At 45.9% G+C, this 141,212-nt stretch overlaps 7 protein-coding genes across 14 annotated transcripts; 3 read left to right on the forward strand and 4 right to left on the reverse strand.

Moving 5' to 3' along the window:
- Positions 1 to 9,900: 9,900 nt before the first annotated feature.
- Nlrc3 (NLR family CARD domain containing 3) lies at positions 9,901 to 30,982 on the forward strand. The gene is made up of 17 exons (XM_059270105.1): positions 9,901 to 10,136; positions 10,225 to 11,974; positions 13,067 to 13,153; positions 16,718 to 16,801; positions 17,329 to 17,412; positions 18,833 to 18,916; positions 19,853 to 19,936; positions 20,523 to 20,606; positions 21,154 to 21,237; positions 21,705 to 21,788; positions 22,303 to 22,386; positions 22,789 to 22,872; positions 26,426 to 26,509; positions 26,922 to 27,005; positions 27,584 to 27,667; positions 28,021 to 28,104; positions 28,388 to 30,982. The coding sequence occupies exons 1-17, from the start codon at positions 9,968 to 9,970 to the stop codon at positions 28,476 to 28,478; spliced, it is 3,189 nt and encodes a 1,062-aa protein (XP_059126088.1). The 5' UTR covers positions 9,901 to 9,967; the 3' UTR covers positions 28,479 to 30,982.
- A 5,293-nt stretch (positions 30,983 to 36,275) lies between these two features.
- Positions 36,276 to 67,695, reverse strand: Cluap1 (clusterin associated protein 1). 3 transcript variants are annotated; one of them, XM_059270112.1, is made up of 13 exons: positions 67,565 to 67,695; positions 63,987 to 64,098; positions 62,156 to 62,240; positions 60,938 to 61,117; positions 57,618 to 57,713; positions 55,742 to 55,825; positions 51,399 to 51,532; positions 49,939 to 50,080; positions 48,488 to 48,560; positions 45,525 to 45,632; positions 41,147 to 41,202; positions 40,876 to 40,932; positions 36,276 to 36,713 (listed from the first exon to the last, which is right to left on the reverse strand). In XM_059270112.1, the coding sequence occupies exons 1-13, from the start codon at positions 67,584 to 67,586 to the stop codon at positions 36,564 to 36,566; spliced, it is 1,299 nt and encodes a 432-aa protein (XP_059126095.1). In that variant the 5' UTR covers positions 67,587 to 67,695; the 3' UTR covers positions 36,276 to 36,563. The 3 variants fall into 3 exon arrangements, with proteins under 3 accessions (XP_059126095.1, XP_059126096.1, XP_059126097.1); XM_059270113.1 differs by lacking the exon at positions 40,876 to 40,932 and having other exon boundaries at positions 41,147 to 41,198; XM_059270114.1 differs by lacking the exon at positions 40,876 to 40,932.
- A 1-nt stretch (position 67,696) lies between these two features.
- Positions 67,697 to 70,859, forward strand: C8AH16orf90 (chromosome 8a C16orf90 homolog). 5 transcript variants are annotated; one of them, XM_059270109.1, is made up of 4 exons: positions 67,697 to 68,432; positions 68,545 to 68,680; positions 69,470 to 69,823; positions 70,367 to 70,859. In XM_059270109.1, exons 2-4 carry the CDS (start codon positions 68,662 to 68,664, stop codon positions 70,522 to 70,524), a joined length of 531 nt encoding a protein of 176 aa, XP_059126092.1. In that variant the 5' UTR covers positions 67,697 to 68,432; positions 68,545 to 68,661; the 3' UTR covers positions 70,525 to 70,859. The 5 variants fall into 5 exon arrangements, with proteins under 5 accessions (XP_059126092.1, XP_059126093.1, XP_059126094.1 ...); XM_059270110.1 differs by having other exon boundaries at positions 67,697 to 68,209; XM_059270111.1 differs by having other exon boundaries at positions 67,697 to 67,967.
- A 3,354-nt stretch (positions 70,860 to 74,213) lies between these two features.
- Naa60 (N-alpha-acetyltransferase 60, NatF catalytic subunit) lies at positions 74,214 to 103,703 on the reverse strand. Of its 2 annotated transcripts, none has more exons than XM_059270115.1 (6): positions 103,476 to 103,703; positions 82,326 to 82,441; positions 79,533 to 79,662; positions 76,692 to 76,788; positions 75,530 to 75,765; positions 74,214 to 74,568 (listed from the first exon to the last, which is right to left on the reverse strand). In XM_059270115.1, the coding sequence occupies exons 2-6, from the start codon at positions 82,433 to 82,435 to the stop codon at positions 74,413 to 74,415; spliced, it is 729 nt and encodes a 242-aa protein (XP_059126098.1). In that variant the 5' UTR covers positions 82,436 to 82,441; positions 103,476 to 103,703; the 3' UTR covers positions 74,214 to 74,412. The 2 variants fall into 2 exon arrangements, with proteins under 2 accessions (XP_059126098.1, XP_059126100.1); XM_059270117.1 differs by lacking the exon at positions 103,476 to 103,703 and adding an exon at positions 93,119 to 93,267.
- Positions 103,268 to 108,362, forward strand: Znf597 (zinc finger protein 597). The gene is made up of 3 exons (XM_059269630.1): positions 103,268 to 104,032; positions 105,002 to 105,128; positions 107,227 to 108,362. Exons 1-3 carry the CDS (start codon positions 103,268 to 103,270, stop codon positions 108,339 to 108,341), a joined length of 2,007 nt encoding a protein of 668 aa, XP_059125613.1. The 3' UTR covers positions 108,342 to 108,362.
- Positions 108,363 to 119,407: 11,045 nt separating this feature from the next.
- Znf174 (zinc finger protein 174) lies at positions 119,408 to 126,653 on the reverse strand. Its single transcript, XM_059269156.1, has 3 exons — positions 125,859 to 126,653; positions 124,647 to 124,869; positions 119,408 to 121,101 (listed from the first exon to the last, which is right to left on the reverse strand). The coding sequence occupies exons 1-3, from the start codon at positions 126,258 to 126,260 to the stop codon at positions 120,503 to 120,505; spliced, it is 1,224 nt and encodes a 407-aa protein (XP_059125139.1). The 5' UTR covers positions 126,261 to 126,653; the 3' UTR covers positions 119,408 to 120,502.
- A 6,413-nt stretch (positions 126,654 to 133,066) lies between these two features.
- Positions 133,067 to 134,516, reverse strand: LOC131915851 (olfactory receptor 2C1). Its single transcript, XM_059269157.1, has one exon. The coding sequence runs from the start codon at positions 134,248 to 134,250 to the stop codon at positions 133,312 to 133,314; it is 939 nt and encodes a 312-aa protein (XP_059125140.1). The 5' UTR covers positions 134,251 to 134,516; the 3' UTR covers positions 133,067 to 133,311.
- Between the last annotated feature and the right edge of the window lie 6,696 nt (positions 134,517 to 141,212).

A 141,212-nucleotide genomic window follows, 5' to 3' on the forward strand; every position in this document is an offset into this window, starting at 1 on the left:
CCAAGGTGCTGTGGCCAGAGATATGAGCATCTCAGGTGGCAGCCATCACAGTAAGCCCCACCCAGTTTCTAAGCCAAGGTAGGCAGAGCAAGGCAGCCTTCTGGAAGGGAATCATCAGGCCCGGACTAGGACTGCAGCCCTGGGAGAGAAGCATGAAACAGAATAGGCTCCAGCAGACATAATGTTCTGCCAGAGCCAGGAAGCGATAACCTAGGCCTTCCTGAAACATGGTCTCCTCATCCTGTTGGTCAATAGCAGCAGTAAGGTGTCTGTGGGCATCCGGGTACAGTAAGCAGTGTCTAGCCCTGGTCCATGCCCTGACAACACCCACCAGGAAGCACGACAGGGCCCCTGGTGTCCTGGCCTTTGATGTGGACATGTTCATATCACCACTTAGATCAATGGGTACTGTGTACATGTTCATATCACCACTCAGATCAATGGGTACTGTGTACATGTTCATATCACCACTCAGATCAATGGGTACTGTGTACATGTTCATATCACCACTCAGATCAATGGGTACTGTGTACATGTTCATATCACCACTCAGATCAATGGGTACTGTGTACATGTTCATATCACCACTCAGATCAATGCGCAGAAACTGGTTCCTGAGACGTCTCTCATGCCCCCTCTAAGGCAGAAGCAGTCACCCCAGAGCGATTATTTTAGCATCTGTCCTTTCAGATACTGGCTTGCCTGACTTAAAGCTCTCTAGAAATGGAATCCCAGAGCATGTGGTCTTGTGGCAAGCTGTGAGGCCCTGTGTGATAGATTGGATCGGCAGTTTGTGTCTTTTCATGGCCCCCAAACTTCCCAGGCTATTGTTGATCTTACTACTTTAGATAATTATGAATAAAACTGTCAAGAGCATTCTGGTACCTGTGCCTTGGTGGAAATAAATGCCTATGAGCCTCGATCTCTCTATCAAGTGTTTTCTCATCTCCTCCCCTGATGTTCCAGAGTGTCAGTGTAGAGGGTGCGGACTTCTCGCTAAGATCGTTCCCAGTGTTTGACTGTTATGGTATCTTAACATTTTGATTTTGACTTGATGGTTGGTAGTAAGTAGAAGTAGAATGAACTGTTTGTGAGCACTGCCCTGTGTCTGGCAGCTCAGAAGCATATGTCAGTTCTGAGTGTTTTGGATTTTCTGTGTACACAACCACAGCTGTGAATGGCGAGACTTACATTTTCATCATTGTGATACTTTCTTCTGTAGTGTACGTCCACTCTGTCATCTCACATTTTAATTTAATAATATGAATATCTTGTATAATATTATAATAATAAATAATATCATAATAGTTAATATTATATATTATCATGTGTATATGTGTGTGTGGTGTGTGTGTGTATGCACACACATATGTATATCATTGCATGCATGTGGAGATCAGAGAACAATTTTAGGGGTCACTTCTCTCCTTTGATCGTGGGTTAGAACTCTGGTTGTCATGTTTGTGCAGCAAGCACTTTTTAAACCTCTTAAGCCCCCTTGCCAGCCCCATCCTCATTTTTAAAAACACTAAACCATCAAACAAAACATGCTATGCTTGGTGAATAGAAGTAAGATCATACTCCATCTTTGTATTATTTAATATATTTTAATGAGTATGTATTACTTTCTGTAAGCAATCTACTGAGGCGCGAGGAAGAAGCAGTGTTTGTTATTGAACTTTGACTAATTGAAATTCATAAAATAAGAGGTAATTCCTTAGTTTTACTACCACATATTTCCAGCTTTTTCTATAGCTTTTTCCTATAATGAGACAAAATGGTATCCTGTTATAATTTTTAATTTTTTTTGTTTTTTGTTTTTGTTTTTTGAGAAGGGTTTCTCTGTGTAGTTTTGCACCTGGAACTCGCTTTGTAGCCCAGGCTGGCCTTGAACTCAGAGAGATCTGCCTGCTTCTACCTCCCAGTGCTGGGATTAAAGGCATGTGCCACCACCGCCCGGCTAATTTTTAATTCTTAATTTTTATACCTTAACTTTTAAATGTATGTGCCATATGTGTCTGTGTTTGTGTAAGCACGTGTACTTGCAGGTGCCCGCAGAGGCCCGAACAGGGGAAGGGATTCCTTGAAGCTGCAGTCACAGTGGCTGTGAGCCACTTGGCGTGGGTGCTGGGGACTGAACCTGGCCCCTCTGGAGGAGCAGCCAGCACTCTTAGCCGCTGAGCCACCTCTCCGGCCCTGTTTCCTGTACTTTAACTTTTCAATATAAAAATGTACCGTAGAGCCGGCGGCGGTGGCGCACGCCTTTAATCCCAGCACTCGGGAGGCAGAGGCAGGCGGATCTCTGTGAGTTCGAGGCCAGCCTGGGCTACAGAGCAAGATCCAGGACAGGCACCAAAACTACAGAGATACCTTGTCTCAAAAAAAAAATGTATTGTAGATCTGAAGCTATAGCTCATTGGTAGAACCCTGGCCTACCAGGATCAAGATTCTGTTAGCTCTCAGCACTGCACAAAAAGGATCCTCATTTAACTACACTCAAAACTATGCATTTTGTATAAATTATACATTAAAATAAGATGTTTTAAACTTTTATGACATTGAAAGATAAAAAGTATACTGTGAAGCCTGACAGGATGGCACACACCTTTAATCCCAGCACTTGGGAGGCAGAGGCAGGTGGATCTCTGAGTTGGAGGCCAGCCTGGTCTACAGAGCGAGTTCTAGGATATCCAGGATTATACAATGAGACCTTGCCTCAAAATAAAGAGTGCACTGTGTGCATTATCGTAGTTTGACACATTGTTGGCCTTTCTTTACTCTATGACCTTCTAGTATTTTGATGTAGAACCAAACCAAATTTATTTTTATCAATCTCTTGTTGGATAGAAATTTAGTGTTTTGCCCTTTCAACTTCTCCCTGTTGTGAATGTTTTATGGACATTCTTGTAGTTGCATCTTTGAATATCTGTATAATTATTTATTTAAGATAAATTCCCACAAGCAAGGGCTAGGGAAATGGCTCAGTGGGAGTAAGAGCACTTGATGAGAACGCAAGTTCAAATTCTCATCGCCCATGTGAAAAGCTGGTTCATCCATAACCCAGTGCTGTGGTGGGCAGAGAGAGGAGGATGTCTGGGGCTGGGATGTCTGGGGCTGGCTGGCCACCAGCCTGGTTCCAGATTCAGTGAGAAACCCTGTCTCAGAGGAGTAAGGTGGAGAGACACAGAGCAGGACGTCTGACATCCTCCTTTGGTCTCCGCACATGTACAGGCATTTGTACTCACACGTATTTGTGCATACACCACACACATATAACACACACACACACACACACTTGCATGCACATATACACAAAAAAATTAATTCCCATAAGTAGAATTTCTACTGGCAAATTAAAATCTATAATTTGGGCTGGGGATGTGGTCACTGTGGTAGAGCTTGCCTATCATGCACAATGGGACTCATCCCCGGCCTTACAAAAAATATCCCATCGTTTTTATACTAATTTGTATTTCCATCACCAATGTGTTAATATTTCTTGGGCTGGAGAGATGGCTCAGCAGTTAAGAGTACTTGCTGCTCACCTAAGTCAGAAGCTCATTCTTTAGTAAAAGGGGAACCTGTAGGGCCCTGGCCCCCGTTTTGGGTAACTGTTGCCTTGCTTGCTGATCTTGACCTTGATATCCTCCCTATGCTAATTCCCTCCCGGGTTCCACCCTCCTGAATGCTTAAGGGAAGTTCCTTGTCTGTGTATCCTGCATATTGGGCGTTAACAGTTTAGATGCAAGATTGTAAAACATCAGTAGCAAACTTCTGCCCTCCTGGGTTCTGCCATTGTGCTTTAAGCCTGTATTTAAGACCTCCTCCCTCCTTCAATAAATGGCATTCGGCATTAAAAAAATAATAATAAATAAAAATTTTAAAAAAAGAGTGCTTTCTGCTCTTGCTGAGGACTCAAGATTTGTTCCCAGCACCCACATAGGGATAGCTCACATCCATTTATAACTCCAGTTCCAGGGCACCTAACACCCTTTTCTGGCCTCTGCAGGTACTGCACACACATAGTGAACACACATTCATAAAAAATACTCATAACACATCAAATAAAAATAAATAAATCTTAAACAATACTCCTAATACTGCCACATTCTTGTCAGGGCCACGTTATGGCTTCATATTTGTCAATTAGATGAAACTAATAGCTCAGTGTTTTTCTTTCTTGATCCATAGACAGACTGTTTCTTTTCAACATCTTAGTCACATATTTCTATGAATTATATCCATCTTTTTTTCTACTTATTTTATATATTTATTTTATTTTATTTTATTTTATTTTGAGACAGGGTTTCTCTGTGTAGCTCTGGTTGTCCTGGAACTTGCTCTGTAGACCAGGCTGGCCTTGAACTCAGAGATCCACCTGCATCTGCCTCCTGAGCACTGGGATTAAAGGCATATGCACCACCACCCAGCTATTTATTTATTTTTTAAATATTTAATTGGGGGCTGGGACATGGCTCAGTGGTTAAGAGTACTGGCTGCTTTTCCAGAGAACCCTAGCATCCACACAGAAGCTCAAAGTCACCTGTAACTCTAGTTCCAGGGCATCTGAAGCCCCTCTTCTGGTCACCATGCACACCAGGCACACGTGATGCATAGACATGTATGTATGCAGGCAAAACATCCCTACACATAAAATCTAAAAATATTTATTTTATTTGTATTCATGTGCATATGTCTGTGTGAGTGTAGACCATTTGTGTGCAGAGTATGTGCAGGTGCCCTCAGGGGCCAGCTGGAGTTACAGACAGCTGTGTGCAGGTGCCCTCAGGGGCCAGCTGGAGTTACAGACAGCTGTGTGCAGGTGCCCTTGGGGGCCAGCTGGAGTTACAGGCAGCTGTGTGCAGGTGCCCTCAGGGGCCACCTGGAGTTACAGGCAGTTGTGAGCTGTCTGATGTGAATACTGAGAACTGAACATCTCTGGAAGAGCAGCAACCATTCTTAAGTACTGATCCAACCCTCCAGTCCCATTTTTCTTTTTCCTAATTATTTCCTCTGTCTATAATGCTCTTTTCATTGCCATCTAATCCTTCCAATTTGTGTCTCTGTGTGTATTTGTGTGTTTGTGTGATGTGTGTGCAGGTGCACATGCCTGTATATGTATTTTGGGGAACAGAAGTGGACATCATGTGTCCTCCCGATCGCTTTCCTTTTGAAACACTGAGCCTGTTGGGCTGCATTGGCTGGCCAGTGAGCTCGCGACCTGCTGTCTCTGCTCCAGCACTGGGCTTACAGGCACATATCACTATACCGGCTTTTACTCGGGGGCTGGGGATCCGAACTCAGGTCCTCATGCTTGGGCAGCAAGCCCTTTCCCCACTGAGCCACCTCCCCAGCCCATTCCCTTCCACCTTATGCAGCTGTCTCACCCCCCATCCCACCGCACAGACAGCTCTTGTCACCCCTGCTGCTGACTACATGCATGTCACCAGTCACCTTAGAATGCTTTCTTCTTCCTTCTCCTCCACTGTCATTGTCCCCCTGCCTCTCTACTCACAGGACAAGGACTTTCCCAATTTGCTCACTTTCCTATTCCCCATGTCTTCAACACACAAGACGCCCTCAATAAGCATTTCCTGCTCACACATGCCTGTAATTTCAGTACTTGAAAGGATGAGGCAGGAGGACTACATGAGTTCCAGGCCAGCCTGGGCTATAAAGCAAGCAGTAGGCCAGCCAGGGCCACACTCTGGACGTCTCATATGCAAACAAACATGCAAACAGATTTTCAGATTAGAGGCTGGGGGATGGCTCAGTGGGCAAGAACACTTGCTGACCAGGCACAAGGACCTGGGTTCAAATCCTTAGCACACATGGAACAGCTGGGCATGGCTGTGTGTGTCTATAATCCCAGCACTGGTGCGCAGAGACAGGAGGGTCTCTGGAGCTTTCTGTCTGCCAGCAGAGGTCCAGGCTGTGTCAATGGGGTAATGCGGAATGTACAGCAAGACAACTCACATCCTCAGTTGGCCTCTCCGTGTGCGTGTGTAATATCACACACTCCTGGGCGCATATACCACACGCATACACCATCACACACACTCACCTACAAACTTTAAAATTTTACTGGTTGAGTGAATGGATGAATTAAAAAATCCTTTCTAATTAACAGACATTCCTCTATTTTTTTTAAGGCAGGGTCTTGCTATGTAGCCCAGGCTCTCCTCAGATTTGTATCCTCCCTGCCCCTGCCTCCAAAGTGCCAGGATTAATGTCATTCACCACCACACCCAAGGACCAAGTGTTTGAACCGTGTGTATACCAGAGGTGGTAACACAACCCAGGTGCTGGGACCAGTGAGGCCTTGGTTTCCATCCTGGCTCAGCTTCCATGCTTCCCAGCCACGTGTCCTTAGGAAAGTCACTAACCTCAGTGTTCTGGTCTATGAAATAAAAGAGGCAAAGGTAGAGGGTCATCCTTATAAGAAAGTTAAATGATACAAATATAGAGCGTAACAGAGTGTGTGGGATGCAGCATGCCTTTGGGAAACATCACACAACATTAGCTGAATGGGATAGGAATGGGGAGGTGTCCCCAAGAGGAAAAGAATTAACTAGAAATCTGCCCAAATATTATATCCAATAGTTGCATACAAAACTACTCCTGGTGCACACACAGTACAAGTGCTAGCCAGCACTGCTCCAGGAAAAAGATGACTGGTTGCCAAATTGTTCAAAGTGAGTGACAATTCAGAAAGATGAAATTATGAGGCTGGAGAGACACTGGCTGCTCTTCCAGAGGTCTTGAGTTAATTCCCAGCACCCACACGGTGGCTCACAACTATCTGGGATCTGATGCCCTCTTCCAACATGCAGATACAGCACTCATATACATAAAATAAATAAATCTTAAAAAAAAAAAGTACGCCAGGTGGTGGTGGTGGTGGAGGCGCACGCCTTTAATCCCAGCACTCGGGAGGCAGAGCCAAGAGGATCTCTGTGAGTTCGAGGCCAGCCTGGTCTACAGAGCGAGATCCAGGACAGGCACCAAAACTACATAGAGAAACCCTGTCTCGAAAAACCAAAAAAAAAAAAAAAAAAAAAAAAAAAGGAGTAATACTATTCTTGCAGAGGACCAAAGTCTGGTCTCAAGCTCCCACCACAACCACCTATAATGACACCCTCTTCTGGCTTCTGTGGGCACACACATGCATGTGTACAAACCCACAGAGACATGAACATACGTACACACAAACACAATATAAATCTTATTTTAAAAGATGAAAATATTCCTACTGAAAATTTGTGGGGTTTTTATTTATTTTTTAATTCTTCTCTCATACATTACATCCCGTCTGCAGTTTTCCCTCTCCCCAGTTTCTCCCCACTTCCTCCCCTCTTCCCCAGATCCACCCCCCTCTTCCTCCCCTTAGAAAAGAGCAGGCCTCCCAGGGACATTCACCAGACACAGATATCAAGCTACAACAAGAGCAGGCACATAGCATCACATCAAGGCAGGGTGAGGCAACCCAGCAGGAGGAGAAGGGTCACACAGGCAGGCAGCAGAGTCAGACAGCGCCCGCTCCCACTGTTAGGAGTCTCACAGGAACACCAAGCTACTCAGCCATGACATGTATGAGAGGACCCTACTGAAAATTTGAAAGCTTGAAGAAAACTATCAGAAAAGTGATGAGTCAACAAAAATGCTTAATTCATTGAAATATGATGAGATACAAAAATTAATCATCTTTTATACCAACACTATTCAGAATGACAACAAAAACTATTTTATTATCGTTATTATTTTATTTTATGTTTGGGTGCTTCGTCTGAATGTGCATCTGTGTACCACTTTCATGCCTGATGTTTGCAGAGGTCAGAAGAGGTTGTTCCCCTTGGAACTGGGGTTACAGACAGCTGTGAGCCACCATGTGGGTGTCGTGTGGTCTTCCGGGTGTTGTGGTCTTCCGGAAGAGCAGCTAGTGCTCTTAACCACTGAGCCATCTCTCCAGGTCAACAAAAACTATTTTACAGTGCTTAGATTCAAGTAAAAAGCTGTTATTTTCTAAGCTGTAAATGAGAAATAAGGTTTACTAGATAATCTATAAACAGGTATCTAAATATGAGCACAAATCCAAGCATATCACAGCATCGATTGTTATCCCACTTGCTTTCCCCCTTGGTTTGAACACTTCGGGAACCAAAAGAGCAAAAGCCAGCAGGATTGTGCAGGACTGAAGAGAGAGTAGCCTCATCCTAGCTGGTCTCAGCATTCTCAGGTTAGTCCAGCTCATTCGACTTAACCTTAAATGAGTTACATTGATGGACTCTCCAACATGGTTATGATCAGAATGGTTGTTTTTCTTACTGCTAAACTTCAGCATTTTCTGTCTGAAAATGTTCATGCCAAGTTAAACTGACACCAATCCCCGGTACAATTTCAAAACCAGGAGTCCATTGACAGCAACCTCCTCTTCAGTTAACCAACCACCGAACCAGAGAACCAGGGCTGCCAAGCCCAGGGCAGCCAGGACTTGCCAGATTCTTAGCAGTGATGACTCCTGGACGATCTTAAACATTAAGGGCTGCTGCCAGCAGCAGTGGACCATGACCTCTGCTGACCCCTCCTCCATTGTTTTTTCTCTTCTAGAACTATCCACAATGGATGACTGGTCTCCACCTACAAATCCATAAGGGACTGCTGTGGCCCCTGTGCCTGTGAGGAGGACATACATGGACGGGCTGTAGGAGAGCTTCAGAGAAGCAGTGGCGTTGGCAAAAGGGTGTGAGCAGGTGGGATGTGGAGTGGCTTTACCTCTGGCCATCTCTGTACCTCTGTCCTCAGCAGCAGATGGTGCTTCCTACAGGCCCAGGGCCCCTGAGCTCCAGGAAGGCTGGGAAAGCTGAGGTCACTGTGTTATTGCTCCGGGAGTCGTGGGCCTTCCCGTCCCTCTCCTTCTTCCCTCCCCTCTCCTTTTTCCCTTTCCTTTTTTAAAAAGTAAAATCCTACTTTTAAGAGTAGTTTTGGGATTTGTCACTCGAATTGGTTTAATAAAACGCTGATTGGCCAGTAGCCAGTAGGAAGTGTAGGCATGGAGACCAAACTAAGCATGCTGGGAAGAGGAAGGGCAGAGTCAGGAGTCGCCAGCCAGATGCAGAGGAAGCAAGATGAGAATGCTGTACTGAGAAAAGCTACCAAGCCACGTGGCTGAACATAGACAAGAATTATGGGTTAATTTAAATGTAAGAGCTAGTTAGTAGTAAGACTGAACTACTGACTGAGCATTTATAATTAAAGAGAGAGAGAGAGAGAGAGAGAGAGAGAGAGAGAGAGAGAGAGAGAGAGAGAGAGAGAGAGAGAGCAGTTTCAGGCTTGTGGAAGAAGGATGATTCAGTATGGAGTTCACGCGTACTTCTGCCTGCCCTAACAGACTCCGCCATCCACATCCTCTAACAGTGTTTGTTAACAAATGGCTACATTTGTTACAGTGAGGAACCTCCGGTTCTTAACTGGCACATGATCACCAGAAGTACAGTTCACACAAGGTCCCCACTTGCACACACACACAGTCACACCCAGATGCCATTACAGTGTCACACGGAGCGGTGTCCCCGCCTCCGTGTCCTCAGCCCTGGCACCTGCCAACCTCACCACTGTCTTGCCATCTCCGTTCTTTCGTCTTTCCCAGGGTAACTAGATGGAATCCTGCACTGCTGCCCCCGCAGACTGGCTGCTTCCCGCCTCCCTCCTCTTGGTTTCCTTGCTTATAACAGCATCACCGTTGCCAGGGCACGAATGAGGAAACCACGGTGTAGAGAGATGGCACAGCCTGCCCGGTGTCACCCGGTTAGTAAGTGGCAGAGCCAGAGTCCAAGTCCAGACCTCCCAGTCTTGCTCCCTTGGCCCCTACATCTCTGTGATTAGTTTTACTGGCTAGGAAACAACAGGCGTCCACCAGGCAGCAGTCTGGGGTCAGTCTTCACAGCTCCTGGCTGCAGTCTCAGACTCCATGAGGAAGCGAGAGCTGAGGACTGACCGAGAGACATGCCTGGCCTACAGCACTGGCTCCCCAGCTGAGCAGGTGAAGGCCTTTGTGGATCTGCTGGCTGGGAAGGGCTGTTGGTTACTACAGGCCCCTAACAAAATGCCAGACTCGCCCCTGGGATCCCAAAGCAATGGTAAGTCTTCCATGGGGTGGGAGGAGGGGGTACCTGAACCCTCCCACCTTGCCCTGGGACCTTACCTGTTTTGTCCTGTGTCCTGCAGACTCAAGGATACAGAGGTACTGTGAGGCCCTGCTGAGCAGGGTGGGAAATGACCCAGAACTGGGCGGCCCCTCACACCGCCTGGCCAGCCTCCTGCTGGTAGAGGGCCTGACAGACCTGCAGCTCAGGGAGCACGACTTCACACAGGTGGAGGCCACACGGGGAGTCTGGCACTCTGCCAGGGCCATCACCCTGGATAGGCTCTTCCTGCCTCTGTCCCGGGTGTCCATCCCGCCTCGAGTCTCTGTCACCATTGGAGTGGCCGGCATCGGCAAGACTACTCTCGTGAGGCATTTCATTCGTCGCTGGGCCAGAGGACAAGTGGGCAAGAATTTCTCACTGGTTCTGCCCTTGACCTTTCGGGATCTTAATACCTATGAGAAGCTGTCTGCAGACAAACTCATCCACTCCATCTTCCCAAACATTGGAGACAGTAATCTGGTGGTAACAGCCCCAGACAGAGTCCTCCTGGTCCTGGATGGCTTGGATGAGTGTAAGACACCCCTGGAATTCAACAATACCGTGGCCTGCACAGACCCAAGGAAGGAGATCCAGGTAGACCACCTGATCACTAACATCATCCGAGGCAACCTCTTTCCAGAAATTTCTGTCTGGATCACCTCCCGTCCCAGTGCTGCTGGTCAGGTCCCTGGGGGCCTCGTGGACCGGATGACTGAGATTCGGGGCCTTACTGAGGAAGAGATCAAAGTGTGTCTGGAGCAGATATTTCCTGAGGACCAGACCCTCTTAGGCCAGGTGTTGAGTCAAGTGAAGGCCAACAGAGCTCTGTATCTGATGTGCACTGTGCCAGCTTTTTGTAGGCTCATGGGGCTGGCCCTGGGTCACTTGTACCACAGCAAGCTGGCTGTCCCGGACCCAGAGCTGCCGCTGCCTCAGACCCTGTGTGAGCTCTACTCTTGGTACTTTAGGATGGCCCTTGGTGGGGAGGGGCAGGACAAGGGAAAGGTATGTCCTAGGATTGAGCAGGTGGCCCAGGGAGCTCGCAAAATGGTGGGGACATTGGGCCGCCTGGCCTTCCATGGTCTGGTCAAGAAGAAATACGTGTTTTATGAGCAAGACATGAAGGCATTTGGTGTGGACCTCGCTTTGTTACAGAGCACGCTGTGCAGCTGTCTCCTGCAACGGGAAGAGACTCTGGCCTCCTCGGCAGCTTATTGCTTCACTCACCTGTCTCTGCAAGAGTTTGTGGCAGCCACATATTACTACAGTGCATCCAAGAGAGCCATCTTTGACCTCTTCACCGAGAGTGGCATGTCTTGGCCCAGGCTGGGTTTCCTCGCGCATTTCAGGTGTGCAGCCCAGCGGGCCACGCAAGCGAAGGATGGGAGGCTGGATGTGTTCCTGCGTTTCCTCTCTGGCCTCCTGTCTCCAAGGGTTAATACTCTGCTGGCTGGCTCCCTGCTGGCCCAAGGTGAGCACCAGAGCTACCGGGCCCAGGCGGCTGAGGTCCTGCAAGGCTTGCTGCATCCTGACACAGCAGTCTGTGCACGAGCCGTCAATGTCCTGTACTGCCTGCACGAGCTTCAGCACACGGAACTGGCCTGCAGTGTGGAGGAGGCCATGCAGAGTGGGACCTTGGCTGGGCTGAGCGGACCCTCACATCGCACTGCTCTGGCCTACCTCCTGCAACAGTCTGATATCTGCTCCCGGGAGGCCAACTTGTCCCTGTGTCTCAGCCAGAGTGTCCTCCAGAGCCTGCTGCCTCAGCTGCTCTACTGCCGGAGCCTCAGGTGAGGATGGGGTCCATGCAGGGAGGGAGGGCAAAGGAGGAAGACTCAAAATGGTTCCTTGTTTCATCATGCCCCTTCCCGGTAGTCGGCTGAGATTGCTCTAGCAAAGTGCCACAGCTGGGTGCAGAACCCTCACGGCAACGGATTTAGTTCCGGAGCCAGAGGTCTGAGGTCAAGGGCATGGGCAGTACTCCCCCTGAAACCTTGGCAGGAGGGCCCTTCCTGCCTCGGGAGCGCCCGAGGGCCAGCAATCTCTGATGTCCCGTTGTCTCCACTGTCATCTGACCACTGCTCCTGCGTCTCTGTGACAGACACTCACTTTCCCTATAAGCACATTATCATGTTGGAGCCTAGGCCCACCCTATGTCAGTGTGAGCCTCCTGGCTATTCCGTCTGCAATGAGCTCACATCCATATGAGGCTGCATTCTGGAGACAGCAAGGTTAGAATTTCAACATGGCTATACAAATCCAACTCATGAGACCCCCTGAGAACCAAGCAGTGTGACTCATCCCTGTAATCCCAGCAATAAGAGGCTAAGATAGGAAGATTGCTGAGTCCAGGACAACCTGGGCTACATAGCAAGATTATATATATATATATATATATATATATATATATATATATATATATATATATATATACACACACACACACATATATGTATACACACACACACACACACACACACACACACACACACACACACACACACCAGTCAGTGTTGACAGAAGCTACACCCTCAGCCATACTCTGAATTAGCAAGCAAAGAGGAAAAAATGTAGGACGTGGGCCAATCAGGACCCGAGAGTGGTTTTGGCCTCCTCAGAAGTAAAGCTAGCCAAAAGTGTTGCACACAGGCACATGGTGTCCGAACTGTTGTGACATCACTGTAAGATGCCACCTAGGAGGAAGAGCACAGCTCACAGGAACCACCTCAGTTACTCCCACAGGGAAGTCTGAGTGCTGTGAGTGCGCCGAGTCTGAAGTTTCGAGCTGAAACAGCGGATCACAGTGGGAATGAGAGGCGGTGGAGGCCTCACCCTGCTCATGGGCTGCAGGACTACTCATTGTCATGGCTTCCCCTGGCCAGGCTGGACAACAACCAGTTCCAGGACCCTGTGATGGAATTGCTGGGCAGTGTGCTGAGTGGGAAGGACTGTCGCATTCAGAACATCAGGTAACCCAGACCCCCGTGTATCACCTGCTGCATGGGCTAGGGGATCTCTTTCCTCTCTACTCAGCTAACCAGAGCACCCCAAGAACATGTATCTTTTCAGGGTGTGGCTCAGGATGCAGTCTGATCTTTTCTACTCCTTTCAGAAAGTGCCAAAGGCTCAGGCACCTGGTCTGTAGGCAAAGGGAAAGGACTGGATAAGGCTCAGACTGTCCTGGACTTGGGGACGGTGTGTCTCCAGGGCTCATGTGCTGCCCTGTTTCAGGCATTACCGTCTCGATGCTCTTCCCAATATCCACTCTAATAATATTCTGAGCACAGGATTACATCTCAATAAAAAATTGGAAAGTTTAATTTAAAATTTTAACTTTTAATTTAAATTAAAACTTAAGGTGAAATTTTAAAAATGTTTTTAGATTTATGTGTATGAATGTTTTGCCTGCATGTATATATGTGCCATGGCTTGCTTTTTGTGTCTACAGATGTCAGAAGACAGTGTCAGATCCCCTGAAATGGGAGTTATGGATGGTTGTGAGCTGCCATGTGGGTGCTGGGAATTGAACCCGGGTCCTCTGCAAGAACAAGTGCTCTTGACAGCTGAGCAAAATCTCCAGACTCATTTTGTTTCTTTTTTGGACACAGGGTCTTGTGTAGTCCAGATTTGCCCCAAACTCACTATATAGGTAAGGTGATCCTGAACTTTGATCCTCCTGAGGGCTGGGATAGAGCAGTGTGCCGTTATACCCAGTTTGTGCCGTGTTGGGGATGGAGTCCAGGGTGTCATGTATGCTAGGAAAGCTTTCTGCCTGCTGGAGCCACATCCTCAGTTCCATTCTCAAAGACTTAAGTTTAAAATTTGTCTTTATCTGGGTGTAATGTACATGCCTATAATCCCAGCACTCTAGAGGCTGAGACAGGAGGATTGCCTGGGCTACACATAGTGAGATCCTATCTCCAATAAACTCAAATCACATCGTTTATGTTATAATTAGAGAAAAGTCTGTATGCAGACTTCAGTGCTTACGAAAGTTCTATGCTTGATGTAGCAACCCTTGGGTTTGTAGTGTGGTGATGTCAGGAAGGAATTCCAGAGCTGTGGTGTCATTTTGGAGAAAAGGATTAGGAATGAGGTATAGGGATGGCTTTGCCTTGTTAGTGAAAGGGGTTTCCTTTGAGAGAAGAATTACCTTGCCAGCCCCTCATTGTCAGGATTCTCTCTTTCACAGGCAGCTCTAGTCTTTTTAGCATGTGACAAAATGATCAATTTAGTTTTGCTTAAAATGGGGCTCAAAAATGATTCTGAAGAAAGTCAAACATCCCTTTTATGGTCACAAGCGCTTCCTCTCTGGTCCTCGGTGACACTTGTTTGCAATGTCCAAGTCATTCTGACAAAAACCATGTAAGGCTGTTTGTAAGCTATTTATATGACCATATATATATATATATATATATATATATATATATATATATATATGACTGGCCTTGAACTCAAGATCCCCAATATTCCAAGTTCTATAGTTACAGGTGTGTACCACTACATCTGGCTACTATTCAAATTTATTTATTTGTGTATTTACTTACTTATTTATTTATTTATTTATTTATTTATTTATTTATTTATTTTTTGGTTTTTCGAGACAGGGTTTCTCTGTGTAGCTTTGCGCCTTTCCTGGAACTCACTTTATTTTTGAGGCAGGGTATCACTATGCAGTCCCAGCTGGCCTAGAACTAATGTGTAACACAAGCTGGCCTCTGACCCACAGAGATCTGCCTGCCCCTGTTTTCCAAGTGTTGGGATTAAAGGTGTGTACCACTACATCTGGCTCAAATTCATCCATTTATTTATTTATTTATTTATTTATTTATTTATTTATTTATGTTTTTCGAGACAGGGTTTCTCTGTGTAGCTTTGGAGCCTTTCCTGGAACTCACTTTGTAGCCCAGGCTGGCCTCAAACTCACAGAGATCCGCTTGGCTCTGCCTCCCGAGTGCTGGGATTAAAGGTGTGCATCACTACCACCTGGCTCAAATTTATTTGTAGGCAACAGAACTCATTTGAAAAGTGGTGTGTCGAGGTGGGCAGTGGTGGTGCACGTCTTTAATCCCAGTACTCTGGAGGCAGAGCCAGGTGGATCTCTGTGAGTTCGAGGCCAGCCTGGGCTACCTAGTGAGTTCCAGGAAAGGCTCCAAAGCTACACAGAGAAATTCTGTCTCAAAAAACCAAAAAAAAAAAAAAAAAAAAAAAAAAAAGAAAAGAAAAAGAAAGAAAGAAAGAAAAAAGAAAAAGCCAGCTCCATTTGGCTTCCTTCCTTCGTCTTCCTGTTGGCCCCTGGTACCAGGATCCCAAAGTACACTTGGAATGCATTTGATTCTAACATTGCAGGGATTCTAATGGACAACCTTATCCTGGGGATGCTGCTTACAAAACAAAAAATCTCAAGCACCCCACTTCTGACAGTGGACAGAGGAAGCAACTCTGACCCACCAGCATGCTGCAGGAACCACCTTCTCAGGCACATAAAGATGAAACGTTCTAAAACTTAGTTAATTTTGTGGTAATTCTACTATTTAATGTTTTGTACTAGAGAAAGGTTAGGATCAATGATCCGCTTAAACTAGTTTGCACTAGTTTATGAGCGCTGTGGGTCTTCAGGAATTTCACAAGCTGAGGGTACTTGAAATTAGCCATGGTGTGGGGCATTTGCACCCCAGAAAGCAGCACCAGTGTTGGTAGTTTGTGTCTTCTTGGAAGTCACATGGACATTATGCCACTAGATGGGTCTACGTGGAAGAATTTTTTTTTTAAAAAGATTTATTTATTTATTTATTATGTATACAGTGTTCTGTCTGCACGTATCCCTGCAGGCCAGAAGAGGGCACCAGATCTCATGATAGATGGTTGTGAGCCACCATGTGGTTGCTGGGAATTGAACTCAGGACCTTTGGAAGAGTAGCCAGTCCTCTTAACCTCTGAGCCATCTCTCCAGCCCTGGAAGAATTTTTTATTATCAGAAAATCCAATATAAAAATTTGCTGTATTTATTGTATTTGTGCTACTTTATGTATGTGTGCATGTGCATGTATGTACATGCACACACCGCAGCATGTACGTGGAGGTCAGAGGACAGTTTGTAAGAGTCAGTTCTCCCCTTCCATCACTTGGGTTGTGAGGCTTGGTGGCAAGCACCTTTACTCTCTGAGCCCACCTTGCTGGCCCATTTGAAAGACTTCTACCTCCAAACTCTTGGCTGCACATTGTAAAGTAGCCATTATGTGGCATGCTGGGCAAATTTCCTTGGGGCCCTTTGTCAGGGCGAAGGTCATCAGGCCCACTCTGACTTTACCTTCCCAGGCCCAGGGGTCTTCCCATTCCTGGCCTTCTGTCAGGGCGAAAGTCATCAGGCCTACTCTGACTCTACCTCCCCATTCCTGGCTTTCTGCTCCCTAGTCACTTGGTCCCCACTTACATCCTCATGGGTGATGCTGGGAAAACAGGACTAATCGTGAGTCTAATAGAGGTGATGAGAGGCACAGACTTGAAATAACCACTTTCCCTTTTCTTGGCAGCCTGACTGAGAACCAGATTGGTAACAAAGGAGCCAAAGCTCTGGCCAGATCCCTCCTGGTCAACAGAAGTCTCATCACACTAGAGTGAGTTGGATACCACAGGCCCCTGGAATGAAGAGAATTTTAAACCATCTCCCTGTCCATGAAATGTCTTGAGTTTTCTCTGTCCTCACAAACTCCCCAGAGTCAGTCCATCCAAGGCAGTGTGATGCTCGGAGCTCCTGCCAACCACAAGTCCTTCTGGCTGGCTGGAAGGACAGCTGAGCAAGCAAACTCGCTTTTGCCTCTTAAACTTTATTTCACAAAACACTTGATTTTTGACCCTGACCTAGAATCATTGTTGTCGTCTGCACACTTAGGCCACTAGACCAGCAAGCACATCCTGTTCCCTGCCCCTCATCATGTGGGGCTGCTTTGGGGAACTCATTTATTCACACACACACACACACACACACACACACACACACACACACACACGATCTCTGCCATGGTTCCATCAAACATGAAATCCTCAATCCCAGTTCATTCCCTTTAAGGACTGTAGACTCATGTCTGTGCCGGTTTTGATCCCTCTTCCCACCCCAGTCGTCTTTTTCCCTTGCTTCTACCAGCCTCCGGAGTAACTCCATTGGACCACAGGGGGCTAAGGCCCTGGCAGATGCTCTGAAGATAAACCGAACTCTAACCTCTCTAAGGTATGTGGCTTCACTCCTGGCCTCAGGCGAGGGCCCGGAAAACAAAGCCCTGGCTACAGGAGATACTGTGGAGGTTTTGGGGTGCCAGCAAGCTTCAGATTCCAGGTGGCCCCAACCCTGTGTGCCTCTGTAAGACCCCAGGGTTTCTGAGGACAATGGAAAGCCTGCCTGCCAGAAGATGACAGCGCTTGGGTATGGCTTGCTGTGTCTCTGAGGAGCCTGGGCTGTGTTCATCTAGTTGAGGGTGTACTACTGTTCTAGTCTGTTTTGATTTTCCACTTTTATTATTCAGAAGAAATTTTTGTTGTTACTGTTTTGTAGCCTTAGCTGGCCTGGAGCTCACTACGTAGGCCAGGCTGACCTTGAACTCACAGAGATCCACCTTCCTCTGCCTCCCAAGTGCTGGGATTAAAGGTGTGAGTTACCATAACCAGAACCAGGTGAAATTTAATAATATAAAATTTATCATTTTGAAGTATATAGTTCATTGGCATTTGTTTTATTTTTGTTTTTTTGAGAAACTCTTTCTCTGTGTATCCCTGTCTGTTCTGGAACTCGCTGTGTAGACCAGGCTGGCCTTGAACTCAGAGATCTGCCTGCCTCTGCCTCCCGAGTGCTGGAATTAAAGGCGTGCACCACCACATCCTGGCAGTCAATTGGCATTTTGTACATTTGAAATGTACAACCACCACCTCTGTCTAGTTTCAAAATATTTTTGACTGTTAGTATTTGCTTTTTCCTTTCTGGGTGACATTTTGTATAAATGGAATTATACAGTAAGAACTTTGTGTCTGTCTTCCTCAGCTAGCATGTTTTCAAGGTTCAGCCACAGTGTAGCTTACTGTTTTCTTGCATTGACTGGCTGAATAGTTTTCCTCTGGATGGGTGGAGTGCAGTCTGCTTATACGTTCATGCATTCAGAGGGCTTCTGTCTTTTAGCTATCATGAATAATGGAGCTAGCAATATCTGTGTAGAAGTATTCAAGTACCCATCTTTAATTCTTTGGGGAATATACCTAGAAATGGAATTGCTAGGTCCCATGCCACATCTAAGTTGAGAACTGCCAGAGTGTCTTCCACAGAGGCAGGGCCATTTACATTGCCATCAGTAGTGTAAGGCTTCCGGTTTCTCCACATCTCCACTTTTACTTGTACTGTGGCTCTTGATTGTGATGGGGACTAACGATGACCTCATTTTAATTGATGTAGATAGCATGGACACTTTGGTCCTAGTTGGCAGGCAGCTACTTAGAGACTCAATACAGGAGGGCTAACAGAGGAGGGCCATGAGGAGGGTGCATAATCATTGGTAAATCTTTCTCGGAAGTCAGTTGCTTCCTGTCTTGGGCCTCTGAGGCAGGTGTCCCCATTGCAGTGTGAGTCCAGGCCACCGGTGACACAGCCTTTCTTACCTTTGTAGCCTCCAGAGCAATGTGATCAAGGATGGTGGTGTCATGTGCATGGCAGAGGCCCTGGTCTCCAACCAGACCATCTCCATACTACAGTGAGTGGCAAACTCTGATCCCTTCTCTCTCCTCCTGAGTCTCTGTCTTGTCCCTCAGAGAGAGAGCAGGAGGCTCTCTAAGTCCTAAGGCTTTCTGACCCACCTGTACGGTCTCTGGAAAACATGATGTTATCTGTTTTTCAAGAGAAAATTCTTCCTAGAATTACTGAAAATAAAGCCCCTGCCAACCCAGGAAATCATGTCCCCAGATACAGGAGAAGAACACAGCATTCTTCCATTAAATAAGCACTAATCTGACTGTAAGGCAGCATCATGGGCAACCTGCCAATGAGGTTGTAAAGACAGAGGTCCTACCCTTCCCTACAGCCCCGCAGAGGAACCATTCCATGCATGTCCCCAAGGCCAATGACAACTTGTCTTCAAGTCTGAGGGGCTGGCAGCACCACTTTTCAGCAGCTTATCCTAAGTTCCAAGGTAGAGAGGTCTCATGTGCTCCTTAACTGCTTTTGCCCCAGACAAAACTGCTCCTACCTTTATGACGATCTGGTACTTCCCAACTTGGAGCCAGGTGCCCAGGCTAATTCCCACAGTGGCAGGGAGACAGGGGCACTACCTTGTTTGATGTTTATCTTGGAAAAGAAGGCCTCAAAGAAAGACCCCAGGAAGCCTGGTGTGATGGCACACACCTTTAATCCCAGCACTTGGGAGGCAGAGGTAGGAGGATCTCTGTGAGTTCAGGGCCAGCCTGGTCTACATAGTAAGTTCAAGGCCAGCCTAAGCTGTCCAGCCTCTGCTCCCAGCTGCACTTTCTCCTTAACTCTCCCAACCAGATCCTTTGTGAGACCCCTTTGTACTGCCATGGGCCTGGAAATGGTACCCTATGTGTCCCTGACCTCTCACCCCAAACCCAGCCTGGCTTTGGCCTGGGAATGCCTGTGGCTGGCTTTGCTGATGGACCCTTCTCATCTCTCACAGGCTACAGAAGAACCTAATTGGGCCGGTGGGAGCCCAGCAGATGGCAGATGCCCTGAAGCAGAACAGGAGTCTGAAGGAACTCATGTGAGAAAGGGCAAAGGGCCAAACTGGTATCCTCCGTGTCGAGCACAAGGCTGGTGCTCCCTACATATTTGTGAACACATGGATGAAGGGATGAGAAGATGGATGTGAGGATGGCTGGATGAGTAGGAGGATGAGTGGATGGTTGAATGGATGGACAGATGGGTGGATGGAGGAGTAGATGGATGGGTGGGTAGGTGGATGGAAAGAGGGGCACACAGGAGGTTTAGATAAACTGATAGGTGGATGAATGCAGGTTAGCTGGTTTGGAAGTACAAAACACTGGACAAGGAGAATTGAAAACCAGACTCCCAGAACTGGGTGAGCCCCAAACATCACGGGCTTGTTTACATTATTGTTTTCCTGTTCTCAGAAGGAGACATTATCTCTTGGCCATCTTCATATAAAGTCCCACAAACACCTTGGAGGGTTGACTCTTGGTTCTTTCTAAAGAGTTAAGGAAGATGTGGTCACCTTTGGAGACTACAGATGAACACACTGAGGCTAAATGAACTGCACTGACCACCCCGAGACAGAGGGAGCCTCCCCTGAGCTCTGACCCCTAGGCCCAGCCATCTGTCTCTTGCAGGTTTTCCAGTAATACCATTGGGGATGGAGGTGCCATGGCCCTGGCTGAGGCCCTGAAGGTGAACCAGGGCCTGGAGAACCTGGAGTGAGTCTGCCTGAGAACCCTCCATGGATGATAATTACCCTCCCAGAACCCATTCCCACGAGAGAGCCTTACCAGCCCTGGCCCTGACACTGTGTCTGCCCCTCTGTCCACCTTTGCCTTACTCCACCTACCAGCTCTGCTTTTCCGCAGTTTTTAGAATGACAAGGTCTATGTGCCTTGTCATAAGCAGGCCCCCATGGCTGAAGAAAAGCCTTGGTAGGTAGGGCAGGGGCGGGCTGGACACCGCTGCTGCATTAGGATGGCTTTGCGGCATCACTTTCCCTGGAGCAGAGTAACGTGCACTTCCTTGAGGATATATGTACCCCCCATGTCAGGGCAGTTTAAGCCTCAGGAATTATGCTAAACCACATTGCCTTTACCTGGCAGGCTAGAAAGTGGAGTGATGGGAGGAGAGAGGGATGAGGAGAGCAGTTCACAGGTCCCCAACTCCCTGTTGAACCCATCGGGTGTGGCTCCAGGCTAGACCAGACAGCTCCCTCCAGGTCCCGGGACAGCCACATCAACAGCGCCTTGTCTTGCCCTGCAGCCTACAGAGCAATGCCGTCAGTAACACGGGGGTGGCTGTGCTCATGCGAGGCCTCTGTGTTAACCGGACCCTGTCTAGTCTCAGGTAAGTCCTGGTCCCCAACCCCCGCAACCAGGACGTTGCCCCTTTGACCAGTGGGAATACAGGGCCTCTGGGACTTGGAAAGGAAGGCTGAGACTGAGAAACTGCTGTAGAACAATCTGTAGTTGGTATGGGCTTGGCTCTAGAACACAGCACCCTGTCCCTTTTCCTACTAGGTCAGTTGTGGCCCCCAGTGGGATGCTCCCTTCTATGTACAAGCCCTTCAGGTGCCACTACCTCATCATAGCCCAGATCTTGTCCTTTTCCTCCTGTGCGTTCCTACCTGCCGCTAGTCCTGAGTGGGACACTGATTTGAGCCCTGACTGGCTAGAACAGGTTCTTTCACATTTCAGCCCAGTGGCCCAGGAGGCCCAGGGCCTGTCTGTGGTTTCTTGGTGTTTGGAAAGCCTAAACACCTGGACTTGCTCTGTCTTGTCTGATTGGATGTTCACAGTCTCATCTCTCCTCAGCCTACGAGAAAACTCCATCAGCCCAGAGGGGGCCCAGGCCCTCGCTCAAGCCCTCCGCATGAACAACACTCTGAAGCACCTGGAGTACGTAATAATTGGGTCTGGAGGGATGGAGGTCAAAGGGAGAGTGTGCTTCCTCACCTGCTCAGACACCAGGGTTGGTGGGCACCATTATGATGGGTTAGACCCTTGGGATCTTCACAATTCACAAGGCTGGACCAGGGCTTGGGAAGGGGCAGCTAGGAGACCTGGTATCTACTGGCAACCCTGACACCAGAACTCTCCAGCCTTACCCCTGGAGATGGGTAAGCGCGTGGGAGAGGACTCTAAAGAGCTGGCATGGGGCCATGCCCACAGGCAGTAAATCCTGTTCATAGTGCTGTGTGTCCTGGTTGCATGACCTGTAACCACTGAGTTTAACATGGGATATTAACATTCTCTAGTATGCTTGGTACACCAGAGTTCTCCATAAGCTTGAGCCACATCAGTGCTGACAGTGTGTCCCTTGGGAGGATGGGGAATGACTGATGTCCCCTAGTGACCAGGATCGGGGGAGGTTCACAGTGGCTCCTACTTGCTTCTGTTCTTTTTTTCCCAGTCTGACAGCCAACCTCCTCCATGACCAAGGTGCCCAGGCCATTGCGGTAGCAGTGGGAGAAAATCACTCCCTCACACACCTTCAGTAAGTCTACTGTCGTCCCCCCCCAACCTCCACTCTCCCCAGCTTCAGGGTTACCCACAAACCAACTGTGGTAGGTGGAACCTGGCTTTGGGCCATGCCTGAGGCCTTCCCAGGCTACCTGGGTTTGGATTCCTGAGGTTATCCTCAGATAAGACCTAGATTATGAGGCAAGTGTCATGGCTGTGACTTGGGCTGACCTATGCTTTATGGAGAATATTTGAGCTTGTCCCCATGGCTACCACTGGTAAAACACTGGCCCTCTGGGGACTGAGCCTGAAGGGAACTTCAGGAATCCCTATGCCATATCCTGCATAGACTCATCCAGCCACCAAACCCTCAACGCCGTAGAGTCTCTCTAGTTCTGTTCTTGGGCCCTATAGTCATGTGTCTGTGTCTTTCCAGCCTGCAGTGGAACTTCATCCAGGCTGGTGCAGCCAGGGCCCTGGGACAAGCACTTCAGCTGAACAGGACCCTGAGAACCTTAGAGTAAGTGTGGCCTATGGGGACAAGGGGCAATCTCCAGGCTTAGGGCTGGTGTGGCCTATGGGGACAAGGGGCAGTCTCCAGGCACAGGGCTGGTGAGGCCCATGGGGATGAGGGGCAGTCTCCAGGCACAGGGCTGGTGTGGCCTATGGGGATGAGGGGGGGGCAGTCTCCAGGCTCAGGGCTGGTCTGATGACCAATAACAGCTTCTACCATGAGACCACAGACTTGTTTTAGTCCTCACCTGTAGTGTGCGTGTGTGTGTGTGTGTGTGTGTGTGTGTGTGTGTGTGTGTGTGTGTGTGTGTGTGATAGCTTTACTGATATAATCCACACACCATAAAATCCAGCTGTGCAACCATCACAACCAATCTGAGAACGTTTCCCTAGCCCCCAGAGACGCTGTATGTATTGCTGCTTCCCATTCTTACTTCCATCCTTGCAAGACAGCAATCATTCTGGACATTTTACATCATAAATTCATGTGGCCTTTTATGATCTGTATCTTGTATGTGTACATACATGCCAGGGGTTGAAACTAGGGCCTCGAGAATCTTAAGCACATGCTCTACCACAGAGCTACACCCCCAGCAGAACAGTTCTTTTCTAGGCTGACCTTTTTTGTTCATGTTATTCTTCTGTTTTTCTAACTTTGTTTTTTAAGAAGTGTGTGTGAGCCGGGCGGTGGTGGCCCACGCCTTTAATCCCAGCACTCAGGAGGCAGAGGCAGGTGGATCTCTGTGAATTCAAGGCCAGCCTGGTCTACAGAGCGAGATCCAGGACAGGCACCAAAACTACACAGAGAAACCCTGTCTTGAAACCCCATCCCCCTCCAAAAAAAGTGTGTGTGTGTGTGTGTGTGTGTGTGTGTGTGTGTGTGTGTGTGTTCACTTGTCATGGCATATGTGTGGAGGTCAGAGAACAACTTTTGAGAGCTGGTTCTCTCCTCCTTCCTTCCACTCTGTGAGTTTCAAGGATCAAACTCGGATCATGGGGTTGATGGCAAGCACCTTTACCTGCTGAGCTCTTACAAGTCCCCACCTTGTTCTTTTTTCAATCTTTGTGGGTGTGCACATGTGAGTGTGGGTGTGCACATCCCAGACTGTACATATGGAGGTCAGCAGACACTCAGGTTTTGGTCCCCACCTTCCCTCCTGAGACAGCCTTTCCCCTGCTGCGCATGCCAGGCAATCGGGCTGTAAGCTTCCGGGGTTTCTCCTGTTTGCTCCCAGTCTCCCTGTAGGAGAGCTGCGGTCACAGACGTGTGCTGTTGCAGCCAGCTTTATGTGGGCGGCTTCCTCAGCTCCTTCTGCTTTGAGATAAGCGCTTAAGCCACTGAGCCACCTCCCCAGCCGGAGCTTAGACTTCGCATCACCTTCCAGTTTCTTCTCCATCTGTCCGTCCATCACTTCACTAGCTCCCATTTCTCACTCTTTCCTGTTGATTTACTCCTAGACACTGGTGCTCCTCAGGGTTCTGCCCTCGGGCCTCTTCCCTGCTGGGAGCTCTCTTTTCTCCCAGGATTCTAATAACCCAACTCCTGGTAACTCCTCCATCACTACCTAGGGTGGTTTGAATGAGGACCGCCCCAGTATTCATAAATTTGAATACCTGGTGGCCTGTTGGTAAAATTCTTTGGGAAGGATTAGGAGGTATGGCCATGTTGGAGGAGGTGTGTCACGGGGTGGGCTTTGAGGTTTCAAAAGCCCAGGCCATTCCCAGTGTGCTCTCCCTGCATTATGCCTGTGGATCCAGATGTAAGCTCTCAGCTACTGTTCCAGTTCCATGTCTGTCTGCTGCCTGCTGCCATGCTCCCCACCATGATGGTCATGGACTCTAACCCTCTGAAACTGTAAGCCCCAAATAAACCCTTTCTTCTAAAAGTTGCCTTGGTCAAGGTGTCTTAACGCAGCACAGAAAAGTGAGCCTCTAACCCAGCTGTGTCTGGACTCCAGCCCATGGATCCACACCCATGTTACCTTGTGCCCCTGCTGTCTCACAGGTATTGCAAGTTGCTGCATTTTCTTGCCCACAAGCCTGCTTCTTAGTTCTCCATCTGACCCTTAGACCAACCAATTGTGCAAGCTAGAGGGCCCTGTGCTTCCACCTCCACTTCCAGCTCATCTCCATGTCCTGCTGACCTTCTTTTCCACTGTCCATTCCACACTGTTTCTGTCTGCTGTCACCATCCAGGCCACAGCACCACTCACCTGTCATACTGGGTGACCTCCATCCACATCTAGGCCATCCCCTCAAACTGCAGGCCAGAGATCTTCCCAAAACATCCATCTGTCTTCATTATGGGTGAGATCCTTAAGTGACTGCACCGGCAGAGTCATGTGTAACCCCAACGCCTGGATTCCAAGGTCCCCAAAGGTCTGCTTCCCTCACACTTCCAAGCATCAGTCCTCATCACTCCATGACCTCAGCAGTCTCCCATTCCCTGATTCTGGCTTAGTTTATTTCTTCTGGGCACCACAGTGGGGTAGACACTGGATTTCTCTGCAACTTAGACCTGGTACATCAATTTGCTCATTTAATAGTGCCTTCCTGAGTTCTGAGAGAGCATTAATAACTTACTCATCTACTGTTGTGATAAAACACCGACCGAAAGCAAACTCTGGGAGCAAAGAGTTGATTTCACCTTACAGCTTGTAAGTCCATGACTGAGGGAAGCCAGGGCAGGCACTTAGAGGCAGGATCTGGAGCAGAGACCACTGAGGAATGCTGATTCCTGGCTTGCTCAGTTTATTTTCTTATATACCCCAGGACTACCTACCCAGGGTTCGCACCACCCACAATTCAATGGTCCCTCCTACTTCAATCATCAAAACATAAAATGGCTTACAGGCTTGCCTATAGGCTATTCTTATTTTTTACTTGTATTTTGGTTTTTCGATTCAGGGTTTCTCTGTATAGCCCTGGCTGTCTTGGAACTCACTCATAGACCAGGCTGGCCTCGAACTCACAGAGATGCCTATAGGCTATTCTTATGGAGGCATTTTCTCAATGGATGTTCACTGGTCTCAGAAGAAAAACTAGCTAGCATGGGGCAGAGCTGTGCCTGCTGCTTGGCACCCTCAACATGGGATACACACAGGTGTTTGCTAGAGTAATGCACGCAAATGCTTCCTTACACATGGCAATGTCCATTTGTCCTAAACTCACTTATTGTCCCAGAACTTGCTCTTTTCCTCCAACTGGAAGTGGGAGAAAATATACAGAAATCCTAGCCAGCAAGAATCGTGCAGAGACGAGGACTTGAGGCTAATCTTCCCACTGGTTTTGAAAAGCATACCTTTTGGTCTCAGGCCTTGTTGATGGTAAATGCCATGTCCCTTTTCTTGTCTGCCTTTGGCACTTTGTTCAGATTCATAGACTCCCAGATTCCCCTGTGCATTAATATGAGGCCAAGGGCACAATGGCTTCCCAGAAGGGACAATTATCTAAGGTTACTGGGTGTAGGTCTGGTATGTGTAAAGGGCCTAAACCCCATAGGCCTTGGCCAGAGTGTTGGCTTGTGCCTCTTGTGAACCAATAGGTCACACTGTGTTCAGCTTACAGGAGAATGCCATAGGGGACGAAGGAGCCTCTGCAGTGGCTGGGGCACTGAAGGTGAACACAGCCCTCACCGCTCTCTAGTAAGTGCCCTGGGGGTGGGAGGCCAGCACACCGCCCTGCCCCCTTCACCACCCTCCCATGCCACAGCCGACTTGATTAGTCTAGGAAAGCTGTTTGCTTTTCCAGTACTAGTGACTGGGCAATCAAACATCTAGGAAGGACTGAAGTTACAGACATCATTCACCCCAGCCCTTCTGGAAGACCACCTCTGCTCCCCTTCCTGTGTCTAGATCTTGCTCTTAGGTGTCAGAGTATAGGCGGAAGATGCAGTGTTCTTGGAAGAATCACAGGAAAACAATCCTTAGTGCTTTTTCTCAACTTTCAGCCCTAGCTGAGGGGTATAGAGTATGGAGGGAAGCCTGGCCCAGGGCAGGGAGGGGCCAGGAGCACAGCGGGTCAGATTACCCACTTTGATTATATTCCCTCTCAAAGCCTACAGGTGGCCTCCATTGGTACCCAAGGAGCCCAGGCACTTGGGGAGGCCCTGGCTGTGAACAGAACCTTGGAGATTCTTGAGTGAGTATTCCAGTTTCTGCTGACAGACTTTTGCTTAAAGAAATCAAGCTACAGATTCAAAAGGAATAAACATGAAGACAAATATCTATTTACATAGACACTCATAGATAATTTTCATGACTGTTTTCGGTCAGATGCTCCATCTTCCTCTTTTCCACTTCACGTGTCTCCCTGAAGTCACTATGGCACTATGTTCTGGGTTGGGCCTGCCCCAGACAAACACGACCAAAGGCTCTATTTAATAGGATCCCCCCACACCACAGAAACCAGTAGGCACCTCCTGGGGTGGGGGTCAAGCTCTATGAGGCTCTCAGCATGCCCATGTCATCCCTACTCCCCAGCTCCCTGTAACCACAGTGTACTGTGGACCTCTGGATGGAGACTTACCTCTCCATCGCAGCCTAGGTTTTCCTTCTCTGGAGTAGAAAAAAAGAACAGGCTTCCGTAAGTGCTTAGGAAGAAGCCGCCCCCAACTCCTGTGATTGGAATGTCCAGACAACCCCACACCCATCTGGAGGGACATCAGTGCCACCACTCAGCCTATCCCTGCACCTTAGGCTTCTTGCTTGCCCTGACAGCTTACGAGGAAATGACATCGGGGTAGCTGGTGCCAAGGCCTTGGCAAATGCTCTGAAGTTAAACTCCACTCTCCGAAGACTCAAGTAAGTGATCGTGTGACCCATGTGCAACCCAGAGCAGCCAACTTCTGCCAGCACTTTTGGGATGAAACACAATTTCCTTTAGTTGCTTCCTTCTGAGTGTTAAACGACCACACTGTCCTGACCATTACTGTCCATATCCAGTGAAGTTAGCTTTGTTCATTCTCCTTAAGTCCTTTACTTAAAATCCGCGTTAATGGTCCTGGGTAGAGTACCTGGCTGCAGTTGCTATGGTGCCTGCGGACAATCAGCCCAGAACTGCTTATCTCATCCACATCTCAACAAGGCAGTGTTACCTCCTTGTGTCTTTTCTGTCCTGAAGCTCACCGAGGTGTTTCCATCTCTTCTCTGCCTAGTCTCCAGGAGAACTCACTGGGGATGGACGCGGCCATATATGTTGCCGCTGCACTGTCTGAGAACCACGGTCTGCATCATATTAAGTGAGTACATCAGTGGCATCCGCCTTTCCAGCTACTTCTGCTAAGCCTCAGAACTGCTCCCAGATCAGGTTCTGCGCTAGCCCAGTTCTGGAGTCAGGTGATAGGAAGCCACTCTAGCAGCTCCACAGGGAAACCAGGTCTAATAAGGAACATGCCAGAGCGGTGTGCATAGGAGGGCTCTGGAAGGGAAAGGCTCAATGCGTCCTGAATTTATTGTAGCAACAGTCACTGTACTAAGGACAACTTGCAGGTGCTGAGTTCCGTCCTAACTCTTCTGTTCCAGTCTCCAGGGGAATCCCATTGGGGAATCTGGTGCCAGGATGATCTCAGAGGCTATCAAGACAAATGCTCCCACATGCACTGTGGAAATGTAAGGAAAGTAAGATCCTGGTGAACCATGCAGAGACTCAACTGGAAGCTTTTGATCAGCGTGACCTCTATTTCTGCCTAATTTCCTGGAATCTGAATGCTGCTGAACCAGCTCTCAAGCTGGTCTCCTGAACAGAGGAAGGAAGGGCACTTCCAGCAGAGGTCACAGTCATCTTTCCTCCCCAGGGTCAGTCAGGGGGAAGATGGATACCCTTGACAGCATAGAGGAGGGAAGGAGCCGCCACCAAGGGGCACTCAAGAGACAAAATCTCAAAGCTCCACAAAGTAGGAAGCTGATCCTGGCTTATTCATACCCTGGGGTCTTCAGAGTCCCAACTTAAAACCAAAACAACAACAACAACAAAACCAACTGTGTTTCTGCCCTGTGCACTCACATGGTTAACAGCATCCGTCTTAAATCCAGCTGCAGTCTTCAAGCCCATTAAGCACATTAGCTTGGCAAAGGTGATAATGGGCCCATTTTTTTTCTCTTCTCAAGAGAGAAAAAAGTTTTGGGGTGTGACCCTTAGATACATATGGAGAAAATATGAGAAATTTGTGAAGACAAATGAAAGGTTAATTCTGAGATTTTGTGTTCTTCTGTAAGATCTCTCAGACACCTAGAATGGTCTGCCATATTTGGAGTCCAGCACACTGGCTATCCATTGCAAATTAAGTGTTGATACCCTGATGCCATTATCCTGTATTTAGGCATCCAAAACCTCTGCGGTGGCCATGGCTTCCCCTGGGAGACAGACAAGCTGTGCTTCCATGTGGCAAATGCCCTCCATTGTCTGATTCAAACAGGAAAACCTAAATGAACTTCACAGATCTCAAGTAAGCCACTAAGATAAGTGCTTATAAAGACCATAAAGTGGGTTGAGAATGGTGGCACACGTCTTTAATTCCAGCACTCGGGAGGCAGAGGCAGAGGCAGATGGATCTCTGTGAGTTCAAGACAAGCCTGGTCTACAGAGCAAGTTCCAGGATATCCAGACCTATATAACAAGACCCTGTCTTGGAAAAAACAAAACAAAATAAAAATGAGTGTCCAGAAGCTAGACATGGTGGCACACACTTGTAATTCTAGTACTTGAGAGGCTGAGAAAAGAGGATCATGATTCGAGGCCAGTTTAAACTACATAGTGAGGTTCTCAAGACAAAACCAAAAATACAGAAATGAGTGCTCAGATGAATTATCATGGAGGCTGACAGTGAGAGGTGTTGCTGTGGTTACGTAAGAAAAGGGCATTTTAGCAGGTCACATGGTGATTAAACTTAGCCAGGAAGTGTTGTGCACCGGTAATCCCAGCACTTGGCAGAGGCAGGAGGATCAGGAGTTCAAGGTGGTCTTTGGTACATGGTGAGTTCCAGACCAGTTTCTGCTGCATGAGATCCTGTCTCAGGAAAAACAAAAGAAAATCCAGTGACTGAATCTAACCTCGCAGCCACGAGACAAGTGAGCATGTGCATGCCTGAAGACAGAGCACTGATAGAGCTGTTCTGTTTACCGAGATCTACCTGTAGAGGCCTGCCTACACAAACTCCAAGTGGAAGGACTTTCTACAAAGCTGGCCTGACTGCCGAAAAATGTTACAACAGTCTGGAGATGGCTTTAAATTAAACAAACAAAAAGGACCTAACAGTGACATACAGGATCCTTGATTGGCTCCTAGGTTGGAGAAAAAATATAATCTTCAAACAATGTTACTTGGAGATTGAAGCTGTGTTCATTTTGGTTTTGAAGGGTATTGTTTCTGGGTATAGAATGTTATTTTCTTCCTTTGGTACTGTTATGATGCGGCTCTCAGACCGGAGATATATCCAGCTCAGTGCAGTAGGTCCCAGGTTCCATCCCCTGCACTGCCAATAACAACAACGATGTCGCTCTAATCCTCTGGCTTACAGGAAGCTCAGCAGCCAGGAAGACATCAGTCAGTCAGGAGACAAATGCTGGGAAAGCTGTACCCGTGGAAACCTACTTACGGTGGTCTGAGGGTCAAACACTGAGGACAAAGGGCACTCTCTAAGGATAATGAGAACAAGCCCCACTAGAACCAGGAGGTCCCTTCCAGAAGTTCTGTCCAGACCCCACTAGCAAGGCTTCACAGCTCTCACAAGGTCTGGCTGCATCACCACACAGCAAGCCAAAATGTGAGTCTGGAACTGAGACAGACACTAACCTGAACAGCGGCTTGATCCTCCTCCGCATTTGTTGCTTTAACCGGCCGGCCTGCTGTCTTCTGCATCCCCCCCTGCGGCACCCCTCTGCTGTTGAGTGCACCTGCTACTCTTCTTCTCAGACATCGTCCACCTGTCTCGGCTCCTCCAGCTTTACTGCTCCATCTGTTTTCCACAGCACTGGACAACTGCTGCCATTCACTCTGCGCTCTGCGCTGGTTCCTGGTCATCTTGTGGATTTACCACTGTGAAAATTTCCTCTTTCCTCTTCTTTCCTCTCCCCTCCCCTCCTCTCCCTCTTCCTCATTCTTCCCTCTCTGCCTCCCTTCCTCCCTCTGGTTTTACTAGAATTTGAGGAGAGTACAGAGAGAAATGAATGCATTCTGTCCAAAGGTTTATCTGGAGGCCTTTCAATTTTGTGAATTTGTAAGCCATTAGTAGACACCATTATGCAGATGTTGGGTACGTATCAGGATGTTTCCAAAGTGCCTCCACCACTTGCACCACGCCTCCTGATTCGCTGTGTCCTCAGTTAACAAACGCCCACTAGGATGCCTCACCTCTAGGAACTCTTCAGTACAACTTTCCCACAATGAGTACTCCCCAGAGCCTCTTTATCCTCCCAACATCTCTTCAGACACTGAATCTAGTTCAAGGCCATCACCTGAGCTCTTCCGATAACACTAAGCATGGGCTAGCCCACAGCTTCCTATGTAGATCAGGCTGGCCTTGAGCTCACAGAGCTCCACCTGCCCCGCCTTCAGAGTGCTGGGATTAACGGCGTGCAGTACCATGCTCAGCCCAGAGTGATTTTTTTTAAAACCTTACCTCTGGAGGTTGCTACTTATTCACAGAGCAAGCCCCAACTAATTCCTTAGCAAAGCCCAGGAAGTCCATTTTGCTGCTCCTTTATTCCACATCGAGCATTGCGGCCTTCTGTGCCTGTCATTTCAGACTGTGTCTTCTGATACCTCTGTGCTTCTGTAGTTCTGTCCTACCTGATCTTTAAAAAAAGATTTATTTTTAACTCATGTATGTGTGTGTGGGCGCACATGTGTGCATACGTGCATGTGAGTACAGTTGCCCAGGGAGGCTGCAGGAGTGTATCAGACGCCCTGGAACTGTAGTTATAGGTGGCTGTAGGTCACCTGATATGGGTGCTGAGAACTGAACTCAGGTCTTCTGCAAGAGCAGCAAGTACCCTCAATCTCTGAGCCATCTCTCCAGCCCCAGTGTTGTGTTGTGTTTTTTCATACTTAAAAAAATCCTTTGAGACTTTCACACACGTATCCAAATGGAATATGATCGCATATACCCCTCCCATTTCTGCTCTCCCCCCAACACATACCCCTCCTAATTTCAGATCTTTTTTGCTTGATAACCCACTAAGTCAAATTAGTGTAGTCCATATGTGCATGCAGGTAGGACCACCCACTGGAGCGTGGGAAACAGCAGTGGGGACCCCTAAAACAAAGAAGAAGAGAGAGTCTCCTTGAAGCAGCTGTTAACTGCCAATAGCTCCTCAGGGACGGAGCCTAGGGATCATCTCCTCTATCTATGTGGGGATTTTGGCTGGCTTGATCTTACATGGGTCTTGCATGCCTATCCAGGGCTGGGGTGCAGGACCACGGTAGAGCACTTATCTAGAATAGCGAGGCTCTGAGTTCCATCCCCAGCACTACAAAACAGAGAGACAAACAGACAACAACTTCCCCCAGAAGACCCAGTCCAATCTGACTTTCACAGACATTTTTACTGACTCTCCAGAGAGGGCTTGCTGCTCCTTACTCTGGGTTCCCAAGCCTACAATACCCTGGCACTGTATGCACCTTGCATGCAGATGCTAAGATGCATTCATCTCTGAACTGTTGTGAGCATGGCAGCTGCAAACCATAATTGCTCAATAAATATTTAATGAAAAGAAATCTGCACAGGAAGTGTACCTATGACAAAATAAGTCCATGGCCAAGGCCAAAGAGACTCCACATACCAATGTATTAGGTTCCTAAAAGTGCTTTTTATTATTTATGGAGACAGGGTCTTTATCCTCCTGAACTAGCCACCCTGTCCTGACCTCCTGAATGCTGGGATCATAATCACATCACCACAACAGTATTGGAATTTCTACATTATAACTGCTCTTTAACTATTACCATTCACATCCTTGGAAAACAATCCCTCAAATGACTTAAATGTGCCATTGCTCAACTATAAAGTGGCACTGCAAATACAAGGTCAGGGCCACTGGGCTACACGGTGAGATCAGAACCAGCCAGAGATTCTGTCTCAGAAAGCAGGAGATTTAAGGATGAGGCCAGGAAGGTCTGCCCTTTTGCTTACATCAATGTGTGGACCTCTAAAGCCTCTCCCAACTCTCAAGCCTCTAAATATGACAATTTGATCCTCCCCCTCCCCCAAAGTAAACTGGAAAAGAGAGTTTATGTTTTCTTCTTGGCTCAAGTTAAAGGGAACGTTTTTCATATTTTCCATTGTTAGTCTTTTGACTATGTTTTTCTTAACTTTTAAAAAGAGTTTTAAACTTATGTGTGTGTCTGCATGCACATACATATCACATGGGCCTGCAGAGGCCAGAAAGGAGCCTCAGATATCCTAGAACTGGAGTTATGGAGAGCTGTGAGCCACCTAATATGGGTGTTAGAAACAGAACTCTGGTCCTCTGCACAAGCAGCAAGCACTTCTCACTGCTGAGCCATTTCTCTGGCCCTAGACTTTCTTTATGATGGCTGTAACTAATGAAAAAAATGAGTATTTAGCCAGGGGTGTTGTACCCAGTACCTAGAAGGGCAGAGACAAGAAATTTAAGTCAACCTGATCTTCAAAGCAAGTTCATGGCAGAGGCAGGTGGATCTCTGTGAGTTCAAGGCCAACTTGGTCTATATCGAAAGTGCCAGGCCAGTCAGGGCTACACAATGAGACCCTGTCTCAAAAAACAAACAAACAAAAACGTTCAACAATGACAAATGCTAGTTTAATTTTATATGCAATAGGTATTAGTTAAAAAAATAATGCTTTCAAGTAAAGCTTAATTATATAAAAACACAAAGTTAAATACATTTAAAAATTGGCATTTGTTTGTGTGTGGAGTTATGTGTGGGGGTGTTATCATGTCTATGCTGATGTCAGAGGACAACCTGCAGGAGTTAGTTCTCTCTTTCCACCATGTGGGTTCTGTGGATTGAACTCAGGCTTGGTGGTAAGTTCTTTTCCCTACTAAGACATCTCACTTTTCACATCTTCTACATTTGATGGAGAGGTAAGTAGCCATTGAAATCTTCTGACTTCATACTCATAAACTAAATAAAAACAATCCCACACTTTCTTTTGTCTATGTGTGGTGTGTGCATGTGTGCAAGTGTTTGGTATTGCACATGCATGTGGAAGCCAGAGGACATTAGGCTTCCTGTATTACTCTTTGCCTTAGTCCCTAGACAGTCACTCCCTGAACTGAAGCTTGCTATTTTTTGGCTAGGAAGGCTAGCTAGCAAGCTCCAGGCACACCACACTGGGGCTACAGGTATGTGTAGCCACACCCAGATTTTTGTTGTTTGTTATTGTTTTGTTTTTGAGTCAGGGTTTCTCTGTGTAAGCCCTGGCTGATCTGGAACTTGATATGCAGACCAGGCTGGCCTTGAACTCCCAGAGATATGCCTGCCTCTGCCTCCCCAGTGCTTTGATTAAAGGTGTGCAGTAGCACACCTTGCCACACTGTGGGGTGTTTACCCACCAACCCCACAGCTCCCCAGAGTTTTCTTGAGTGTGAGCAGCAGGAAATATTAGATAGAAGGATTTATCGCGGAGAATCTTGCGGAGATAAAGAGATAGACAATAAAGGATAGCCTCGAGAGGGCCTGGAACCTTTTCCAATGGGCCCCGACTGTCTCTGCCCCTGGGTTTTTAATAGAGAAGCCAAGGGGTGGAGCAAAAGACCTCCTCCCCCAGCACAGCCAAGTGCAGAGAATCCCAGACACCTGCACTCAGGCCGGTGGTCCTAATCATCCTCTATGCGGACCTGCTGGGTAAAGCCATGAGGAACCCGAGAACGGGCTCCCACAGCACACCCAGCTTTTTTATGTAGGTTCTGGGGATCCAAACTTAGGACCTCATGCTTGTATAGAAAGTGACCATACCCACTGAGCCATCTCCCTAGCCCCATGCTTTGAATAGCACGTCAATTCTACTTGTCCTTTGCTTTCATTTCACACGGAAATTCTTTTGAGTACCACTTTACCAAATTTAGTTCTGGTTTATTTTTCAAATGAGAAACATGAATCAGTACTGGTGCTCTCCGTTCTGACGGCCCCTTCAGGAAGACACTCAGGTGCAGGGCACCTACAGGGCATCTCTTTGCCATAGGCGGGCATTGTGTTTAAGAACTACCAGTTAGTGGATGAGGGACTGGCTCATGGGTAAAGCATTTGCTGTACAAGTCTAAGGACCTGAGTCTGAATCCTCATAATTCACAGAGAGCTGGGTGTAGTACAGTGTGTCTGTAATTTCAGGACTCCACCGGTAACTGGACCTTTGAAGGTCTGGACCAGCTGGTCTGCACTGTGCTACAGTGAACAAGTGATTCTGCCTCAAATACCGTGAAAAATGAGGATTAGAGGTTGTCCCCTGACTTCCACACATGCACATAGCATACGCACATCAGCACACTTGTGTGTGGCATACATACACAAAGAGTTCAAAAAAAGAGTACCAGGAGTGGTGGTGCATGCTTTTAATCCCAGAACTCCAAGGCAGAGGCAGACGGACCTCTGTAAGTTCAAGGCCAGACTGATCTACACAGGAGTTCCAGGCCAGCCAGGACTTCATAATAAGTCCCTGTCTCAAAAGTGAAACAAAATAAGAAATGCCAATCAGGCTGAGATGTAGTTCAGTTGATATAACGCTCGCCATGCAAGTGTGAGGGCCTGAGTACAATCTCCAAAACCCTCACAAAAATTCAAGGTGCTGGCCAGGTGGCGGTGGTGCATGCCTTTAATCCCAGCACTCGGGAGGCAGAGGCAGGTGGATCTCTTTGAGTTCGAGGCCAGCCTGGTCTATACAGCAAGATCCAGGACAGGCACCAAAACTACACAGAGAAACCCTGTCTCGAAAAAACAAAAACAAAAACAAAAACAAACAAACAAACAAAAAATCCAGGTGCCATGGGTGAGTGCTCAGAATCCTGGGCCTGGGAAGATAGGGATGAGCTGACTGTCTAGTCAGGCTAGGCTAATCGGTGAGTTCCCAGGTCCCCAAAAGACCCATTACTGCTCCCCAAAAGGTGGACAGTTCCTGAGGAACAACCACAGATGTTGGCTTCTGGCCTTCACACATACATGCACACACATGCATGCATACCAGCATAAACATGTGCACATGTAACATGTACACACACACACACACACACACACACACTCTCACATGGATGCCTGTAAGCAGGAGCAGACGGCAGTAGGGGTTGGAGCGGAATTTGCTGGGACAGCCCAGCCAGTAGTCCCCAAACAGCCAGGTTGGGGACTGTGAAGGTGGCATGTTGTTTGAAGTGACTCTGCCTCCCACAGGAACACCAGCCCTCCGAGAGAAAACAAAACATTCACAGTCTGAAGCCTCTCCATGGCCTGAACTTCAAGGAAAATTTAATAATAACAGCAGCCAAGACTTGCATGGTGTCAGTTCTCTTCTCAAGGCTTTTCTTGTGGATTTGAATTACTTAGAAATACATGTATTTCCAAAGTGTTGGGAAATAAGACAGAAGAATATCTTTGTTGGGGTTTGTGTCAGTAATGGTTAAGCCCATATGGTGTAGTGAATAAAACACATGTTACCTTTCCAGCCTGCTGATTTCCTGTTTACCTATAAATCTGAGGCTCTTAATCTGCCTGGGTCCCTTGGCAAGAAGGTCAGAAGTCATTGTCACTTTCATCCAGGGGCTCGGGTTTCCGGACCCTTCGACTGGGCTTGGCTGGGGAGAGAGCAATGCTCTCATCCTCCAAATCATCATCATCTTCTTCATCATCTTCCATGTCAATTTCACTGTCCTCCGAGTCTTCCTGAAGCAGAAAGATGGCAGATGCACTGAGGTGCTAGCTCTCTGTGACATCTTTCCCTAGAAACCCCACTTCACTCCCAAGGACAGTGCAAGAACCAGCAACACCCCTAGAGTGAAAGGCTGTGGGAACACAGCACAGGCCAGCTGGACACCCCCACTAGACCGAGGCTATAACCAGTAACTCAACACAAGCCTTTACCGGGGGTGTCCAGCCAGGGTCGGCTTTCCATGGATGTCTTGGGAATACCCTTAACACATGCTGAGGAACCTGAGGAACCTAGATGCTGAATGGCTCCTGCAGTCTAGAGACCCAGCAGACAGGCAGACAGCAAGAAGGGCAGGGAAGGGAGGCCGATTCCAGCTGGAGATGGAACACAGCGCAAATGTGGCTAAGAAGAAAAGGTGAAGGGTACCCAGCTCCTGCATGGTCTGGATCCAGGGAGCACCAACTCGAGTTGTCTTTTTTACAGCAAGTCCTATGTCCATGTACACCAAGATGGCTGGCCACCCAGTCCAGATTTTCCCAAGAAGTACATACATGTTAGAATTCTTTTTTTTTTTTTTTTCCTGGAGCTGAGGACCGAACCCAGGGCCTTGTGCTTGCTAGGCAAGTGCTCCACCACTGAGCTAAATCCCCAACCCCTAGAATTCTCTTCTTTAAACAACTACCTCCTTCTCCGGCTACCCTGCTCTGTCGGCTTCCCTCCCAGCAGAAATCCTTGGGAAAGCCAGGCCTATGGTAGTACAAGCCTACAACGCCAGCAATCCAGAGACTAAGGCAGGATGACTGTGAATTGGGGGCAGCCTGAGCTACACAGAAAGACTTTGTCTCACAATGAAAAAAAATGAAGAATGAACTCCTTGGGCAAATTGCTGTACTCAAGTGTCCCCTCCCATTATATGAGCACAACAGGCTCGATCCCATAACCCCACACCACTCTTATCAAGCTAAAGGATTCCAGTCCAGTGGGATCCACAGCCCTTCCCATCTTTCCCCGACCCACCCCTTCTTCCCTGGGGTCCACCTCCCCACCTTCCATGGCAGACCCTCCAGTGTGCCCTCCATCCCCTTCTTCCCTGGGGTCCACCTCCCCACCTTCCATGGCAGACCCTCCAGTGTGCCCTCCATCCCCTTCTTCCCTGGGGTCCACCTCCCCACCTTCCATGGCAGACCCTCCAGTGTGCCCTCCATCCCCTTCTTCCCTGGGGTCCACCTCCCCACCTTCCATGGCAGACCCTCCAGTGTGCCCTCCATCCCCTTCTTCCCTGGGGTCCACCTCCCCACCTTCCATGGCAGACCCTCCAGTGTGCCCTCCATCCCCTTCTTCCCTGGGGTCCACCTCCCCACCTTCCATGGCAGACCCTCCAGTGTGCCCTCCATCCCCTTCTTCCCTGGGGTCCACCTCCCCACCTTCCATGGCAGACCCTCCAGTGTGCCCTCCATCCCCTTCTTCCCTGGGGTCCACCTCCCCACCTTCCATGGCAGACCCTCCAGTGTGCCCTCCATCCCCTTCTTCCCTGGGGTCCACCTCCCCACCTTCCATGGCAGACCCTCCAGTGTGCCCTCCATCCCCAGCTCTCTACATAGTGTGCTCCAGCTCCTTTGCCTGGTCCTCTGTAATTCTCTGGCCTCTGCACTACGCAGGTAGCTCAGGCCTCCCCTTTTCTCTTCCTGCTCTTCAAACAGTGCAGTCACATTTTATCATGGCTCCCATCTAAACATGGATGGCTCCCAAGTTCCACTTCTGGCCCAGTCCTATTTCTTAGATTCCAGACTTTTCCTGATCTACCCTCTCAGCCCTTTCCTCAAGTCATCTCTGTCTCAGGAAGTTAAAACCCCAGGCTTTCCGTTAGTTCCATTGAAGCATTCTGCATTTCTCTCCTTCATCATCCTGGTATAATCAACTAACAAAACAAGATGGTCAGACCTCAGAAACACCCAGAATCTGATTGCTTCTCAGTACCAACACCACTGTGGCCTCTGGCTAAAACACCCTCACCTCCAACCTACACAGCTGCACTTGCTACCTCAGTTTCTCCCACCTGGGCTGACAATCCTCCGGTATCTCCCAGCTCAGCTTCTCCCTCCTGGGCTGACAATCCTCCGGTATCTCCCAGCTCAGCTTCTCCCTCCTGGGCTGACAATCCTCCGGTATCTCCCAGCTCAGCTTCTCCCTCCTGGGCTGACAATCCTCCGGTATCTCCCAGCTCAGCTTCTCCCTCCTGGGCTGACGATCCTCCGGGATCTCCCAGCTCAGCTTCTCCCTCCTGGGCTGACGATCCTCCGGGATCTCCCAGCTCACCAGGTCCTCTTCCCATCCTCCACAGTCTGCATTGCTCCCGCTGTCTCTCACAGCTCTCGGCCAGTCCCTCCATCCTACCACGGCCTCACTGTAGGAGTCCACACTCCCTAGGCCCACGGGCTCTGCCCACCCCAACATTCACCCCTACTTTCACTCATTCAGGTCTCTGCTTCAATTTCTCATTAGAGAGGCCTTGCCTGAACATGTGAAAAGATCCCCGTCACTGTCATTTGTCTCTGGAACCTACTTTATTTATTCCCTAATACCTATGACTGTGGTATGTCTGCTTGACTGTTACTAGAATGGATGTGTCCCAAAGGCAAGGACTAGTTTTTTTCCCTGCTGCATTCAGGACCTGACTCTGATAGGATCCATCAAATTCATGTTGAACAAACACATAAAAGCCAAGCCCCACGACAGAGGAACTGTGTCAACACAGTCTCCATGAAATAAACCAGTGGGAAGACCCAAGCCATTGCAGACGCATTCATTCTGAAAAGCATGCAAGCAGGTAAAGCAGAACAGACACCACTTTCCAGGAAGCACTGGTTCCCTTAGGCCAGATGCTCCCTGCCTCAGACTCAGGTGGACAGGGGTGGATGAGCGCTACCTTATCATGAGCATCCTCTGTTAAAAAGAAAGTTATTGTTGAGTGACTTCCCTGCCTCTCTATCGAAGCTTCTCTGTATCCTGCCCAGCAAAACAGTGCCAGCTTGCCCCTGTGAATTTAAGTGAAACTGCACTGTCATACAGAGCATAAGGTCCTCTTCTGACCCTGTGCGGGCACCGGTGCCACACCCCAGACATAGGTCTGTACCTTACAAACTGTCCTGGGATTGTGCCTCTCCAGGAACCTTTGCTACATGGGCCGAACAGCACTGCCAGGGACTGCAGTGGAGCCAGGGACTGCAGCAGAGCCAGGGACTGCAGTGGAGCCAGGGACTGCAGCGGAGCCAGGGACTGCAATGGAGCCAGGGACTGCAGTGGAGCCAGGGACTGCAATGGAGCCAGGGACTGCAGCGGAGCCAGGGACTGCAGTGGAGCCAGGGACTGCAGTGGAGCCAGGGTGCAGAGCCCAGCAGTGTCTGCCCAGCTGCATTCTGAGAACCACTGAGCCCAGCAGTGTCCGCCCAGCTGTATTCTGAGAACCACTGAGCCCAGCAGTGTCCGCCCAGCCGCATTCTGAGAACCACTGAGCCCAGCAGTGTCCGCCCAGCTGTATTCTGAGAACCACTGAGCCCAGCAGTGTCCGCCCAGCTGTATTCTGAGAACCACTGAGCCCAGCAGTGTCCGCCCAGCCGCATTCTGAGAACCACTGAGCCCAGCAGTGTCCGCCCAGCTGTATTCTGAGAACCACTGAGCCCAGCAGTGTCCACCCAGCCGCATTCTGAGAACCACTGAGCCCAGCAGTGTCCGCCCAGCCGTATTCTGAGAACCACTGCCCTTTCTGTTCTCCAGTCAGTTGTCTACCTGGTGGAGTTCAAGGCACCAGCAGCCTGACCTTGGCCTCCTGCCGGGCCTGAGGCCCTGGTCTAGGAGAACACCTTTTCATGTTCTTGCTCTAGAATCATAGGCTGGTGCTGAGGAAAGGTTGGTGCTGGGCCATGGCCTTGGCATCAACACTTCATTTCCAGGTTAGAATTCGGGACCTGATGACTGCCCACCTTTCTCATCTTTGGTCTTGGTGTCTGACCCTCCTTAGTGTGGTAATGCAAGAGACCTGCCTCTCTCACCATGGCAGCAATTCTGAGGGCTTCCTGCCCGAGAGAGGAAGCATCACCCCAGAGGAGAGAGGCTCTGCTGGCCCTGAGCAGGCTGACACACACCAACAAACAGATGAGGCAAGAAACGAAAACCAACCTGCTTCCTGGAGCTGGGAGTCTTGCATTTACCTAAGAGGGCTGGTGCTGCTTCCGTCTTTGGAAAGCGAGAATGGAAAGAACAGTGAGAAGGCGGAAAAAAAAAGGGCGAGCATATTTGTGTGAAATGAGAAACAAGCTGCTGTCAACTGTCACATCAAGCAGTGTGCTGGGAACAGGAAGTCCCTGACTGCTGGCAGCACCTGAGCTAGTCTACAAGGACAGCCCAAGACCAGGAGGCACAGGAATGGCAAGAAAGTGGCGGCACTCACATCTTCGTCAGAGTCTCCACCTTGCATTGTGCCCACGATGCGTTTGCTGGGCCTTCCTGAGAACAACGAAAACATGACATTATGAGATCCTTGGAAAAGATGGCAGGAAATGACATTTAGGATTTGCTTTCCCTTGGAAAACTGGGGAAATACTAAAGTACACACTAAAAAATGTAATTAAGTAAGTTCCAACTGATTAGAATTACCACAAATAATAATAAATTTCCTGCATCCCTTTCCCCTTATTTTGAGAAAGAAACTCACAATATATATATACACATATATATATATATATATATACACATATATCTATATATATCTATATCTATCTATCTATCTATCTATCTATCTATCTATCTATCTATCTATATATATATCTGAGGCTGGCCTTGAACCCTTGATCCTGCTGCAGCCTCTACAGTGCTGGTGTTACAGGTTTGTGCCACCATGCCCAGCCCTGCAACTCTACTTTGAAAGACAAAAAAGGCAATAAAATTCAGTGTGTGACAGTGTACATCTGTAATCTCAGCACTCAGGAGCCTGAAGCAGGAGAATTGCTAGGAGCTGAAAGCTAGCTTGAGGTACAGAATGTGCTGTGCCATGTCTCAACAACAACTAACGAGAAGATAAAATCCGCATGGGCTGGCCAGATGGTTCAGTAGGTAAACGTACTTGCCATCAAGCCTAATCACCTGAGTTCAATCTCCAGCGCGTACGTGGTAGAAGGAAAAAACCGAGTTTTTTCCTTGGATATGTGCCCATGTGTGCACGTACATGTGTGTATAATGAATGAATGTAATAAAATTTACATACAAAAATTATACATGAAGGTTGGGGGTATAGATAAGTGGTAGAACATTTATCCATTTGCTTAAGGCCATGGATTTAATCTCCAGCACCACAAAACAACCATGAATCAAGAGTGTCTGTTTGTCAGAAAATTAATTTTTTTAAAAAGCTGCTTAGCCAAGAACCTGTCACAGACTGGTGAAGACTCAGGAGATCTGACAACTTACTGCAGGACAGAATACTCATGTGGATCCTGGAACACAGGATGGTTTTAGTGGGAAACCAGCAGTGTCGTGACTATGGCCTCCTGAATAAAGTAGAATAGGAAGGGCATGGTGGAAATCCTAGTCATGTTCCTATCTTATGGGAAAGCACCCAGATTCTCTAAGTATGTTGGTTTTGGGATTTTCCTACACAAGCTTTCTCAGGTTGAAGAAGTTCCATTCTGTTCCTAGGTTAAAAAAAAAAAAAAGAAAGAAAGAAAAAAAAAGAGTGTCTGTTTGTTTTTCAAGACAGGGTTTCTCTGTGTAGCCCTGGCTGTCCTGGAACTCACTCTGTAGACCAGGCGGCCTTGATCACACAGAGATCTACCTACCTCTTCCTCCTGAGTGTTGGGATTAAAGGTGTGTACCACCACCACCCAAAAATCAAGAGTATTTTTAAAACACATCCTCTGAGGGGGGAAAAGATCACTGAAATCCATTATTGGTTTACATGCAGTAGAACTTTCATGGTAAAAAGCTGTTGAAAAATAAAATCTTTTATGAACTAATGTCTCCTGTGCTTGGATCTAGGTCTAAGTTTCCAAGTGAAAATGTTATCAGGGTCACTGCTGGCTGGGTCCAGGCAGTGAAGGGGGAGGCTGCTCATGGCAGGCCCAGAGACACAACTGAGCACTGTCTCCAGAAGCTTTTCCCTGGGCCAGACAAGGTGCACAGCCTTGCGGCATCTGAAGGCCCTTGCCATAGTTTTTAGAACTGGACTACATGATTTCACTCTGCAAGTTAAGTACGTAAGCAGGATTTGAATGAATCATTGCTTTTCTTAGATTAACACCTTTTTTCAGTGTTGGTTCCCATCCATCAAATGGGAGATGCACCATTAGCTTCTGTTTATGTCACGAAGCTGTGAAAAAGTAAAAGGTTAAAAAGAAACCAAAGCAGGCAATTGTCCAGGAGGAAGCACACGTAACAAATGAAGAGAGCTGGGCCCAGCATTAACAAGCAGCTCCCAACAAACGCTAACATCAAATGATGGAAAGATGACGACATCACCTTTGAAATTTATTAGGTATAAAACAACTCTCTCCAGTCCCAACATCTTAGAGGATGAGGTAGCAGGACTGTGAGTTTGAGTCCAGTCTCAGTTACATAATGAGATCCTGTCTCAAAAGACCAAAGTACCTGTGCACTGAACATTAGCTGGGTGGTGGGTAAGAAATATATTTAAAGGCAAATACAGGGCAATTGAGTCGCTATCAGTTGGGCATGCTGGCACCTGCAATCTGAGGACTCAGGAGGCTTATGGTGCAAGGACTCTGAATTTGAGGCCATCCTGTGCTATATAGCATGACCCTGTACCAAAAACAAAGACTAAAGTTAATAGAATTTTTGACATAAGAATCCCATTTGAGCCGGGCGGTAGTGGTGCACGCCTTTAATCCCAGCACTTGGGAGGCAGAGGCAGGTGGATCTCTGTGAGTTTGAGGCCAGCCTAGACTACAGAGTGAGTTCCAGGACAGTTTCCAAAGCTACACAGAGAAACCCTGTCTTGAAACACCCCCATACAAACAAAAAAAATCCCATTTGAAATGATGTACACTAAAGAAATACTCACATATATGCACAAAGAAGTTTATACAAGAAAAATAGTGAAATTAAATATCTAAGTATATACCCAAATAAATTAAGGGTACACTTATGTAGTGGCATATGATCTAGCCATTAAAAAGAATAAAAAAGCATATCTCTATTTACTGATATAGGGACCGTTACTGTAACAGGCCCCAGACCTTAGCACAACTGACTCCATGATGGAAGTACCATTCAGGCTGTAAAACTCAGCACAATAGACAGTAACACCAGCCAAAACTAAAACAAAGGTCTAATCCATCAAAGTCCGTAGTTCTGGGAAAGTCTCTCCATGCACTAACCTTGCTCTCTGGCTTCTGTAGTTCTGCTTCTGGCTAACTGTTCTTATTAACTGAAGTATGCCGATCCAGAACATGGTTTTTGTGCTTAAAAGTTCACTCTGAAAAAGGCTCAGTGCTACACTGGGATTCCACATACTCAGTGTAGTCGCCAGCTGGCAAAAGATTTTCTATTGGCTTAAATCCATGTCCAAGCAGTCTTCTCTGGTATTCATTCCACAACAGTTACAATATATTTAATTTGGGTGTGAGTATGGTGCATGTGTGAATACAAACTCATGTGTGTTAATGCATGCATGTCTGTATGTGTACATGTGGAGGCCAGAGGTTGACATCAGTGTCTTCCTACATCACCCTCCATTTTTTTTTTTTTTTTTTTTTGAGACAGGGTTTATCTGAGTAGTCCTGGCTGTCCTGGAACTCTCTCTGTAGACCAGGCTGGCCTCCAGCTTAAGAGATCCTCCTGCCTCTGCCTCCCAAGTGCTGAAATTAAAGGTATGTGCCACCACCACCTGGCTCCATATTATTTTTTTGAGACCTGATTCAGTAAGACTGGCTGGTCAGCAAGCCTGAGTGATTCTCCTGTCTCCGTCTCCCCAGTATGAGGATTTCAGATAGGCATGGCAACATATGGCTTCTTACCTGGGTGCTGGGAATCGAACCAGGTTCTCACGCTTGCACAGCAAGCATCTTACTGACCGAGCCTTCTCCCCAGCCCCAATGCATTTAATTTTCAGAATAAAAGTAAGTTATAGAATCATGATGCAAATCTGGACCCAATTAGGTTAAAGAATTTTCAGATGATCTTTTTACCTGTGTTTGACAGTATGTGTGTATGTATCTGACATGTGCATGGAAAGTCAATTTGTAAGGACAAAGCCCCTGAAAGCTAGCTATGACCCTCTAGGTTGAAGTGGAACATGAGGAAGACCCCATTTTTAAAATGGTTTTTATGAGAGGAACTCATGTGATCCCTTCACTCTGTGTTAATTCCTTGGCCACAGGGATATAACTGCACTGACCCTAAATGAGTGGAATACAGAGCTCAGTTCCACAGGCCATTTCTGAGGTATGTGTGGGATACTCCAAGCCACAAATGTGAATCAGCTATTCCCAGGGTCACAGAGACTAACATTATAGGTGCTGAGCATAGTGGTGTGTGCTGTAATCCCAACACCTAAGTGGTGGAGCAGGAGGATCAGGTTCAAGGTCATCTTGAGGTACATTGTGATTCGAACAAAAGGGCTGTTAGAGGCAATGATTACCAACAAGCAGTTTGAGAAACAGATCCTGAAGAATAAAATAAATGGATGCAGGAATGGCTCCAGGGACCCTTCACAGGACCCCGAGGACCTCATGCTAAGCAGCACTTCCCCGACTTTGCCCTTGGTGTTCTGAGAAACAGACAAGGGGGCTGAGCATCAGAAGGAGTTACACTACCTTGCATGAGCACCTCCATGGCCGTGCGAGGCTTAGACAGCCGTCTGTCCTCCAGCTCACTATCCGACTCATCGTCCTCTTGGATGTCTATGTCTGAGTCATCATTACCTGACAGGGACAGCAGAGGGCAGAGTAAAGGAGCAATTCTTTCATTACAGCCAAACGTCTCCTATCTACGAAGACTCAGTGGAAATGCATCTGCCTTCTTCAGCCCCTTTTCATTTGTTAGATCTTATGAGACCCCTGGATTTTCTCAGGTACTTAGTGAAGTGTTAATACAGATCATAATATGCTGTATTTGCTTATAGCAATTTTTCAAAGCAAAGAGAATATGGACCAGATGCCTTAAAAGCTTTATGACAAACTGAGTAGCTGGCTGTCAAGGTAGCTGGAAGCCCTTGATTAACAGGGGAAGCCACTCTGTCCAATGCCAGGCTACGTTACTAACTCAAGAGCCTTGATCCTAACAGAGATAAAGAATCGAAGCTGGATGAAACAGAACAGAGCAGGGTGGAGAGGAGGGAGCCCAGGCCTGGGCCCGAGTGGGCTGTCCTGAGAAGGACAGTGTTGAAGTGACCAGCTTCGTGACATTCTTCACTGCAGACAATTCTAGTATAAAGGCATACACTGGGCGGGCTTGTGGCTCAGTGGGAGAGCATATTCTTATCTTCTACAAAGCTCTGGGTCCAATCCCTAACACCACACACACACAACTAATTAGAAAAGCTGTTTTAATATAAATTTTATTTATGGGGGGGGTTCATGTATGTACTCTATAAAAGGCTATTTTAAGTGCAATGACTTTTTTTTCAAGAGCAATCACTTTTTTGAATTAAAAATTCTCTCTCTGTCTCTCTCTCTCCCTCCCTCTCTCTGCATGTGTTTGTATGCACATGTGTGGGGAGGCCTGTAGAGACTAGAAGAGGGTGGTGGGATCCCCTGGAGCTGGAGCTGCAGACAGTTGTGAGCTACCTGGTGTGGGTGCTGGAGAATGAACCTGGGTCCTCTGGAAGAGCAGCAAGAGTTCTTAATCACTGAGTCATCTCTCCAGCCCCAAAATCACTCTCTATACATTTAGAAATACTTGTTCGTAGTCTTTGTGCCTGCAAGCGGAACATTTTCTAGACAGAACCAACAGAGACAGACTATACTGGGAAGAAGCAGCTCTCACTGCCTAGAGCCTTACTAAACCCAGGGCGTGATGGGGGTTTGGGAAGGGGACTTGGAGGGTTCGCAGTCGCTGGTCTGACACTGACTTAGAAGGCAGCCTGGAAACCCAGCAGTTGTCGGTCTTCCAAAGGCTCTGCTTTGTACCTGTATGGGATAACTGTATCCACCTGGGCACTAGGGGAAGGCGACTTGCTGTCTTTAGTCACAAGAAGAGCTGTATCCTTCAGCTCGGGAGGGAAAGCCTGGAAGCTGTGACAGTGCCTCAAAGAGTGTCCTTCAAGATCACCAGCACAATTTGAAAACTACATCTTCTAAAAGTCTGTATTCAGAGAACTGATCCATAGTAACATAATTAACAACTATAACATAAAACCACCATTCAGTTTCCTTCTTATTTCATCCACAAAAATGATGATATTAAATGCAATATAGATTTTTTTTTTTGCAAGCACACACAGGTTTTTATTAACAAAACAAGCAAGCTTGGTCAGCCATCCAACATCTGACACAGTGGGTGGAGAACGGCCCCGAGCACTCACTTAAGGGCTTTATTTTTTTATTTTTTTTTTTCTATTATCAGCTTGATGCAGTACAAATTCTTATCCTAATAGTGAAATGTTTCACTGAGGCTTGCCCAGTGATTGAGTAAAACCAAAACTTATTATAAGCCACAGTCATTCTAGGGTCCCCCCTGCTATGTAGCCTCCCTGGATCTGTGGGTTGCAGTCTGATTGTTCTTTGCTTCATATCTAGTATCCACACCTTAAATCCCAGCACTCAGGAGGCAGAGGCAGGTGGATCTGTGAGTTTGAGGCCAGCCTGGGCTACAGAGCGAGTCCCAGGACAGCCAGGACGACTACACAAAGAAAGCCTATCTCGAAAGACAAAAACAAACAAACCTAGAAGAAAATAGATTCTTCTCTCATACAATACATCCCAATCATAGTTTCCCCTCCCTCCACTCCTCCGAGCTACCCCCACCTCCCCAGCCCCATCCATTCCACCTTCGTTTCCTCTTCAGAGAAGAGCAGGTTTCCAAGAGACGACAGCCAGACAGGACAGAACAAGACGCAGTAAGACAAGGGGAAGCCCTCCCATCGAGGCTGCACAGGGTAACCCAGTAGAGGAAAAGAGTCTCAGGAGCAGGCCAAAGAGTCAGAGACACACCCGCTCCTGCTGTTAGGAGTGCCACAGAAACACCAAACGAACAGCCCTAACACCTAACGTATACACAGAGGACCTGGTGCAGACCCGCACCTGTCATTCCTGTCTCTGTGAGAAGGAAGTTTTTTGAGTAAATTCAAATGGCACCTAATACACAAGCTTTCAGAGAATGCTTTTGCACCTCTAGTCAACAATGACGGATTTGTTCATGTTGAAGAGGTCAAACATTATCATTGTTCTTATCACAAAAAATCTGAGAGAAAAAATTAAAGAAAATAAAATGTTTTGTAAAATGTAAGTACCTCTGCCAGAGGAATGTAACTCCCTGCATACCTGTCTCACAATCCTGCTGACCTGAGTCTGATTCTCAGGGATTCACGGAAAGGTGGAGGGACAGAAAACCAATCACAAAGCTGTCCTCTGCCCTCAACATGCGCTCCACGGCACACTCACAGCTGCACTCGCACACTTGGCATGGGAGTGCGTGCACGCACGTGTGCACACACACACACGCACACACACACACGCACACACACACACGCACACACACACACGCGCACACACACACTGGACAGAACCCTTACATCACAAGGACCTCTCTAAGGTGGAAACGAGAGCAGCAGCCTTACCTCCAGTCTTGAGCAGCCGCTTCTCCTCCTCCTTCAGCTTGTTCTGCATTAGCCGGAGAGTGTTTTCAGCTTCCTGTGGAGGAGAAAGACCAGATTCAGAATGACGGCCTTTGGGGGATGATCTGACTCTGCACCACTGTGAATACTGCAGGGTTTGTCACACAGAGACAAATAAAAAAAAAAAAGACCTTAGGAGGTTGCTAAGGGGACTGGAGAGGTGGCTCAGCGGTTTAGGGCACTGGCTGCTCTTCCCCAGGACCCTGGTTCATCCCTGACACCCACACAGTGGCTCATCAACTTCTGTAAGCACCAGTGCAGAGAATCTGATGTCCTCCTCATGTGGCCTCTGAGGGCACTGCCCATGGTGCACAGACATACATGCAGGCAAAACACCCATATACAAAACAGACACTCATCAATCTTTAAAGACTTTGACAAAGTTTACCTAAGCAACCTGTGAGGTCCCTAACCTGTGCTCTTCCTCTGCCATCTACCCAGCAGCCTGTGCGAATGATGCTCTGGCCCCATCCCTCCTCCCACGACCCCTAGAACTCTGAAAGAAATGAGTGACACAACACAAGGCCACCATGAGTGCCTGCAAGGGCAGTGGACACAGGAAATGTGTCTAACACAGACAGGCACAGCTCTCCGCTCAGAAGACAAGAAAGAACTGTTTCCATGTTTCTGCCTGAACTGTGTACTACTCCAATCTAAAGATGCCAATGGACAGGTCAGGAGGGCAAGGTAACAAGGAAATACTGGTCTTAGTTCCTGGAGAATGGCCAGAAGGAGGCAGGATGTCAGGTGTGTTGTCAATGGAGCCCTGATTAAGCTGGGCATGGTGACATGTATGGTATAGTCCCTGCACTCAGGACACTGAAGCAAGAGGCTGGTCTGGGCAACGCAGCAAGGCACTGGCCTCCCCACCCTCCAAATGGGCAAGCTTTGGATTCAAATATAGACTCGGAATCAATATATAAGGCAGAAAAGGAAGATACCAGATGTGAACTTCTGGCCTCTATAGGGACATGCACCCATACACATGCACATACACATGTTCACATAACACACAAACATGAACAAATGCAAAACACCAATGAAACTAAACACAACTGGCTTTGAAATTTTGCTTGGTATTGTAAGCATTACAAAATGCCCTTGTATTAGGCAAGGGACAGAGCAACGCAAACGTGGGCCCTTCCAGGTCACTACACAGGTCACAGTTGACCATTTCACTTCTCACTGCCCAAACCCTGATAACACATTAAATATGTGACAACTAAGAATCCATGCTGTGTAGTCAGCAACACAGAAGAACTGCTTCTTCTGCAGTCTGTAGAGCCGTATTTCCATACAATGACACATACAAAGACACATACAAACCGATACGGCTCAGAGGACAGAGTGACACACCAGAAGGGCCTGTCTGTATGGACGAGCCAGGAACTCACTTCAAACCTCTCCTGTTCCATCCTGTGATGGTCCTCAAGTTGCTGTTCCAGATAAGCCAAGTTCCGAAATTTCTCTAGATAAATGTCATATTGCTTTTGCAATTCTTCCTCAATCTTCTCATACTCATCCATAAAGGCTGGCCTAAAATGAGTAAGTGAAATAAAAAGTGAGTTAATCAATCTCAGTTTAAAATTTGTATTTAAGAGTTCCAACTTCCATCATCATGACTGTCTTTCAAATACTCATGAATCCTCTAATTACACAAGTTCTCCACTCTGATAACTGCTTAAAAATAATTCACTTTTCTCCTTTCTACCCACCAAATGAAGTTATGTTTTTAACCATGTATTCTTTATAAAAACCTGAAAAAAAACCCTGAAAATAGGAGAATTAGGTAAAAAAATGACTTATAAATCACTAACTACATGCATTGGATGTAACATTATTTTCTCAGATTTTTTTTTTTTTTTTTTTTTTAAGATAGGGTTTCATGTAGCCTAGGCTGTCCTGAACTCATGAATCCTGATCAGCTTCCTAAGTCCTGGGATTTCACATGTGTGCCACTATGTTAAGTCCCTTCCAGACTTCCCTAAATATAGATATAGATAGAAATGCGTGTGTGTGTGTGTGTGTGCGTGTGCGTGTATTTTTTTGAGACAGGGTTTTACTATGTAGCTCTGACTGGTCTGGAACTCTCTATGTAGACCAGGCTGGCCTTGAACTCACAAAGATCTATCTACCTCTGTCTTCCAAGTACTGGCATTATAGGTGTATATCATCATACCCAGGCAAGAATGTATATTTTTAATAAAAATTAAAAAGTAAATCTATTAGCAAGTAATTTTGTGGATTTCACTTCAATGGATTACAGGGTCCACTAAGGTCATGTGCCACACACATTTCTCAAAATCAGTAAGTTATTTGTTATTTATTTATCTATTTGTCTGTCTGTCTATCTATCTATCTATCTATCTATCTGTCAATGTATTATATGTTCTGGGCCACTATCACACTCTCTGCTCCCTGGAACGACTGCTGTTCCACTGAGTCAAAGTCATACAAAGATAAAGTGCTGACAGGTGAGGAATTCTCAAAGTGAAACATCTCAAATCTATTCCAACCAAAAGACGGATGTATGTTCTGTTTCAATTTAATCTATGATAAGATTTTAGAAGGCCAAGCCCAGTATAATTACCACCATCTGGATTTACTTGGTCTCATATTCCAAGGAACCACAGAAACTTTAAAGAGGGCTCTGGAGTTCAGTCATGTTGCAGACATACTGGAAGCAGTACAGAGAGTGAGTGAGTACAGCGGTCTGCTTTTAGGACAAGCAGAAATGAAATGGGACATGGGGTCTCTGTGTGTGACGCTGCTTTTTGATGCCTGAACAGCTAATGCCACTTACATTCTTTCAACCTTATTTCCACCTTTCACAGACAGCTGCCACTCACTCTACCTGACACTCTGCAGGGTCTGCAGTCGCTTCCGATTTCTTTCCAGTTCTAATTTTCTCTTTTCAATTTTGGCTTCTAAGTTAGCTTCGTCAGAGGCCACATTATTGAGCAGGTCTTTAGTCTTCTGAACCTGTGCCTACATTGAATAGGAAATAGTGAGGTAAGTGCCAGGGAGGGCTGTCACCTGACTCTAGGCACAGAACTCCTTAATACTGTGGGCAAAGCAACACCACAACTGTGCACAAAAGCAAACCAACCACCCACTACCCCTCCCCCACTGCAACTAACAAACTATTTCCAGAGACAGGAGCGAAAGGAGGCACACAGACAGAAAAACTGCCATTCTTTTCACGAAAAGTGGGTGGAAAGAAACAAAAGTTGAGAGAAGAATGTCCTAATAAAGACAGAGAGGCCCAGGATCTGTGTCCAGTCTGCTTGGTTAGGACTGATCAATTTGCACTGCCAGCCTGCCTTCACTTGGGCTGCTCCCTGGTTACAAAGTACCAACCTAGGGAATGGACACACACACACACACACACACACACGCACACACACACACACACAGTTGGCTCAGAAAGGGACCAAAAACAAAACCCTAAAAATAAGTGGAGAGACTGCTTTATTGGTAGAGTCAGTGCAGAAGCAGCTCCCACAGCAGCAACTAGCTATTCTGGTGAGATGTGCTTTGGAAGAGGGTCTAGGCACAATGGGCCCTAAGCTCTGGGCTGCTGGCACCGCAGGGGTCACAGATCATTGGCTACAGTCACAGGCACTCCTGTCTTTCTAAGAGCAGGTTGGAGTGAAGGGGGCATGGTGAGAACAAATGGGCTGGCTTCAGTTATACTATGAGAAGCGGCTGCTGGGGGCCTTGGGGTTCAGAGCACCAACTGAGCTACACAGGAATCGGGAGCACAGCCTGGGTGTGTATGAACCTCCTCCCATGTTCTGACTGCCTAACCCTGCATGAAGTTCTTGATGGCAAGGTGGGATGCACTCTGGTACTCTGCATGTGTGTTAATCATCATAAAGGTTTCTTGGGCTGTTTACTGGCAGGTCTCTGAAAACCATGGGAGCCGCAAAGAAACCAGAATACTGGATACTTTCCAAGATTCTCAGAGATAAGACATCTTTTGAAACTATAATTACTGACAGTGAATTTATGGCTTCATTACTTGGTGCAAGTTAACTAATCATTTCTGTGGAAATTTTTTGTGTGCCTAAGGATCAGTCTCAAAACCCTGACACACTCTAGACAAGCACACTATCACTGAGCTGCACTTCCAGCTCAGCACACTATTTCTCAGATTCTTCCTTTAAATCATTCAAGTGCCAGGCGTGGTGGCACACGTACTTAATCTTAATCCTCAGAAGGCAAGGCAGGCAGATCTGAGTCTGAGACTAGATTGTTCCACACAGTGAGTTCCAGGCCATCCAGAGCTACATAGTGAGACCCTATCTTAAAAGAAAACAACAACAAACTAAGAAACAAAACCCCAAGTGGCAGGAGCCAACACTCAGACACAGAAAAAAATCTCTGAAAAGCAAAAAAAAAAAAAAAAAAAAAAAATTCATTTATTGCAAATGCATTAAAAATTCCAATACAGGGGCTGGAGAGGTAGCTCAGAGGTTAACAGAGCAAGCTGCTCTTGCAGAGGTCCCGAGTTCAATTCCCAGCACCCACATGGTGGCTCACAACCATCTGTAATGAGATCTGGTGCCCTCTTCTGGCATGCAGGCATACATGCAAGCAGAACACTGTATATATAGTAAATAATTTTTTAAAAAAATCCAATACAAATGTAAATTCATTTTAATAGGAAGGTGGGTCCTTACTCAACAGTTTCTTATTTATTTATTGTTTGTTTGTTTGATTTTTGAGATAGGGTTTCTCTGTATAGCTTTAGAGCCTTTCCTGGAACTCACTCTGCAGCCCAGGCTGGCCTTGAACTCACAGAGATCCTCCTGCCTCTGCCTCCTGAGTGCTGGGATTAAAGACATGTACCACCATTCCCTGGCTCTCTTTAAGATTGAAAGAAACATTATGCACATTGTATATGTTTATGTGTGTCTATGAACATGTGAGTGCGGTACCCACAGAAGCCAGAATAGAGAGCATCAGATTCCTGGAGCTGGAGTTTCAGGTGGCTGTGAGCTGCCATGTAGGTGCTGGGAACTGAACCTGGGTCTCTGGAAGGGCAGTATGTGCTCTTAACTGTTAAGCCATTTCTCCAGTACCCTTAATCAACAACCCTTGCTGATAATGACTATTCTTTGATTCAAAGTCATAGTGCAGTTTAGGGAATTGATCTAACCTTAAAGTCTGTTATATGTTCCTCAAGTAAGAAAGATCAGTGTGTAAACAAACACTTCAGCTTTCTGAAACGACTGGCTGGTACTCACAATCCTGTCTAAGTACCCATGCTGTCACTTTGCTTTTGCTTTAGAATTACCAAGCATCAGAGGTAGGTACTTTCTGTCAATGAAGAGCTCACAGACACTGCCCCTTCTCGAGACCAGCTCTACATTCAGTGATGACAGCATGTTTGGCCATGTTCACTTGACTCAGAATACTGGCATGCATAAAATAAGGCTATTTACAGATTTTTAAGTTTAGAAATAATCATACATTTCAAGAAAAGATAGACTATAAGATAAAGCACTTTCTCCTGATCTAAGGGAGAGGAAACTGCCCGTGACTGATGTCCAATCACCTTCAACCCTTTGTGTTCCTACTAAAGACATGAAAACCAGACATGAGCACAGCACATGGCCATTGTCACCTGTCAGGCTCAACCCTGTCTCCCTGCTTGCACGAGGGAATTAGCTACAGTCCACAGGAACCACCACAGCAGGCTGCTGTCACATCCCTGTGGTGGTCCACAGTCCTGAATGCTCTTCAGCGTTCCTTGGATTTCATGACCGACCTTTTTGGAAACCATCAGCCAGTTAATTGATAGAATGCTTCCAGTCTGGCTTTGTCTGACAAATTCAGATTATGCATCTTTGGCAGGAATATCACAGAAAAGACTTCATCCTATGAGGTGTCATAATTTCAAATTATTTAATTATGATGCTTCATTTCCTCACTTGATTGAGGGGTGATGCTAGGCTTCTCCATAAGAACTTGCTTTTTCTCTTTGTAATAATAAATATTGTAAGGCCAAGTGTGGTGGTGCGTACCTTTAATTCCAACTCAAGAGGCAGAGGCAGGTGGACCTCTGAGTTCGAGGCCAGCCTGGTCTGCAGGACAGCCAGGGCTACATAGAGAAACTGTTTTAAAAACCAAAAAAAAAAAAAAAAAAAAAGTATTGTGTTGGTAGCTTCATTGAAGCATTTTTTAATTTGAGAATTGATTGTTTCCTATTTCACTGATCTATACTATAACATAAACTACCATAATCCATTTGTGTTGATATGTAAACAGTCCCCGGCTTGGTCAGCAGAAGCCCTCAAGTTGGCACCTGTCTCCCCTACAGACTCCTGGTAACCTTTGAACACCGCTGCTCCTCCTGGCACAGGAAGAAGTTCTATTTCTCCTACCAGCTTTGGAACGAGCCACTTTTCCTGGGTTCCCTGGCTCTCATTAGTGGAGAATGGCATTTTAAAGCCAAGGTCAGGTGCTAAGTGTACTCAGAGCTAAGGTAAGTGTGATGGTAGATATGTACACAGAATGAATGATGTTCGCATCTCTGACTGACAGTGGGTGAGTGGGAAAGGATGGTGAACGGTCTAGCCATCACAGTGCAGCTTAGAAGGAAGGGCTCCGATGTAGCTCAATGGTAAAGAACTTATCTAGCCTGTACAAGGCCCTGAGTTCTAAACCCTTCTCTACACAGAGACAAAAAGAAAGCCTGGAAATCGTTTAAGTGCCCAGCAGCAAGGAATTGGCTAAATAAAATAGGATAATATTCATCAAAATCTTGAAGTAAGAACTGTTTAATTACTTTATTTTTATTTATTTATTTATTTATTTTGGTTTTTCGAGACAGGGTTTCTCTGTGTAGCTTTGCACCTTTCCTAGAACTCACTTGGTAGCCCAGGCTGGCCTCGAACTCACAGAGATCCGCCTGGTTCTGCCTCCCGAGTGCTGGGATTAAAGGCGAGCACCACCACCACCCAGCTGTTTAATTACTTTAAAACTGGTGAATTTTAACAACTTGAGAAAGTGCTTTTACCTATGAAGGGAAAAGTAGTGGCTATAATACAGGAATCCTGAAATATCCTCTAACTTTCCCCTGAAGTATCTCACTTCTAGGTCCCTCTCCTTCTGTCTGATGTACAAAGAAAATCCTATTTTGCAGAGTCCCAGGTGTAAAAACAACAAATAACAGCAGTGCAATCTTACCAGAATATCTTTTATTGCAATTCTCATCACTTTTTCAGTCTCATTTATTTCTAGAGGTCTAGCAATGGCTTCTGTTCTCAGTTCCTAGGAGAGAGAAAATAACTTACACATTTTGCAACAAATTCAGTTTTTAATTTCTATTCGCTGCCAATTTTTTTTCTTGAGAGCCTTGCTGTTTCCTAAGATGTGCTTGAACATGTAACTCCCATCCTCAGACTCCCAAACTTCTGGGATTACAGATGTTCACCTGTCCATTGATGTCCCCCGAAGTATGTATGTGAGATATATATATATATACATATATGTATATGTATGTATATATGTATATGTATGTATATATATGTCACACTAATTCTCCAAAGGTTAACACAGTGCTAGAGACTATGGCTCACCATGTACAAGGCCTGGAATTCAATCCCTGACATAATAAAAAAATGAAAAGCAAACTTTCACACTAGTTCACACCTCTGTATAAAACACCTCCCATCATCACCTTCTTTCTATAATACCCTCCAATGCCTATGTGGGCTCTCCTCAGACTTGAAGTCTTCATTTTCAGCTCAAGACCCAAAGCCCAATGGCAAACATGAAATTAACATCCATTACCTTCACCTCTAAACTGGCTTCTGTTCAGATGACGCACCCCATGAAAACTAACCACTGGACAGCTTGCTGTCTGTGTACCCACCAGCCCCTGAATCTAAGCTTCTGCTCCGGCTTGTCCCTAGCGTAGAATGGAAGTCGGCTGTCACAACGGAATGGAAAGTGCCAGAGCAATGGAGGCTGACACACTCGAAAAGACAAGGAAGTCAAGTCTGCTTACAGTAAAACCCGGCGGACGAGAACGCATGCTTTAATCACCTCCCATGTGGACACACAAGGACACCACAGCACTGTTCTTCCTAACCCAGTGCTTCCCAAACTGCTCTTTTGTCAAAACCTGATGCAGACTTGTAGTATTAAAACAGCCTGGGCATGGGGGTTGTGTCCAGTGGTCAGCTAAGTCTGGCAACCATGCTTAACCAGCTGCTTTCAACGGAATAGATGGTGTGCACTGCATGATTGGCACTGGACAGCAAGTTAGCAAGTTTCATAACAACATCTTCCTCCAGCTACCCAGAAGTGCTGCTTAGGTGACTGGCCACAGGTTTTTGTTATAATCACCTGGGAAACATTTGACACTCCTATGCCCAGGTCATGTTCCCTAACAGTGACACCAGCAGGAAAGCCAGTTTTATAAGGCTGGCTGGGGAAGTCTGGGGCAGGGAGTTGTAGGAGCCAGGGGGTGAGAGGTGAACTATTGAGAGCAATGCAGAGAAGAGGCACAGGAAGAGAGCCACAGCTCATGCCAGGTATCTGCCAACCCCGAACTAGAAGCTAAAGACACTACCAACCAAGGCATGGCAAGTCCCACTCCTAAGGGAGGAGCTGTTTGCAATTGATAGCTATCAGGAGAAGGGAAATGGGTTTTCTCCAATGGAGTGACACTGTGTATATTAACCACGCCCTAGGGCAGGCCTCATGCTCGTGAGTAGTTGGCCAACACAAAATGGACTCCATGCTTTATGTTTTGGTTGTCTTTTGTTTTTTAGAGAAAAAAACATGAAGTTGGGTATGTAAGGGAGGGGAGATCTGGAAGAAGTTGGAGGAGGGGAAAGAATATGATTAGAATATATTGTATGAAAAAATTATTTTTAATTAAAAAAATTAAAACCAGTGGTGGCGCCAGTATCCATTAGAATCAGGAGAAGGTTCATATCCTATACCATTTCCTACACATTAACCCACTTAATCAGGTACAGTTGATTAAAAATTGGAAGAACTATAGGGCAAGAAGCAAAAGAAAACTTTCATTCCTTAACTGAACACTACTTACCCTCAGCTCAACCTCTTTGCCCAGCAAGTCATACAGAGATGCTCCTTTGGCAGTGATTTCGGAAGCAAGCTGTCTGGCTGCTTTCAAATCTGCAATCTGGAAGGAAAATTGCAAATCCAGAATCCTCATTATCCAACAGGCATTCAGCTGCCACTCCATGAACCTCAAGCATTTCCTTCAGATAGGTATATAACTACAGAGCATGTGTTTCAGCAGCCCTATTTATTGCTGTAGAACTCAGGTCCTAGGACACGAACTTAGGGAACACTAAGTTTAAATGGGACCAATTTCAGGGCATCTGGTCTCTCAGAAAGCCAAATGTGAAGTCAAACTGAATTCACAACTACGAGGTATAAGCAAAAGAAAGCTAAAATGCTTCTATTTGGACCAGGTCTCTAACATAAGGACCAAAGGGGCAGCCTGAGAGACATTCTACTGTAGTGTCCAAGGTCAAGGCCTTAGTCTTTCCTCCAAAGAGCTGCTATGGCACCAGAGGAGGTCAGCTTTGCTAAGTACTTAGAATCTCATGAACCACTCCAGGGACCATTGGCAGGAAGATGACGCCAACCACTCTGACGATGACTCGGCATTCAGACTTTCTTAGGGTGTGCATGTCCCCTTCTTCCTCAGTGTGTTAATCCCAGGGACTCCAAACATCGGCAGGAGTCCTTGCTTTCTCTCCTTTTCCTGAACAATAACCCTTGCTGTCTCTCTCTACTTAAACCCGCCAGCAACAACTCACCGGGTAACTTTCAGCAGATTACTTCCTTCCCTTTTCTCTGGTCCCACCCTGTGCCCCTCCACCTCCCATTCTAGCTTTTCCTCTTAAGGCCCAGGGTACCTCTCTCCAGCTCCTCCTAGTTTTCCTGCCTGACTGGCAGCAAGTACCCACATTTCTCTCTAAGATTTATCTCACTGTTTTCATTTCTCAACCGTGGTATGGTCACAGTTCAGTGTCTGACTTCTTTCTGACAGATACTTCTAACCCCACGGTTTGAATCCCCCGCATGGTGATGCCTTCAAACTCGCAGCTCCAGCATCACACACAAACCACTGGCTAGGTACACCCAAAGGGACCAGTAAGCTTAACGCATCCGCAGCCAAACTCAGAACAAAAATTTCACTAGCCACACTGGCTAGTTTCATCTTACGTTACTAAAACAATTAAATAATATTAGAGCTCGTTTTCTTGATTATGCTAGCTACTTCAGCCAGTGGCTTCTGAAGAATACAGCCCAGATGCGGCCCTAGCACATCAGCATGTCAAGTCTGGCAACACAGCATCTCATCTACCTCAATTCATACCCAAAGTCAAGTCTGGCAACACAGCATCTCATCTACCTCAATTCATACCCAAACCCATAAAAATCTACCATTAAAATATGCCTGGATCTGGGCTGGTGAGACGGCTTGGCTGGTACAAAGGTGCTTGCCACCACACCTGCTGACAAGGACCTACATGCTAGAAGAAGAGAACCAAGTCCCGGTTAACCTCTGGCCTTCTTGCCCACTGTGACGCTGTGTGCCTACACACATAAACTAACTTTCAACCATGTCTGAACCTCGATTGGGAGCTCTGGCTTGTACCTGTGTGTGCAAGCACGATAATCACAATGCTTTCTATGGCAGGCCTCAGACAAGAGCTGTCATGGCACCAGATTAACGTGTGTGCTCTTAGCTGGGATTTTCTCATTCCTCAGTTCCCTAGCTGAGCCTTGAACTTTTTTTTTCTTTTTGAGACAAGCCTCTCTGTGTAGCTTTTGAGCCTGTCCTGAAACTCATTCTGTTGTAGCCCAGGGCTGGCCTCGAACTTACAGAGATCCACCTGCCTCTGCCTCCCAAGTGCTGGGATTATAGGCATGCGCCACCATCACCCAGCCCTCTGAGAACCTCTTTAGTTGCTTCTGCTGAGGTCTTTTTATGGCAAGATGTGAGAAAGCCCTGAAGATAAACTTTCCCATCCTAACACCATAGTCTAATGGTTTTCCACTTTTTTGTTTTGTTTTGGTTTTTTGATACAAAGTTTCTCTGTGTAGCCCTGGCAGTTCTGGAATTCAATCTGTAGACCAGGGTGGCCTTGAGCTCAGAATTCTGCCTCCCTCTGCCTTCTGAGTTCCGGGATTGAAGGCATGCAACACCACTGCCTGGCTTAGTTTTCTCTTCTTGACCATTCTCCCCATCTCAGATCTGTGGGATTTCCAGAGCCTTTTGTTGGGGACTCTGGTCCTAAGCGGATAGGTGCTCATTCTATGGGCAGAGATGAAATGAGCAGCTATTATTTTCTCTAGTCTGAAGTCTTGATATACCACCACGGTGAGTGGATAACAACTTAGCCTTCTTTGGCTTGCTGCTTCCTAAGCTGCTCAGAGGCCTGGCAGCTCAGCACTAAATGAGCTCCACCTCCTATGTCCCTAGCTCTTCCCTTTTCTGAGATGTGGACTTTCTAATTCCCAAGACTGGCCTAAAACTTTTGGGCTCAAGGGGCCTTTCAGCCTCAGCCTCCCAAACAGCTGAGAATACAGGGGCATGCCACCTTGTTTGGCCGAGAGGAAATCCAAAGCCTATATACATCTCTGCTGAAAACCCCACTGTCCATCTCAGGATGAAAGTCACGGGCTTTTCCCAGGCCAGAGGGCTTGCTTCCACCAGAGGGCTTCCACTCTTTTCTCAACTATCCAAAGCACACTCTCATCTTGGGACACTAGTTCTCATTCCCACTTCCATGGCCCATCCCTTCCCTCTCACTTCTGCAGAGCAATCATCTACCCCTGGAGGCCCCACTGATGGCCCTCTTTATGACAGTCCTGGCCCTCACACCCTCCATTCCCACACTGCTCTGCTGTTCTCCAGGGTACTGAACCTGACCTTCCACATCTTTATCTTTGCTCATGGTCTGATTCCTCCAGCCCTCTTGGTTTATACCTGTAACCTCATTGCTTAAATACAATCTGATAAAATCAGACTTTAAAACAATTAGATTTATTGACTTTGCTTTCATCCCTACACTAATGAGCACAAACTGTTACCACAGACTGGAGAATGGCCTGAGTCAGCCAGTAAGGAAAGGGGTGCTGTAAGTCACACACACCCCACCGCCGGCCAGTCTGAGAAAGGAGCATTCCCTAGGCACAGACTCCACCATCCTTACCTTAGGGCCAAGGTCATCACACACACCCCACTGCCGGCCAGTCTGAGAAAGGAGCATTCCCTAGGCACAGACTCCACCATCCTTACCTTAGGGCCAAGGTCATCACACACACCCCACTGCCGGCCAGTCTGAGAAAGGAGCATTCCCTAGGCACAGACTCCACCATCCTTACCTTAGAGCCAAGATCAAACTTGAATTTGCTGATATCTTCCTCCCCTATGTTAGAGCCCTCCATCCCTTTGGTCTTCATAGCATTATAAAGAACGGATGTGATCTTCAACAGTTCTTTCACGGCATACCCATCTGCTTGATAAAGCTTCTTAGTATTGAGTTTTATATGTGCCTTTGTGGCCTGTTTTGAGATAGACAAAGTTCTGTTTTGATGTTTTTCTTCAGACAGGGTCTTACTATGTGATCTAGGCTGGCCTGAAACTCACTATGCAGCTGTTGAAGCTAGATTCAAACTCTCAAGTCCTCTGTCTTATCCTTCTAAGCAATGGAATTACAATGTGCTCTACCATGCTCTACTTCAAAGTTTAAGGCCCTTTTCCGGTATTGTCCAAATCTCATGTAGGTAATTTGAAAATGTCTCTGCCAGCAACTGATACAACTCAGTGGTTAAGGATAAAACATACTGTAAGTATCTCATATTGTGATAAAGTGCAACCTTGGAAAAAGACACCCAAACTACAAATGCATATATCTTTGACCTAGTAATTCTAATTCTAAGAACTAACTCTAAGCATAAACTTACAGACAAAATGAAAAGCATAGGCTATTTGTAACAGAATTCTTTCAAATAGCAAAGGTTATAAACTATCTAAATACCTATACAAATATCATAATTGTGGGATATTCATGTAAGCAATATTAACTCAAGTGTAAGAGAGGAAATTCTATATGCATTTGGAAAGTTCTGCAAAATATACTAAGTGAAAAAAAGCAAGACACTACACAGCATGTGTAACAGGGAATATATATGCATATTATTATTATTATTTAATTAAGATATAAATATTATTGATATGGATGTATGCATTATGATTTGTTTAAATATGCATAAACAAACTCTGGGCTCAGTTTTAACTAGTGGTTATTGTGACTGGAACTCAGCCCAGGACAGACATGGCAGAAAGTCATTTTACTCTGTTTAAGTTCATGATCTAAACATTTTTGAACCATAAAACATATTACTCATCCAAAAATAAACGAACAAAATCATACAAGCAATGAGTCAACACACATACACACACACATTTTGGTGAAATGGCCCCACAGAAAACTGGCAGTGGATGGTTTTAGAAAATAAACAATACTCAATTCAAATCCCAGATAGGATTCATCTTTTTCTAACTTATTTGACAAGTCTATAAAATAACTGTGAACTAACCATGAACTGGGCAATTGCCTTAATGAAGAAAACTCGGTCTTGTTCGGTCTCAATGTCAGAAGGGATGTCAGTCTGCGGCTCATATCTGTCAGGAAAAACAAGCATGAGCCAATACAACAGAAAGTTCCTTAAAGTCAGGTATTGGGGTGCAGACCTATAATCTCAGCACTTAGGAGGCAGAAGCAGGCAGATCTCAGTGAGTTCCAGGCTAGCCAGGCCTATATAGTAAAACTCTACCTAAAATATAACAAAGCCAAACAAAGCGACCAAATAAACAAGGCAAAAAAGGTCCATTAAAGAGAAAGTGGATGATTGAGTATTGCTACTCAAGGAAATATGATTAAGAAAAACTTCAAAAGCAAACAAAATACTCAGGGAGCAAATTTCAACCCAAGAATGAGATTAAGTGACAGACCACACAATGGCTGAGTAGGTAAACAGGCTTATTACCAAGCCTAGCAATCAGAGTTCAACCTCCAGGACTTACATAGTGCAAAGGGAGAACTAACTGTTCTCTAACCCCACATGTATGTGGGTTAGCATGAACCCACACATTTATGTGTACTCACACATGCTTAGCAGGTAAAGAGGCTTGCTGTATAAGCTTAGAAACCTGAGTTCAATCCCTAGAAGGAGAGAATCAACTCCACAACCTTGTCCTCTGATCTCCACTCATACATGTGTGTCATGTGTGTGGAGATAGATGAAGCTGTAACCAAACCAAATATGGGACTCAGACTACAAACTAAATCTATCTCAAACTTCCAATTTTTATGAAAATAACCAAGATTTTGACTCAGGCTGATAGCTCTTGGCCCAAGATAGACACAAGGGCTAAACAATTCACTTTAGGAAATAGCAGTTGCTGAAATTACTTATTTACTGATAATTCACCAAGGCTCAGAAGATTGTGACTCTCAGCCTGTATTTGTATAGTCTGAAAGGTAAGAATAGTTTTTACACTTTAAAAGCAAAGAAAAGGGGCTGGCTTAGTGGCTGAAGAGCATATACTGTTCTCGCAGAGGACTTGCATTCAGTTCCTAGCACCAATGTCAGATGGCTCACAACTGACTGTAACTCCAGAATGTTCGACAGATACATCACGTAGACTGAATTCTGTGTGTAACAACACATACAATATTTACTGTCTGGTTCTTAACACAAAAGGTTGACAGTCCTTATCATGTAAGACTTTTAACACAATGAAAAATCTACATTATTTCTTGTTTTGGATTTTTAGTTTTTTATTTTTAATTATGTGTATGTGGGGGTCTATGTGTAAGCATGTGCACATCACTACCGGTGCCCACTGATGTCAGAGGTGTGAGGTCCTCCCACAGCTGGAGTTATACACAGTTGTGAGCCTTCCAACATGAGTGCTGAGACTCAAACTCAGGTCTCTGCAGGAGCAGCACCTGCTCCTAACCCTGAGCCAGCTCTCAGCCACACCTGCAATACTTCCACTGCAGTCTACTCTGAGTGTGCAAGGTCCCTGTCATGTTGTGGGAGGACAGTCACTTCCCCCCACGTTCTTTAAACTCTGGTGATTTCTTTCTTTCAGTTTTTAAAATCTGAGAGAGGGTCTCTCACTACGTAGCCCTAGCTGTCCTGGGACTTGATATGTAGGCCGCCAGCTTGACCTGGAACTCACAGATCTACTTGCACCATCATGCCTGGCAACTCTGGTGATTTTTCACAAGTTACAACTACGTCCACCCTATGCAGAGTGCACTATGTTCTTCCTTTTGTATCACAACAGTTTCCAGTTCCCAGTTAGTGACTGAACGAAACCAACTATTCATGCTGAGACGTGAATAAAGTGCAGTCTAACCTTTTCACAAGCCACAGAAGCACTTCAGAGACAAGCCCAAAGTTGGGTGAGCGAAAATTCTCCATAGAAATATGTCGTGGGTATCCCAAGGCTCTCATCATCTCTGTGAAATCTATCCAATATAAAACACAATTCAGTCAGTCCTGTCAAATGGCAACTCTTTGAGTAGTTAATCTTATTGTCTCTGCTTTCTCTTCTTATCGGTTCTTCCCAATGTAATGACCGCTCAAGGTGCCAAATCCATCAACTCTATAAGAGGAAAAGCAAGGGGAGATTAGAATTTACAGTATCTAATCCATCACCTGAAAAACACCTATGTTCAATGGAGTAGATTTTCTTCAAAGAAATGGGGCTTAGGGAATATCTGAGGCTTTAATTTCTATACAAAATAAAAACTACCTAGCCTCATAAAACATCATAAGAAAAAAAATGTTGATAGTGGTTATTTATGGGAGAGCCTAGTTGGATGAAGTTAAAGATTATATGTTGTTATATTCAGTGAGTATTTATGATTTCATGACATAAATTTTAAAGATCAGTTACCTCATATTCAGAGAAATTTTAAGAGAATGGTTGAACTATATGTAGTATTTAGATTTACTATAGAAACAGATTAGTAAATAGTAATATTCTAAGTTGCGAGCACCTGAAAAAAAAGCCACACTGCTTGAAAGAAAGCAGGATTTAGAAATGAAAACAACTACTGGGCGGTGGTGGTTCACACCTTTAATCCCAGCACTCAGATGCAAGGGCAGGTGGGTCTCTGTGAGTTCGAGGCCAGCCTGGTCTACAGAGCAAGTTCCAAGACAGCTAGGACTACACAGAGAAACCCTGTCTCAAAAAACAAAAAACAAAACCCTATTTCAAAAAACAAATAGCTAGGCACAGCGACCAGGAGAGGGATCCCTGTGATTTTGAGGCCAGCCTGATCTACATAGCAAGTTCCAGGCCATCCAGGACTGCACAATGGAGACTTAGTCTTAAAACAAAACACAACAAAAAGAAAAAGAAACAAGGGTGCTGTAGCCCAGATGGCAGAGCACTCACTTGGTGGTCAGGAAGCTTTGGAGTCCATCCCCAGCACTGACTAAAATCCACATGGTGGTGCTCCCCCAAAACCAACTCAGGAAGATCCCGAGTTCAAGGTCATCCTCACCTATATAGTGAGTTGAAGGCCAGCCTGGACTACATGAGACAGCGCTGAAGAGTCTAGCCACCATGAAGATGAAAGACGGCTGCAAACTCCTTGTCACTTAAGAGGTGGCATCTAAGCTTCTCCCCATCCTGTGCTGATCTGGCCAGCCAGCCCAGATACCAGGTGTGGGTGTGGAGAAACTTTCCACTGAACTCACCCGCACCCACCTCCCAGTGCAGTCTGCCTGCAGGTTCAAGTACCACCAGGCAGGGCTCTGCCAACCTCACACCTGTGTGAGAGAGATTTAAGAACTGTTGATGGAGGGATGTGACTCTATGGAGTACTTGCCTAGCATGTGAAAGGCCTTGAGGTTGTAAAGTAATTATTACATGGCAAGAGATCCTGGAGCCCTCCACCCATTAACTCCACCCTTATGTATAATACAGAGAGGGACTCCCTCCCATGTGTCCATAGAGATGCTCAAGAAGACCGGGCTGGGCTCAAATTCACTACATACTAAGGACTCCTGGTCCATCTGCCTCTTCCTCTCAGGTGCCGGCAGTACAGGCCTGTGCTACCATGTCTGATTTTATGCAGTGCTGAAGACAGAATCCAGGACCTAGTGCATTCTAGTTAAGATGCTACTGAGCCACATTCCTAGACCTAGATATGTTTACATCATTGAAAATATGAAGAACCCAGCATTCAGGAGGCAGAGGAAGCAGAACCCTGTGAGTTTGAAGCAAGTCTGATCTGCATAGTGAGTTCCAGGCTAGTGAGACCCTGTCTCAAAAAAAAAAAAAAAAAAAAAGAAAAAGAAAAGAAACTGTAAAGAAAGCTAACTACAGTCAGGTGGTTGTGGTGCACACCTTTGATCTCAGCACTGGGGAGGCAGAGGCAGGCAGAGCTCTGTGAGTTCGAAGCCAGGCTGGTCTACAGACTAAGTTCCAGGACAGCCAGGGATACACAGAGAAACCCTGTCAAGGAAGGAAGGAAGGAAGGGAGGGAGGGAGGGAGGAGGAAGAAAGGAGGAAGGAAGGAAGAAAGGAAGGAGGAAGAAAGGAAGGAAGGAAGAGAAAGAGGAAGAAAGAGAAAGAAAAAGAGAAAGAGAGGAAAGAGAGGAGCACACCACAGGCAGGCGGACCTTTGTGGGTTTGAGGCTAACCTCGTTTACAAAGCAAGCTCTAATACAGCTAGGGCTGTTGTTACACAGAGAAACCCTGTCTCGAAAAATCAAAATGAACACAACCAGCATTTCTGAGTTCCCACAATATACTGAGATTTTGAACATGTTTCCTGGCTGCACAACGTCTACTCATGTTTCTTGAGTTTCTTGACAGCTATTCAAAACGTCCTGTAGACAATTCCAAATAACCTACTTGGATGATAAAGCAGGGCGAACTGCACCAGAGCGTGGAATAGAAAGATGGTAGAAAACACGTAGCAGTCTCCAGTCAGGCTTCGCCCAAACACTTCCTTCTGCTGAAGCTACCAAATTCTCCACTTTAGCCAGGAACAGACTCTCATACATTACCCAGCTATACAGTGTTTATTTAAGGTAAACATTCTGAAATACTCCTCTTGAATACTCTTTTCAACCCATCATTACACTGTTTTAAATACCCTCAAACCCCAGAAGACACGATTCTCTCCAAGTTCCTAGCAGCTGCTACTCTTCTGCACACGAGGCAAGCTTTTGGGTCACACAGCTCTGTCACTCTTTCTAGCTGTGTGACCCGCGAGAAACTGTACTCCTTGCAGTTAAAACCAGAAACAAAACGTGTGAAATATAACAGCCTGGCACATAACATGTAGATGTTCTACAAAGAGTAGTGACTAACATAAATATACCACTTCCCCACTCTCCGGCCAAGTTCTCCTCAGTATTTGGCGATCAGACAAGCTCGTCCTAGCTATTACTTGCCCGAATGACTTTGACCTCCTGCTGCCTGTTTCTTCATCTCCGGACACAGGGCATAAGAACTGCCTAGGAGTAAACGAAATAACGCCCACAAAGAGAAGAGTATGTGACAGGTTGTTAACACAACAACAACACACCTCAGAAATGAACAACCAACAACAACAAAAACTAGCCGCAACAGCCATTCATCCAGTCCCCTCCTTGGTTTCACGGTTTCTTTCTACAAACTCTAACACAAGGAAAAGTCTCCATTTCCTATGACCTTTCTAATGTCGCTGCGAAAAACTGAGATAAAATGGGGTAAAATTAAAGACATTCAGTTCCTCCGCCGCTGGAGACACATTCCAAATGTTCTAGCCACACGCGGCCAGTGAGGGACAGAACTTTCCAAAGGTGCTGTAAAGTTCTGTCAGCCCCTGGCTAGTCTGGGGCTGGGGACCACCGCCCTGACTGGGCCTATGGCTCAGGCGGGGGAGCCCCGAGTTTCTGGGAAGCCCACGGGAAAGCGGGGTGCAGCCTTACTGCGGAGGTCGCGAAAAGACATGGTGCTTTGGTCCCCAAAGCCCACTAGGGCGCCGCTGCTCGCCTCTGGAGTTCGCAGGCCCAGCGCTCGCCGGTCTCTATAGCAACCTGCAGAGCACTTGGACAGCAAGCCGTCAGGGCCAAACAAGACGGGGAGCGAAACGGTGCAGTGCGCGCATGCGCACGACAGAGACCAGCAGGTGGCGCTTCTCATCGTTGAGCGCTTTTGCCTCCCGTCTCGTTGTGGCTCTCATCGCCTCACTTCTATAGCGAGCACTATCACCTTATGTGACCGAGTCTCCTTCGTATTTGTAAAAACATAGCTAAAGTAGCCACAGACTGACGGGAACGAAGATATGGTACCCTCTGCAGAATTCGAGAACTGAACCCGGAGGGATTTCGTGTACGTACAGCTTGTCAGTCTTCACGACAGGCCGGAAATCAGTATCAAGATCCGTGCGCCAGAGGTTGTCCTGGAAACTGGTTAATTCTGAGAAGGGAGCCACAGTGCTGGTGTGTCTCACCCCAGTGCCGGGGCGTGGCTGCTACGAATCGGGGACAACCGCGATAAAGGAATACTGGGGAGAGAAGAGATGAGCTGAGCCAAGAGGGGTGGGCGAAGAGGAAAGCAAAGCCCCAAGATGGGTAGGCGCAGGATGGAAAGGTGCCCCTGACCTGGACATTGTGGTACAGACCAGTAGCAGATGCTGAAGGACTTAGTATGTAGAACAGGGCCACACAATTGTGGCTAGTCCAACATAGGTGACAATGCATTTGGACAGAGAGAATGGTCTTTGCAACAAATGGTTTGGAACAATGAGAAATCCACAGCAAATAAATGAAACTCTACTATTATCTGTATACAATGGTTTGTAAACCTAAATGTAGAACATAGAACTAAACTTTGTATAACGAAACGTAAAGGTTTTGTGACTGAGTTGATTCCAAATTAGTTGTAATTTTATATTTCCACTATCAAGGCAAGAGTTCCAGTTTGTCTACATGCTTAGGGAAAAATGGCATTATCTACACACTGCCTAACAACTTGTGAGAAAATGGACAATTAGACAAGTGTCACCCAGAACTGTCTTCTCAGCATGATTCAGATCTCTGCAGGTTTGTACCCCAAACCCTCGTTCTCCCAATCACAGATGAGGAAGGTGAGGCCCCCAAAAGGTCACCCCATAGAATGACTTTCTAGCATGCCAAAGCTAAACTTCTTTGTGTCTTGCTCTAAATCTGAGGACCAGTGAATTTACCCTAGGTTTCTAGCCCCTCCCTTGCCCTCCTCCCACCTGCCCCAACCTGATACCATGCTCTCCCAAACTAAGGTACCCAGGAAGACTGGAGTCTTTACTGTGACATCATAGCACCAGTTGCCATGGGAGACTGCAGACCCACCCCGTAGGCAGGGGAGAGCAGGCCCTGCTGCACACAAGGCCTGGCCACTCCTCCCCCACCATACTGGCCCTCCATGGAAGCCTTGGTCTGTGCATTCTCTGAGCTTCGAATAAGAGAAGGTGCCTGGCTGCAGGGAGGAGCAGTAGCAGAGATGCCATTCTGTCCTAACCTGGGCAGATCCTAGGGACATGCATGTTTGGGAGGGGAGTAACTCCCAATCTAGACTCTAGTACCCACTTTGCTTATACTGGCACCAGCATACTCTTTCCAGGGTGGAGGGAACAAAAGAGGGCTTGAGGAGCTGAAAGAGATCTCAGTGCCAAAGTCCTGGGCTTCTTAGGCCCCTCTGTTAGGGGAGCAAAGAGGAGAAATGGGAATAGACAAGAACTGAGGCTGGATAGCCTGGGCATGGAGCCTATCATATAAGCTGGTACCTGCAGTTTTTGTCCAGATGCTGGGCCCACTGGCCACCCCCCTCCTGCTCTCTCTCTCTCTCTCCTGCAGATGCAGTGAGCTGGGCCCCAGGACGCCCCAGCCACCCTGACACACCACCCAACATCTATGAGGGAGGGCTGGGGGCCCAGCAGCAGCAGGGCCCCGGTGCCCAGGGAAGCAAGCCCAAGAACTTCCGATTGCGTCACCTCCGGAGCCTGGCTCTCTACCTGCCAGGCCACATGCAGCCTGCTGGTCAATGTGGAAGCCACTGGCTAGGCCGGCTCATGGCTGGGGGCAGCCTGCCGAGGCCTGAAGGCTCGGCCTGGTCCCTGGCCCTGCCACAGGGGACCTTGGGTCCAGGTAACAGCCATTGCTCAACCCTTCTGGAAGCCCAACTGCCCAGGGACAGCCTGGGAAATACAGGTGAGCTCTGTTAAGGCAGGACTGGAGACATGAGGGAAAGACTCAAGGGAACTCAGACGGGCCTCTTCTATTCCCCAGCCTTCTGCCAAGAACTAGGAAAGAACACAGTGGCCAGGACACACTAAAGTAATGTCATGCTCCAGGGGCCAAGATCTTGTTGAATTTTTCTATCCGTGTGCCCCGCCATTGATCCTGCACCGTGGATGTACACTCTAAGTCCTGTGAAATCTCAGGGGTGGTAGTATGCAGCTGGCACAGCTGGAGCCTGTTGGGATGTGGGGTGTAGAAGATCTGGGACTCAGTTCTGGGTTCTAATCCTCGTTCTGTATCTTGATGGACCTTGGGCAGCTCCCCCTCAGTTCATTTTTCAAATGAAGGGTTCATGACATTTTCAGCTTGACCCATTGATGTCCCTTCCCTGACTAGTTCTTTCAAGAATGTAGCACAAGCCCTTCAATTGTCTTGAGGGTTGTAAGGTCCAGGGACACCAAGGTAGGGTTTCAAATTGGGTCCCTGAGTGACTTTTCTTTCCTTTTTCCTCAGCTTCCAGTTCCAGCATGGACCCAGCCAAGGGTGTCCCCTCCCAGTCTGGTCCCCCTGAGGGCTTGGGACTCAGGCCCAAGAGGTCCTGGAGAGCCTTGGAGGAGACCATGTGTCCCTTGTGCAAGAGAACCCGCTCTGGGGCCTTGGAGAGGACATAAGGATCCAAAGTGCCAGGGCTGGGGACAGTAGGGGAAGAGTGGCCGAGGAGGCCAGGTTTACTGAGGAAGGGTTCAGTCCCAGCAGTAGCCCTCCCACTGAGATGGCCCTCATAGTTGCCCAGCACCAGGCCTGGGCTAGTCTGGGGACAGTATGAGGGAGGGAGGAGGAAGTCCCATGGGAGGGACAGAAGAAATGGAAGCACACCCGTGCCCTTGCAGCCTGCCCAAACTCCGGTCAGCCACTTGTACCTGGGAGGTCGGGCCGAGCAGAGTCGGGTTCCTGAGAGGCCAGGGAGTCCTCAGGTCTAACCTCAGTAAAAGCCAAGGCCTACACACCTTCTTGTCTGTCTGTCATCAAGCTAACCCAGTCAAAACCGCCCTGCAGCCATTCAGGGGAGCTATCCTGGAGGTACACAGAGAGTCATGAGCCAGGTCCAGGGAGGCTTTGTAGGGGAGCCCCTGAACATGGTAGCTCTGGAAGGCAGGCAGGGTCTTATTAGGCCTGAACACAGGGCATGGCATTCCAGGGACAAAGGGATGAAATGTAGGTTAGGTTTAAAGAGGGAACCAGGAGGGGACCAACCAAGGCAGGCATGTTGGCCTGGACCCCAAACTGCTCCTATCGAGGGATTAGATGAATTTATGGCCCCACAGGAACCCATCAGGATGGCCACAGACCTTCTTCCAGCTGGACTAGATTTCAGGTACCTGGGTGTTGACGACCTTGGGTATTAACATTTGGGACTGGATCAAGTCTTTGTTGTAGGCCCATTCTGTGCCCTGGAAGAAGTTTTGTAGCCTCCCAATAATGCCAGCAGTACCCTCCTCCAGGCTGTGACCACACAGATTGTCTCCAGAAACTTAGCCACTCTGGTTGGGAGCAGAGCCATGGCCTCCATCAACCATGTGCCTGAATGACCCTTGGAGTCTTAGAAGCTATGATGGAGATGGGGGCAGAAGGGTTGGGGAAGAGAATTATACAGTTTCACACTTGGATCAGGTTTTAGCTCAAACCTGAGAGCCAGGGTGCGGGTATGAACTGACAGGCAGCTGCTACGGGGCTTTAAGAAAGAGCCCAGTTACTGCTTTCGGCAGTAGACACCTTCATCAGGCTCACACTCCTCTGCAGAACAGTGGCCTGCATGACTGAGGCACCAGGAAGACTGCAGCAAGCAAGCTCCCAGCCCTCAGCCCTAGCCCAAAGCACGAAGTGTGAGAGCCAGCTACCAGTGACAGGACGAGACTAGTGAAATTATTTATTTGTTTGTAATGAGACTACACACTACAATTCGTTCAACACTGGGCTGGACACTGCAGTAATTAGGGGACAGGGGGGAAGAAAGACAGGTCGAGGACTTTGAGTTGGATTTAAGAATATCCAAGTCAGAACCTTCTGGAAGACTCTTCCTTGACCACACAGGGCAGAAATTAAAATCACATGATCACCACTGACTGAAAAGGAAGGGAACACAGGGCTGGGCCTCAGCACACAACCGAAACCAGTCAGGACACCAGCCACCTGCTGGCCAGTTCTGTTGAGGAAGGGGAATGCTTTTCCTGCCTTGGCCTTCCTGCTTTGTGAGGACCCTTCCCTCTCTGAGGCCAAGCAGCCTTGGGCTGGCTCTAGGGCCTGAGAGCCCTAATCCAGGAGATGCTGAGGGAGGGAAGCCTGTCAACAGAGCTGTTCCTAATCAGTCTGGCACAGTGAGAGGCTGTGAGGACACCCTGCATGGGCACCTGTGATACTGCAGCAATACTGGGCAGGACTCTGGGGGCACAAGGAAGGGACGCTGCAGGTACAATTCACGGCACTGACAAGAGCCTCTGCCTCAGGGCTGAAGGTCCACAGGCACCAACTGCCCTCTGCTCCCAGGGCCAAGTCTCATGAGTCCACAGTAGCAGAGATGCCCAATGCAGAGCTCAGCCTCCTCCTGTCTGCATTTGGTCAGTCCTTGAAGCTTCAGCTTCTAGAAGGATGAGCAAGGGAGGAACCCAGAAGCCAACAGCTCCCAGTTCTTGGCCCAGCTCCAAGTGCAGGTCAGCTATATGGAACTTGCCCGGATTCGACAGGCAGGATGATCCTTCTGGACAACAGGAAGTGGGGAGGAGGAGGCCTGAGGAATAAGGAACCGTCCATCTAACTGACTATGGTGAGGGCTGATTCCTGAAGCTTTACATTCTTGTCAAGGGCCAGCCCCACTCTTTCTCCCCAGTCTCCAGCCTTTCATAAAAAACTGCTTGCACTGTCTAAGCTTCCTATAAAAAAACCTGGCATTCTCTTTGCTGTGCCTCTTTATTCTAAGGTTCCTGTGTCTTCAGCGTCAAAGATGTCCATATTCTTTTCATAGCAAAGTTCAGTCCATTCTGTAGGAAAGATGAAGGAGCAGGAGGCAGAGGAGAGGCCTGGCAAGACCTTTTCCAGTGAATGTAGCCAACACCTGCCAGGCCATTGGGATGGCGCCAGTGCATGGAGGCAGGACAAGGGCTCCAGGTGGAGGGAGAAGTTTCCAGAAGCAGGAGGAGAGCCTGCAGGGAAGAGAGCAGGGCACGTGAAGGCACTGCAGGATGCTCACCTACTTCACCCTCTAGCCTGTGGGCTTTTGCTGAGCCAGGGTACACCAGAGCATGAGCCCTTCTCCAGCCCCCAGTCTAGCAGTGGCCAGCAGGCTCCCTGGAACTTAACACAAATACAAGCACCTGGATGTGTACCAAGCCTCAGTGTGGATGGTCAATGGAATGGGCTCTGCAGTACCCAACCCTCCGCCAGTTCTGCAACTCTCTGCTCTCTTGGCTTGGGAGACCAGCTCTCAGCAACCAAAATGGTTGCATCCAGGCAGAATCTTAACTTCATTTACAAGTTGTCGGCATGGGCTTTGGACAATGTCACATGGAGATGCCCTGGTTACTGCACTGGTGGTGAGAGCAGCAGTCTGGGTCACAGGTCACTGGTGCCTCTTGTCCGGTAAAGCCAAGTCACTGTGGGCCTCCAGTAGGAGCTGCTTGGCCTTTCTGTACCTTCCCAATGTTTGAATCACACGACTCCATCATTTTAACAACAACAACAAAACAAAACAAAAACAAAGAAAAATTTGTTCAGGCCCTGGGGAGATGGCTCAGTGGTTAAGAGCATATGCTGCTCTTTCCAAGGACCAGGATTCAATTCCCAGGATCTACATGGCACAACTGCCTATACCTCCATTTTCAGAGACTCCAATGCCCTCAAATCCTCAAGAGATAAATTAAAAACATTAAAAAAAAAAAAAAAAAAAAAAAGCCATCCAGGGGCTGGAGAGATGGCTCCACTGGAAAAGTGATTGCTATATAAATATAAGGATCTGAGTTTGAGCTCCAGCACCCACATAAAATGCCTAGGTAGGCAGCTGAGAGACAAGAGGTCTCTGAAGCTCACTAGCTAGCCAGTGCAGTTCAGTCAGTGAGCTACAAGTTCCACGAGAAACCCTGTCTCGAAAGTAAGGTGGAGAATAATCGCCCCCACGCTGAGCTCCATGCTCCACAAACGTGCACATGTGGATGCAAATGTACACACAGTCTAGGGAGTAAAAAGAGATCTGGCAAGTGGTGTGAGGCCTTTGGTCCCTTGCTCTTCCAAACGCTTCTGGACCCACTGTGAACTGCTCCCAAGTACCTGCCTAGAGACTTCTTGTCTCTACAAGTCCCCAGGTCCTACCATCTGTTCCTACCTGTTGAAGACCAGGCATACACTCTTCTCCTGAGCCAGCATAGCACCGGGCCTGCAGCTGGGGCAGGCCGATGGGCCGGCAGGTGGCCACCAGCTCCTTGCAAAGGACAGCAGAAGTCAGACAGACAGGAAAATAGGCTCCACAAAGTGCTGAGGACAGAGGCCTGGGGGAGGCTGCCCCAATGGCATCACATGGTACGGCTGTATTCGATGCCACCTTTGGTGGAGATGCTGGACCATGGCAGAAAGCTGCAGAGCAGGCTGTGGGCCTGGCGGTAGATCCTGTGTGGGATGGAGCAGGGACTCAGGTTGGCTAGTGCTGAGCCCAGGTGTTGGATGTAGTCTGTAGGTTCTGTCAAGGAAGATACCGATATGGCCCCATCTGCCTTGCCTGCCCACATGCAGCGTCCTTGGAGTCTGATCAATGACCCACAGCATTGTTCCCACATGGCACAATGCACTCAACTGGAGGCCAAGGGCCTATTAAACCTTAGAAAATACTAGAAAGGCTCATTAAGTGGACTATCAATTTGGGAAATAATGCACAGTAGAGTCATATAGGACAATCACCATAAGGTAATTAACAAAGACCAGGGCAGGATCTATAAGACAAGTGTTCCTAGTTCTCCAGAGGGACAGAGCCCACCCCAACAAGGACATGTTTCAGCAGTGCTAACCCCTGGATGCCCATACACACCTGACTTCATGTGAGCTAGGCCTATGGAGCGTGGGCTCACCTGTTTCCTGTTTTCTCAAAACACCCACAGATACATGTGGTGTATTCTGGGCTATTACCCCATGGCTGCTGGGACATCTGGTTTCCTCCCTTCCTAGCAAGGACACCATTAGAGGAGAGAATTGGGGGGTAGGTGAATACACCTTCGATCAGGCAACTCCACGAGGAAGGTCTGAACCCAGGTGTGTTCTGCCACCGTTTACTTTCTTCTCTGCATCACGGGCTGCGTAAGTGGGGCTTGTATCTGCTATGCTTACTGCTGACCCCTGGAACAGGGTACGTTCCATATTTCTTGAGTGGATGGATCCATCCTAGGCCCAAAGAGTTAAAACTCAACCTTCCTACTGGGCTGAAGCTGTTAGGAAGTGCCAATTTTCCTAATGTATGCAACCAATCAGGTGCTTTAGACCTGCCCATACCCTGAGCTACTCACGGAGCAACACTACACGCTAAGCCAGTGACTGTGAGTGACTGAAGGTGGCCACAGTTCCAGCTGACTTTCTGGTTCTTCTAGCCGTCTAGCCAGGAAACCACAAAGCCTTCTCTCTCCCTTCCAGCAGTAAAGGATATAAGATGGTCCAGGGAGGGTGGCCGCCATTGATGTAGAGGACGTAGGTGAAGCCATCTTTGAGGACCCCTCGGATGGAGTAATAATAGGGCAGATAGTGATGCTGCTTAAAGTCTCTGTTTTCATAGAAGTTTATTGCTGTATTGTTGGTGGTGAGGACATGTAGGTAGATGGCTTTGCAGTGGTCCTGGGCAGTGGTTGAAATATGATCCTTTAAACTTTCTAGTAAAAGGGAACCTGGGGAGAGGAGAGGAAGGTTTCCCACAGCAGGGCAGTTAAGAGGACATAGATGAAGCCACAGTTCTGCAGGAGTCTAGAGGGCTATGCTCTCAGAACTGAAACTAGTCTCTGGTCACCTCCCACTGTCAAAGTCCCTAAAAGATCCTAGCTAAACAGAACCCATAAACTACATATCACTGTGGACCACAGATGTATCCTGGAAGTGCTCTGGGTCCACAGAAGACACTAACCTTTCAGGCAACAAAAAGTGTAAACCAGAACCCAGAGGGTGTGAGAAAGATAGGCCTGGGTTGAAAAAGGGACTTCTACTCACCGCTGTGTGGGGAGTAGGGTGAGAATTGGATGACATAAAGAATGTCTGATGAAGCCGGGCGGTGGTGGCGCACGCCTTTAATCCCAGCACTCGGGAGGCAGAGACAGGCGGATCTCTGTGAGTTCGAGGCCAGCCTGGGCTACCAAGTGAGTTCCAGGAAAGGCGCAAAGCTACACAGAGAAACCCTGTCTCGAAAAACCAAAAAAATAAATAAATAAATAAATAAAATAATGTCTGATGAATGCTGGAAAGTGCTGTTTCTTCATCTGTTTATGGTCCTTATTCTGAACTGACAACATCTTGCCAATACACATGACTATGTCTGGCAACATAGGAGAGTTAAGGGAGGGCTATTCCTTCCCGAGGCTGTACTAGGAGTTGTGGCTGATCTGTTCATGACAGGTTTGGGAGGGATGTAAAAAAATGAAGGCCTGTGGGGTGGGAAGATGCACTGGGAGGATATTCTCTGCCCCCACATTTGGACAAGGAAGAAGAGACTGAGGGTCCTCTGTGAGCTGAAGACCTCAGAAGAAGTAACTGATGTGGTGGGGGTTGGTAACTGGTTAGGGCAGCAGTGGTTCAAACCGTGGGCTTTCTGCCCCTTTCTTACCTATGCCGTGTTTTCTGAATTCTTTCACCACTCCCAGGCTTAGAATGTATGCAACTTGTGTGTCCACAGAGAAGCTGGAGGCTAGAATATCTCCATCCTAAAGGGAAAGTCAGAGATAAAGTCAGGGCAAAGCAGAACCTATCCGGGTTCTGTGTGTCCACTCTCCATATCCTGACATGTGCAGCCACAGGCAGGAAGAGGTAGAGCACAGAGGACAAAGGACACCCACTGTGGCCCATAAAACAAGAGGGTGTAGGCCCTGTTGGCAGAATGCTGCTCTGGTGAGAACACACCCACGAGGAGCTTTTCTTTTTCTTTTCTTTCTTTCTTTTCCCTTCTTTCTTTCTTTTTTTTAGATCTTCGAGAGCTGCTCTGGTGAGAACACACCCACGAGGAGCTTTTCTTTTTCTTTCTTTCTTCTTCTTCTTTTTTTTTTTTTTTTTTTTTTTTTTTTTAAGGTTTTGAGACAGGGTTTCTCTGTGTAGCTTTTCGAGGCTGTCCCGGAACTCGCTCTGGAGACCAGGTTGGCCTCGAACTCATAGAGATTCGCCTGCCTCTACCTTCTGAGTGCTGGGATTAAAGGTACGTGCCACCATTACCCGGCTCCACGAGGAGCTTTTCTTGGGGATGGTGGATTAGATGGGTACTTTATGCCAGAACCAGTAACATTACAATAAGTTAAGAGACAAATGTCTGGGAATGGGGTTGTAGCTAAACAGTAGAATGCATGTCTGGCAGACATAAGGCCATTGGTCTGATCCCACCACAAAAGGAAAACAAAAAAGAATGATTGTCCAGAGTGGTCACATATAGGTTGTCAACAAGCAGTGATACAGTTGCCATGACATGAGACAGGGGGCAAGTGAAAAGTTGCCTAACATTCATTTGTGTGTCAGGGGTGAGCATGCATGCGTAACATCGCTGTGTGGAGGTCAGAGGACAACTTTGGGAGTTGGTTCTCTCCCTCCTCTATGAAGGTGCTGGGAACTCAGCCTGTCATATTTTTACTGCTGAACCATATCCAAGTGCAAAGTTTTAAAGTTTATAACGAAAAACATACTGTCCCTGGTGACTATGAAAAGCAGGTTAAGACAGTTATCCACTCTGCTCTGCTGCCCATGCTGGGCAGAGTGGCACACTGTGATGTACTATAGCATGGTACTCCATCTCTTGTAATGGACACAAATGCCTCCTGAGTCATGACTCTGACCATGAGGTTCTCATGTTATTCCAACCTTCTAATAACAAGAAAGATCTGCCATTTGTAAGGTTTTCTCTTCCAAGAAAGGATACCAGGCAACTTGTCTTTTCTGCTTCCCATTTACCAAGTAGCTACTATGTGTTAGGCATGTGCTGGACCAGGCCCTGCCCTCTGACCCTGCTTAGCTCTATCTACAGCGAACCTGGACACAGCAAACTTGGGGAGGGGATAAACTCGCTGCTCTAGTTAACAGAAGCCCTAAGCTAATGATGCTAGTCAAAAACCTAGACAAAAGAGGGGCCCCGAGTCTGTGGAACGGGTAAGCATAGTTAAGAGACCCTCGGGCTATGTGCACGGTGGAAGTGGACAACCACCAGGGAAAAGCGCCAAGGAGGGATCACGAGGAAACAAGGTGTGGGCAAGGGAAACAGTATCCAATACAAGACAGCGGATCCAAGGGATACTGGCCCTTGCTTTCTCTCTATCTCAGCAACGAACAACGTGAGGCAGCGGCTCAAGGAAGCTGGACTGGACAAAACCAACCAACAACATGCCAAGGTGTAATTCTGTGTGCGATGGGGTAACCTTTAGTGGTCTGGGATCGTAGAAGAGATGTTTCTTCCTCTTCCACTAGGAATGGGACTCAAGCACTCTGCCACTGAGCTATACAGGTCCGTCTCACTTCCTGCACTTTTAAAGAAACAACCTCAAGCAAGCTGGGTATGGGGTGCACACCTTGGACCCCAGCACTTGAGAGGCAGACACAGGCAGATCTGAGTTTCAGGCCAGCTAGTACACAATGAAACCCTGCCCCTAAACAAACAAACAAATGAATGGAAGGCAGGCAGGCAGGCAGGGAAGAAGGAAGGAAAAAGACAAAACAAAGGAAACAAGAAAGAATAACCTCAAGCCAAACACAATCATTTGCCGGCTGATGGGATTCTCTTTCCTTAAGTACATAATAACACTGCTCCATTGCCATGACCAAAATCAGCAGGAGACTTCTAAGGGAAATCAACCACAAAGAACACCGTTTACAGCTACGGCCTTCCAGTCTATACTGGAAGCAGTCGCCCGAGTCCTTGAGGGTTCGGAGGGAGGTAAGTCTTTGAGTGGTCCATGAAATTGGATAAAAAGAAATACATTTTCACTAATCCCTAACAGACTGGCACTTCTGTGATGACACCAACAGCACAAATCACAGGCATTGTCACTTCACACAGCAATGGGGCAGATTTCCAGTGTACCACTCTGTTTGTTCCTATTTCAAAATGGCCATCTTTATCAAGTCCACTAGTAGGTCCTATTCGTTATTCATATTATGCCATGTACAAAAGTACATGCCACTGGGGCTGGAGAAATAGTTCAGCAGTTAAGAACACGTATTGCTCTTGCAGAGGACCTGAGTTTAATAGTGGGCAGCTCACGATGCAACCCCACACAGACATACATGCATGCACATAATTAAATAATAATAATAATAATAATAATAATAATAATAATAATAATAATAAATCTTTAGAAGAAAAGCCCACGTGGTCACACCCACATATAAATAAACCCACTGGCTATCAGTGTGGTTCACAAGCTGCTGAGACACAAGCCAGAGCTGGCAATGTGTCGCTGTCGCACAGACACACCTCTTTATGTATTTTGGTCCTGTTCTTTATCTCAGCTACTATCATTCCCACGATGGCACCTCTGTAGGTTGCAGCAAGAGAGAAGAACTTCTTGTTGGACGTGATGTCACGATACCATGAGTCTGGGTACCTGAGGGAGAGAGCACACTGCAGCGAGTCACGGGGATTCGAGGCTGCCCGGCCTACCAGTCTCTAGGAGCCTCCCAGCTGTGTTCTCAGAGGAGCCACCTGTCCAAGTGGGAACTTTTTATGTAAAAGGGGAAAGCTCCCAATGAAACTGTCTCCACTGCTACACAGAGAAACTCTGTCTCGAAAAACCAAAAAAAAAAAAAAAAAAGAAAAGAAAGAAACTGTCTCCACAGATAGTTCCTGGAGGAACAGCACAGGGCAGCCTGTGTCTCAGTGTGAGCTGAGACTTGAGGGCCCTCAGTGACCCACGGACACCGGGGTAATCTATGGAGAGTCCCGTGAGGACTGGGGAGACGGCTCAGCAGGTGCTGGGGCTTGCAGCCAGGTTCCATTCCCAGGACCCACATGTGGAGAGAGACTGACTGCCGCAAATGGTCCTCCGTGAAGGGTTCCACACTGACGACCAGACGAGGTGATTCCAGGAGAGCCGAAGTCCATGGGTGTGCAGAACAGAGTTTACAATACCTTTCTAGATATGGGCGGGGACAAGGCACGTGGCCAAGGGGCAGGAGGGGCTGACAGCCAGGTACTTGAGGGGTGTACAGGTTACACTCAGTGGCTCTATACAGCCCCAGACAGTCCTCAGCAGGCCTCTCTGCTATCCTTATGACACCCTCATTCCCTGGGACTACTTTCAGTAGTGGGATCACTAGCTTCAAGGATAGTGTATGTTCTATCTTACAAAGTACTGTGAGCCCACACTCCTAAGAAGTTGGCAATTTATACATTTCAACAGAGATGCATTTTGGGGGGATGTGTCCCTACTTTTCTGCTGCCACGGAGTAACAAGTGTAAGGCAAGGAGTCACAAAACACCAATGACTTAAAGGACCTGCTTAGCTTTAATGTTTCAAAGTTTGTGTCTGTCTGTCTCACTAAGAAAATCCTTTTTCATATCATACAATAATCTAGACACAAGGCAAGTAAAAACACAGGAACCCACAGGTACTAATAATCCACTGTGCCTCAAAATGCTGAGTATTGAACTTTGGGGGCTCAGTAGATGATCCCCAGCAGTGAAGGTCCAGATATGAACCTCTCAGGCATCCTGCATCTTGTTTCTCATTCTCTCCCCTAAGGTAAGCCATGAACCTAGAATTCTTCGACTCCAATATGAACCACAGCAACCAGAAGAGTCCCTTTCTTCCACAGCCAACCTGATGTTCTGTGTAGGAGGTAGCCATGAAGAAAGTCTTTGTCCTAGCTTGTCTGACAACAGATCTAATCCCACTATTAATCTTGATCGTCAGCTTGATTAGACTGACAAGCGCCCAGGAGATTAATTAATACACCACACTTCTGAGTGTGTCTGCGGAGGCACTGACACTACAGACTACTGGGAAATGTAGGACCATGGCAGGTGGGGCGTGGCCGGAGGAAGTAGGTCACTGAGGCCATGCCCTTAGGGGCAATAAGCATGCTTGTGGTCTTCTGTTACTACTCCCTTTACCCCCTGTCCACTGTGATGTGAGCTGCCTACCCCCACAACCCTCTGCCACAAGAGCCTGAAACCTCTGAAATAATGTGGAAAATAAACTTGTCATCCTTAAGTTGTTTCTGTCAGCTATTTTGGTCATAGCAATGAGGAAATTAACACACCCTCATTCCAGAAGGGTCTACTCTATACCTAGAAAGAGGGACTGCTACAAAGAGTCCAAGAAGAATCTGAGCAGATTCTGGGCCTCACTGTGTTTTCCACCTTCAATCCATTAGTAGATAATATTCTTTGTCCAATAATCTCTATATGACAATCCATGCTTCATTGAACCTAAGCACAGAAAAGGAGAACTCACCACTGGTCTTCGGATCCTTAATATGAAGGCTTCCAGGTCAGAAGACTGAGGTCAAATAAATGTGTTATTCTCTTCTCCTGCTAACATGTCTTTTATTAAAGTGTTGGCCACGATTCTTATGAGGGGCAGGATCCTTTTCCTTCCTCTACAGTATACAGAGGTTTTTATCCTAGGCATATTTTTAAATCAAAGTGGAATATGGTGTGTATTTGTACTCTAGTCTGCTTTCACTTAATATTTAGTAAAAGAAAGAAGAAGGAAGGGAAGGAGTTTTGTCACCACTTCGACAGATTTTATTCCTGGATAACTAATGACCCTCTTTAAAGACAGGGTCTTTCCCACAGTCCATGCTGGCTTAAAGCTCAATATGTATCTCAGGCTGGCCTTGAACTCGACCTTTTTATGCTTCCATTTCCTGAATTCTAGCATTCCAGCAACACTGCATTTTCACATATACATATCAATATATCTTAACCAATTTCTTACACTGAAGTTGATACTAAATTTCCTGATTACATGCAGGATTGGACATCTCTGTAAGTAAAATTTCTCAGCAGGACCTTTTAAGGAAGGTGAGCAGCGGATCAGAATGGAGGCCTGAGGTTCACTGCCTAGTTTGCCATCTTGAGATAGCACCTATGGACCACTATGGCCTGCCAGACCCCGATGCCTCTTCCAGTCTCAGGAACTACGCATCTGTGCATCCCATCCACTGGGAATGCAGTGCCCAGCACTCACGCAATGGGGAACCAGTCTCAGGAACTACGCATCTGTGCATCCCATCCACTGGGAATACAGTGCCCAGCACTCACTCAATGGGGAACCAGTCGCCACACAGGTGCTTCACGGTGTCTATGTCATCGTGGCAGAGGAGGCGCAGGCTGACCTCGCTGAGGGCGCTGGAAGGCACCACCTCTGTCATTCACACCTGTGGAGAGAGGAGACAGCATCACCTGCAGGCTTGCTTACCTGTTCCTTCTCTAAGTTAACCCGGGAGGTGGGTGAGTGGAGACCGCTAAGAGCTTCCCATGATGGAGAGGAGGTTCTTCTGTGGTTGCCTCCACTCCGCAGATGGAGAAGAGCTGATGGCCTCTAGTCTATGTCTCTCTCCTCTCCTCTTGAGCTGCACCCCACCCTTCAGCTCTCCCCTAGAGTGACCACAGCTCCTGCCTGGCTGGTCTTCCATCTCTCAACTGCTGCCCCTTCACTTGGAAGAGACAAATGACTCTAACAAATGATTCTGACTTTGGCCCAGTGTCAAAGAAGACATGGGCTCAGCAAACCCCTTCAAGCAGTCCAGTGGGTGGAACCTAGTGAATGATCAGATATTCAGGGCAAATGGCACTGGCTTCACTACCAGAGAGAAGGTCACATACTGCCTCTCCTCCATGTCTAGCAAGAGAAACTCTGAGACATTGAGAGTAACCAGATGCTGATGACTATGGGGAAGGGGGGCTGAGGATCACACTCACGGCTATGCTGCCAGCCCTGTCTTAGAGACAAGGGCTCCCTAAGTTGTCCAGGCTGGTCTGGAACACACTCTGTAGCCTAGGCCTGGGAAAGTCAAGTGCTGAACTCCACCAAAGGGAAACAGCTGCTCTTTTTCTTTCAGTAGGAAGCAGGTAACTCAAAAGAAAGGACTACACATTTAGTCTATCTTTCTGGGAGGAACTGGTAGTTAATTTCCATGGCTGAGGAGGACTTACAGAACAACCAGGTCAAAGCAGAAATGCTGACACTCAGGGTCACCACTGTGGAATCTCAGGAGAAAATCTCCAAGTCCAGCAAAGCTCCTCAAAGAGTGTGAGATCAACAGATGAGGGCTGCTGAGGGCCAGGTGCAAGGCACAAACACAAAGTACTTAGCACCCAGGACTCAGTGTGTGCAAACAAGGACAGACCCCAAGCTAACAGGCCAATCTCCCTCTCCCTCTCCTCCCTCTCCCTCTCCCCCTCCCCCTCTCCTCCCTCTCCCCCTCCCCCTCTCCTCCCTCTCCCTCTCCTCCCCCTCCCTCTCCTCCCTCTCCCTCTCCCTCTCCCTCTCTCTCTCTAGTGTCCTGTGCCTCTGGCTATGACCAGCGGGATACCACCCAAGCCTTTGGGGGTTCTGAAAAATCACTGGGCCTGGACCTAACCACAGCCTTCAGACCCAACTTCCTGATTGCAGTGGGTGCTGGACATACAGCAATAAAGGAAATGACATCCAACAGACAAGTAACCTTTCATATCTGGTCTCTTCAAAAGGTCACACACATTAAAGATACAAAAGTAAATGAAAGAAAAAAGAAAAAAACAAATGGAAAGAGACAATCTAGAACCCAATGTGATGCCTAAACCTGTACCATGAAAAAGAAAATCAAACATTTCAGTGGACCTTGAACACAGGCTGGCTGGTAGATGGGCAGTATTATGAAACAGCTGTTCATTTTCTTGATGAGGCAGAGGTCTCACAGGGCAAGGTCTTCTTCAGGAAATACATGCTGAAACATTTTGGAGCGAGGTGTCCTGGTTTCTATTTTAAATGGTTTATTTTTTTTGGGGGGGGGGGAGTCGTTGTTTGTTTTAGTTTTGAAGTGTGGTGGGCTCACAACAACCCCAAGTCAATCCTAGGATCACTGGGTCTCAAGGCAGCAGTGTGCTTCCACTGTTCAGCCAGGGCTTCAAGATTCTAAAACCAACTCTGACACAAGCTGGAAACTTCTACAAGATCAGCCCCACAGCTTCTTGCTGGCCTGCACATGCTCCACTGACATCCCCAACAGCATCTTTCATGCAAACACCTCTCTGACAGGCTATAAACACAATGTGTGTACCACTTCCTTCACCTTCAACATTACCTTCATTTTACAAACGTCTGCTGCCTCCTGCTTTCCTCACTCAAAGCATGAGGCAAGATTACCCAAAGCTCCCCCACGAGCAAGCAGGAACCACAGGCCCAAAGTCCCCTGTGAGAGTCCACCCACACAAGGTTTACTGATTCGAGAAAGCCAACACAAATAAAATGTCAGCTCCTTCCGTAGGAAACACACACTAGTGATAGAGAGGACACTGTCTAGTACTACCTCAGTAGTATGGGCTCAGGGCCTAGAGCGGAGCGTGAAGGAAGCAACAACCACGATTCACAGCTTGTTTGTTCAAATGAGCAGCTGCCTGTGGGTGAGAAGCCATCTCCATAGCTGCCTGTGCTGCTTCCAAAACCGCAGAGTAGGAAAATGAATAATTTTCAGAGTGACAAGAAACAAACACCCACCTCTCTATTTCCAAACAACCTCCCTCTTAAAACCCAAGCTTTCATGCTCCTAAGGGAGCCCATATCATATATATTGAGCACATATGATTTGAGACACATCTCTTCAAATGCAAAATGATACAAGAGGATTCCACCTGGAGATTCTAGAACTAGCTAAAAAAATTAATGGTGCTAGCAATCAAAAACTATACAGAATGTGGCTGAGGGTCTGGCTCAGTAGAGTGCTTGCCTATCAAGCACAAAGCCTTGGGTTCAATCTTTAGTACTACATGAACTAGACTGGGTGACGCACATTAACTCTAATCATAGAACTTAGGAGGTGAAGACGGGAGGATCGGGTGTTCAAATCATTCTTGGTTACAGGGCGAGTTTGAGGCCAGTGTGGAATATATAAGGCTGTTTAAAAAACAACATACACATATGGAAGCCAGGTGGGATCATGCACATCTGTGACCCCAGGACTCGAGGCTCAGGCAGGACAATACTGAGTTTGAGACAGCATGTGATACACAGCCAGATCCTACCTCAAAACATCAAATAGTACCAACCTGTCCCCCAATCCACATAGATCTTGTTTATTAAGGTGCATATTTGACCACATGTTCGTTACATCTCTTATAAAAATAGCATCAGATGGTGAGGTCCAGAGTCCAGACCCAATCTTTTACCTTTGAGTCAAAAATTCTCTGCATTTCAAACTAAAAATCTATCTAATTGTTAATTTATCAAATTTGTATGACAAAGTCAGGCTTTGCTCAGGAGACTAGATCCTCAGCAATGAGCAGAGCTCAGAAATTGTTGGCCACACAGATGAGGGTGGCACATTGGGGTCCCATTTACTATACACTCAACTACAGTTTGCTAGAGGAATCCCATGACAAAAAGTATATTAGTCAATGTGAGAGGTGCTCCCAACTGATCTGGGACCTTCTCCGACCATAGGGAGAGACCACAAGAAAAACAGCAGAAACCCTTCTCCTGCATCCTCCCCGGAGTGTCCCAAGACACACTGGAGTTCCAGGAGAAGAGGTCTACATGGTGTCTCTCTGTTTGGCTGGTTGGCAGCTCTTTTCACGTTCAACATCAGGCTGGATGAGCAGAAAGAGCAGGGGCCCAGGTGGAAAAGAAAACACACAGCTGAGGCCAGAAGATGTGACAGAGACCAAACCCAGTGGCTGCTCACCAAAGAGCTTTGGGCAAATCTGTCTTAGTTTGCTTTCTACTGCTATGATCAAGCACTCTGACCAAAGGCAATCTGGAAAGGAAAAGGCTTATTTGGCTGACACATTCTGATGACAGTCCGTGACTGAGGGAAGTCAAGGCGGGAGTACAAGCCAGGAGGAACCTGCAAGTGGGCCCTGAAACAGAGACCATGGAGGGTGCTGCTTACCGGCTAGCCCTTCACAGCATGCTCAGACTGTTTTCTTGTACAACTCAGACCATCTACCCACGTGTGCCACCACCCCAGTGAGCTGGGCCCTCCAACACCAATCATTAACCACAAAAAAGCCTTACACACTTGCCTACAGACAATCTGATGGTGTATCTACAGACTTGCCTACAGACAGTCTGATGGAGGCATTTTCTCAACTGAGGTCCTTCCCAGATGACCCTTGCTTGTGTCAGGTGACCAAAAAAAAAAAAAAAATCTAAATAAGGCATCTCCTGTTCTTGGTACTGAAAAGTAAGAGCTGGATGATGTGTTCTGTGCTGTCAGGTGCTGTCAGGTGTTACCGGAACAGTCAGCACACACAGGATGAGGCTTGTCTGGATGGAGCCCACAGACAAAGAACAGACTGCTGGGGTCAGGGGAGGAACTGCCAGATGGAGTAAGTGCTCTCAGAATGAATTCCCAACTCAATTCAGTGGAAGGGTTTGAAAACAAAACTACCTTCAGATAATACCGGACTTCAGAAGGTGGGAATAAAAGAGCTAGTAAAATGCTGCCGAGAGCGGTGGTACACACATATATCCCCAGCACTCGGAGGGCTAAGGCACATGGATGATGAGTTCAAGACCAACCGGGGTGCCATAAAGAATTCTAGGCCAGCCTGGGCTACATTTCAACACTCTGTTTCAAAAACAAACAAACAAAAGAACCCAGCACTTGGGTTAGAAACTCAGAAGTCCAAGATCATCCTCAGCTGTAGAGAAAGTTTGAGACCAGCCTGGGCTATACAAGACCCTGCCTGAAACAGACAGGAAAACATCTGCTTGGCATACTTGACTGACAGAGTCAGGAGTCAGGCTGGACTTCCTTTAGGATTCATTCCACCCAAGAACTCTTCTGCTGCTGCTGTCTAGAGAACAGCTACAAGAACCCTTCCGGCTGGTGTGGGCAGTGGGGGAATGGAAATCTGGCTGCTCTGCTTAAGAAAGCATAGGACAGGGTTTGGTTTCAGCGCCTCTCACCTGCACCAGGCCAACCCCCTGCCTCATCAATCTTTCCATCTCTAATGGAGGTTGTTTTTAAAAAGTGTTTTCTCTCTCCTCTGTTGTTTCCATTTACGTTGAACTTTGTATAAATTACCACCTGATCATGAAGTCAGCTAGTTGTTATTTTGGCACTCGGAATCAATCTCAGGCCTCAGGCACCCTGGGTACCCATTCTACCACTAAGCAGAAGCAGCAGCAGATCTTAAAGGACATCTTAAAAGATCATCATGCTCCTGTCTCAATTTTCCTCAATTATGTCAGATGTTATGCTCTCCGCTACTCATGTTCATATTATTTGAGCCTTCTGCAATGAGCTTGGGTTATTTTGTTATCAAAAATACTTTTAGATACAGTGTGAAAATTCTACACACATTTTATATTAAAATAATCTCATGGGTTGTTTTAATTAATGACAAAGAAACCTTACAGTGTCTTCAGATTCTGAGTAGAATTAAGATCTACTAAGTGCTACAGCCGAAGAGCTGCCTTGTAAAGCCTGTAAACCTCTGCAAGGCACCTGGGCACTGATGCTGGAAATAACTGTTCTAAACACAGATTAAAGCAACAGGAGGCACTTGGAGGTGGACTGCTGAGCAGACTTGCAAAAGCACTAGTGGTTATACAAAATCCAAAATTAAAAGCTTTTACAAGTTTTAAGGTAATCACTTCATAAAAGCCTTAAAAAAAACTCTCCTCCTCTTAGAAGGAGAGGGATACTCTTAAACTACATGTGAAAATGCGTGGGTTGCAGCTGTAGCTCACTGGTGAAGCATTTGCCTCGTGCGCACAAGGCCCTAGGTTCAGTCCTTACCACTGCAAAAGAAAACAAGTGCAGGGGCTGGAGAGTGGCTCAGTGGTTAGGAGCACTGACGGGTCTTCCAGAGGACCCAGGTTCAGTTCCCAGCACCCTCACATTACATAAGTCTGTTTCCAGGGGATCTGACATCCTCTTTTGACCTCTGCCAGCACCACACACATGATGCACACACATAAGATAAAATAAATACATATTTTTTTTTGTCAGAGCTGAGGACCGAACCCAGGGCCTTGCGCTTGCTAGGCAAGCGCTCTACCACTGAGCTAAATCCCCAACCCAAAATACATACTTTTTAAGAAAAGAAAAAAAAAAGTACAACAGAAGGCAGAATTAAAAATTCTGTGCTCATCCCACCCCCATACAACTGTTACTAGTTTCTTGTAGGTCCTATGAGGGAAATGATTTTCATAAGGAGAGGGTTTGCCTGGTTAGCAGCTGATGGGCGGCACGTGTGCCCAGACTCTGTTCATTTGCTAGGTAGCGCACTTTGACACACTTCAGTGAAAGGTTCAAAGCAGAGGCCGGAGGATAAGGCAAGTAACCGGAAACTCGAGCAGGAAAGCGGCAGCACATGTCGGACCCAGAGAGGAGTATCAGAGCGCACGGGTGAGCCACTTCTGAACAGGTTACAAGTGCAGTTCCAGCAGGCGTCTTTCCGAGACAGAAATGTGAGCAGCACTCCACAGCACTTTGAACACCACGGGAATGACAGAAACCCTATGGTATCAACATTTTCCAGAAAAGAACCCTTTCAGTACCAAAAAAAAAAAAAACCCAAACAAACAAAAAAAACAAAACAAAACAAAAAACAAAAACAAAAAAAACCCACACCCACCTATTTCCATGCCATTGTGCCCAAATCAACCCCATTTCAGGAACAAAAGGGAAAAATGTCTTTTTGAGTCACGGTCTTGCTAGTAGTCTGTGCTAGTTATCAGCACAGGCTGGCATCAAACTCTTGAAAAGAAGGGGATTCATTTTTGTTTTATGTATATGGGTGTTTCATTGGCATGTATGTTCATGAACTCTGAGGGGGCCTGGTGTCTTGAAGCCAGAAAAGGGCATTGGATCCCCTGGAACTGAAGTTCCAGATGATTATGTGATTATGTGTGTTACCACGCGAGTGCCTGAAACTGGATTCCAAAGAGGTCCTCTACAAGAGCAGCAAGCACTCGTAATTACTGAGCCGTATCTCCAACCCCTGCCCCCCAGTATCAAACTCTTGATTCTCCAGCCTCAACCTGAGCCTTACCAGGGCTGGGATTACAGGCATGAGCCATCACACCAGCTTCATTTTATTTATTTTAAAGATTTCTTTATTATTGTGTGTATACCTGAATGTGTTTAAGCGCACTCTATGGGTGCTCAGTGACCATGGAGGCCAGAAGAGGGCAGCAGATCCCCTGGAGCTGGAGTTTTAGGTGGTGTGAGTGGCCATGTAGGCTAGGAACCAAACCCAAGTCCTCTGGAAGAAAAGCATTCTTAACTGTGAGCCATCGCTCCAGTCCTTCTATTTCATTTTATTCTTTTGGTAACAATAACAACTCCACAAAAACAAACAAACAAATAAACAAGCAAGCAAACAATAAAGCTGGGAGCTTTCAAAACCAGTCTACTTGCTTATGACATGGTCTTGCTATGTAGCCCATGCTTACTTGAAAACTCATTCTATACTTCAGGCTGGCTTCAAACTTGTGACAATCCTCCTGTCTCTACCTCCTGAACACTAGGATTAGAAGTCTATGTTGTTATGCCCTAAAAAGCCTTTTAAAGCAGCAAAATACCCTCATCTTCTACGGAAACCAAGGCAACAGAACTCCCTCCAGTTCGTTCTTTGTCTCTACTTACAACACCTCCTCTTCCTTGGAACTCTGAATCTCTGTTTGGACACTTATTTCTAGCATCAGTGCTTAAAATACCACGCTATTCCTAGGATGCTGGCTTTACAACACAGTAGTAAGGCTGGCTGGTGGTGGCGCACACCTTTAATCCCAGCACATGGGAGGCAGAGGCAGGCGGTTCTCTGTGAGTTGGAGGCCAGCCTGGGCTACAGAGTAAGTTCCAGAACAGCCAGGGCTACACAGCGAAACCCTGTCTCCAAAACCCAAAATAAATAAATAATAAAAGTAAAAGGCAGTATTATGTTGCATGAAGCCTAAATGGTCTTATAATAAAAACCCAGGGCGAGATATTGGGGTAAATGCTAAAAGATCAGAGAGACAAAGGAATAAGCCACAGCCACTTCTCACCTTGCCAACTTCACGAATCCTCTGACTGAATGCCCCTGAGCCCTCGTCAAAAGCTCTCTAGTTCCTGTCTCCTCACACCTTATATGCCCATCACTGCCTGACTCTGTTTCTCTCCTAGACTGGATCAATCTCATATAGCCCAGTGTGGCCTTGAACTCACAGAGATCCAGACAGATCTCTGTCTCCCAAGTGCTAGGATTAAAGGTGTGTGCCACCACTGTCTGGCCTCTATGTTTAACTCTGTGGCTGGCTCTGTCCTCTGATCTTCAGGCAAGCTTTATTTCTTAGATTATAAATATCACCACAGTATTAAGAGTCTATTTTAGGACATAATAGGTAGTTATCTACTTATAATTTGAAGAAACATTTGAAAATCTCTGTTGTAACACTCACAATTGAGTCTCATCACCTCCACACACAACCCCCTAGACAAGATCTCTCTATGTAGTCCTCACTGTCCTGGAACTCACTATATAGACCAGGCTGGTCTTGAACTCACAGAGATCCACCAGTCTCTGCCTCTCGAATACTAGAATACAGGTGTGCGTCACCACATCTGGCTGAATCTCACCATCATTTTGAGGGTGCTTTCTCTCCTGGCCAGGTGGACTCTGACTGAGGTAAAGACATGGAAAGGGGTCTGAGCTGAAACATAGGACAAAGTTACCTTATTTGCTGTCACTTTCCTGACCATCTTAGCTTGGACTCCACCTCAGGGTTACTGTTAAGGTCCTGCCAACCTCTGGACTGAGGCGCTCGAGCTCCTTAAAGCACTGCTCAGCATTACTCTAGATCCCAAACCACGTTTGCAGGAAGTCCTAGCTCCCAGGCTAGACACCTTTCTTGTCACCCCATAAACACTGAGCAACCCGCTTAGTGCTCAGTGAAGAGAGTAAACTCTTATATATTTGTGTTTGCCATTTAAACACATGGGCCAGTGAGCAGTGTGAGTATCTGGGCTTTAGACAGACCCTCAACTATCCTGCCAGCCAGCCTCTATCAGAGGCCATGCTAAGAAGAGTGATGTACAGGTAAGGAAATCTGCCCTGAAGTTACCAGAGTTACTTAAAACCATTTGCTGAATCCAATCCAGTGTTTGCTCTGGCCTGGACTCAAGTTCTAAAGACTCCTGTCTCCGTCTGTCTGTTCCCTGTGATCAATGTGGGACTCTACCCACCTGAGCTGAGGCTGCCACAGCCATGCTGCACTAAGAGGTACACCGAGGTACTCACAGTCTCTAGGCACCAGCACACCCCTTGGTCATCCATAAACTCTGCTCTTGGTTCAGGACTATCTTTAGATCTGACATCCAGAAATCATCTTCCATTCCTGACAGAAGCATGTTGCTATGCAACTTGGACAAGTCAAATCTAGATACTCTCCACACTGTGTGTGGGTGTGGGTTAAACAATGACAAAGTTTCTTCAAGTTACAACTAAAGAGGTAAAGACAGGACACACAGACTTAAAAAAACAAACACAACCGAAATTGTATGTGTTATGCTGGCGCTGGTGTGCTCATAACAGACCAGGCCTGATTCTGTGACAAGTTTTAACAATTTTCATAGAAACTCAGCCAGGGAAGCCTGACATGGAACTGTCTAGGTCTGTGAGTTGAAATTCTAGCAAACCACAACCTGTTGGAAGAGCACACCCAACTCTCAGGGGGTTTATGTCCTGCATATTGTTCTTGTTGCACACAAAGACCCTAAAAGAGGGAGATGGGAGGATTTACGCTTACTGCCATGACCTGTTTACCACTTGGAACGATGGCCCTTCAGGTTCCTCTAGTGTTTAATCCTATCCACACTCACTGAGTAGTTCACCGATGGGTGAGTTTGCGTCTCTGTGTGTACTTATTTACTGGGTTGTTTTTTTGTTTTGTTTTTTGTTTTTTTGTCCCAGACCCCCTTTTCCTGACGTTTTAACTGGGAACAGTCACAAGACTTGTAAACTTTCCTCCATGTCACATGGCTATGTGGACTCAAGTATTTGCATAAATGATTTCTGGAGCAGTATGGTTTGCCTGCTGGATTTTAGGCTTTCAGTACTTTGACAAAGGAAAACCTCTGTAACTGGCAACTTTCTCTCTTGATTAGCACTCTAGACACCACAGTGAGCCACACTGTTAGGCTGTTATTCTTTTCTTTCAAGACCAAAGGGTGACAAGAATGACCCAAAAGCACAGGGCTCAAGCAAGGCCTTGGCAGAGTTAACAGATCAATAAACAGCCAAAGTTTATGTTTATTGCAGCCTGCGCTCCCCAAGCCTTGGGTTTTGACACCCAGCGGGGCCAGGTGGGCATTTGCTGGAGATTCAGGAAGGCCCCGGTGTACCCCCCTTCACGGCCCCGCCCCAATTTTCCCAGGAGAAGGCAAACAGCACTGGCCATAGATCCCCCCTTCTCCTTGGCAAGCGTTTCTTCCAATTCAGAGGAGACAAACCAGAATGAAAAGACGCAGAGGAACCCCAAGCAGGGTCCTCGGCTTTCACGAGTGCCAAGAAAGTCGGCAATTACCACCGGCGCAACAAGTCCCCAAAGAGAAGCGGGAGCGAGGCGAGACGACCAGACCCCTCACCTCCAGCAAACCCAGAGGATGCTGCCTTTCCATTTCCAATTCCTGAGATCACTGGCTGAGCGTCCCCGAAAAGGCCAACTCCCGACGACCCTCCGCGCCCCTCGCCGCTGCCACGGAAACAGCCTGGGCGCTAAGAAGCAGGGCCGCGCAGGGGTCTGTAGAAGGACGCGCTCTCTGGGAAACCCAGCCTCCCACGGCTGGCCAGTGCCCTCGGGGTCGCCGCTGCGACCTCCCCACCGCCCCGACTTGCACCCGCCGAGGCCTCGGCTGCCTCACCTCGGACGGGAGCCGGCGGCAGCGTACGGCGTCGCGGGGCTCAGCGCATCCTGGGGGAGCCGGGAAGCCGGACGTGGAACTGCGGGGCCCCCGCGACGGGTTATGTAACCGGCAGGGGCCGCAGCCGGGACGGAGAAGGCGGCCCCGCGGCACTTCCGCCTCTCGTGCTCCGCCGGCGGCGCAGCCCGGAAGATCATTGGCCGCTGCACCATGTGGCTCCGCCCTCACTGACGCCGACGCCACCATCTTGGGAGCGGGCCCCGCAAGCTGTCCCAGGCTCCCGGCTTGCCGGCTCCCAAAGCTGCTCGCACCCGCTGCGGAAGCACAAGACAGCTGCTAGCTGCTGAGCCGCCCTTGCTTGCGTGTGTGGACACCGGCGGCGGGCCGGGGTTTCTGCGCCCTTCCGCGATCAAGCGGGTCAGAGGAGCCAGGAGGCCTACCAGACGCTGAACCGCGCGGCCCCGCCGCAGGCCTGTTCTTCCCTCCAAGAGGTTAGTAGACCCCAGCGCTGGTGATTGCAGGAAGCCCTGACTCAATGGCACCGCCTCGCGCCCGCGCTGACATCCTCAGAAGGGTGGTTCTGGGCTGTTCTTGCCCACTGCAATGGGCAAGTGACAGTGGCCTTCAGGACGGGGATGGGGGTTCTATATCCAGATGTAATCCAAAAATAATTGAGTTCTTGTTACCAGGGAACTCGTGTTGACAGTTTATCTTTTGCTTTCGGATAACTACAATGATCTACATAACCAAACCAAACCAAAAGAACAGAATCTGTACAGTTGAGGGCTAAAATAACCCTGAAAAATGTAATTAATATCCAAGATAACACATCAAAATATTTTCGTGTCTCAAACTCTGTAAAAAAGCACTATTTTTGAAACATCAAAGCCGTATTCTTTTAACATTTTGAAAAGTAAGGTGTTCCTCAGGATTTTAGAATTTGGCGTTTGCATTTGTAGCTAAATGGTAGAAGGCTCCCTACCTTATGCATAGAGCTGGGGTTCCATCCTCCACAACACTGTAGACCAATAGTAGTGAAACAAGATGATATAAATCAACTGCGAATAGTTAACTATCTTGCCTGTGTAGTATGATGCATATGACTGGCAGAATTTTTGTAAAGCAACCAGCATGTATATTTTCTTTTTATGACAGTATAAGTTGTAGAATTTTTAAGGAGGACTGGAAAGTCACTTGGACAAAATGAAGACTTAAAATGTACAACTTTGTAGACTGAAGTATCACAAACAAAAAAGCAGCTGTGATAAGCATGTTTGGACCCACTCAGGTCATTTTGAGCTTTCAATACAATTACACTTCATGTATCATTACTGAAATTATTTCTAATTAAACTTGCTGCAGAAAAATATTTAAGATTGATTTTGATGTGATCTTGGCACACAGCTGTAATCCCAGCACAGGAAAGGCTGAGGCAAGAGGGAATGTGATGTATTCACCTTGTGTCACATTCTTGAAATAACACTGCTAAGACAGCAATGATAAAGCTGTGTTAAATGTACACTCCATTACTCAATATTCAGATTTGAAATTTCAAAGTAAAAAGGTGAGGCTATGAAAAGGAAATTGCCTACTCTCTACTTCCTCCCTCTCTCTCCCATTTCCTACTTGCTAGAACGTAGTGGTAAACTCATTCAGTGACAGAGGAGAGGCAAACCCCTAACCTGCATCCTCATTACATTATCTGGGCTGGGGTTCAGCATCAGCATCACCTTGGAGCTTGTTAGAAATGAGGACGCTCTCAGACTGTCTCGGTCAGAATTTGTGTTTAACTCAGTGGTATCCAACAGCATTCACAGGTGAATGGAAGGACACTAAAGATGGAGAAACACACCTTGGGTGATGAAAGAGTAAAGGCATTCTCCGGCTTCCAGGGTTCTAAGATAAACTGACAAAGCCTGGGCTGCACAAATTCAAAGGTGTCTGATGAGATCCTGTCTCATGTACGTGCATGTCTGAATGTGTACGGGCACATGTGTGCGCATGTGCACGTGTGCTTGTGGAGGCTCAGAGTTGATGTTAGAGGTCTTCCTTGACAGCTTTCCACTTGATTTACTGAAGCAGGGTCCTTCAGTGAAACTCGAGTTCATCAATCCCAGCTACACTAGCTGGCCAGCTTGCCATAGGATTCCTTCTCTACTTCCCGCGTGCTGGGATTACAGGAGACTGCACTACCTGCCCAGCTTTTTATGTGTGCTCCAGGGACCTCAATTCCATTGCTCACGTTTGTGCAGCAAGTGTTTTATTCACTAGGCCATCCCCCAGCCCTAAAACCACTATTTTTGAACACAGATGAGGAAATAATTACTATCTTCCTGGAGCTTCCTATTACTAGATGTTGTATTAAACAAGTCTCATTTATCCTCTGGACAAGGTCAGCACTGTGGTACTACAATGATAGTAAACACACCTAACTCCTAAAAACAAAACCAGAGCTACTCTCTCCCACGTGGGTGTCCTTAATCTGAGCCTCGGTTCCAAAGTCATCTACAAGGTTTAATCAATTAATGTCACTCTGCTCTCCCCTGACTCACTGATTAGTTCAGCTAACCCTAAGCAGGAGAAGGGGAGGGGGGCATCTTCTGGTCACTGGGATTAATCCGAATCAGCACAGTACTAAGCATCCAAGACTCTGCCTTCTAGTTCATTTTCTTCTGATGTGTTTTTACCTATCTCCTCCACTTCACTCAACAGGCTGCTAGCTTTGTAATAACCAGCCCCCCCTTCAGTCTAGTGAATTGAGTCTGTTACAGCTTGAACAAAGCTGCCATCTCTCGTGCTGAGTTCTGTTTCTTTTCCCTTCAGCTCCTAAGGACTTTATCAGGCATATTTATTGTTTTCCTCTGGCTTACTCACGGCTCCTCTCACGTCTGGCTTCCAGTCAAACAGACTGCAAGGTGCTGCAGAAGGGGCAAGCTGGAGAAAGCAAGCTGCCAGGCCTGGCCCTCAAAGAGAAAGCCTTAGTTCTGCCTCAGCTCCCCAGCACTCCCTAGCCTTGGAGACAGGGATAGAATCAGGCTTCTCTGGCCCAGGATCAGCAGCAAGCTTTCAACTACAGTGCTTAGGCTCTTTGCTTCTTCTCTGAAGTCCCAAGAATCTCCAAAGTCAGAATCTCTCCAGAAGTTGAGGCATTTTAATATTCACCCTAGTTGTCCTCATGGTCCTCGTACTCTATCCAGCCCCTTGCCGAACAGAATCCAGTACTGCTCTCTTACTCCATCCCTAAATGATACTAAACTTCCTCTGGAAGGCACCAGGCATGGCCTTTCTTCAGATATGTCTGTGGAAGGGAGTCAGTAGACGGACTGGGGGAGAGCAGAGCAGAAACGAGTAATCATGTTATCCTAACACTATTTAGGCATTGATGGGGAATATTGAAAGAAGACATATCTACATACTTTGATTACTGAGGCTGCACCACACACAATGAGGATTCACTGATAAACCCACCATAAGATAAAAATATCATGAGCTAAAAATGCATTAAGGGCTGGGGAGAAGGCTCGGTATAAAATGCTGGCTGTGCAAGGATGAAGATCTTTCAGACTCCTGGCACCCACGTAAGCTGGTGCAGTGTCGAGCATTGGGGTTCTGAGACAGAGTCCAGGGTCTTGCTGGCTAGCCAAAATGACAAGCTCTAGGTTCAGTGAGAGTCCCTGTCTAAAAAAAAAAAAAAAAAAGAAAAAGAAAAAAGGGTAGAGAGCCATAAAGTCACTGACATCTAACTCTAGTCTCGTATACTCACCTGTGCACTTGTACAAGTGCAGACACTCATGTGTGCTCTCATGCGTGCGCGCGCGCGCACACACACACACACACACACAAAGTTGGATGTGGTGGTGTGTGCCTATAATTCCAGAACTTTGGGAATTGGAAGCAAGGAATCAGGAATTTAAGGTAATCCTTAGCTACATAAGTGAATTTGAGGCCAGTTTGGGTTATACAAGATCCTCTCTCAAAAAACCAAAATAATAAAAAATGAATGTACTACATCTAACGTGCCAAACATCATTGCTTTGCCTACTTTAAATATGCTTAGAACACTTACATAAGCCTCTAGTTAGGCAAAAAACCATCTCATGTAATCTGTTGGCCACCTATATCCATCAGTCCTGGCAACATAGTACACTGTAGAGTGCTGGATGACTGCTCTGCTCAAAGGGTTGACTGGGGGTGGTAGCACCTGCTGCCCAACACCTCAGGAAAGTATTGTACCACATATTACTAGCTTAATCAATTTAATCATATTACGTAAACAATCAAAAGTTGAAGTATGGTTTCCACTAAATGTGAATGATCTACTATTGGAAAGCTGAAAAACTATTATGTGGAGGCATGCTAAGTTGGGGACCATGTGTATTTCTTTAGGAAAAATTCCTAGAATGTTAGTTAAAATTGTTTTAAATTAGCCACATACTAATTTTGGAAACAAGCCCAATTGCCTACCAGGTAGGTTTACCAATGACTCTACCTGCTGCAGCAAGGCACATGGCCAGTGCCCTTCCTAGACAACTGAGGTGGAAAGGACCATATTACTTTTGTGTACGGCCTTAGTATGTTTGATTATTTTTCTCAATTTCTTCTTGAGATAAGTTCTCATGCAACCCAGGCTGGCCTTGAACTTGTCATCTAGCCAAGGCTGGCTTTGAATTCCTGATCCTTCTGCCTCTACCTCCCAAGTACTAGTATTATATAGATAGTGGCTAACATGCTCAGCTCCATTTTTTTTTTTTTTTCAATTTAAAAGAACCATCATATTTAAACTTCACTCTTTTTACAAACTTGTTCAAGATGTTTTGAGTCTGACGTCACACAAAGTGATTTTCTGACATTAAACCATTAAAAAAAAAAAAAAAGAAAAGAAACAATGCGTGTCTATGGCAAACATTTTAGACAGAATTAAAGGATTCCTAGGGAAAATGTTTCCTCTGTCTGACTCTACTACTAGAAGTGTCGGGTAATTGTGTTTATCATTTTCTTAGTATCTTTTCAGGGATCTTATTCTCATGGTAGAACACTGTCTTTTCAGAAATAAAATCCAAGTGTGTACTTGACTGGGATGACACACACACCTGTAATCTCAGAACTTCTGAGACAGGGAAACCAGGAACTTAAGACCAGCCTCTCCGCTTACTAACAAGTTCTAGACTAGCCTGGAGAACCATGAGACCATGTTTCAAAAACAAAGTGGGGCTGGGGAAATGGCCCAGCACATAAAGTGCTTGCTGTTGAAGCCCAGGAACCTGAATTTGATCCTTTGAACCCGCATGAAAACAAACACAACAGGTGTGGTATGCCTATAATACCACCTCTGGAGAAGCAGAGAAAGGTAGATCTCTGGGATTTGATGGCCAGTGAGCCTAGGTAACTTCACAAGGTCTAGGCCAGTAAAGGATCCTGTCTCCAAAAACCAAAACCAAAACAAAAAGGTGACAGCAGTTGAGGAATGACATCCAAGGTTGTCTGCCCGTCTCATGCATACTTATGCCAACACACAAGTGTAGACACACACACACTAAAACAAAACAAAGTGCAATGGTCGAGCTTTAAAGTTCAGTTCTTTTCCTCATTAACAGAGGAATCAGGCACTGTGGGTTCAGACCACACTCTGCTTTGAAGAAGATTCATGTGATAAGGATTTCAACAAGTGTTTATTGTGGAAACAGTAGGATTTTTAGAATTGAGTATGAGTGAATATATAGTTGCCATGTTAAATACTCTGCTAGTCCTTCAAATGTATTCTTTTATTTTCTCAACAACACTGAAAGATGCTGTCCTCATTTTGCAATGAAACATCCACCCAGGGCCTTTATAGTGTGCCAGATGCTGAGGACGAAAGCTAAGAAACAAATTGGTTTCAATGACACCAAGTACTTCATCATTAAAAGCCACAAGTCCTTCATTTGAATCACAATTTTCCTGACATACTGAAGGAAAAACATGAGTTTTCAAAAGCAGCCTTTTCAGGAAAACATCTGAACACATCTTTTCCAGGACCTTGTGAACAAACTAAAAATAAAAAATAAGCCTCTTCATGGTAAGTTCAGCAGACAGTTTATTGGCCAACATCTACTTCTGCTTTGGAAGTACTCAGGAGAGAATGGCTCCACAAGACAGTCACTCGATACAGTAGATTATCCAGGCTTGTATTTCTAAAGGGTTTATTACTGTGCAGGGATCAAAACCAGGACAGGTCTGGGAAAACAGCTCCATCTGTAAAGTATTTGCAAGCATGACAACATGAGTTCAATCCTTGAACCCACGTGAAAACGCTAGTTACTTGTAATCCCAGTACTAGGGAGGCAAAGACAAGAGGATCCCTGGGCATTCCTGATCAGCCAATAAGAGACCATCTCAAATGAGGTGGACAGTGGCCTTAAAGGTGACACTCAAAAATGGTTCTCTGACCTCCACGGGCATATGCATTCATGCACACATGAACATGTTGATAAGCACACACACACACTGTACATGCATTAAAAAAAAAAATCCAATCCTGGAAAAACAGGAGCCACATATTTTACTTCCAAATCCAAAGCAAGTTTTCTGTTATGAAGTAACACAGTTAGGACTGCAGAGATGGTTTGGCAGTTTAGAAAACTTGCTGCTCTTCTGGAGGACCCAGGCTCAGTTTCCAGCACCCTCCCAGTAGTTAACAACCACCTGTAACTCCAGTTCTGGGGGATCTGACACCATCTTCTGACCTCTTTGAGCACCAGGCATGCATGTGGTATAGACATATGTGCAGGCAAAACATTCACACATACAAGATGGATCGCCATGGATGGCCATGACTTCTTAGTCAGGGCCAAAGGTGGAATAAGTTGACCAGGTGACCACAGAGTGTCTAGTGTCAGAATGTTAGGGCAGTAGCATGGAGGGTCTGGTTCTCCACTAATATTGAGAGTGGGCCTGACAACTGGACAAGAGATGATGCAAATACTAAATACTTGTTTATTTCTTTATAGTCAGAGTAACTGGAATACTCAGATAACTGTTTTATTTAACAAAGGACATACTCATTAACCTCCAACCAAGTCTTTAAAATCCTCTTTCAGTAGTAACAATTTAAAAAATAACAAATGGAGTACTTTTATAATAAAAAATATTTGTATTTCTATGTGTGTACGAGAGATTGGCTCTTGTTATAGATCTCCAGTTTGCCTCAAACTCATCTTGCTGTCTCAAACTTCTGAGTGCAGGGGTTTATAGGTGTATATACCACCACACCAGTCTCTCTCTCTTTTTTGATGGGTTTCAGTATGCAGCACTGGCTGGCCTGGAACTCAATATGAAAAACCTGGTTGGCCTTGAATTCAGAGATCTGCCTGTCTCTGCCTCCTGAGTGCTAGGACTAAAGGCCTGTGTCACCATGTCAGACCACACCAGTCTGAAGTTATTTTTAATTAAATAAGATGTGATCTTTAGATGTTTAGATCTTCAGAAGGAAGACAGTTGGCTAGAGAGAAAACTCCCATTTATACAGATTTTACTATTGCCATTGATATTATCATTGAAAGTGAGAATGGAAAACCTTGCAAATGATGGACTTTTTTAGATTTTGTGTATGTGTCTGTGTGAGTGTATATGCACATATATGTACATGGGAAGATGTTTAAGTGTTTTTTGTTTTGTTTCAGGAATTATAAGCTTGGGTTAACATTTTATGTCACAGTTACTTAACACATTAATAAACAATACAATCATATATTAATAGAGAAAAATTCAACATCCATTTATAATAAAAACTCAGCAGAATGGGAGTCTTTTGCTATTACAATGTATCGGGCATCTCAAGAACAATATAGTGTTATGGGAGTGGATTTGGATTAATTTTTAATTGCATATATTAGGTAGCCAGGAAAAAATTTATGAAGGAAACATAATTCATAATGGAGAAAGGAAAAGTTTATTCATGTATTTAATACAAACGAGGCAAAATGGTGGAAGAAAATAACAAAACAAGCACTCGATAGTAAATCATGCTACAAATGTCAGGTAACGGTGAAAAGTATCAAGAAGTATGTTTATTTTGTTACAGGAGACAGGTTTCCTGTAACCAGGCTGTCATCAAACTGTGGAACTGAGGATGACCTTGAACTGCTGGTTTTTCTGCCTCCACCTCAGTTTGTAATGCTTCGGTTAGAAGAGGGCACGCACATCACTACACCCAGTGTATGTGGTGCTGGGGACCGAACCATGTCAGGCAAGTACTCTACTTACTTCCCATCTTTGTTCACCTCAGACTTTTTCTCTCATCTCTTACTTTATGCAAGTTCCAAGTTTTCACGTTTCATGCTCCTTGGTCTATTTGTTTGGCTTGGTACTTAACGTCTACAAGGGCTGAGGAAAAATTTTTTTTGTGTATTTGTGGTTTTTCAAGACAGGGTTTCTCTGTGTATCCCTGGCTGTCCTGTAACTCGCTCTGTAGACCAGGCTGGCCTTGAACTCACAGGGATCCACCTGCCTCTGCCTCCCGAGAGCTGGGATTAAAAGGGTGTGCTACCACTGCCTAGCAGGGCTGAGGACAATTCTGACTCACCTATTTTAGGGCTGACCTTTTCTCTGTTTAGATACTAAGTTATTACTTAGTTTCTGGACATTGGAATTTGCTTATATCTTTGTAATAATCAAAATAGGGTTCAATATAAAGAGCCATAGCTCCGTATTGGGAGATTCTTAGCCCAAATGAGACATCCATGAAAAAAATGGCAAGCACAAAACAAGAGGAGAAAGATGATCACGTGAGCTGCATCAAGACATACCTTTGCTTTAAGGACTACGTACTACTCTTCTTCAATGTATGTGTTTTGAAATGGTCTATAGGGAAGTTTGTTCTTATTCTTTTGTCTGTCATTGAAGCATTTTTCTTTTTTATTCTGGGCCCTTAGATAGCCTCCTTAGCGATCCATTTCCAGACACTTCAGCTATCAGTAGATGTCCCTTGTAATAAATGTTAGTGATTTGTAAGGTTTTCTACTTCCACTTTTTCTTTTCCCAGAGGATGTTAGATCCTTCTCCTGTGCCAGAGCACTGTACTGAAGCATGGTAGGCCAAACCCTAATGAATCCTCAATCTTGATAAACTTGAGACGGATACACAACACAAGAACAGTTAGCATGAATTATCTGTATTTCATTGCCATTTTCAGTATGCTAAATGAAATTATGTTGGCCGCCATGCCTTTAATCCCAGCACTCGAGAGGCAGAGGCAGGTGAATCTCCTCTGTGAGTTCAAAGCCAGGGTGGCCTATTACACAGAGAAACACTATCTCCAAAAAAAAAAAAGGAAAGAAATTATGTTGGTGCCGGGCAAGGTGGTACACTCCTTTAATCCCAGCAATACAGGAGGCAGAGACAGATCTCTCTATGTTGGAGACCAGCCTGGTCTACATAGCAAGCTTCAGTGCAGCCAAGGCCACAGAGTAAGACCCTATCTCAAAAGAAAGAAAGTGAGAAAAACTGGGATTTATTCAGAATTTTCAAGGTACTAATCTTGTTTGTTAGCCCCCCCCAAAAAAAAAACTCCCTTCATAAACTGGCGATTCTTTTAACATTTTATATTTCAAATTATCCTCTAAATGATCAAAGAGAAGCATTATGGGCTCTTTGCAGTGGAGGAAAGCAAAGTTAAAAACTGTCCAGTCTGGGTGGGTGACCGCGACTAGGGGTAGTGAAGCAAGAGGATCCTAAGTGCAGGGCCTGCTGGGGCTACACAGTGAGTTCAAAGTTAGCCTGGGTCAACCTCTGTTTTAAATAAAGTTTAAAAAGAAAGGATGAGGGCCTGGGTACAGCTCAGTGGTAGAGTGTTTGTCTACTATGTGTGAAGCCATAGGTTCACCCTCAATACTACAGAGGAAAAATTTAGGCAAAATTATCCAATTAGTGGCAGTTCTGGAAAGATTTCTGATTTTGAATCTACAGTTCGCTACTCAGTGTTGGTTACAGGACATTTACCACTGTAGCGGGTCCAGTGTGAGGTACAAAACGGCCGAGGTCCTGCGAAGGACATCAGCTCCTATGTCATTCTGTTGGACTACCCCTGGGGGACAACGCCTCGTGCCCCAGAAGGCTTTCGGTCGGACACGAGCAACCACGCTAGCCTGGCCTGAACCTGGGACTGCACAAGACATGTTCTCACGTACCGCGGCCCACGATCCTGAAACACAGGGCCGGGCCCAAGCTAGGCCTGGGACCTCACCCCGTCCGCTAAAACCCTCAGGCCCACCGCGCCGGCGTGTTCCCGCCTCTGCTGGGGAGTCATCCGGTACTCGGAGGCCATGTACTGCTCCAACAGAGCCCACCAACAGGCCGGGCACCCACCACGCCGGGCACTCACCACCGAGACCCAGCAGCGGAACCGGAAACAGCTGCTCGTCGAAGCTCAGGAGTGACTACGTCTCTCAGTTGCCGGGTGCGAGGCTGGTCCTCAGGAAGCTGCTCAATTGGTCCATGGAAGAAGGCCCGCCGCCTTGGGGGCGCGCCGACCAATCAGAAGGAGGGATGGCTGAGCCGGGGGCGGGGCGCGTCGCTTCCGGCGGTTTCCTCAGAGCTTCTGCGCGGGGAGCACGGGAGCGTGGGAGTCTGGCGCCGGCCTCCGCCTCCTTTGTCGCGTCTCGGCTGGGCGTGGCTTCGTGCGGCTGGCCGGGTCGGGCGAGCCTGTCAGGGCTCCAGGGCTGCCGAGTGGTCCCCTGCAAGGCTGTTTTGGAGGAAGATGCCGTCGCCTCAGGTTCTCCAAGGAGCTTGAGGGTTTCGAGGAACCTGAGGGGGCCGTGGAAGGGCCTGGCAGCCGAATCGGAGATTCTAGGGACGAGTCTCTCCCTCGAAGTGTCGTCCCATCGCGGGGACTTGGAGGAGGACCCCTTGGCTTCCCCACATGGCGTCGGCGCTCCACACGTCAGATGACCAGGTGAATTCTGCCGCTGTCCTCCCTCCGGGTGCCCTGACCTCCTCGCCACAGGGTTGGACGCGCAGGTCCTGGCTCGTGTGTGCTCGTGTGTGCCTCCTCAGGTAGCCAGCCCTCTCACCGGGCTGCCTTCGTTCCCGGGCTTACCAACTTCCTCATTTCAGAGTCACCAGATGCGGAGGAGAGCCCTTGTCAAGGGGTAACGGTTTCTCAAAGTGTCCTGCCGGAATGCTCTCCAAATGGCAGGTTTCTAGGCTCCACACCTGTTGGATAGTGATAATACAGCCCGGATGATTTTAACCACCCCAAGAGCTCTCTGGGGTTGTAGGAACGAGAACGAGATCCTGAAGTGATGGGAGGAGCTGAGCAATCACGGTGCTGAGGAAGACAGACTGGACTGCAAAGCATGTAGGAAACTCCTGAAAACTATCGCAGGATTCTCACTGGGCTGGCCAGTCTTTTTTTTTCTTTTTTCCTCTTTCTCCTCCTCCCTTACCTAAAGATTTCTCTCCCCAAGAATTGTTCACTCAGATTTTCAGGAAAGGCTACATTCTCACGGTGTACACTCTTGAGTCTCACGCTACTGTTTCAAAATTTATGTTTGTTTTCCCCCCGACCCTACTTGTAGAATCCCTCGCTGAAGAATGTTTTACACCAAGCCTTTTCTTTCTTTCTTTTTTTTCTTTATTTTTATTTTATATTGGTTTTTCGAAACAGGGTTTCTCCATGTAGTTTTGGTGCCTGTCCTGGATCTCGAGCTGTAGACCAGGCTGGCCTCGAACTCACAGAGATCGTCCTGGCTCTGCCTCCCGAGTGCTGGGATTAAAGGCCTGCGCCACCGCCGCCTGGCTCGTCTTTTCTTTTTCATATGTGAAAGGGTTTAGCTCTTTTCAGCCTTCCTAGGTTAGCACTCGAACTGACCTGCTAGCTTCTTTACTAACAGGGCTCTCCTGTTCCAGGGACCACAGCTGTTTGAAGATCTGGATGTGTATTTTTCTCAAGAGGAATGTGTGAGTCTGCCTCCTGCCCAGAAGACCAACAGCAGAGAAGCCCCACTGGAGTGTTTTGAGGATTTGGACTTGATAGGTAAGACAGTTCTGCATTATGGAACTTTCATCAGTTCTAGGATGAGAATTTTATGACTTGTCCACATTGGTGGTGAAGTGGGACCTGTGTGTGAGATTCGTGTGTGTGTATGGATTTATATGGCTATAGCAAGAATTTGGATGACAGAACAAGTTTCAAAGTCTGCAGTGATTTTTTTTTTCTTGTGTGAGCGCTAGAGCACTTGCATGTGTGTGTGAGAGTGTGAAGGCCAGAGGTTGATGTCAGGTGTTCTCAATCACTCTCCACTCTATTTACTGATTAGCCAGCTTGCCTTGGGATCCCCTATCTCCACATCCTGAGTGCTGGGATAACAGGTGGGCTACAACGTCTACCTGGCTTTTATTGGGTGCTGGGGATTCAAACTTCTGTCTTTAGTTTACACTGCAAACATTTTATCTGCTAAGCCATCTCCGGAGCTTTGAAGTGAGTTCCTAAAAGAAACCCAGTCTACCATGGTTTCACATACTATGGACCAATACCTTGTAATCTCCTGAAATAATTGTTGGAATCAAGTTAGTTTCACTTGAAAAACTTCATTAGTATAGATTATTGTCATTTGCTAAAGATTGGGAACTGATTTTCTCTTAAGGAGGTATTTTGACTTTCCCACTCAAGGAATATGGATGCAGTATCCCTATGCCTGAATAGACATTACATCTTGTCTAGGGTTGGGTACCTAAACTATTTTTCATAATTCATGGGCTTATATTTTCTACTTCACTTATGTTCATGTTCTTCTCCACCTTCTCTTGAACATGTTTATTTGTATATTTATGTTTATATTTATAAATGTATTATAGGATAAATATATTTATAAATATATAGTATATTTGTAATAGCTCTTTTGCTACTTTCTTTGCTGATTTTATTATTCATTTGGTTTCTTGAAACAGGGTCTCTATGTAGCCCTGGCTGTTCTGGAACTCCCTATGTAGTCCAGGCTGGCCTTGAACGCACAGAGAGCCACCATCTCTGCCTCCAAGTATTAGGATTAAAGGCATGTGGACATGCTAATTATAATCATCTGTGTCATTTCTGGATCTATTTCTATTGATTGATTTTTTTTTCCTTGTTATGAGTTGTGTGTTCCTATTCCTTACATGCCTGGCAAAGTTTGACTGGATTTTTAGACATTGGTTATTTTATATATTTGTCTTGTATCTTTTAAAGATTTATTTTATTTTTGTGTATATGAATATTTTGCCTTCATGTATGTCTATGCACCATGTGTATGCCTGGTGCCTGGGGACATCAGAAGAGGGTGTTGGGTCCCATGGAACTGAAATTACAGACTCTTGTGAGCTGCCATGTGGCTGGGAATTGAACCCAGATCCTTTGGAAGAGCAGCCAGTACTCTTAACAACTGAGCCATCTCTCCAGCCCCTACAGATGTGGTTTAAAAAAGAAAAAAAGAAAGAAAATCTTCAACTTGCAATTCGTTGAATCTGCAACTATAACCTATGGTATTTTGTGATGGCTGTAGTAGGGAAACTATTTAAAAGGAATTCTTTATCTAGGTTTAGGGTTTGTTAGCCCTCTTTGAGATAAGACAGTCACTGTCAGCAGTCTGTGCACAGCAGCTTTATCATGATCCTTCTTACTCGAAGGATGAAATCTTAGACACCCTCTAGGATATAGAACTTTGTAATAATTTGGATGCTTATTAAAATAGTTTTCTTTTCTGCTATGTCTAATCTCCATTCCAGTTTTGACTATTCAACTCCCGTTTGAGATAATGAAAAATTCCTAAAACCTAAATAGACTAAACAGAAAAAGTACATTTCTAGGCACTGCCTACCAAGATTGTCCTCAGTACCCATCTCCTCGAACCCTGTCTTAGAGTCATCCTCTGCTCCTTCTCTTTGCAGATTGACCTGGAACCTTGCAGTCCGCCCACATGGATAGACTTGATTTGGGGAAGCCAGGAGAGCCTGCTGGCTCTGATTTTGTGTATTATTAGTGTCTGGGTAATACGCTAACCCATTTTCAGTTTCCGGTCTGCCGCGTAACTACTTTAACTTGTTCTTTCTCTAGTATCACTTAAAGGGTGGTGTCTGTGTTTTCCTTTTATCACCAGGAGGGGAAGACAAGACTGAAACCAGTCAGCAGTTAAGCCTAGAGTCTATGGAACTTGAAGAGCTGTCCCTAGACACGCACTCCACTGCAGCACCCCTTGTGCATTCCTTGGAAAAATCTGGGGATGATGTTGGAACACATGAAAGGAAAATGTCAGGCGGAACTTTGACTTGCAAGACCAAGGTTATAAGCCTCTTGGTCACCATTGAAAACCAAACCCCATTAGTAGAATTATCTCAATGTTTAGGAGTCAAAACACTTTCTGATATTATTGAAGTTCCCTGGGAAGAAGCCAAAAATGTGTACAAGTGTCCCGACTGTGACCAAAGCTTCAGTGATAATACATACCTTGTTCTGCATCAGAAAATTCATTCACGAGAGAAAAGGTATAAATGTAGTACCTGTGAGAAGACCTTCAGTCACAGAACTAACCTGAGGACACATAAGAGAATCCACACTGGGGAGAAGCCTTACAAGTGTACCAAGTGTTCTGCCAGCTTCCGGCAGCAGTCACACCTGTCCCGACACATGAATAGCCATATAAAGGAGAAACCATATACATGTAATGTATGTGGGGAAGGCTTTATGTGGCTCCCAGGATTGGCAGAACATCAGAAGAGTCATGCTGATAAAAAGTCTTATGAATGTGCTGACCGTGATCAACATTATTGTCAGGAAACAAATCTGGCTTTGCCTGAAAAAACAGGCTCATCAGACACCCCATTCCAGCACACTCAGTGTGTGAAGAGCTTGGAGCAGTCCTCATACCCTGCTCTCCCTGAGAAGGACCATAAGGAGGACTCTAAGAAGTGCAGTATTGACGACGACGAAGACTTTTTTTCATTCTCCAGATTCAAACCCTTACAGTGTCTTGATTGTGACATGACCTTTCCTTGTTTCTCAGAGCTTGTTTCTCATCAAACCATTCATGACATGGAAAAACCTCATAAGTGTAAAACATGTGCAAAAACTTTTGCTTTAGATTCAGAACTTGCATCCCATGAGAAGAACCACATAAAGGAAGAACCTTTTAAATGTACGGTGTGTGGGAAGAGCTTTAAAGTGAATATGCATCTCATCACTCATAAACGAACCCATAGGAGAAATACCAAGTAAATACAAGCTTTTGCTACTCTGTGGGCTTTTCAGTATCTTTATGATGGGAAATACTTTATGTGTGGGGCACTATGCTAAGCAAGCACTTTACACACATTCCATGGAATGTAGGTAGTATTATTTATTACATCTGATTTAGAACTTAGGAGACATAGTTACACAGATGGCATGTGAAGCCAGGATTTAAACTCAGTTACTGATCAAATTCCATTTATATGAGCCAGAGAAACATAAAACTTGTAAAATTCAGTTTTTGACTGCTGAGTGTGGTGGCTCATGCCTTTAATCCCAGCACTTAGGCAGCAGAAACAGGAGGATCTCTGTTAGGTAGAGGCCTGCCTGGTCTACATAGTGAGTTCCAGGACAGCCAAAGCTACATAGTGAGACTCTGTCTCAAAAAACAAAAAACAAAATAATTCAGTTTTTGTTAAAATGAAGTTATTACTACAATTGTTTTATAATTTGGTTTCTAAGAATTTTAGGAAGAGGAAATTTTATTTATTTTTTTGCCAGTTCTGTATATGTAGTATCTAGGAAAGTGAAATGTTTTTATATTTGTTTTTATACTTGTTGAAACTATTTCAGTGTAATGTTTATGTGGAATATTTTGTTTTAAATGTGAATTTCTAGTTTAGGACTCCATATAAAGTTACCAAATGGGCCAACTTTGTTTTTCTTTTAAGTGTGTGTGTGGGTTCTTGCTGTGTAGCCCAGGCTGGCCTAAAAATCATTATTTTCCTGTTTACATCTCCCAAGTGCTAGGATTACTGGTATGTGCCACTATATCCAGCTAGTTAACAACTGGATAACAGTATTTGTGGATTTCCCATTTTCAGACCTGATGGCAGGGGCAGGTCCTGACATTCTCTAGCAGTTAGACTTTGGTGGGGTGTACTTGTTCCTCCCTAAGGGGATTTGCCTCTAGAGCTCCACTGAAGCACACTCCTGGCTGGTTATAAATAGTTAGAACTACTTTTAAGAGAGCATGCTAAATAGTGTGGGTATATTATTTTGTATAACCTTGAAAAAAAAAATCTGAGAGAAAGGATTATCCATGTTTTATAAATAAACTGAAGCTTTCAGAGGGTAAAGTCAGTACTTTATTAAGCACACAAAACATCACACTGTGATGAGGTTGATATCTAAATTCAAGGGTTCTGTAGTTCCTGAGGTCATGCATTTTGTGACACTCCACTGTTTGTTGGTATTGGTGCCACAAGTTTAGGAGACAATGACACTGGACAGGGAGGGGAATGACAGTCATCATGGAGGCTCCCCCAGGACTTACTACCTGAAGCCCAGTATGTCCTTATTTTTATCTAAAGCTTGATTTCATTACTCTTAAAAAAGCAAACAGAAGACTCTCTATGACTTCATACTTGAATTTCTTGTCACTATATCAAATCAGAGATTTTTTTTTTTTTTTTTTTCCCATTTTGAGACAGGGTTTTATGTGTTGCTCTGGCTGTCCTGGAACTCACACCGTAGACCAGGCTGGCCTCAAACTCAGAGATCTGCCTCTGCCTCCTGAGTGCTGGAATTAAAGGTGTATGCAACCATAAACTGGCTAGAGATTTTTTTTTTTTAATTACAACATTTCCTGTCCATCTCCAAAGAAAAAATACATATAGGATTATTGAGTTTTGAACCAAAATAATTGATAACAAATAAGCCTTTAGGTACTGGTATTACAGATAAATATTAGAACAAAATGTTGTCATTGTTCTACACTATATGACAACCAAAGAACTACACTTTACAACAAAAGTGATTATATACCTATCAGTAAAACTATCTATATGGTCTTTTGGCTAGTATGCAAGTATGATTTCATTTTGTCTAAATGGACTGTAAAAATATAATATTTACTAAAATGGAATTACTGCTAGGAAATTTCATGCACAAAATATAAAGCCCTCTTGAGGGTGAGTGGCTAAAATGTACCTTCTACAGAAGAGCAGGTTGAGAATTTTATGTACAAAAAAATGCCAGCCAGGATGATCACTGTTGCTGAGTGAGAAAAACTTAAGTCAACAGCCTTGCCTTATCTGTTGTCCCTTTCCTGGAGTGCACCATTTCAACTTATCCACAGTTGAGACTGTGACCTGTATGTCAAGGTTAGACTTGGCTGTTTCTCCACATTTAGGCTATAAAGCATCATTGTGTCAGGATTTGGGGCCTCACATTTAAAATGGCCTTCTGGTCTCTTCAGCCCTTGGCCAAAGATGCTTTGAATTGTACAGAAAGGTAGTGTCAGGTCTTTAGCTAACTCTAGGATATAACGGTGGTTGATAACAGCAACAAGAGCATTAGTTTCCTACTCTCTTGCTTCTCAGAGGGGGAACTGGTATGCCCTCATCGACTCTCGTATTTGAGTGAAGACTGAAGAGTTACAGGATGGGGAATGGAATTGGGGGGAAAAAAGGCCCTTACTAATAGGGTTGGTACAGAAAGGTATTGGAAGGTACCTGGACAAAATGTGGCTAGTATAACAACTGGAAGTTGTCACACACACACCCTTTTTTTTTTTCCTTCTAAGAAAATACAAAAGGTGAGTTTTATGCTGCACATCTTAACATGGAAACCCACACTTCTAGTTGGAGCTCTATTCACAATTTCTCGGTGTTTGTAGTTTTCTGCATTCTCCAGATTTTGAAAGATTACCCACAAAAGATTAGAAAAAAGGCATTTTTACAAAAATCATTACTATATGTGAGAGTAATTAAATGGCCTGTGGTGAAATATTATTGGTGACTGGTTTGCAGAAAAAAGGAAAAAAACGAATGTTAGTTACTGTGAAATAGTCATATTTTTAGTTATTTCTTTATTGTGTACTTGTTTCTAAAAACAGTAGTAGTATGTTGTTCTCAAGCTGCTCTGCCCCTAAGGAGTTGAAGGAAGAACTGTGTCTGCCAGTGATATTTGGGCTATTTTTATGATAATGGCCTTTTCATCCTCCTAATTATATTGCCAACTAGAGTAGATTCCAAAAGATTGGTTGCTCTTAACCCAGGATATTAGCAAGTCATGTTAGGTGCTAATAACAATTATTGGATACAGTTAATAAAGGGATAAGAAAATGGAATGTAAGAGTCTATTGCTATGAATGGTTAGCTAACTACATATTGTAGGAGGGATGTTGACTCTATGAAGTGTGGAAACTTGGTACTGAAAACATGAACTCAAACTTCACAGGTTTTGTTGATGCTATGATGAAAATGGGACTAAAACAGTTCTTTAACATAACTGTGGGGATACCAGGTTCTGTTAAACTGTCATCATTGATGACAACAGCATTTCCCAGTGGAATTTAGATGCTAGTGTTTGCACTTTGTATTTAAGTGATGTTAGATTTTTGTTGTTGAACTCAAAATATTTTGTCTAGAATTGTGCTGCTACAAATACCAATCTGTTCATATGACCCTGTAACCCTGAAGACAGCTGGCCCAGTAACCCAGGCAGTTAAATGGCATTTTTGTCTTTGATGCCTAAAGTTCCATAAAATTAAGCAGTAGTGTTCTGGTGACTGTAATGTAAGATGCCAAACAATCTGAAAAGATAGATTTTGCTTTAAATAATCTCTAATTTACTGTATATGTATTCAAAGGGAGGTGTAGGTTATATAGCTTCTTTAAAAAAGAACCTATTTTGAATGTTGCAGGGATCTCATTAGGAAACTGCTTTTACTTTTGACTATTTGTTTAAAAGGTAAATTATGTTTAAGTGTGTATATTTAACTGTTTTAGTCTTGTATATTATGAGAACTATTTATGTGATATAAAAATAACTATTACCTATCTTTCCAAGGCTAACTAACTACAGGTGTTTTGTCTCTGAATTGAGATCCTTGTCTGCAAGAACTGTCTAGGGAGAAAGGGAATACAACATATTCATTTATATAAACTTATGAATATTCTACTATGTCTAGTATTTTGATGCCTAGTTAATAGGTTTTCTGTGTGCACTTCTGTTTAACGTTTCAGCTTACTGTTTTTGATGAATTCTCATTGGTCTTAGCTCTAGATTGAAGTTTCTCAATTGTGATTGTGCGTATCTGATGTGCAATTTATCATCCAATAAATGTTATTTTTATGATGATGGCAAGGCTGTGAACTTATAAAATGTATTCTTCAGTGATTTTAGGTTGCAGTAAAGTTAAGGCTAATTCGAAAAGGCTAATTTGATAGTAGTTTAGAGAATGTGAATGAATTACCTTACCCACTTGATAAAGGAAACAACATGTCTTGTTCACTGGAATTCAGTATAAGGTTCCAGCATTATTCTAAGACAGCAATAGATGTCTACCTACCTTCCAGTCTTCAGTAGCAGTATAGGACCAAGTACCTCTAGCTCCACCGGGTAGTGGTTGTCTAAACAGACCCAGCTGGGAAGGAATATGGTAAGTGGTTTTCCCTTCTGGTTTCCCGTGGCCTCGAAGTGATCGTAGGCTGGCTAAACAGCTACCAGTAGTACAGGTTGGAACTAATGCCTACCAGATGCTATTTGCCTCACCAGGCAGGCAGGAAGCCGGAAGCTGAGGTCACTTCCGGTGTCCACTTCCATCAGTGTTTTGCACACTGCTCTGGCTTTTGGGGCTAGGTGTCTAGCGGTGGAGTTTGATAAGGCATTGTCTGCCCCGTGGCCACCCAGCAACTCTAGGGTCTCAGCAGAAACTGGGCTATGGACAGAGATGTGCCCTGAGGTTATTCCGGGCTAAGTCTGAGTGCGTCTGTGCAAGGGTAGTGCGTGATGAAGACCTCATCTCCATACTGCGATGGAGGCAAGGACCATGTTGGACCAGAGGAAGCAGCTTTGTCCCCTCAGCTTCTTGCTTGCTCTGGGTAGAGCATTTTCTCTGGAACTTAACGTCAGCAGCTTGCTTTTGCTACGTCTGCTGCTTGGTTGCCTTTGAGATTGTTTTGTTATATTGCCCAGACTAGCCTTTACCTCATGTCCTCAAGCAGTCCTGATCCTCCCGCATACTCCTCTAGAATAGCTGAACTGGAAGCACAGCTAGTTCCTTGGAGCATTGTTCTATCTAATGTGCTTCTGGTTAGTCACAGTGTGTACTTGGCTCACCTTGAGTAAATGGTTTCCCCTGAATGATTTTAGTCACGTGTATGACAGCACTGACTTACCTGATGTCAGTCCAGGTTTCTCCTCTCTGTTGCGCTCAATTCCAGTAGTCAAGTACCTGAGATGTCCTCCTTTGAACATTTTTGATAAATCCAAATACCTGTACAAAACTGTGCATGCATTTAGCCTCTGCCTCCAGTATATGGTACGCCATCCACACAATTGCACCTCCTCTTCCTTCCCTCCCACTATGGTTCCAATGTTTATCTCCCAAAATTCATATGCTAGAATTCTAGCTCCAAGAGGATAGACAGTATTAGAAGATGGGGAACTTTGGAAGGTAATTAGGTCATGAATGTGCAAACCTTATTTAGTTCCCTTATAAAAGAAACTTCAGAGCACTAGCCAGCACTTTCCACCTTAGAGGAACCATCAAGAGGGCACTACCTACCCAGTGGTGGTAGCACATGCCTTTAATCCCAGCACTTGGGAGGCAGAGGCAGGCCTGAGTTTGAGGCCAGCCTGATTTATAAAGTTAGTTCCAGGACAGCCAGAGATACACAGAGAAACCTGTTGTGGTGGTGGTGGTGGTGGTGGTGGTGGTGGTGATATAAAATGGCCCTTTCCAGATACGGGGTCTGCCAGCACACTAGTCTTGGACTTCCCAGCATCTAGCAATGTGAAAAACATCTCTGTTGTTTATAACATCATCCATTCTGCCATGAATTTCTGTGAATGATACCTCAAAAATATTTCTCAATCCTGTTGGGGAAATAACTCAGTGATAGAGTGCTTATTTAGTATATGGGAGGCTCTGTGGTGTGTCCTAGCATTACAAAGCAAAAACTAAATCAAAGACCCCCCCCCCCAAATATTTCCCAAACCTGTTTCTCTACTTACTTCTCCTTACCTTTATCCAACAGTAACTAAATCTATTCAGTGAACTTTATCCATTAGTTAACTAAAATAGTCTGGTAACATCTGATTATGTCATCATTCAACTTGGCACTTTCCATTGACATTCTGTTGTCTTTAGGATAACATCTAAGGTTTTCAATACAACCATTCCTGTTATTCCTTGACGCCCCTGCTGTCTAGCTACATGTGGATTTCCAGTTCAATATACCAATTTCTTCCTTGAGTATTGTACATTTATCTCTTTCAGGGGAGGAGAGGTTGGGCAGTCCTGGAGATTGACCTTAGGGCCTCATACATTGCTAGGCAAGCATTCTCAGTTCAGGCACTATTTATAGAAACCATATGTCACGAACGGGAAGTTAGTCTCACAGAATTGAGCATAAGAGAGTTTCATAGGATATGGAAAACAAAAACAAGGGGACATCAAGATAGCTTTGGTATGTCAAGGTGCTTGCTGTGAAAGCCTGAAGATCTAAGACCTAAGTTTGATTCCCATAATTCATATAACGGGGAAGGAGAGAACCAGTTCCCCAAAGTTGTCATCTGACTTCCACATGCACAAAACACAGAGACACGGAGGCAGGAAGATCAGAAGCTCAAGATCATCCTCAGCTACACAAGACCCTACACCAACACCCAGAGAGTGGAAATGAAGGATGAGCGGGTGCAAGTCTGTTTCTTTTCGAGGCATACTTCAGGACAAGCCTGGGTCTTCACAAACATGCTCGTGTCCTCATACATCCCAACTATCCCTGGTAAAGTCTTACCGGTAACTTTCACGTTTGGATATTCTTCTTGGCTGCCCTGAATTGTAGGTGCTACAACTGGCCCTGGCACTGGGTCAGCTGGCTGTGGGGCCTGTGGTAGAGACTTAACTGTGAAGTTGTTTCATCTTCTTTTCTGAGTTATAGTTCATATAATAAAATTCATCCTTTAAAATACACAATTAAGTTTTTTTTTATATTCACAAGGTTGTGTAACAGCCCCCAAAAGAAACATCAGCAATCACCCCATACTCCACCCTCACCATAGCCTTTGGCAATCACTAATTATTTTTGTCTGTAGTATGTGCCTAACCAGACATTCCACATACATGAAATCATACATGTACGAACTTTGACACTTGTCACTGAGCCTGTTTGTAGGTGCACACATGGTGTAGCATATCGGTACTTCCTTTCTTATGGTTGAATAATACTCCCCTCCAGATGGACCACATATTGTCTCTTCATTCTATCTATGTTCTCTCTTGGGGTATGTATCCTGTAAATCTTTTATGTGATGATACAGCTTGGAAGAGTCAAGCCACAAGTGGCATTGTTCAATACAGACCTAAATCAGAAAAGCCACCCAGAATCTGTTCTCTAGACATTGCTCAAACCCAGAATATGTCAGTCAACTCCACTGATGTGCTTCTCAGAGGCCGGCACCTTCTGTACTTCAGAATTTCAGCAGCCTCACTGAGAACACTACCCAATACTTTTGATCCCCAAATTGACAGTACAGTTGATTTAAAAACTGCCAGGCACAGTGGCACACACCTTCAATGGGCTTATGGGCTAGAGAAGAATCAGGAGTTCAGAATCATCCTAGGCTACATAATTCAAAGCTAGCCTGGTTTATGTGAGACTGTATAAAAATCTGTGACAGTTTGAATGAGAATGGCCCCCAGACACTCATCTATTTGAATGTTTGTTTTCCAGTTGCTTGGCTGTCTAGAAGGATTAGGAGAGGTGGTCTTGTGGAGAAGGTTGTCACTGGGAGTGGGCTTTGAGGTTTCTCTCCCTCTGTCCCTGTCTCTCTGCCTGCTGCCTTTGGAGTAGATGTAAACTCAGCTACTGCTCCAGGCCATACTTGCCTGCCACCATGCTTTCCCCATGCTGGAAATGGACTCACCCTCTGAAACTCTACACAAGCCCCCCATTAAATGCTTTCTTTTATAAATTGCCTTGGTCATGGTGTCTCCCCATGGCAATAGAACAGTAACTAAGATAGAAACCCCAGAAAAAAAAAAGTGTTTTGTTGTGCAGATACTCAAGAGGCTGAGGCAGGAGGTCTGCTTGAGCCCAAGAGTTTGGGGTCAGCCTAGGCAACACAGAAAGACCTCATCTCAAAACATCAAGCCATACTAACCAAAGACCCAATAAACTTAAGAAACAAACTATAACTCAGACCTATCCTAATTGACTGGCTGGCTATGAGATGTGAACTAGAGTATTTGAATTCTGAACATTGTGGTTTTCTTCTCCCTAAAATAGCAAAAATAGAAAAATAATCTCCAAGTTTGCTGAATTAAATGAGTTCAATCCCCATGACTGGGGAAAAAAATGTCTTGTGTGCGAAGTACTTACCAACATCTGTCGCTTATGAAGTAAGCAATACCATCTTTATTTCAGTGGGAACATGTTTATTCCAAAGCCAAAACAACAGAACTATTTCAATAGATACTTAAATTTCCCTTAGGAACTGTGAACCACACATGGTTGGCACAGGGAAGTCTGAGGAACTGGTATAAATTGTGTTCCAAGGATCCTAAACTTAATTCACAGGAATGTCAGGCTGTTTTACTGGCAATTAGGAAATTGAGAATTTGGTCCCTTGGATTTTGGCAAGTGACAGCTGTTTCCATTACAGATGTGTACTGCTGGTCATGAATGTACACCAGTAATCCCAGCATTCCATTGGTTAAGACAGAAGGATAACAAATTTGAGGCTATCCTGGGTTACACAGGAGTTTGTATCAACCCCCACTGCAAAAACAACAACTGTACAAGAGTGTATTACAAGCTGGGCAGTGGCAGGGCAACCTTTGATTCCAGCACTCTGGAAGCAGAGGTAGGTGGATCACTGAGTTCAAGGCCAGCCTGGTCTACAGATTAAGTTCGAGGACATCCAGGGCTACATAGAGAAACCCTGTCTCAAAAAAACAAAACAAACAAGAGTGCATTACAAAAGAATGGGAGAAACTCTTTGCAAGTCATACATCTGATAAGGACATCATTCCAGAATATTTAACGAATTCTTACAACTCAGCAACAAAAATGGCAAATAATCCATTTTAAAAGGGCCAGAGAGAGTTACGGTGACTCACACCTGTAACCCCAGGACTCAAGACTGAGGCAAGTCCAGCAAGACTCTGTCTCAAAAACAACAAAAATCAAAGGGGTTTGGAAACAGGCAGCATTTTCTCCAGTTCATGGCTGGCCTGATCTACATAGTGAGTTATCGGCCAGCCAGGGCTATACAGCAAGACCCTGTCTCAAAATACCATGGGGGAGGGGAGTTTTGAAGAGCCATTTCTTCAAAACAAATATACATACAATAAACAAACACACCATTAGTCATTAGGGAAGAGAAAATCAGGATCATGACACACCACTTCACATTGACTGGGGTAACAATAATCAAAAGACAAATTCCAGGAACACTGGACACGGTGACACATGCCTGCAATCTTGACCTTGGGAGGTGGAGACAGGAGGATCAAGAGTTCAAGATCATCCTCAGGTAGGATTGTGAGTTCTTTGCCAGCCATGAGACTCTGTCTCAAAAAAACAAGATCAGTAACAAAAAGACAATAATAAACTATGTTGAAGGTGTGGAGAAACGAACCCTGGTACACTGCTGGTTGAATTGTAAACTGTAGTGTTTGGAAAACAATTTGGTATTTCCTAGAAAAGTTGAACAGAAAATTATCACATGACCTAGCAATTCAACCTTTAGGCATGTACCCAAGAGGAATGAAACATAAAAACTTAAATATTAATGTTCATAGCACCATTATTCTATTTACAATAGCCAAAGTGCAATTACACAATGTTCACCAATCAGTGGATGAACTGAATGCCTTCATACAATGCAACACTACTAGGAAATAAGAGGAATAAAGTCCTGACACGTGATACAATGTGTATGGACTCTACAATATTATGCTCTAGAGGCACAGGGTGTGACAGGAACAGGGAAGGATTGCTAATGTTTAGAGTACTTTCTCTGTGATACTGACAACATCCTAAAATGACACTGTGATGACAGTGCACAGCTTTGACCACTGAACTGTATACTATAAACGCACAAGTTTTCTGGTATGTGCAATACTTCCATGAAGCAATAAAAAGGAAGCATTTTAGTTCTAGGAACAGAGGGAAATTTTTACAGTCTATTGTACTGTGAGGAGTCACTGCCAATTTTACTGAGAGGGACAGCTGTATTCTGGGATTGGTTTACACCTTATCTGCTGTAGATGGGAAAATGCTCTTTAGATGTATAGACCTCCACTATTGTCAACGCTTCCTTTCTCCTTGGGTCTTCCTGGGGGTAACTCAGGGATCAAACACTGAAAGCAGGAGTCACCCCTAACCTGGGTCTAGGCTGGACCCAGAAATGTGGCAGAACCAATGGGATGCCTAGGAGCAAGAGTGGCGTGTGATTCAGGAGGGCCAGAGTTAGACAAGGTTAGGCAAGATGGAGAGTCAAAGAATGTACTTTGAGGATGAAGGGGCCACGAGTCCAAGAATGCAGGAGGCTGCTATCAGAGTCTCCGAAAGGAAAGCCCTGCCCAAGGTGATTCTGGCTGAGCAGAACTGATTTCAGACTCCAACCTGCAGTGGTATAAGAGAAGTTTTGTGTTAAGGCACCAAGTTTGCAGTCATTTGTTACAGCACCAACAGAAAACAGATACAGACATGACTGAGACAGAAGTTACCCAGGACAACAGCAACGTTGGCCTAGAGGGAAGGGTATGTGTGTGTGCTGGGCGGTGGTGCTGTTGGGGTGAGAACTATAACGGCTCCAGCCAGGAACTGTATGTGGGCTAGGGCAGAGGTAAGGACAGGCTGAATATTGAAGATAAAGGCCATGACTTGGTACTGATGCTTTTAGAAGAATGGCCATGGCTGGGCGGTGGTGGCGCACGCCTTTAATCCCAGCACTCGGGAGGCAGAGCCAGGCGGATCTCTGTGAGTTCGAGGCCAGCCTGGGCCACCAACTGAGTTCCAGGCAAGGCGCAAAGCTACACAGAGAAACCCTGTCTTGAAAAACAAAACAAAACAAAAAAAAGAAGAATGGCCACATTCTCCTATTTGTACACAAGTTACTACATCTTACTGGCCTGAACTGGGAAAGAGGTCGGCTTGCCTAGGGTCATACTGATTAGATTCTACTTCCTACTTTGAGAAAACAAGAGTTTGGCACAGGATGGTGTCTCAGACCCAGTTCTGAAACTCTTAACATTTTATATAAATATAGTATTCTGTCATTTTAAAAAATGCTATGGAGGTACTTATCATAAATTAGCCTATTTCAGTAATTTTCCTGGAGTCACTGAGTTTTGTAACCATCACCATAATCCAATTGTGAACACTGTGAAAATGCCAGTCACAGTCTTAAAGCTAATGGCTTATTTGAGAAAGAAGAGGCAGAAGTTCCCTGTCCACCAGAGCAGAAGAGCAGTAGCTACTTCTCCCTGTGGCTTTTCCTTATATTTTGGGCTGGAGTTGCAACATCTTTTGTAAATCAAAAGAATTTTGATATAAAAGGATCCCTCAAATACAACTTTTTAAATAAAAGTGCCAACTACCACCCAGTGGTGGTGGTACACGCCTTTAATCCCAGCACTTGGGAGACAGAGGCAGACAGATCTCTGAGTTCGAGGCCAGCCTGGACTACAGAGTGTGTTCCAGGACAGCCAGGGCTATGTAGAGAAAACCTGTCTCAAAAATAAATAAAAATTAATTAAAAACCACCAACACCAACAATAAAAAAGTTAGTTGCAGAAAGACTATTAGTGGACTTCTCAGTGAATGTTTTCTTGGAATTCTGGTGAACTGCTCAAGTGTGCACATAAAAACAACTATTTTATAAGACAAAGCAACAAGGAGAATTTAATTAAGGATTAATTAATTAATTAAAACCACTTGTGGCTCATCCTCATTCTATTAGTGTGACTTCTAATAGTATGTGGCTCATCCTACTCCTCAGTAACTAGTCCCCACTCTGCAGTGACTGCAGTTCTCTTTCCCCAACCCCAGATCTGCCATCTTTGCAGACAGGCCCCATCAGTACTCATCCATCACTCCCCAAGGGTCAAAAAGACATCAGTGATTTACATGCAAGTAAGGGAGAGACAAGAAGCCCTTCCCTGGGAGTCTAAAGCACCTAGTATCTGTTCAGTCCCCATGGTGGAGCCTGTGGTGCTGGTGGAGATTGGAGCTTTGGCGAAAGCTTTTCCCACACAGGCTGCACTGGTATGGTTTCTCCCCAGTGTGGATTCTCTGGTGCAGTTTCAGAGTTGACTGCCTCCCAAAGCAGTTTCCGCACTCCCCACAGATGTAGGGTCTCTCTCCCGTGTGCACTCTCTTGTGTCGTTTCAGTTCTGAATTCCAGGTGAAGCTCTTCCCACAGTCGTCACATTTATAGGGTTTCTTGGCTGAGCGGGCTGCCTGGTGACTAAGACATTGCAGAAGGCTGCTCAGACTTCTTCTGCCTCCTTTGCTTTTCTTTAATTCTCTCAGTGGATGGCCTCTGAGGGGGTTGCTGATATAGTCCAGTTCTCTGCAATGTCTCTGGTAGTGAGCAAATGCCTTCTGAGCATTTGGGGGTCTGGCCTGCCTCTGTGACAATCGGGGTTCACTCATGTTCACCCCTCTTGGCTCAGGGCTGTGCAGACTACCCCCTTTAGGTCTCCCGGGTGACACTGCATGTGTCTCTGCTCCTTTTGCCCCCTCCTGTTGTGGGTTTTCTTTCTCACTTCTCATCCTGGAGGCCTCTATAATTAGAAATAATGTGCTTCATTTTCTGTACTTAGAAGAAAGAGCTTCAGCAAAAGAAGTATGAAGTATGTTGTGAGCTTTGTCAGGGTAGACAGCCTCTGCATGAAGTATGTTGTGAGGTTTGTCAGGGTAGACAGTCTCTGTGTGAAGTATGTTGTGAGCTTTGTCAGGGTAGACAGTCTCTGTGTGAAGTATGTTGTGAGCTTTGTCAGGGTAGACAGTCTTCTGCTGGTAACATACAAGCATCAGACTCCTCTGGACCCAGAAACAAGGGGCTCCTCACCCTTGACATTGGTGAGTTAGGATCTCTGAGGGTTAGGCCTGGAAATCTGCACAGTTAACTAGTTCCTGAGAGTGTCTCTAATTTATAGTAATGTTAGGAACCAAATTATCCTTCTATCCTTCCCATTTTTAGAAAAAGATATAGGAAAACAGGAATAGCAAGGAAAAAACAAGCAAACAAAGAACAAAGACATCAGAATGAAGTCTTGACAATGAAGAAGGAAGACAGCTGACATAAGTTTATTTACTTATTGACAGCATCTACTGTATTGCCTAGGTTGACTTCAAACTCCGAGAAGTTGGGACCATAGACATGTACCACTGCACCTGGCTGGAGGTTAAAATTCCAATACTTAGAATAATTATTTGAATAAATATCCCTCCGTCACGTGGACAAAGACTGACATCTTCCTTCACTTCAAAAGAATGATAAATCCAGTGACTGTGGTGTTTTTCTCAGCACGATGTTGACAGCCTAGGTGTTTAGAAACTGGACTATAGAGTAGATATGGATCCTAATTAAAGAAACTGTCCACTTTCTGGCAGGACTGAGGATCAAGATGGATATGAGCTAAAATGGACCAGGGAAACTGGAGAATCAGCAATAGCACTATCAAGCAAGACCTCAAAATGGAAATTTTGTTTTTATGAACTGCATACACCATTCAACATGGTGCCCACCAGGCAGATGTGACTGTCGAGTGTTTGAAACAGAGCTAATGTGACTGAGGAACTGAATTTTGAATTTTAATTCATTTAAAATTTAATATGGAGTTCAAATAGTTATTGCCAAATGATTTTCATCAAGGTTTTATTTTGCTCCTTTTTTGAGACAGGATCTCATATATCCCAGGCTGGTCTCAAACTTACTATGTAAATGATGATACATAGATGATCTTAAGCTCCTGATCTTCTGCCTCCATCTCCCAAGTGCTGAGATTACAGGCCTGTATCACCATGCCTGGCTTCATCGAGGTTCTTAAGGACAGTTCGATGAGAAAGGAGTCATTTTTCAGTAAGTGACCCTGGCTTCAAAGAATGAAGTCAGATTCCAGTCTGATTGAATGCCTACCCCTACATTTATGTGTTGACAATCCCCAGCGAAGTAGTAGTGGGGGGTGACTGGGCCATAAAGATGGAGCCCTCATGAATGGAATTAGTGCCCTTGTCAAGCAGACGGAAGAAACTTGTTTCATGTTTCTCTTTTCAGTCACATGGGGACACATGGCAGACGCTGTCAGTCTGCTGGTGCCAACTGTGGACTTGTGTGTGTGTGTGTGTGTGTGTGTGTGTGTGTGTGTGTGTGTGTGTGCGCGCGCGCGCGCGCGCACACGCCTTTGTAACGCACAAGTGAAGAGACAGAAGATATCAAGTGTCTTGTTCTATCACTCTCTGCCTCAGTCACTGAGACAGGGCCCCTCACTCACCTCGGGGCTCGATCCTTCTGTCTCCTCCCACCCCCAAGGCACTGGCAGTACAGAAGAATACAACCAGGGCTGCTTTTCTTTTAGGGGGCACTGGGGATGTGAACTCAGCAAAGACTCTTATCCACTAAGTCAACTCCCCAGATGACCTTGGACTTAACTTTTGAAACTGTTAACAATAAATATGTTATTTATTGCCAGGCCTAAGGGACTTTGTTATAGTAACCTTAGTAACATATACCAAATGTCACATACAAAAAACTAACTCAAAATGAACCAAGGTTCTAAACACAAGAGCTAAACATAACTCTTTAAAGAGAACATATCTGTGAATCTGAATCATTTGATTGGGCAATGGTATTTTAGCTATGACACCAAAAGCCCAAGCAAAGAAAAATATTAGAGACTATCAACAGGAAAAACATTTGGGCTGGTGAGATGGGTAAAGGCAGCTGTGGCGAAGCCTGATGACCGGAGTGTGACCCCTGGGACCCACACAGTGGAAGGAGAGACCTGAGTCTCCAAAGTTTCTTCTGACTCCCACATGCATACAATATACATAAAATAAGTAAAAATGGAGTAACAACTTTACAAAACATTTGTGCTTTATGGAACACCATCAAAAACTCTAAGGATAATTCACAGAATGAGAGAGAAAACATTCATGAATTATCATCTGTGAGGTCTAGGATCCAGAACACTTATTTTAACTCTTAAACCTCAACAATAAAAATACAAATACCCCAAGTTAAAAATGGGCAAAGTATAAGGCTAGAATTTTTCTATAAGTTGGGAGTGAAGGCAAAGACCTTTCATCACAGGATTTAGGAGGTGAAGAATGGAGAATCAGGAGTTCAAGTTCAGCCTCAGCTAAGTAGTGGTTTTGAAACCAGCCTAGGTTACATGATACCCCATAATTAACAAAAGACAAGATATACAATTTTCTTTTAAAAAGGTCATATTTATTTTGTGTGTGTGTTGGGGGTGGCTACTTGTATGACCAACTATGTGTGGTGGTCTGAGGACAGCTTGCCGGAGTGACTCTCTCCTTCTAACATGTGGGTCCCAGGGACTGAACTCAGGCCGTCAAGCCTGGTGGCTAGTGCCTTTCCCCACTGGGCCATCTCACTGGCCAAGATATATAATTTAATAAACATATGAAATAATGCTAAACATCATAACTCATTAAGGAAATGACAATCAAAACCTCAGGGGATATTCCATCATCATAATAAAAACAACTGGGCATAGTGCTAGCAAGGACGTGGGCAAGCACCCTCACACTTGGTTAACAGGAGCCTCAAACGGTGCAGCCACTTTGCAAACTAATCCAGTACTTCTTCCAAAACAAACAAGCAAAAACCCAAACAGGCTGGGCATGGTCATGCACACCTTTAATCCCGCATTTGGAAAGTAGAGGCAGGTGGATCTCTGTGAGTTCAAGCCTGGTCTACATGAGTTCCAGACCAGTCTGGGCTGCATAGTGAGACTCTGCCTCGAAAAAAAAAAAATCAGTTATCATAATTTTAAAAGGTGGGAACTGTCCAGGAAAATGACTTGGTAAGTAAAGGCACTTGCTACTCAAGGCCAGAGACCCGAGTTTGACCTCCACAACCCAAATAAGGGTAGAAAGAAAGAAATGACTCCACAGAGTTGTCCTTTGACCTCCACATGTGCACTGTGGCACACAGGCCCCTACACACACACACACACACACACACAAATAATAAATTTTTAAAAGGTGGTCATATGCAACACACTTGCAGAACCATGAATGAGATGCTATGATGGAAATAAAGAGTTGAGGAGAGGGCCCAAGGATACAGAGTGTTTACCTGTCTCAGTCAATTTGGGGACTGGTTCCTGGTAGAAGGGATATTTCTCCCCATGATGGGGACTCAGCTGGTCATGAGATCCTTCCCAGGAAGGCCCTTCCAGAGAGTTCTCTTGAATATCTCTGCTAGCAGTTTGAGGTTCAGAGTCTGGAAGTTCTTGTTCTACAAGCTGAGTTCCTGTTTTCTCCAGGAGCACCTTTTGCCCTCGCATACAAACGGTCACCTAGGAAAAGGGGTATCCATTAATTCTCCATTCCTTGACAGACTGGGAGCAACATGCCACTCACTGCTAAAGAGTGATCCCTTTACCCTGGGAAGTCCTGGCAACGACCTGGAGTTCAACGTTTATAGATACCACCAAGACCTTCAAAGGAGGTGACCGGAGAACATGCAGAATGAGAGGGATGGGACTGCTTCATACAGCCTGGGGCCAGGATCCTCAGAGGAGAGCTGTCAAAACTATCAGGACCAGTGATGACAATGGCCCCTCCCCCTGCCATTCCCATCCTACACCCCAACCCTCTCTACTTCTGCTAGAGACAGGCCCGGTGGGAACAGAAAGCAGTCTGAGAAGGGGCCACTGAAAAACATTCCAACTTGGTAGGTTTTTGTGCTAAAGAGGCCCAAGGTACTCAGATCTACGAAGACAAACCCACTGTTCCCTCACAGTGCCATTTTCCAAAGCACATCTGACTTGCTTCCTTCAGAGGCTCCAGCTGGGGTCTGACTTAGGGAATAGGAGGGGATGGAGCAGCAACACCCGGGAACTGAGCTGAGACGTCCCCATCAAAGACAATATGGTAGAACTGTCACTGGAACAAAGTCCACAGAACTTCACCCAAAGTTAGTTTCCTGTCGAAAAGACTTGACCTGTTAGCTAAGAATTCTGATTGTAGCAAAACTTCAAGATGAATGGGTCAGGGAAGATCTGACAGCAGAGATTCCAGAACCTTAAAACTCCTCTTCTAAGGCCATGAGATCTATGAAGGAATATCTTAGTCTTCTACCTCCTCAATGGGTGCCAGTAGCTGGGTTTTCTGAAACCCTGTTACAACTTTTTTAGGGGGAAGGGGAGTTCCTGGAGTCTGGAAACAACTTTTGAAGCCATCCATTCCTCTGGAATCTTTAACTAGCTAGGGAGCATGAGACAAAACACTACCTCAAAAGACAACAAAGAAATCCTGGGACCCACAGAAAAAGGACCCTCCTTACCCACTGCTTTGGTTTTTTGGATGCTTTGTGCAAATCTTCCACCAGAGTCACAATCTCCTTGCTGCTCATTGGATACCGATGCCTGACTTGCGCCTGGATCTCTGGAGGTAGGATGACCAGAAACTGCTCCATCACTAGGAGCTCCAAAATCTGTTCCTTAGTGTGTAATTCAGGCTGCAGCCACTGTCTACAGAGCTGTCGAAGGCAGGAGAGAGCTTCCTGGGGTCCAGACACTTCTTGATAACAAAAGTGTCTGAAGCTCTGGCGGGAAAGCTCAGGATCAGTGCAGGCTTTTTGCTGAGGGGGCCCACGTTTCTCTTCCAGCTTCATTATTATGTGTCCTTCTTGCTTGTCAGAATCCTCAGTGTGGGTACTCAAAGTTATCTCCATTTTAGCTGCCATTTTGGGGGCTCGGGAAACAATGTCACTCTAATCGTAAATTGATCAAGTCTTCTGGGTCATTGCTCTGGAGAAATTTCTGAAGGTTAGAAAAATGGTAGGAACGAAGCCCCTCTGGGAGTGTTAGGGATGGAAAAACCGCAATGACATAGCTTTCTCATTTGCTAGCCTTTATCCCAGACTCTGAAGACAAGATAGTTCCTGGCAGTGGGAAGAGTTGGTCAGTTTTTAAGGAGAGAAGTCATAATATTCCAAAAGGGCACTGGAGGGAATATTTTATTTTGGTATCTGGCGAAACGCACGACACGATCTAACAGGCTGATAGAGGAATCCCCAGGAAAGTTCAAGCTGTCTTGTGGATAGCTCGTACCAACTCTCCAGCATCCTGCAGACTCCGACTCCGAGTACCTCTGAGAGCAAAAGCGCAGAGTCAAGCGAGGCCACAGCGCGCCAGGGGTAGCGAGTGCGGCTCCGCGGCCCAGCCAGCTCGGCCTGGAGAAGCTGCAGCAAGGGGGCGCGCAGCTCTACCGCAATGCTGGGAGTCAGCTCCAGTAGCCACCTGCACGATCTGGAGCAGCTCAGAACCCAGCCCCGCCAGCGGGCTACACGCCTCTCCAGGGTTTGGAGACGGGAACCCCGAGAGCACGGGCTGGGGGCGGGGCCGGAGCCGGGCCGCGGGGACGCCCACTGGCTGAGAGAGCCACCCACGGGAAGACCCACCTCTCCCCTACGGGATTGGGCCTCCGGAACATTGTCAATTGTTTATTGGATACTTGATTCATCAATCAGTCGCAGTGCCTCCCGGGAGTCGTAGTCCAGTGGCTAGTCCAGGAGCATGCGCAATGTCCTGCCTAGTGCCCAGACAGTTGACTGTATCACTTGGTTGGTTGGGAGAATTTGGGGGAGCAGAAGGTCGAGGGGCTCGAGTGAGTCCTCCGCCCGCTTGTTCGCGATGTGGAGGGCTTCAGGTCAGGCCTCACAATGGCTGGGAGGCCCTCCCTCTTGGGACCCGTCTGTGGGAAGCTGGGAAGCTGGATCCAGACACTGAACGAACTCGCCTTGAAACCATCCCTGCAGAGCAGGGCCTTGATTGACTTCTCTGACCCCACCTCCAGGGTTTTTCCTACTCTCTTGGTCTAACTCTCGCACTGACTCAGCGAATGCTTAAACAAAGTAGTCTGCCCATTGCAGGGACTGTCTTCAGGGTGTGGGGTAAAGGCTGACAACCTGACACCATCTATGATATGCAAGAGCATTGATCGTCTCCACAATCAATGAATCAATAATTTAGTGATGAACGGAGCAAGGGGAGTCATTAAACCAGGAGAGCATCTATTACACTTTCTTCAGTTCCACAGGTACAGGATATGACAGAAGGTGTACGGCAACTACAATTTAATTCTATTATTGAAGATCAACATTACTTTTTTCACAAACTTCTTTATATGCTTGAAGAAATTAGACTTTCTCCCCACATATTAACAGCTTAACCTTTTCAAAATGCATTTCTCCTATGATTTTTTTCCTTTCTCCCACAGCTTTTATTTTAAATTTATTTTTATGTGTATGGGTGTTTTGCCTGCATGTATGTCTGTGCACATCTATCTGGTGCGCATGAAACCTAGAAGAGAAGGTTGGAGTCCCCTGAAACTGGAGTTATAGATGGTTGTGAGCTGCCACATAGGTACTGGGGATCAAATCCAGGTGTCCTTGGATTTTCTTTTACTCTAGCCCCACGTTGGAACCCCAAAATGTTGTTGGTTGTTCTTTTACTCTTAGCTCTTTTGGCTCTTTGGGGGGCCTGCCAACCAGCTCCCAAATAAATCACACACAGAAGCTTTTTCTTAATTATAAATGCCTGGCCTTAGCTTGGCTTGTTTCTAGCCAGCTTTTTTTTTTTTTTTTTTTTTTTTAGCTTATCCTGTCTACCTTTTGCTTCTGGGCTTTTTCCTTTTCTTACTTTTGTGTATCTTACTTTCATTCTTACTCTGTGGCTGTCTGTGAGGCTGGGTGGCTGGCCTCTAGCATCCTCCTCTCCTTGTTCTCTTGTTTCTTCTCCCAGATTTCCCCTTCTATTTATTCTCTCTGCCTGCCAGCCCCACTTATCCTTTCTCCTGCCTTGCCGTCCAGCTCTTTATTAGACCATCAGGTGTTTTGACAGGCACAGTAACACAGCTTCACAGAGTTAAACAAATGCAACATAAAGGAATGCAACACATCTTTGCATCATTAAATAAATGTTCTACAGCATAAACAAATGTAACATTTCTTAAAATAATATTCTGCAATACCCAGGTCCTCTGGAAGAGCAGCCAGTGCTCTTAATAGCTGAGCCATCTCTCCAGCCCCTTTTATTTTTTACTCACTTTTTTTATAGAAAACTTTTTGTTGTTTTAAGATCTCACAAGGTAGCCCAATTTATAATCCTCCTTTCTCAGCTTCCCCAGTGCTGGGATTATAGGTATATGCTAGGATGCTCTAGAAAACTATTTAATTAATTTTATTTCTTGAGGATGGGAGGTAGCTCCGTCAGTATAGTGCTTGCCACACAAGCATAAGGATCCATGTGAAAAAACCGGATGTGGTAGTGAGCTGTTATAATCCAGTGCTGGGGAGGGGGAGGGAGGGCAGGTGGATCATTGGAACTCCTTGGCCACCTAGCCTAGCCTAGGTGCTAATTTCCAGGCCAATGAAAGACCTTGCCTCAAAATAACAAAGTATACAAACAAAACGAACAAAAAACAAAAACCCCAAAACCAAAACAAACAAACAAACAACAACAACAACAAAAACCCACGAGGGCTGGAGAGTGGTTAAGAGCATTTGCTGTTCTTCTAGAGGATTGCATTGTATTCCTAGCACTGTCTCAGGCAGCTCAAAACCATGTGCATCCAGGGGATCCAACACCTCTAGCCTCCAGTGGTATCTGAACTCCTGCACTCCCACATTCCCACACTCCTGCACTCATATGTACATACTCACATACAGGCACATACACCTACATATAATTAAAAATAATAAATCTTTAAAAAGTTTAAAAAGCAGCCAGGCATAGTGGCACACACCTTTAATCCCAGCACTCAGGAGGAAGAAACAGGCTGATCTCTGTGAGTTCAAGGCCAGCCTGGTCTACAGAGTGAGTTCCAGGACAGCCAGAGCTACATAGTGAAACTCTGTCTCTGAAAAACAAAACAAGAACAACCAAAAAAGTTTAAAAAGCAAGTAACAAATGAAAACCTAATCAAGATGTCTGCTGAGAGAGTGTTTAAAAATAATTCCTGACCTTCTGCCCCAGCAACAGGGGTTGGAGAAGGGGAGTAGGGTGGTGCAACACCAGGGTCACAGCGGGGAGGGGACACCAGGTGAACAGCTCCTGAGAAATGACCTCCACAGCTGATCTTTGGCCTACAAAAGCATGTACAAATGCATAGGTACACATAGAAAATTTTAGGTAAAAATTCACATAACAAAAATTAACCAGTATAGAGCGAGCAATTACAGTGTTATTTACGTTGCTACATAACCACTCTATCTAGTTATAAGTCATTCTCATTACCCTAAAAGAAAACTTTGTACCTGTATCTGGTTCCTATTTTGTCTGAACTGACCTGTCCTTGCATAATATTCCATTGTACAGGTAGAACAAAGTTCTGTGCTTCTATACTTTTATGTCTTTTTCCAGGAAGCAATTTGACTGGATATATTTCTAGACCACCTTAAAGTCCATTCCTGACTTATCTACTTAATTGAAAGTGGCCCCAGTCAGTTGCTAAGGAAATCCTGAGTTCAGATATAGAAGAATAAGAATAAGTCCTTACTTCTCACCTTGCAGAAAAATCAACTCCCAATAGACCTTAACGTAAGAACTGAAACTGAAAATGCTGGAGGAGAAAGAAGGGAAGACATGCCAAGAGGTAGGCATAGGTGCGATGCTTTTGGAGAACACTCCAGTTGCTCAGGAAATACCTGAAATGAAAATGTGAGGCAGCTGCCAATCAAACAATATGACCATCACAACTGTCTTGACAGCAACACCTCCCAGATGCTCGGAAACCTCCAGTCCAGCCTCAGATAGTCCACGGAAACTTCTGTTGAGGTTCAGGTGCCAGAGAAGACTTCATTGCAGCTAGAATGACCCCGCTGTCACGACCACAGACAGCTGCAGCTTTAGTCAGGGCTGCTCCAGGGAGCCTGTGGTCCGAAAGGAGCTCCTCCCAACCAGGGACGGCTATGATGTCCCTGGGGAGGGGGGTCATCTAAACATGGACTTAAGTAGGCTGCCTCACTCTCTTTGGAAATGGTGGTGCTGGAGTTGTAGTTGCTGCGGAATCTTCGGGGGTGGCTGGAATAATGTTTACAACCTCCCACCAACTCACCCCTACCTGGCAGTTGTTGGATTCTATTCCTGGCAACAGGCTGCATTGGAGGGATCTGACGGCTGCCAATCAAACACTCTAGCCCTCAAGACAGCTACCAATTTTTATTATTATTTGTTTGTTTGTTTGTTTGTTTGTTTATTTGTTTGTTTATTTATATTCATTGCAGAACTAGGGATTGAACCTAGAGCCTCATGAGTTCCAGGCAAGTGTTCTATTATACCACTGAGCTATACACCCAGTTTCAATCATTTTCTTTTTTATAATAATTTTTTTCTTGGGACTTTCTCTCTCTCTCTCTCTCTCTCTCTCTCTCTCTCTCTCTCTCTCTCTCTTCCTGTTTTTTGAGACAGGGTTTCTCTGTGTAGCCCTAGCTGTCCTGGAACTCACTCTGTACACCAAGCTAGCCTTGAACCCAGAGATTCACCTTCCTCTGCCTCCTGAGTGCTGGGATTAAAGGTGTGATCCACCACCACCCAGCTGAGAATTTCTTTTTTAATTTAATTAATTACTTTTTATGTATTTGGGTGTTTTGTCTGCACTTATGTCTGTGCACCCCATCTATGCCTGGTGCCTTTGGAGGCCAGAAGAAGGCATTGAATCCCCTGGGTGGGACTGGGGTTAAAGACAGCTGTGCGCCACCATGTGGGTTCTGGAAACCAAACCCGGGTCCTCTGGAAGAGCAGCTCCTTGACTGCTGAGCCTTCTCTTCAGCCCCACTGTTGATAACTTCATGCTGTGGACAGTGAAACATGGTCATATTCAGCCCTCAACCATCTTTAAAGGGAAAAGAACAACTGGGCGTCATGGAACACGCCTCTAATCCATGCACTTTGAAGGCTGAGGCAGTAGGATTGCCGTGATCTTAAGGCCAGCATGACCTACAGTGTGAGACCCTATCTCAAAACAACAACAAAAAAGGACAAAATCATTAGGAATTCCTTACAACAGACACCCATGATGCCCTTGCTTCCCAATTATAACCAGGTAAGTTTTTCTCCCCCAACTCCTGGTCTTCCCACTCTAACTCCAAGTCAGTTTTAAGGTGTCCCATACTTTCCAGAAGGAAGTTCTGCAGAACTTTGAAACCTTTAAAGAATGACTCTGTTTTCTCCCTATATTTCTTGTAGTTATTTCAGAACTCAAATGAATTGACCAGAGGACACAGCTCCCCATCTCCTTGGCATCACTACTCCCATGAGTCAGCTGATCTCTGCTTTCTAGATCAGCTTTAGGAGCTTGGGCACTGTAAGCTTGTCTCTTAGAACTTGATCTGATGGAGTGTGCTGATCAATATTTTGTGCATACAGTGTGATGAAATCACCAAAATAATATTAGTTGGCTCATTCTGGAGACATACTGACTATTGCTATGGGCAGAACTGAAAAATCAGGTTGTTGCTTTGATCTTAGCTAGAGAAAAAATTCAGGACAGGATAATATTGTTAGTTTTTTAAGGGCAATTATTGAAAATGTAGAAGGGGAAATGTATCACTGTTCCATTCTATCTGAGGAACAAGACCCATCAAGCTAGAAACTGTGAAAATGGTCTGCATGGAAAGTTTAGTTCTCACCGTAAAAAGGAGATTGACAGCAAATAATATAGTTTCATTCACTAAGCACTTATGGAGCGTATACTTTGTAATAGGTTTGTGTTTCAGATATGGAAACAAAGCTGAAGATGCTTTGAAACTACTTCTAAAACCTATCGACTTCCCTTTTTTCTGGTAATGTAGCTGCTAAACGATTGCCCCATATTAGCCTAGCTTCTGTCTGGGCACGGGGTGTGTGAACGGTGGTGGCAGATGACTCTTTTGGCCATTCTAGTAATGAGAAGAGCCATATAGGTGTTACGATTCCAATACACAAGTTTCTTGAGGTAAGTTTTGTCCTAAACCAATCGCTGGGTCCCTGGAACAGAGGTGCTAGAAGACTCTCGAAGCAAGGACATACTTTATGGATGGGTTACCCTTGGGCTCCTAAACTTGGATAATTTGGCATATTCGACAATCCAGCGACCAGACTGGTAGCAAACCGGATAGCTCTGGCTGTTAGCGGGAATTATTTAAGTAAAGCCAAATCAAGGCCTTTTGGGTGAGCACTGAACGGCAAATGGCCTTGCCTAAGTTTTCTCTTTAATTATTACATTAGGTAGAAGGCAAATTTGGATGTGGACATACAGAAGAGGGTAATCAGGTGACAGAGGTGGGAAGCATGAATAGTTAGCCTGTAGTACTGAGACTAGACAGAGAATTGGATCAAGATGATGGATGGCTAAGATATAAAGATGAATTCTATTTTCATCTGAAGTTGATAACGCAAGGTCTGAACTCATGGGATTATAGTAAAAATTTCCAAGAAACTTCATGTTTCTTCCCTTAGGAAGTAAAAAAATTCAGTAGAAATATGTTATAATAAACATGGACATCAGAGACAGTGAAATATGTCTGGGCTAGGTCAATAACCCCTGGACCCGCAACAGTACATATCTACCCTGTTATCTGTAGCTCACAGTAAATTTCTGGTAAATAAGTACAGAACGTCTCAATAACACTAACCATCTTCCAAAAGTGTAGTATTGTCAGGACCATGCCTTGACTTCGCGGAGGACAGAGCTTCTCAGAAGAAAAAGAATGCAGGGTAAAAAGGCAGCAGAGACTAAAGAGGCCGGCTCTCTCCTCAGCTGGCTTCTCTTCCCTTCCCCAGCAGCCTTCCCAGGGCCCCCTTCACTTCTTTGTTCCTTAGAGTATAGATGAGCGGATTCACCATGGGTGTGACCACAGAGTAGAAGAGAGAAATGAATTTGCCCTGGTCCTGATTACTGCTCTTAGCTGGAAGCAGATACCCATAGATAGCCGAGCCGTAGAAGAGGAAGACAACTACCAAGTGGGACAGGCAGGTATTGAAGGCCTTCCGTCGTCCCTCCACAGAGCGGATCTTCATCACTGCCTGAGCGATGAAGCAGTAGGAGATCAGAATGATGCTTAGTGGGACAGCAGTGAAGAACGTGCAGACACCATTGAGCACAGCCTCATTGAGGCTCGTGTCTCCACAGGCCAATTTAATCATGGCAGGTACCTCACACAAGAAGTTGTCCACCTTCCGGTGTCCACAAAATGGGAGCTGCAGAGTGAATGTTGACTGAATCACAGAGTTGCCCAAGCCACCCAGCCAGCTGATAGCAGCCAGCAGCCAGCAGAGTCGTGGATTCATGACAGTCATGTAGTGCAGGGGCCGGCAAACTGCCACGTAACGATCAAATGCCATCACCACGAGCAGTATGCACTCAGTGGCCCCCAGCCAAAGGAAAACATAGAGTTGAGTTACACACCCACCATAGCTGATTGTCTTGTCTGGTCCCCATAGATTTTTCAGCATTTGGGGCACTGAGCTGGTAGTAAAGGCAAGGTCCAAGGAAGAGAGGTTGCTGAGGAAGAAGTACATGGGTGTGTGGAGCCGGGCATCCAGACGGGAAAGCAGGATGATAGTTGAGTTCCCAAGCAGCGTCAACAGGTAAGAGGAGAGGATGATTGCGAAGAAGAGCATCTCCAGCTGCGGGTGGTCAGATATCCCCATCAGAATGAAGCTCCCAGAGGAGCTGTTGCTGTCCACTTCCATCGCCGGTGCCTCAGTCACTGGGAGCCTGCTCTGGAAAACTGCTGGGGGGAAAAGCAAGGGAAGAAGCAGCTACTGCTAAATCTGCATCCAGAATGTTCTTCAGGCTCCACAGTTAAGTACCAGTCCAGCCTTTCAGGGCACAAGCTTTCATGTGATCCCTGGTTGTCAGATGAGTTGGGATGTCAAAAGGGACCTAGCACAGAGATGAAGGAGTGTCTTGTGAAGACAGACAACAGAATTCAGAGCAACAGTAGGACAGGGCAGAGGGGAACTGGCAGATTGGAATTAGATGCAGACATTCTCAAAACACAAATTCCCTCAGCAAAGTTTTTCTATGCTCTGATCAGGGGGAAACGCATTGAATTTGGAAAATCTCTCCAGACGTTTCTGATAAATTTCTTTCTCAGGCTGGAGAGATGGCTCAGCAGTTAAGAGCACATACTGTTCTTGTAGAGGACTCAAGTTAGGTTCTCAGTACCCTCATCTCACAATAGCCTATAAATCCAGCTCCAGGGGATCTGACATCCTCTTCTGGCAACTGCACTTATGTGAACATTCTACCCCAAACACCTGTATACATAATTTAAAATGAAGTCCTTTTTTTTTTTTTGGAGACAGGTCCTCATTATGCAGCCCTAGCTAGACTGGAAGTTGCTGTGTAGACCAGGCTACCCTTGACTCACAGAGATTCCCATGTGCCTCTGTTTTCTGATGTGTTTATCAAAAAATAAAATCTTTAAAGAAATTTATTTTCTCTCTCTTTGATAGTCCTCCCTTCTCAAGTTAAAAGTCCTGGTCTGGAAAGATCCTTATGTGTCTATCAAATGACAAAAACAATGAGATGACTGGGAGCTAAAGAGATGGCTCAGTAGCTAAAGCATTGGTTGCTCTTCCAAAGGACCAGAGTTCAATTCCTGGCCCCCAGCTGGTGGTTCACAAGCATCTGTAACTCAAGCTCCCGTGGATCTGATGCCTTCTTCTGCCCTCTGTGGGCACTGTGCACATATACATGCAGACAAAGCACCCACACAAACAAAGTCATTTCTGGTTTGTTTTGTTTGAGACAGGGTTTCTGTGTGTGTGTGCAAGCACATATCTATCTGGAAGTCAGAGGACAACCTTAAGGGTCATTCCTTCTCAGATACCTCTACCTCATTTTTTGAGACCCGGGGCTTATTGATTAGGCTAGGTTTGCCAATCAGCAAGTCCCAGGGACCCACCTATCTCTAGTCTCCCAGTGAGGAATTCCAAGTGTGCGTCCCCACACCTGACTCTCTTTCACGTGGTACTGGAGCTCAGTCTCAGGCCTCATGTTTGTATAGAGAACACTTTACTCACTCAGCTATTTCTTCAGCCGCAGGGAAAGAATTTTTAAAAACTGCTTTTGAGGTGAGCAGAGGAGCCTTTCTAGCGAGTCCGAGTCAGGGATGACAGAGTGTCAGAAGCCTTCCACGTCTAACACAGGGAAAAGGATTGCTTCTCCTTTTCTTCTAAGAGAACTGAGGGGTTAAGTTATCCCGACTCTCTGGAAGTTCTTCCAGAGGCTTCCCTTCCTACCCTCCCGTTGAAGTATCTCGTGCTCCACCGGAGAGGAGCTGATGGGCCCTGCCCCCTGCCGTTGCTATGGGGACTGTGACAGTGGCTGCTAAGGAGTTGTCCTACCTCCTTCCAGTCTCTACTCTGCACCTACTGAGCAGTTTCAGCTTTGAGATAAACAGATAAAAAGGAAAAGGAAAGGCTATTGCTAGAGTGGAGAACAAAATACCAGACTGACTAGATTCCTGGCCTGAGTTTAACAAAGCCTCAGGCTAGGGACGTGTACCTCCAGGGTTACCTCCAGTAACTGTACATCAAGGCCTTTTCCCTCTCCTTTATGGGGTGTTTTCTTTTGGTTCCTGTTTTCCTTCCAATTTAGGAGTGTTTTATTTTATTTATTTTTGAGATGGTCTTATGTAGCACAGGCTGTCCACACCTCATCATGTAGCCAAGGCTGGCCTTGAATTCTAGGTCCTTCTGCTTCTACCTCCCAGTACTGGGATTATAGGCATGGACTCCTATGCCTGGCTCTAATCTGGAAGTGTTAAATTAATCCAGACTTATTTGCATTTAGAAAGAGCCTAGAGAGGGTAATATTGAACTCTCCATTTTAGAAAGGATACACTATGGATGTTTTTTGTTTTGTTTTGTTTTTGAGACAAAGTCTTTTTTGTGGTTATTTGTTTTTTGTTTTTTGAGACAGGGTTTCTCTGTGTAGCTCTGGCTGTGCTGGAACTCACTATTTAGACCAGGATGCCTCCCAAGTGCTGGGATTAAAGTTGTGCACCACCATGCCCATCTGAGACAAGGTCTTATATAGCCCAGTTTGGCCTAAAACTATATAATCACAGATGGCCTTGAACTCTTGCTTTGCCTTCTGAGTGCTGGGATCACAGGCATGTACCACCATGTGTGGTTTTTATGCAGTGCTGGGGCTTGAACCCAGAGCCAAATGCGTGCTAAACAAACATTCCACAACAGATCTACATCCTGGGCCTGGATGTGCCATTTATGGTATTTAGTCACAGAAGCACAGGGTACAGGACCCGGTGGGATAGATGTAATTTTTAGGAATAGCTTACATGAAATACAGAGGGTCCTTGCCTTTGTCTGTTGATAAATTTAGTTTGAAAATGCCATATAGGAATAGCTCACAACTGTTTCCAACTCCAACTCCAGAGGGTCCAATGTCCTCTCTGACCTCTGAGGGCACCTGCATAGATATGAACATATCTGTTGTGAAATGGCATGGGAGAGGCCTTGGCCGGTTTGAACCAAGGTACCATGCCAGCGGTGGCCAAGAGGGCACAGTGGAAAGTTACTCACACCATGCAGGCACCGCACCCACGTGGAAAGTTTTATTATTAAAGGAGAAAGGGAGAAGGGAAGGGAGGGGGGAGAGGAAGAGAGAGAGAAAGAGGGAAGGAGGGGGAGAGAGAGAGAGAGAGAGAGAGAGAGAGAGAGAGAGAGAGAGAGAGAGGAGTAGTGGGGAGGGTTTTTTTCCTCTTAAAGGGGACTTCATGTAGGATGACATCAGGATGCTGGGCAGGCCCTGGGGGGCAGTTCAGAATGCTAGCAATATCAACACACACACACACACACACACACACACACACACACACACACACACACATGATTAAAAATAAAAATGAATCTAAAATAAGTGTTACATGCTGAGAGAAGCAGCCAAGATTTGTTTCTTCAAAAGAATCTTGGGGTTGGGAGTGTAGCTCAGTGGTAAAGTACTTGCCTAACACCCACAAATTCCTAGGTTCTATCCCCAGCGGGGCAGGAAGTGAGGAGGGACAACATGGGATCTTGTATTTTTGTCCTTCCCCCCTTCCCCAGCTTCCTGCCCATTTCTTTTCCTAAACTTCACAACTCTCTTTTGCCCACCTGTGCATTAGCTTCCGCCAAATCTGACATTTGGGCGTAGCTTTCTCGTATGCAGAAGTTATCCTGAATGTGCGTGCACCTTGTCAAAGTCCAAATGTTGCACTGACATTATCCCTAGCAAAACGGCAGTGGAATCATTAGAGATAAAAACCACAACAAAAAACCCTAGGCAGATGTCGAGGCAAATGCCTATAATCCTAGGACTTGGTAGATGGAGGCGTGAGGGTCAGAAGTTCAAGGTCATCTATATCTACCTAGCAAGGTCAAGGCTAGACTGCACTGGGGAGACCCGGTATCAGGAAGGAAACAAAAATAAAAACAAACACCTAACCAACCAACCTAATTCTGTACTCCTAGGACTACTAGAGTTTTAAAGTGTGTCTTATTTTTATTTATTTTAGAAATGTTTTATTTATTTAAGAAATGGATGATGATGATATTTGCAAATAGCTAACCTGAACCTGACTATTTTGAATAACCTAGTCTAAGTTAATATTATCTTTAATTGGTCAGAATGAATATATGTCTTTCAAAATACATTACTATTATGAAGGAAAGGCAGGCAAGAATCACAAAACAAAACAAAATCGTTTTTTTCTAGAAGGAATGAAGTCTGCAATAGAATGCAAACAATTGTCAGATCCAAAAGAAACCCGGGAAATGTCTAACCATGGTGCCTATTAGCATACCATGCTGGCTCTTCTCACCCTGCCCCTACCTAAACTTCTCCGGCTCACCGGCTTCCCTTCCCCCTCCTCTCATTCCTGTATACCCTGGCGGTTTAGGCCATGCCCTCTCTCCACCCTCTTGCTCCTCTCTCTCTTTGCTCTCTCTCTCTTCCTCCCCCCACCCCATCTCTCTCCTCCAGGTAGATTCATGGCCATGGTTAGTGTACTTTCTCTCCCTGCTCTGGACCCTCCCAGATGCCTCTGGCTACACTCACCCTCAACCATACCTTGGAGTCATCATATCCTCACTTTATAGACCAATCACTCTATAAATAGAAAGATTTAAGGTATTAAACAGAGGAAACGTTAATTTTCTTCCCTAAATCTTAGAGAAGGGAGAGTCTGGGTCCTAAAAGAGATCAGTTTAAGACCAATAAAAGAAAAAAATGTTCATTATTAATAGTAAACTCAAAGAAATGACTCCTCCCAAGTAACATTTCCATTTTAATATTTAAATTTAACCAATAGTTACAATGGGTATTAAAGGAGTCAGTCTGTGTGGAAGGGAAGATTAGTGAAGTTCCATTAAAATTCGTATTTTTATTCTACCGTGGACAATAAAATCCTTGGTGTCAGCAAGATGGCTGAGTGGGTAGAGGGGCTTGCTGCCAACCCTGATGACCTGAGTTTGATTCCTAGGATCTACATGATAGAAAGAATCTACTCCCACAAGTTGTTCTCTGACTTACACATGCACACAGTAGAATGTGTTCTCCAAAATAAATAAATAAATAAATAAATAAAAGTTGGGGCTAAAGAGATGGCTCAGTGGTTAAGAGGATAGTCTGCTCTTCCAAAGGACTTGGGTTCAATCCCCAGCACCTACATGGTGGCTCACAACCATCTGTAACTTCGGTTCCAGAGGTTCTAACATCCTTTTCTGAACTCTGCAGGCACCAGGCATGCATGTGGTATACATACTTACATGCAAGCAAAACATCCGTATACATAAATAAAGATAAGTTTTAAAATCATATTTGAAGGGAGCATGAGCTAGCCCGTGTAGCAGTCCTAAGAACTCTGGGTTGTTTTTTTTTTTTTTAAGGTAGAGGGCTAAATGCGCAGTGGTGCATCAGATACCTAGGTACATTCAGCACTGAAAACTCAGGATGCAGACGGCAAGATAAGCCTGCCTTTTCAGGAAATCTCCAGGTTAAACTGTAAGCAGGTTTGCAAAGGGTGTCCCCAAAGAGAAGCAGGCATGAGGCTTGTTCTGAGCGTGTCTGCTGTGTGTAGCTTTAGCACTTCCTCATTCAGAAGGTCATACCTGATTTGATATTTGGAAGGGGATATGGAGAACGTACTTTTTAGGGAAGAGAGAGTAGGAAGAACAGTCCTGGAAGAGAGGCCAGATGTTATGGGTAATGGAGGGTTTTGTTTTCTCTTTGTCCTGGAAATGTCTTCACTACTGTAACAGGGTTTTAAAGACCCAAGCTGCTGAGCAGTGCCTTCCTGCTTTATAACAACAGACTGAGACTTAGGAGAAGCTGTGACTGGACATTCTGAGATTCCAGTTGCTAACACAGCAGACATTCTTTTTGCCCAGCCACAGGCCTGCCAGGAGATTCAGTACCCTACCTTTGATTCTTGCTGCCAAAGAACTCTGTAACTAGAGCCAGTTTTACAATCAAAAGGGGACTATGATGAGTAGTGTGTGTGTGTGTGTGTGTGTGTGTGTGTGTGTGTGTGTGTTTTATTGCTATTATTTTTTATTTTCTTTCCCAATTGTCTATGGATGATTTTTGCTAAAGGGTTTTGAACAGAGCCATGTTAAAAATTTCCTTTTCAGTCAAATACTTTTCTTTTCTATCTCTCCTCCTAGTTGATGGAGGTTATGCACCTCTATACCTCTAACTTTTCTCCTAAAGGAAACAACACAGCCTATTTAAAAACCTTTATCACTCTTGCTCTCTCCTACCAGTTTTCCCCGCCTCCCCTCCCCCTCCCCCTCTGTCTCTCTTATACTCTGGATTCTCCAATAATAAACTCTGAGGGATTGTCGCAGAACTCTACCTGGGACTTCAGGATCCCCCATTCTTCTGCCTGGTGCTCAGTGGATGGAGAGGACCAGCATGTGAATTCAAAGCACAGTGCGGGTTGTCCACAGAGCTCCTACACTGAGCCCTTGGCTTTTAACCTGACACTTATCTTGACCTCCTAAGCAGCCTGGATCTGCCATCCAGAGGCCTGACTCATGGGGCTGATACTAAAGGACCCAAGAGGCAGGGTGCCTCAGTCCCCCCTTATCCATACAACCCCCGCCCCAGGCAATTAGCACATAGGGCCTGTGTGGCCAGAATACAGGAAAGAGGTGTCCCTGAAGAACCAACTTAGTCTTTCATCTGACCTCTCTCCCCAAACACAGAGAACTAATTGAGCTCAAAAGAAGAACTGTGTCCCATAAATAATTAGTGATTACATATAGTTTCTTTTTCTCTTTTTTCAAGCTATTTCTTAAAAATACTTTATATGGCAAAGGGAGGCAGATGTCTTACCCCACTGACAGAGAAACAGACAAAGCATAAAGGAATCCTGTGTCTTGACTGGTGTTAAGTAGGTCCTGCCCCGTGAAGGCTTTTCTCACTAGGCACCAACAAGTCTTCCTGTCTGTGAGACGTACTTTTGAGATTTTGGTCAGGACCAGGAAACTTACACACATGTACTGTGCCATGGAAAAGCAATAATTTACTGCCACCACTACAGAAACATTTGGGATGTAACTGGGAACATGGCTAGGTCATTAGCTGTTATAGAAATTAAATTACTCCACAGACAGTTGAGAAACCTCATTCATTCAAGAAA

Source organism: Peromyscus eremicus, chromosome 8a (genome assembly GCF_949786415.1).
Source record: "Peromyscus eremicus chromosome 8a, PerEre_H2_v1, whole genome shotgun sequence".
Taxonomy (NCBI): Eukaryota; Metazoa; Chordata; class Mammalia; order Rodentia; family Cricetidae; genus Peromyscus; species Peromyscus eremicus.

What these genes read in the sequence shown, in the direction of transcription:
- Znf597 (XM_059269630.1), top strand. Translation starts at nt 103,268, where the DNA reads ATGTTCTCACGTACCGCGGCCCACGATCCTGAAACACAGGGCCGGGCC. An exon ending in ATGGCGTCGGCGCTCCACAC is followed by an intron (nt 104,033 to 105,001) that starts GTCAGATGACCA and finishes CTCCTGTTCCAG; the next exon opens with GGACCACAGCTGTTTGAAGA. An exon ending in TGAGGATTTGGACTTGATAG is followed by an intron (nt 105,129 to 107,226) that starts GTAAGACAGTTC and finishes TTTTATCACCAG; the next exon opens with GAGGGGAAGACAAGACTGAA.
- LOC131915851 (XM_059269157.1), bottom strand. Translation starts at nt 134,250, where the DNA reads ATGGAAGTGGACAGCAACAGCTCCTCTGGGAGCTTCATTCTGATGGGG.
- Znf174 (XM_059269156.1), bottom strand. Translation starts at nt 126,260, where the DNA reads ATGGCAGCTAAAATGGAGATAACTTTGAGTACCCACACTGAGGATTCT. An exon ending in CCAAAAAACCAAAGCAGTGG is followed by an intron (nt 124,870 to 125,858) that starts GTAAGGAGGGTC and finishes CCCTTTTCCTAG; the next exon opens with GTGACCGTTTGTATGCGAGG. An exon ending in CCCCAAATTGACTGAGACAG is followed by an intron (nt 121,102 to 124,646) that starts GTAAACACTCTG and finishes TTCTAATTATAG; the next exon opens with AGGCCTCCAGGATGAGAAGT.
- Naa60 (XM_059270115.1), bottom strand. Translation starts at nt 82,435, where the DNA reads ATGACAGAGGTGGTGCCTTCCAGCGCCCTCAGCGAGGTCAGCCTGCGC. An exon ending in GGCGACTGGTTCCCCATTGA is followed by an intron (nt 79,663 to 82,325) that starts GTGAGTGCTGGG and finishes TCTCTCCCTCAG; the next exon opens with GTACCCAGACTCATGGTATC. An exon ending in GGACCAAAATACATAAAGAG is followed by an intron (nt 76,789 to 79,532) that starts GTGTGTCTGTGC and finishes CTTTCCCTTTAG; the next exon opens with GATGGAGATATTCTAGCCTC.
- C8AH16orf90 (XM_059270107.1), top strand. Translation starts at nt 69,039, where the DNA reads ATGGAAGCCTTGGTCTGTGCATTCTCTGAGCTTCGAATAAGAGAAG. An exon ending in TGAGCTTCGAATAAGAGAAG is followed by an intron (nt 69,085 to 69,469) that starts GTGCCTGGCTGC and finishes TCTCTCCTGCAG; the next exon opens with ATGCAGTGAGCTGGGCCCCA. An exon ending in GGACAGCCTGGGAAATACAG is followed by an intron (nt 69,824 to 70,366) that starts GTGAGCTCTGTT and finishes CTTTTTCCTCAG; the next exon opens with CTTCCAGTTCCAGCATGGAC.
- Cluap1 (XM_059270113.1), bottom strand. Translation starts at nt 67,586, where the DNA reads ATGTCTTTTCGCGACCTCCGCA. An exon ending in CAGACCCTGCAGAGTGTCAG is followed by an intron (nt 50,081 to 51,398) that starts GTAGAGTGAGTG and finishes TACTCATTTTAG; the next exon opens with GCCAGCCTTTATGGATGAGT. An exon ending in TGGAACAGGAGAGGTTTGAA is followed by an intron (nt 48,561 to 49,938) that starts GTGAGTTCCTGG and finishes TCTCCTCCACAG; the next exon opens with GAAGCTGAAAACACTCTCCG.
- Nlrc3 (XM_059270105.1), top strand. Translation starts at nt 9,968, where the DNA reads ATGAGGAAGCGAGAGCTGAGGACTGACCGAGAGACATGCCTGGCCTAC. An exon ending in CAGGGCCTGGAGAACCTGGA is followed by an intron (nt 20,607 to 21,153) that starts GTGAGTCTGCCT and finishes CTTGCCCTGCAG; the next exon opens with CCTACAGAGCAATGCCGTCA. An exon ending in ACAGCCCTCACCGCTCTCTA is followed by an intron (nt 26,510 to 26,921) that starts GTAAGTGCCCTG and finishes TCCCTCTCAAAG; the next exon opens with CCTACAGGTGGCCTCCATTG.